The sequence below is a fragment of the Balaenoptera ricei genome, chromosome 4 (assembly GCF_028023285.1).
Source record: "Balaenoptera ricei isolate mBalRic1 chromosome 4, mBalRic1.hap2, whole genome shotgun sequence".
Taxonomy (NCBI): Eukaryota; Metazoa; Chordata; class Mammalia; order Artiodactyla; family Balaenopteridae; genus Balaenoptera; species Balaenoptera ricei.
This window is the reverse complement of record NC_082642.1, coordinates 78,355,517-78,493,372: the sequence shown is the minus strand read 5'-3', so window position 1 is coordinate 78,493,372 and position 137,856 is coordinate 78,355,517. Positions and strand designations below refer to the sequence as shown.

The 137,856-nt window shown below is 50.4% G+C and overlaps 7 protein-coding genes and 2 non-coding genes across 43 annotated transcripts; 2 read left to right on the top strand and 7 right to left on the bottom strand.

Annotated features, from left to right (window-relative positions):
* Positions 1-54,344: 54,344 nt before the first annotated feature.
* CHRD (chordin) lies at positions 54,345-63,497 on the bottom strand. Of its 18 annotated transcripts, none has more exons than XR_009502881.1 (24): positions 63,171-63,497; positions 62,835-62,938; positions 62,227-62,356; positions 61,945-62,088; positions 61,764-61,863; positions 61,553-61,640; positions 61,053-61,194; positions 60,797-60,937; positions 60,630-60,739; positions 60,406-60,553; positions 60,140-60,246; positions 59,896-60,015; positions 59,096-59,252; positions 58,529-58,749; positions 57,977-58,090; positions 57,381-57,653; positions 57,209-57,302; positions 57,036-57,092; positions 56,656-56,759; positions 56,076-56,178; positions 55,418-55,572; positions 55,153-55,255; positions 54,929-54,985; positions 54,716-54,804 (listed from the first exon to the last, which is right to left on the bottom strand). XR_009502881.1 is itself a non-coding variant. In XM_059920685.1 (23 exons), the coding sequence occupies exons 1-23, from the start codon at positions 63,316-63,318 to the stop codon at positions 54,749-54,751; spliced, it is 2,919 nt and encodes a 972-aa protein (XP_059776668.1). In that variant the 5' UTR covers positions 63,319-63,497; the 3' UTR covers positions 54,665-54,748. The 18 variants fall into 18 exon arrangements, 16 of the variants coding, with proteins under 16 accessions (XP_059776662.1, XP_059776663.1, XP_059776666.1 ...); XR_009502882.1 differs by having other exon boundaries at positions 54,716-54,801; XM_059920685.1 differs by lacking the exon at positions 54,929-54,985 and having other exon boundaries at positions 54,665-54,804.
* Positions 63,498-64,672: 1,175 nt separating this feature from the next.
* On the top strand, positions 64,673-70,563 carry THPO (thrombopoietin). 4 transcript variants are annotated; one of them, XM_059920677.1, is made up of 7 exons: positions 66,623-66,781; positions 66,877-67,062; positions 67,297-67,424; positions 67,717-67,803; positions 69,307-69,474; positions 69,710-69,790; positions 69,907-70,372. In XM_059920677.1, exons 2-7 carry the CDS (start codon positions 67,050-67,052, stop codon positions 70,288-70,290), a joined length of 861 nt encoding a protein of 286 aa, XP_059776660.1. In that variant the 5' UTR covers positions 66,623-66,781; positions 66,877-67,049; the 3' UTR covers positions 70,291-70,372. The 4 variants fall into 4 exon arrangements, with proteins under 4 accessions (XP_059776659.1, XP_059776660.1, XP_059776658.1 ...); XM_059920676.1 differs by lacking the exon at positions 66,623-66,781 and adding an exon at positions 64,673-65,546 and having other exon boundaries at positions 69,710-70,563; XM_059920675.1 differs by having other exon boundaries at positions 69,710-70,563.
* Positions 70,564-74,119: 3,556 nt separating this feature from the next.
* On the bottom strand, positions 74,120-78,535 carry POLR2H (RNA polymerase II, I and III subunit H). Of its 2 annotated transcripts, none has more exons than XM_059920674.1 (5): positions 78,212-78,535; positions 76,462-76,545; positions 76,284-76,377; positions 75,400-75,483; positions 74,120-74,486 (listed from the first exon to the last, which is right to left on the bottom strand). In XM_059920674.1, the coding sequence occupies exons 2-5, from the start codon at positions 76,508-76,510 to the stop codon at positions 74,369-74,371; spliced, it is 345 nt and encodes a 114-aa protein (XP_059776657.1). In that variant the 5' UTR covers positions 76,511-76,545; positions 78,212-78,535; the 3' UTR covers positions 74,120-74,368. The 2 variants fall into 2 exon arrangements, with proteins under 2 accessions (XP_059776657.1, XP_059776656.1); XM_059920673.1 differs by lacking the exon at positions 78,212-78,535 and adding an exon at positions 77,837-78,191.
* A 1,251-nt stretch (positions 78,536-79,786) lies between these two features.
* Positions 79,787-93,799, top strand: CLCN2 (chloride voltage-gated channel 2). Of its 7 annotated transcripts, none has more exons than XM_059920663.1 (24): positions 79,789-80,035; positions 82,281-82,437; positions 82,579-82,710; positions 83,054-83,182; positions 83,269-83,402; positions 83,508-83,585; positions 83,675-83,765; positions 83,856-83,981; positions 84,078-84,162; positions 84,253-84,354; positions 85,223-85,307; positions 85,445-85,600; positions 85,985-86,054; positions 86,286-86,396; positions 86,622-86,829; positions 87,157-87,290; positions 87,534-87,706; positions 87,833-87,947; positions 88,165-88,238; positions 88,471-88,530; positions 88,673-88,711; positions 88,884-88,988; positions 93,004-93,090; positions 93,222-93,799. In XM_059920663.1, exons 1-24 carry the CDS (start codon positions 79,961-79,963, stop codon positions 93,414-93,416), a joined length of 2,721 nt encoding a protein of 906 aa, XP_059776646.1. In that variant the 5' UTR covers positions 79,789-79,960; the 3' UTR covers positions 93,417-93,799. The 7 variants fall into 7 exon arrangements, with proteins under 7 accessions (XP_059776650.1, XP_059776649.1, XP_059776646.1 ...); XM_059920664.1 differs by having other exon boundaries at positions 79,790-80,035; positions 83,675-83,753; positions 86,616-86,829; XM_059920662.1 differs by having other exon boundaries at positions 79,790-80,035; positions 86,616-86,829.
* Positions 93,800-94,417: 618 nt separating this feature from the next.
* FAM131A (family with sequence similarity 131 member A) lies at positions 94,418-102,406 on the bottom strand. 3 transcript variants are annotated; one of them, XM_059920670.1, is made up of 7 exons: positions 102,205-102,406; positions 100,929-100,989; positions 99,789-99,931; positions 97,494-97,587; positions 97,077-97,259; positions 96,802-96,918; positions 94,418-95,487 (listed from the first exon to the last, which is right to left on the bottom strand). In XM_059920670.1, exons 4-7 carry the CDS (start codon positions 97,561-97,563, stop codon positions 95,012-95,014), a joined length of 846 nt encoding a protein of 281 aa, XP_059776653.1. In that variant the 5' UTR covers positions 97,564-97,587; positions 99,789-99,931; positions 100,929-100,989; positions 102,205-102,406; the 3' UTR covers positions 94,418-95,011. The 3 variants fall into 3 exon arrangements, with proteins under 3 accessions (XP_059776653.1, XP_059776652.1, XP_059776654.1); XM_059920669.1 differs by lacking the exon at positions 100,929-100,989; XM_059920671.1 differs by lacking the exons at positions 99,789-99,931; positions 100,929-100,989.
* Positions 102,407-103,033: 627 nt separating this feature from the next.
* On the bottom strand, positions 103,034-122,198 carry EIF4G1 (eukaryotic translation initiation factor 4 gamma 1). 6 transcript variants are annotated; one of them, XM_059920655.1, is made up of 33 exons: positions 122,050-122,198; positions 121,173-121,229; positions 120,857-120,950; positions 120,479-120,565; positions 119,197-119,373; positions 118,868-118,967; positions 117,673-117,785; positions 116,779-116,871; positions 116,514-116,580; positions 115,403-116,224; positions 115,058-115,146; positions 114,779-114,965; positions 114,553-114,686; positions 114,266-114,424; positions 113,927-114,115; positions 113,559-113,756; positions 113,203-113,349; positions 112,755-112,991; positions 112,441-112,545; positions 112,166-112,325; positions 111,862-111,962; positions 111,140-111,242; positions 110,455-110,557; positions 109,996-110,228; positions 109,734-109,852; positions 109,431-109,603; positions 109,000-109,125; positions 108,760-108,841; positions 107,113-107,211; positions 106,866-107,000; positions 106,659-106,740; positions 106,381-106,521; positions 103,034-103,664 (listed from the first exon to the last, which is right to left on the bottom strand). In XM_059920655.1, exons 3-33 carry the CDS (start codon positions 120,914-120,916, stop codon positions 103,480-103,482), a joined length of 4,806 nt encoding a protein of 1,601 aa, XP_059776638.1. In that variant the 5' UTR covers positions 120,917-120,950; positions 121,173-121,229; positions 122,050-122,198; the 3' UTR covers positions 103,034-103,479. The 6 variants fall into 6 exon arrangements, with proteins under 6 accessions (XP_059776638.1, XP_059776639.1, XP_059776641.1 ...); XM_059920656.1 differs by having other exon boundaries at positions 113,927-114,112; XM_059920658.1 differs by lacking the exon at positions 119,197-119,373.
* LOC132365630 (small nucleolar RNA SNORD66) lies at positions 112,042-112,117 on the bottom strand. The gene has a single exon (XR_009503156.1). It is a non-coding gene; the product is annotated as a small nucleolar RNA SNORD66 (small nucleolar RNA).
* LOC132365631 (small nucleolar RNA SNORD66) lies at positions 115,269-115,349 on the bottom strand. The gene has a single exon (XR_009503157.1). It is a non-coding gene; the product is annotated as a small nucleolar RNA SNORD66 (small nucleolar RNA).
* A 4,484-nt stretch (positions 122,199-126,682) lies between the features above and the next one.
* Positions 126,683-135,527, bottom strand: PSMD2 (proteasome 26S subunit ubiquitin receptor, non-ATPase 2). The gene is made up of 21 exons (XM_059920654.1): positions 135,346-135,527; positions 134,842-134,898; positions 134,296-134,460; positions 133,074-133,195; positions 132,684-132,908; positions 132,246-132,404; positions 131,948-132,092; positions 131,706-131,766; positions 131,309-131,455; positions 131,032-131,138; positions 130,707-130,834; positions 130,400-130,487; positions 129,496-129,658; positions 129,269-129,370; positions 128,958-129,103; positions 128,634-128,717; positions 128,253-128,421; positions 128,066-128,160; positions 127,710-127,836; positions 127,169-127,287; positions 126,683-127,020 (listed from the first exon to the last, which is right to left on the bottom strand). The coding sequence occupies exons 1-21, from the start codon at positions 135,478-135,480 to the stop codon at positions 126,838-126,840; spliced, it is 2,727 nt and encodes a 908-aa protein (XP_059776637.1). The 5' UTR covers positions 135,481-135,527; the 3' UTR covers positions 126,683-126,837.
* Between the last annotated feature and the right edge of the window lie 2,329 nt (positions 135,528-137,856).

Here is a 137,856-nt window from a genome sequence, read left to right as displayed (position 1 = left end):
CAACAGAGGAGGGGCCAGCAGGGCCTCTTCTGACAGTTGAGAGGTGGGGAGAGTCCCTCACAAGCCCCAGCTCCCCACTCCCGAGCAGGCTGCTGGCCGAGGCATGGGCGCTCTCTTGGGACACCTGGCTCTGGCGCTGCTCATCTATCACAGTGGGCTCTACTATACAGTGATGGTGTCCCAGGCCCTCTCGCGGAGCCAGAAGCTCCTCTTCCCCTGACTCCCCGCAAGGGACAAGCAAGGCCAGAGGTGGTGGCAGCGGGTACGTGCAGAGGGAATGGTGAAGATGGGCGCTGGCGAGATACTGATATTGGGAGAGTCCTTCTTCCCACCTGGAACCAACTGTTTTCCCCTGATAGACTGGGAGGCTCCTCGGCGGCCTTTCCAGCATCACAATGCGTGGCAGCATGCCACCATCTTTGGCTTCTTCCTGCTCAGTGCCCTGGTGGAGCTCACCAGCCAGGCGTGGCTGGCTCAGCGGAGCATGAAGCTGGAGCGGGCGGCCACAGCCTTGGCCCTGGTTGTGATGCTGCTGGAAATGGTGGCCCGCATCGAGCACAAGAACGCCCTGGAGATCCGAGTGCACACCGTGCTGATGCTGCCTGCCTTCCTGCTGGCCCTGGTGCTCATCGTCGAGGTCTGGGTCCCTGACCAGCCCCCACTCTGGGTGCTCAAGGCCTGGCTGATGCTGGTGTCTGGCTCCTGGCTGCTGCAGGTGACCTCGATACTGTATGCCCCACTTTCTGGGCAGCCCTAGTGGGCAGACAGCCCCGCGGACCTCGCCTCTCTCACTACTTTGTTCTGCTGGCAGCTGGGCTTAGGGGCTGCTGTGCTGGCCACTGTCTGTGGCCTCTGCAGCCTCTGGCACTGTCGCTACTCCTCCTGGTTGGGATTTCCAGGGGCCAGATACCAGCCGTGCCCCACAGGTGACAGAAACAGAGAGCTTGAGACGCTCAGGGCAGAGGCCGTGCTACAGGATGGAGACATCTAATCTAAAGACTGTCCTTCTGTCCCCAGCTGTGCTTTGTCTTGTTCCTATAAAGAGCTCTGTGAGGATGCCCACTAGGTGGGTGACACTGCAGTGTCCTGGGACCCACAGTGTAATTCCTATCTCAGGAGCCATGTTCCTTGTCCCCAAGTAAACCTGCCAGCTATTACTGGGATGGTTTTTCTATGCTGTCAATCTATCAGCCTTCCTGTCTGTCTAGCTTATGTTGTGAGTATGGTTTCCAGGTCTCTCTGAGGGGATTCCAGGGCTTCTCCTCTGGCTGCTTCTGGAATGCAGGAGGAGGTATGGGAAGGGGAAATGGGAGGAGATGAACATGAGTTGGATGGATAACCCAGTGTTCCCAGCCCCATTGCATTACTGATATCTGGTAGGAAAATCTCCCTTTTTCTAAAAACAATTTATTTATTTATTTGGTTGCGGCGAGTCTTAGTTGCGCCTCACTGGCTCCTTAGTTGCAGCACGTGGGCTCCTTAGTTGTGGCCTGTGAACTCTTAGTTGCAGCATACATGTGGGATCTAGTTCCCTGACCAGGGATCAAACCCAGCCCCCCTGCATTGGGAGCGCAGAGTCTTAACCACTGAGCCACCAGGGAAGTCCCGAGTCTCCCTTTCTTATTGTTCTTCTTAAAAAGTAGATTGTCTATCCTTGACCTTTCCCAAAAGTTGGGATACAGTTACTTTTAAAAGTATGATAATAATAGGGACTTCCCTGGTGGTCCAGTGGTTAAGACTTCGCCTTCCAATGCAGGGGTGCGGGTTCGGTCCCAGCTTAGTTGGGGAGCTAAGATCCCACATGCCTTGCGGCCAAAAAAAAAAAAGACCAAAACATAAAAGAGAAGCAATACTGTAACAAATTCAGTAAAAACTTTAAAAAAAAAATGGTCCACATCAAAAAAAAAAAAAAAACTTAAAATAAATAAATAAAAGTATGGTAATAATAAACACAAAATTCAAGAAGATGAACCCCACAGGGGTGGGGGAGTGAAGGGGGCAACAGAATAAAATATGGTGGGAACACAGAGGTAGATGTAGGTTACTGAAAATGTTTTAGTTCTTAAAACTAGTAGCAGGTTCATGGGCATATCAATAAGTAAATAAAATGAAACATTAATCATGGACCAACAATGAGAGTTTGTCGTGATCCAAGGTCATAATTAATCCAGCCTGCACACTCAAGATCCATTTAAAGCTGTGGATGGGAGTAGGAACAGAGTTGGGTCTCTTGCGGGAGGTGGGGGAAGGCTGTGTGCATTTGTGCCTGAGGCTGGAGAGTTGAATGTAAGAGAAAGAGAGAAAGAAAGAGTCCGTCATAGTGGCTCTCCTCCACATTTGTATATTGTGAGGATTTCAGATGCCTTCATTTTTTGGTTCTTTTTGTTTCTGTTTTCTATGTTAATTATAGAAGGATGGAGAACTTGTTTAAAAGCAAAAGTGACTCTATTCCCTTCTGCCCTGAGGGGAAAGGGGGCAGGGCTGGCATAACTGGCAGCAGATTCTGGAGAGGGGAAGGGGGACCAAGGCACTTAGTGGAGGCCTGAGCTTAGAGAGAAAGGGATCTGTGAGGAGTTCCAGCAGTAAGGCCACTAAAGAAACATGGAAGATGGTGGGAACACAGAGGGAGAGGTAGGTTACTGAGACTGTTTCAGTTCTTAAAACTGGTGGTGGGCAGGGAAGAAGAACAAGAAGAAGGGGGCTTCCCTGGTGGTGCAGTGGTTAAGAATCCGCCTGCCAACGCAGCGGACACGGGTTTGAGCCCTGATCTGGGAAGATCCCACATACCGCGGAGCAACTAAGGCCAAAAGGCCGTGTGCCACAACTACTGAGCCTGCGCGCCTAGAGTCTGTGCTCCACAACAAGAGAAGCCACCGCAATGAGAAGCCCAAGCACCACAACGAAGAGTAGCCCCTGCTCGCCACAACTAGAGAAAGCCTGCGCACAGCAACGAAGACCCAAGGCAGCCAAAAATAAGTAAATTAAGTAAATAGATTTAAAAAGAAGAAGGAGAAGAAGCCATGTTCCTGAGCATAGAAAACAGGCTCTGGGAGCTACGTGGCAAATGGTTAAGTTTGAGAGAGAAGGGGAGCAAGGGAAGGAACGGGGAGCAGAAAGGGGCTGGCAGACCCATCCTGGAGGGGCAGGCTCCAGATGTTGGAGGACAAAAGATGCCTCATTCTTCCCCAGAAACTTCAACAGCTGGAACCAGACCAGCCCCATCTTATCTTCCCAGGGGAGCAGGGACCCCACTGAGGAGAGGGCAAGCGCCTAATTCAGGAGATCTAATTCAGGTGGAGTAGATCTAATTTCAGGAACCCTCTTGGCAAACGTGTCTCTGCACCTACTGACCAAAGATCCAAAGGTGAGCAGATGGGGAAAGAGGGAAAGACACACAGAGCACAGGCTTCCAGCTAGCCTTGTGGGGAGCGAATTCACACAGTTGGCCCTGTGTACCTTTGGTGGCCCTTCAGACAATGAGCAGCTTTCTCTACACATCTGTGCTCTCACCCAGCTCAGCAGGAATCTGGCCAGGCAGACATATGACTCACACCAGCGGATTTCTCATGTGTTTTTGAGACTTAAAAGAATGCCAGCTTCATTATAAAAGAAGTTCACTCCCAAATATCATAATTGAGATGTCACTCCATTGTGCTATTTCCATGGAGGAAAAAATAATATTGATTCATTTTTCTTCTGCTCACAAAAGTAATAAAAGTTCATTGGAAAACAGCTGAAATCTCAGAAATGTATGAAGAAGAAAATTAAAATCGCTCACAGGCTGACCATTCGTTCAGTCAACAAACACGTACTGGGCTCAGACCTTTTTAGTGCCAGGTCTGCTCTGGGCTGCAGAGATGAACAGAACTGACAGAGCCCTTGTTCTTGTGTCGCTTCCATGCTAGTGGGGAAGGCAGAAAGGAGACAATTCAATAGGCATAAAATATATCAGGTCGTAATAAACAGCATGAAGAAGAATAAACAGGGCAAGGGGAACTGCGAGACTGGGGGCGGGGGGGTATGCAGACTTCATATTTGGAGAGTCAGGTGACATTCTACCCACAATGAAGCAAAGTGAACTTTGAGGGTTTTTTCCTTCCCATCTTTTAAATATATGTTAACATTTTTATTATTGTTTGCAAGTTTTCAGATGAACATTTTCTAAAATCAACATTTTTTTCCTTAAAAAACTAATATTTTTTCATTGTAGAAAACCTGGAACATATGGAAAAGTAGAGAGAAGACAAATCTCCCACAATAGTACAACCCAGGATAATCCTTCTGGGTGTGTCGGTGCATTTCTCTCCTTCTGTGTCGATTGCTAAACTCACAATAGTATTCACATTATTGAATCCTGCTTTTCTTCTCTTAATTCTCTCTCTCGTAAACATTAGCCCATGATGGTCAGGGTTTTCAGAGAGAAAGTACCTCTGTGCAGGAAAAGGCCTTCATAGAAACCCAGGTGCCCGGCTCCCGTAGCTGGCTGCCAGGTGCCGCCCTGTCTCGGTCACCCTGGGCCCTCCATCCAACATGTCACTGAGAGAGCTGGACCCAAGTAATACGTCCTGGACGCCCAGAAGTCAAGTCTCAGGAAGATGGGCCACCTTGTGTCAGACTCAAGGGGAGCTGAGTTGCCAGCAGGGCTGAGGAAGTATTTGTTTCAGAGCTAGAGGTGAGGGAGGGTACAAATCCCCAGCGGGGTCAGGCAGGAGCCAGAGAGAGACAGCAACATCTGTCCCCAGAGCCAGAGTTGATAGTCCCTCTACCCCAGAGACTGGGCAGCCCCAGACTTCTCTCTAAGGCTCCTACAGGAGAGCCGCCTTTGTCTTAGGAAGAAATGGGGATGTTACCGGCTGCTGTGGTTCCCTCCCTCTCCGGCAGGCTCCACGCCTACCGCTTCCCTCTGGGTCTGAGCTTCCTCCTTCTTGCTTCTTTGCCTTAGGAGACCATCATTCTGGACCTATGACCCCTCACACTCACCCCTCACCCTACCCAATCGGGTCATTAGAAGATTTTATAAGCAACGTTGTTCTTCAAAAACCTTCGAGCATGTCTACTAAACCCTAAGAAGGGTTTGCTTATCTGTGAAGGGTGGAAGTGGCTGGTCAAAGGTGCTGGGACCTTCTCAGGATCTGTGCTCACGTCCTGCCTATTTCACCACGGTCCAAATGGTCCAGTACTTTGAGCAGTCTTTGCTCATTCTCCTACAAAGTCTTGCTACTTTCTAGCTGTGTGTCAATAAGAAAATCACTTGCCCTTTCTGAGCCACTGGGGACCGGTAGGAATTGGTCCTAACATTCCGCAATTTCATAGTTGCTTAAGGTCAGAGCCCAGGGTCATCAACAAAGAGCTTGGGAGCCCCAAAGCGGTGACACGGAAATCCTGCTTTGTGGAGAAGAGGCTGGGTGCAGGCAAGAGGGATGGTTCCATGTAGAAGGTGTTATGGGAGCTGGGCCTCAGAGTCCCTGTAGCATAGTTTTTAAGAGCATGAAGTTGAATCTTGGCTCTGCCACTTACTGTCTGGGTGCAACCTAACCACTTCTAGGCTTCAGTTTCTTCATCTTACCGCTTCAGTAATGATGCCTATCTCATAGGCTTGTTGTGAGCATTTACAGGTTAAGGACAGAGAGGTCAGCATCAGATCTAGACTCAAGGTGAGGGCTCAAAAAGTGGTTCTAAGGGACTTCCCTGGTGGTCCAGTGGTAAAGAACCCGCCTTCCAATGCAGGGGATGCGGGTTCGATCCCTGGTCGGGGAACTAAGTTCCCACATGTCGCCGGGCAACTAAGCCCGCGTGCCACAACTACTGAGCTCGCGAGCCTAGAGCCCTCCTGCTGCAAACTACAGAGCCCACGCGCTCTGGAGCCTGTGTGACACAACTAGAGAGAGAAAACCCTCACGCTGCAACTAGAGAGAAGACTGTGTGCCACAATGACCCGATGCAGCCCAAAAAAAAAAAAAACCAAAGTGGTTCTAATTATTTTTATATTATGAACCATGATTATTATTGACCAGGTGAAGAAGGGTGAGCAGTGAGGGCGTGTCAGACAGAAAGAACACCATTAGCAAAGGCTTGACAGGACAAGGTGTGTTTAGAGACAGAAGACCCGTCTGCAGGGCTGGGAAAGTACGTTGGGTGGGATCGGGGACCTGGGAGTAGGACAGAGGGTGAGGCTCCGGCAAGCTGCCCCGCTCTGCTCCCTAGCTCACATTTCTGATCCCCACCACCTGACCAGGAATTCTGTACAGCAACGCCAGCCACACCCCTTGTGCCCCACCAGCCTTCACCTGCCCGAGTGGGAAACGTCTCTCTAGCTCCCCCACTGCTGACAGAGCCTATGCCCTTGTCACCACCTGTGTGGACAGCACAAGTCTCCTAAATGGTCCTCCTGGGCCGCCACAGTGTTGCCTCCCGCACAAGTCCCACACAGGCCCCGGAGCCAGCTCTGCAGAATGTCGGTGTGGTCAGCTTACAGCCATTCCACCTGCCCGCTGCCTGAGCAGAGAGTGCCTGTACAAAGCACTTCACTGGCTGCCTTTCCCCTCCATGTCACCCCCTCCTTCTCCAGAGTCTAGATGACAAAACCACCTGCCTTTACCCAAACATACCACAGACTTGTTTCTGGGCCTTTGCACGTGCTCATCCCCCTGTCTAGGATGCCCTCCCCCAATTCTTCCCCTGAAAACATTTTTTGGATCATTTTGTACCCAGTCCACTCTCCCTTCTTAGGGCCGTGTGGCTCCAGAACAACCTTGATGCTGGAACTATTGTACCATGTGCTTCAAAGATGCCCCCATGCCCCGCTGCCAGGCTGCGAGCTATCGGCTCATCTTTACATCTTCAACACTGTGCCTAGCTCTTAACAGAGGCTCCAAAGAAATGTGTGATTTCTTCGGAGGAGTGATTGACATTGGAAAAATAAGGCCAGAGCATGGAGAGAGGGTTAGGTTATGGGGAAGCACCAAAGATTTGGAGGCCAAGAAATGGCATCCTGATGTATTTTAGGGAGATGATCATGGGCAAGGAGAGGGCAGGCTGAATGTGCCCAGGACACTGGGACTTCCCCACCTCCAGAGAGAAGCAGGAGGAGGAGAGCAGTGGACATCGGCTAGGAGAGTCAAATGGCCGTGACGAATGAGGAGGGTTGGTCCTCCACCACCCCTTCAGCAACGACCCACTTAGAGGGTTCGCTCCTGTACTGCAAAATGAGAGCCACACTTGCAGAGTCATCCTGTCAAACCGGAAAAGGAGAAGCTGGTGCAGCCGTGAGCCGTCTCCAGCTGCTCTCGTTCCTCGGAAGGTCTGCGGCTGCCTGTTCCAACAGAGAGCCTGCAGCCTCAGGATGGAGGGGCTTCACTGCGGGGGGAGGGGGTAGGACAGGGCTCTCTGGGGGAGGGGCAGGAGGGTGGCGTCCAACCTCTCCTGACCTCCAGGCCCCACACCCACCGTATCCTTCACTCCTGCAGCCACTGCTGGGACCTGAGGCCCTTCCCCATCAACGCCCTCCTTGCCTTCCAAAGATCTCCCCAGTCCTTCCCCTGGCTCTCTCAGAGGAAGGAAGCCCACTCTGCTCTGTGACACCCCTCGTACCCTTTAGGGTGATTTCATCTGCTGGTTACAAAGCTCAAACCACACTGCTTCAAACGACAGGATTTACTGGCTCCCATAACAAAAAGTCTAGGGCAGGGAGCACTTCCAAAGGGCTTTGATCCACAGGCCTCTACTCTGTTTTCTAGCGTCTCCAGACAGCATGTGGCAGCCCCTGACACTCATATTTTGAATAGAACAATTGAAAGGAAAAAACCCCCTCTCTGTATTCCTGCATTGCACACCTCTGTCCCATAGCATTCGCCAGAGTTGGACCTGTGCATCCCTCTTTTGTATGTATACCTATCCTTCCCCCCTCCTGATATTTTTGTCTGATTCTCAGAAGAATCCGTGACTCAAAAGAGATTACAAACCATTACCTAGCAGAAAAAAAATTAGTCCATGATAATTAATTCTAAATGTTGAGCAAACATTCAAGTTCTGTTTGTAATTTTAAGCACCTGGTTGTGGCATAGGGTTCATTCTGACTCCCAAGGAGGCTGGAGAAATTCTCAGAGCATGGAAGAGGCAAGACAGAGGGCACTATAGCAGGAAAAAGACAGAAAAGCTAGAGCTGAACACATGACCGGGTAGATTTATTTCTCTTTGGCCTCATCTAGCTTCAAACATGACTAAATGCTTAAAGAGGAAAGATTGAAAGTAAAAATCAAAGTTCATTTATTATTTGTGTTATATAATATACATAAGTCCATATATAAAACAGTATACCTAGTTATTTTTACCTGTTTGTTCTCAGGGCAGCTGTATGGACAGAACCATTCTCAATTCATCTTTCTTGTTGTTTTTATGAAACCCTAAATTAAAAGAACTCCACCCTGGACTTCCCGGGTGGCGCAGTGGTTGAGAATCCACCTGCCAATGCAGGGGACACAGGTTCCATCCCTGGTCCGGGAAGATCCCACATGCTGCAGAGCAACTAAGCCCGTGCGCCACAACTACTGAGCCTGTGCTCTAGAGCCTGCGAGCTACAACTACTGAGACACGTGCGTGCCACAACTACTGAAGCCCGCGCTCCTAAAGCCCGTGCTCCACAACAAGAGAAGCCACCTCAATAAGAAGCCCACACACCACAACAAAGAGTAGCCCCAGCTCGATGCAATTAGAGAAAGCCCACGTGCAGCAACAAAGACCCAATGCAGCCAAAAATAAATAAATTAAATTAAATTAGAAAAAGAACTCCACCTGAGGAAAGGGAACCCTCCTACACTGTTGGTGGGAATGTAAATTGGTGCAGCCACTATGGAGAACAGTATGGAAGTTCCTCAAAAAACTAAAAATAGAGTTGTCATATGATCCAGCAATCCCACTCCTGGGCATATATTCAGACAAAACTATAATTTGAAAAGATACATACACCCCTATGTTCATAGCAGCACTATTTACAATAGTTAAGACATGGAAACACCTAAACGACCATCAACAGATGAATGGATAAAGAAGATGTGGTACACATATACAATAGACTACTACTTAGCCATAGAAAAGAATGAAATAATGCCATTTGCAGCTACCTGGATGGACCTAGAGATTATCATGCTAAGCAAAGTAAGTCAGAAAGAGAAAGACAAATACCATATGATATCGCTTATATGTGGAATCTACAATATGACACAAATGAACTTATCTACAAAACAGAAACAGACTCACAGACATAGAGAACAGACTTCTGATTGCCAAGGGGGAAGGTTGGATTGGGAGTTTGGGACTAGCAGATGCAAACTATTACATAGAGAATGGATAAACAACAAGGTCCTATTGTATAGCACAGGAACTATATTCAACATGCTATAATAAACCATAACAGAAAAGAAAATGAAAAAGAATAAAAATAAATAAGTAAAGAAAACAACTCCACCTAAAATTAAAATCATGAGGATCTAGGTATAAAATAAATAAGATACAAAGATATGTTGTACAGCAGAGAGAATATAGCCAATATTTTAAAATAATTATAAATAATTATGTTATAAATAATTATTATAAATGGAGTATAATCTAAAAATTGTGAATCACTATATTGTATACCTGAAAATTATATAATATTGTAAATCAACTATACCTCAGTAAAAAAAAAAAACACAAGGAGACACCCCTATACACCTATTAGAATATCTAAAAGTAAAGAGATCGACTATACCAAGTGTTATTGAGGATGTGGAGCAACTGGAATGCTCTACAATGCTGGTGGGGAAGCAGAATGAAACAACCACTTTGGAAAACAGCTTGGTAGTTCTTCTAAAAGTTAAACATACACCTACTATATGATCCAGCCATTCCACACCCAGGTAGCTACCCAAGAGAAATGAAAGCACATGCCGTACAAAGACTTATACACAAATATTCATAGCGGCTTTATTTGTGATAGCTAAAAACTGGAAATAAGTCAAATGCCTATCAACAGATGAAAGGATAAACACATTGTGGTATGTCAATACAATAGAATAGTATTCTGCAATGAAAAGAAAAGAACTATTGGTATGCATACAACAGCATGAATGAATCTCAAACCAATAATGTTGAGTGAAATGTCAGAAAAAGAGTATATACGTATGATTTCATGTATATAAAATTTTAGAAAATTCAAGCTTCTCTGTAGTGACAGAAAGCACATCCATTATTGTCTAGGCAGGGGAGAGGAGGCAGAATTACAAGGAGACACAAGGACACTTTGGGGGGTAATGGATACATTCATTATGTTGACAGTACTAACAGTATCGCAAGTGTATACATATGTCAAAGTTTATTGAATATCAACTACACATCAATAAAGCCACTTAGAAAAAAGAACCCCAAATGTTCACTACACCTTTTTCCTTTTCTTCCTGGAAACTTGTGCTTAGGGCCTTATTTTAAATTCCCCCCTTTCTTCCCTGTCTCTCCTTCAATTTCATAATCCGCCTAAATTACGCAGGATTCTCCACTCTGGGCTAGGGAGTAATGTCATTCTTTCATGACAGTGAGATTGATACTGGGAAAGCTTTATCCAAAGTCCAGGCTCTTATTCAACTCATCCAAAAGAATTTGGGCACGGAACACAAAACACAAAGAAAGAAACACACACACACACACACACACACACACACACACACACACACACACTGAGGCTGAGGAGCAAAGAACAAAGAAGCAGTTTATTGAGGCAAAAGCAAAGGACCCAGTCAGAGAAGAGTACGGTGTCCTCGCGAGTGAGGGGTGCACTCTTGAGAGATGGGGGAGTTTTTTCCTCCCCCATCTTATTTTCAGCCCTTTGAATGGGTAGGGGTCTTTTTGATTAGGGATGGAATATTCTTTGAGGGGAAGGTTGAGGTGTGGCCTGGATTGCACCAGGTTGCATCAGCTTCTGGTCCTGTGCATTTGTCTCCTGAAGCCACCGTTCATGCGCTCTAAGAGCTATTTTCCCTTAAATTTTCCCTTTCTAGTCGAGCACCAAACGTGGGAGGTCATACTGGGTCATCAGCAACCTGTGCATTTTTATTTGCGCATGCTCCACTGTTTTCATGGTGAGAGTTTCTTGCTCAGATGCTACAAAGTTTCTGTTTTAGATGCCATTCCTCCATGTGTCATGGCCTCATTAAGTGCAAAACAAGGAGGTGGTTTGCCTTCTGCCTAATGCCTATGCATGAGGAGGCTGGCCTTGGACCTGGCCCTGTCTTTCCTGCCTCAAGATGAAAGTGTCAGGGCTCAACTAATCAGAGTCCATTCACAGCATTAACCTACCCCATATTTCCTCTCACGGTGCCAATCAATTGCCAGATGTTAACCCCACTGATCTGGCCCTATGCCAAAGGTCCGAGTTCTTTGCTAGTCTAGGCAGTTGTGGATCTCAGAGCTGGAGTGGCTCTCCTGGAAGCAGAGTAAACAGAGAGGAGTCTTTCCTGAAGGGCATGGCCAAGCTCTGAGCAACAGCCACTTACCTGTTCCAAGGGCAGAAACTGTTACTACAACTTTTATTACTTTCCCCAGGGTAAAAAGTGTGACACCTAATGCTACGTATCTTGCATCAACGACAAAATGGAAAAATGTTCATGAAAAGAAAGCCAAAAAGCAAACAAAGATGTCTTCTAAACAGAGATGGATTTATAACAGGATATTACAAGTCTTTCTAAAATACCTCTTGCTGTGTACATTACACACAGAAATAATAATCAAAGCTGTTAATTCCATCTGCTTCCTATACCAAGGGAAACTTCCTCATGTGTGGGAGTCAGGAGGCCTCAGATCAATGGAGGGCATTTCCCGAGGGTCTCCCAGAACCTGCTCCTGGCTGGCTTTTTGCCTTCAAGGCCCCCTCCACTTTCCCACTGCTGTCCTAGAATGCCACCCTCTGCCTCAGCTTTCCTCTTGTCACCTGGCTCTTAACTCATTGCTGTTTGGCTTTGGCCCCAGCCCTCCAGTGAGGCAGCTCTCGAAGGCCCCCAGCATCCTCACTGTTGCTCTCACGACCTTTTCTCGGGGCTGATGCTATCATCTCTCCGTAGTGCATACCCTTCCTCTCTCTCCTGCCCTTCCACAAGTCTCCTGCTACCTCTCCCACCACTCCTGCCCACTGTTCCTCGTTTTATCCCAACCTCTTAAGCATGGGTAATTTCCTAAATTCTATCCTAGGTTGGCTTTTTTCCTCTCTCTCTCTGCACAGGCTCTCTCTGAGTATCTTTTACCCTTCCATGCTTCAAGTTTTATTTTATTCAAATGACTCCCAAATCTACATGGCTAGCCCTAAGCTCTCTCTCCAAGCTTGAGATTCACAGATGGTGGCCTATAAATAAGATATATTCCTAACAAATGAAAGAAAAGATATTTTTTAAATCTGCAACTCAAAATTATGAAAGGGTCCCTTGGTGGATTAGAAACTGTGGAGATTTTCTAAAGATAAAATGCTGACGAAATGATGATGGGATTGGATTGAAGAAAGAAAACACAGTCCAAAATGTGGATGGGAGAGCACCATGCCCAGAGGAAGGAGTGCCTGGGAGCTGGACAGGACCAGGGCAGCTCAAACGGAGAACCACCAAGAGGAGCAGTGTTTGGTCTCTATAAACCAAGCCCTGCCCACATTCACGCAAACACCACCAGTCAGAGGTGACTGGGGCATCTCCCTCCTGGCAACACAGTGGATGTGGGCTGGAGTCAGAGAGAGAAGTCAGGGTCCCATGCACACCAGAGACTGGAGCACCCATGCCACAAGACCAGCCTAGGCCATCCCCTGTTCCCAGCTGCCCAACCCTCCCCTTCCCCACTCACTCACATCCCACTCCTTCCCCAGGGAAGTAGCACAAACAGATACTAGAGAGCCCAACTCGGCTCCAATGAAGACAAGCCCAGTCAACAGTCAGCAAACTCTTGGGTAAGGCCAACACCATGAAAGATGTGGAGCAGGCAACAAAAAGGAACTTACAGAGGCAAAGTGTATTCACAGCAAGACCTAAACATAATCCAAATCCTCGGAGGAATAAGTGAGGGTCTGGCATCCAAGAAACAAGAACAGGCAGGCTGTGCTGAAAAAGAACCAATGCAAACCCTTGAAAATAAAAAATACCATAAAAGAAATAAAAAAATAAGCAGATGAGCTGATAACAAAATAATGACAGTTTATAAGAATTACTGAGCTGGAAAACTGACCTGAGGGCTTCTTCTGGAATGCAGCACAAGAGGAGGAAAATATGAATTGATTTATTTAAGAGATGTGGAAAATAAATTCTGAAGTTCCAGTATCCCTCTAATAGGTGTTCCAGAAAAAGAAAGTAGAATAGAGAGGGATTTTTTAAAGAAATATTAAAACTAAAAAATAGAATAGAAAATAATATAATGTTGTGTTCCCACCAATCTGTACTGACAATTTATAATGTTTTACCGGGTGTGCGTCGAGTAATATTTTTAGAGAACAAAACTACAGATAAAGCTGATGGTCTTTCTGACCCCCAATCCCCCTTCCCCACCTTTTTCCTTCAGGCAGCAACCACCATCATGAATTGGTGGATATCTTTCCAGTCCATTATTTATATATATATATATATATATATATATATATATATATATATATATGTATATGTATATAGATATATAGATATATAGATATATGATGTGTATTATATAATATATATAATGTTGCATGTGGCTTTAAAGTTTACTTAAATAATAATATACTGTATATACTGTACATAGGGTGCTACAACCCAGAATTTTCACTCAGTAGTGTAAGTTTTAGCTTTCTCCACATTTATGGAGAGAAGACCAGTTAATTTCTCTGGACTGCTGTAGAATGTTTCATTGTATTCCTGACTATACCACATTTTTTTATATAGTACTTTATTTAATAGATGGATTTATGCAATAGTTCCAAATTTTTACCACCATGAAACAATGAAGCAATGTAATAATATGGGCCTTATTCACTTGGGTGAAGGTTTTTCCAAGTGTATATCTAGAAGTAGAATTGCAGGGTCATAGGATATGCACATTTCCAATTTTACTAGATTCTGGCAAACTGCTCTTCAATTTGTACTCCAACAAGTAGTGTATGGCTGTCCCCATTTCTCCTCAACCTCACCAATACTTAATATTTTCATACTTTTTAATTTTGTCAGTCTGATGGATGAGAAGTGATACCTCATTATAATTTTTATTTGCATGACCTTGATTTCTAGCCAGTTTGACCATTCTTTCATAGTCTACTGGCCATTTGGGATTCCTTTCCTATGAATTGTCTCTTTGCCTTTTTTTTCAATTGAGATATAGTTGACATATAACATTATACTAGCTTCAGGTGTATAATATAATGATTCAATATATTGCAAAATGATCACCACAATAATTCTAGTTAATATTCATCACCACACGTAGTTATATATATTTTTCTTTTGTTGGGTACTTTCAAGATCTACTCTCTCAGCAACTTTCAAATATACAATACAGTATTACTAACCATAGTTACCATACTGTACATTACATCCCCAGGAATTATTTATCTTACAACTGGAAGTTTATACTTTTTCACCCTTCACCCATTTCACCCACCCACCGCCTCCCTAAATCCTTTTTCAGTTGCATTTATAGTGTTTTTTCATACAAAAGTTTCAAATTTTTACATAGTCAAATGTATTCATCTGTTGGGAGATACTTTTTTTAAAAGAATGGGTGTTTCTTGAACCTAAAAAAACTGAGTCCTCAGAATTGAGAGAACACACAGAGTACTAAGCAGAATAAATATAATAAATGCCCATTTAGACCCATAGTAGTGAAAGTTCAGCTGTCTGGGGTGGGGGGAAATTGTTGTTTGTGCTAGTGTTTGCAATGGGAAAAGAGAGAGGGGGAGCTCTGGGTACTGGGAGAAACTGGCAAATAACTGAGGTCTCGCACATTCACTGGTTTCAGGCTGTCCTTCGTAGCCACTTCACAAATCCCCAGTTCCTTGAGACATTAAACAGAATTCTGGAGACTCGTTAGGGAGCATGGATGGAAGGATTTTGTTGTTACTGTTATTTTGTTTTGTTTTGTTTTGTTTAAACACAAAAACTAACAATTCAGAGTTCACAAAGCATTGTTTACACGTTAGGCTGAACCATCTGAAACTGCCATTTCTGTAGAGCGAAAGAGCATTGAATGTTGGCAGTGTCCTAGAGTTCAACCTAACACATGATTTCATTTCATACTGAACTCTGTGAGGTTTGCACTATTATTATCAACATTTTTTTTAGAGATGAGCAGCCAGTGGGGCAGGGAGCTTAAGTCGGCCGACAGGGGCTTTAGGGCAGAGGTGAGCCTGCCTGGCCCCATCTCCCAGCCTCACTCTTTGGGCAGGGCTTCCTCCGTCTGAGAAATGGGAAACACACTTCATGCTCCTGTCTCCCGCAGGAAGATTGTGCCTGTTACGGATGTCACCTGTCTTCTAGGGAGATTAAGCTCAAGATAATCAGTGGCAAGAAATGGTCTTTGCCCGCAGCACTTGACCTCGACCTTCAGACAGACAACATGCTTCAGGCACGACATATGAGCTGGAGGAAAGTGTGTCAGGGCAAGAGTGGACTGCAAACCAGAGACAATCAGGTGAGCAGGGGCGAAAGAATGATTGTTGTGTGCGTCCCAGCTGCTAAATGCTACGTTCAGAACCCTAAGTAACGAGTGTGCAGTTTCCTTACACCAACAGTATTCCAGGAGGAAAACCTCCAGGGCCTGGGTGACATCTTCAGCAGGCCCGAGATTTTCTGCTCATTTTTAGAACAGGGTCTGCAGTCACTTTGGGTTGCAAACACAGTCTCAATTCAGTAACTGGAATGCTAATGCAAGGTATTCATCAAAACTCTCAACTTATTTTTACCTTAAATCCTCTCTCTTCCCCCAGCCTGGGCCTGCCCAGCTGCACCCCGCAGTGGGGACAGTAGAGAGGAGTTGGCTTCTTCCATCGTTTTCCACTGGGCCTCCCCAGCCAGTTGCCATGGCTACAACTCTGCTGCTCCATGGGAGCAGGTGGGGAAGGGGCAGAAACAGCTGGCAGTTGACTTCAGGCTTCCTTGCCAGGCAGATGTTAAATTCTGCCTCTCTCTCATGGAGTGCTTTAATGCCCTCTCCACGAGGCTCCCCACTCAGCCTCTTTCTCCCGAAGTTCTCTCCAACCTGTGGATGTATCTCAAGTCCAATCTCATTTCTGGTGGTCACGTGGGGCCCCTTCCTCAGCACCAACCTTTAGCTAGTGGGGTCCCTCCACACAGGACCCAAGACATGGACCCCTCACAGGCTCACTGCTGTGAGGCCCACCTCTGTCTAGCAGCAATTCCCATGCTTCCTGTACCCCCCAAAAAAACTCTGGGAGTGCAGAGGGTCCCAGGGTGGCGGCAGCAGCCCAACCAGCGCAGCTAGTGAGCCCTCCTCTCACCTTCCAGATTCCCCAGGTGGGACCAGAGCCCAGGCCACCGCGCCCCAGCCCTAGGGGTCACATGTTAAGCTCTTGGTATAGCGTCCTCACAGACAATCATCCTCAGTAGGTTTGAGGTGAGGAAGCAGGCACTGACCCTGACCCCAAGATGGGACTCACAGCCCAGCTTTCTTCAAGGAAATCCTCCTCACAAAATCCTTCTGCCTCCTCTGTTTCTACTTTTTCAGAGTCTCAGTGGAGCCAAGGGGTTTCAAAAGTCTTGGAACAGATGTTGGCATTTCCTTAGAAAATCTCCATAAGGTGACTTGGCATCACGCTTTGGATTTTCACATCTATGATACATATTAGTACCTCGTGGAAAATTTAGTTTTAAGGCCTTGTTACATTTATATGCATTGACTCTTTACGTTCATAGGTACAGATAACATTTTTTTCATTTTAAAGATGAGGAAAACTTGCAACTTGCCTGGCGGTCCAATGGTTGAGACTTCATGCTTCCACGGCAGGGGGCGCAGGTTCGATCCCTAGTCGGGGAAATAAGATCCCGCATGCTGCGTGGCACAGCTGGGGGAAAAAAAAAAAAAAGGCAGGAAAAAAAAGGTGAGGAAAACTCATCTCCACGGACTTAAAGAGGTAAGGCCAGGGTCACCCAACCAGTCAGTGATGGAGCTGGGATTCCAATCAGGTCTGTCTGGGGTCATCTGGGAGGTACATGCCCACTGCCCTTGAGCCCAAGGAAAGAATCTGAAGACCCAGAGGGAAGTGCTTCCTTCATTTAAGACCCAGGCCCCAAGAGGTTCTGGGCTACTATAGAGCTGATATAGGTCAGCTCCTGTGGCTTAGTCCAGCCTACACCCTCACAGGACACATTCTGGGACCTAGTTGCAGAGAGAGGGATGGGAGGACCGGGTTGTGGGAAGGACAGATAATTCTACTGATCTGGCAACAACCCCATCTAAATGTGACTTTCGACTCAGAGGAGGGTGACAGGAGGGCGCCGGGAGGGCTGACTCACCTAGTCCATCATCCAAGCCAAACACTGTGAGGAAAGGGCTCAGCTCAGCCAAGACTGTAACTGCAGGAGGATGGGGAGTCTGTGCTGGGATCCCAGCCATGCCTTTGCCTCAGCGTTTTCTCAGTGTGTTTGGGCCTCCTTTTCTCCATGACTTCCGTGAGCTTGGGAACAAGGCATGCTGGGACTTCAACAGGTGGTCCAGAACCATCACAGGAAGGTGCTGAGAGGTGAGAGATGGAGGAACTGACTAAGCTGGTCCTTATAGGAGGGGGAAGATATGGCACTGGCCAGATCCCAAGATGGGCTTAGTTTGGTCTCCAGTGAGGTCCACTCTGGTGGCCGTTTCCAGCACAACAGCTAAGAAACCATGTTCTATCCACAATGGAATGACTATTGAACACCATGGCACAGACGCTTAATTATACAGAGAGATATTTACAATATATTATTAATGAAGACTATGTAGAGCAGGATCCTATCTTTATAAAAGCAGTGTTGTTGCTTGAACAAGTGTTTCTGGAGGACAAGCCTAAAAGGTGCAGTCTGAATTCTTGGCTCTGTTGATCACTGTGGGTCCCGAGATTACACCCCTTCAAATAAGTTTCTTATTTATCCTCAAGCTGACCCAAAGACTTGGGGTCAGTACAGGGTCCAACCCCTTCCACTTCCTACGGTCAGAGCCACTCACCTCCCTCTCTCCTACAGCCCCTCTCAAGGATCTGCTGGCCTGTCTTCTATACCCTCCAAATACGAAGGGAGCTGTCATACCCTCATGTCATTTCCGCAGACAACTGGGCCACTCATTGGGCACCCATCTGTTGAATGATCCCTTCAGGGATTCCAGGAAGCCCCTCCCAATCCTACCCCCAGTTTCTGATGGGGGCTGCATCCCTGAGGCCAGAATGTGTTTTGGGCACTTTCTCAATGAAGAACACACATGTGCGTGTGCACACACACACACACACACACATTTAATCTAGGACAATCTACCTTGAAACAAAAACACAAACACACATATAAATGTTTTGTTTTTGTTTTTTATATGCAACAGGCTCATAATAGGTATATTGTCCTGCCTCTAAGATTGAGCTAAATTCACACATAGGTCTGAAACATTTCTCCAAGGAAACAGTCTGCAGAGATGCAAATCTGCTGCCCCACTACAAAGATGATCTTTCAATACCTTGTGCAAGACAGCCTGGCTTCTCCAGGTCACAGTGTCTCAAACCTCTGCGTGCCAGAAGAGGGTCTTTGAATGACTTGCACAACTAAAGACCTATAGGGAGATTGCTCAGGACAAGGGGGTGAGGTCACACAGCTATCTCCTTACACTGAGAACTGTTCTTCTTGCAGCTCCAAAATTACAAGGTGTAGATTCTATTGGGTTGGTTTGTTCTTATTCTTTCAATCAGAAGGAAGGACTGGCTTCCACTGTTATGTATTTATGCCTACATATGTATGCTTAGAGAAAACTCTAGAAGGAAATACAACAAAATATTAAAAGTGGTTATAGCAAGGGCTTGGAATTGTTCTTATTTTCTTTTATTGTTACCTGTGTTTTCCATAATAAATGTTCCTTCTCTATTTTACCAAAGAAGTCAAAGCCGTTTTCTTGAACTGCCTCAAAGTTCTGTTGCCTTCTCTCTACCCCTCCCTTATGTCTATACCCACCTCTGTGTCCACATTCGTCCTTCTCTCCTTCCCTCGAAAACCAGAGACCAAGGCAGACTTTCCTTCTGTGTCCTTACTGCCTCTCACTATGTTCTTACTATGCCTAATATGTAAGACTGATCTATTAATACATTACAGACGTGTGGTCAGTAGTCATACCCCTAATAAATAAGAGCTCAATAAATGATAATGATGATCATTGTTTTGACTCTTGGTATCTCAGTTTACCTCATCTGTAAAATGGGGTACAGTACCTACCTCATAGGTTTGTTGTAAGGATTAAATGAGTTAAATATATGTTAAGCACTTAGAAGAGCACCTGTACATAGTAGGTGCTCTATAAGTGTTTGCTAGTCTTAGTGTTACTAGTACTAATTAGCATTGTTAGTATTAGTATTAGTGCATTCGTCCATTTCTGCCAAAACTTTGACTCATTAGTTATCTCCCTCTCTCTCCCATATTTAAACCTCTTTCTGTCTTCAAATTCCTTCCCTTAGTTTATTCAGAGTCAACTATGTCCCACCCCCCAAATTCATCCTGTGATATTACTGACCTATCTCTATCCACCCTTCAAGTCCAGGCATCTGGGAAAAGAGGGTTTGGAGATTCACTCTTCCACTTGTGCTCACATTCAGCTCACCATCACTCATGACACAATGCAATCTGCTTCCCCCTCACCTCTCCAATGAAACTCCTCCAGCGAAGACCACAAGTAGCCTTCCTTTGCCAAACTCAAAGGACACTATTCAGTTTTTATCTTTCTGGACCTTTCTTCCTTGTCTGACTTCACCGAACTGCACTCTTTCCTGAAACTGTTTTTCTTGGCGCCCCTGTTCTCCTCCTTCTCTGGACTCGGCCTCCTTGCCTGAGTTCTTTCTCTTCCCTCAGTCCTTAAATGCTGATGGTCCCCAGGGTCCATCTGCAGCCACCCACCTCCCCAGGGAAGCTCATCACTGCCTCACTACTCATCTCCTTCTCCTGGAATAACCAACTCTGCACTTCTAGCTCTGGTGTCTCCCCTAAGCTGTAGACCCATATATCCTAGTACACACTGGATACTTACACCTGGAGGTCTCACATCACTGTCTGAAATTACACTCATCATCTCCTTAAACCTATGTGCCCTTCAGGGTTCCTATCTAAACAGATAAAATGTCAGGTGGTGACTCCACCACCACTATCCTCCAGTGAGAGGCTCAGGAAACCTGCTTGGCTTCCCTCTAATCATGCGTCCACCAGCACAGCTCATTTCTCGAGCTTTTCTCAAGCCTGTCTACATCTCTCCACAGTCCATGTCAGAGAGTGGCAGTGAAAGCCTCAGCAGTTTCTCTCCATTCTCCTCCTAACCTTCCTCTTTCCGCATTCCCCTCTTTCTCTATTTACTCATTCAGTCAGTCATCAGTCAGTCAGTCAGTCAACAAGCACGGGTTGAACATCTACACTATGCCAGGCTCTAGGAATATGGAAAGGAAATCCTGAGGGAGCTCAGGATTTAGTGGGAGAGGCCACCATCAACCCCAGTGTCACGAAATATGGACACACAGGGAGCTTAGGAGTCCTTCTGTCTGAACTGACAGTTATACAGATCTGGATTATGATGATTTTTACTACAATCTTTCAAACAAAGAAGTAAAGACACTTACATCTAAGTATCCAACACCCAGCTCTATGGGATTCTGATATTTATCTTTCCCCTGTGTGTTTATACTGTATACTATATATAACTATATATAATATCCATGTTTTCAAATTTCATGCAAAATGTATCACACTCTATATGTCATTTCGCAAAGTGATTTTTTTCTCAACATTATGTTTTTGAGATTTATCCATATTTATATATGTATATTTTCACTGCTTTGTAGTATTCCATTTATTTATTCATTCTCTCGTTGGTGGATATGTAGATGATTTCCAGTTTTTCCCTATTATGAGCAATGTTATAGTGGATTCTTTTTTTTTTTTTTTAATAAATTTATTTATTTATTTATTTGTTTTTGGCTGTGTTGGGTCTTCGTTTCTGTGCGAGGGTTTTCTCTAGTTGCGGCGAGCGGGGGCCACTCTTCATCGCGGTGCGCAGGCCTCTCACTATCGCGACCTCTCTTGTTGCGGAGCACAGGCTCCAGACGCGCAGGGTCAGTAGTTGTGGCTCATGGGCACAGTTGCTCTGCGGCATGTGGGATCCTCCCAGACCAGGGCTCGAACCCGTGTCCCCTGCATTGGCAGGCGGATTCTCAACCACTGCACCACCAGGGAAGCCCCTATAGTGGATTCTTATACATGTACTATTTCCTAGTGCATATGTGAGGATTTCTCTAGAAGTCAATTGCAGAGTTGAAGGACATGCACATCTGAAGTTTATCAGACGTTGCCAAATTGCTCTTCAAAGTGGTTGTACCAATCTATTTTCCCACTAGCTGCCTATGAGAGTTTCTGTTTATCTACTCTACGTCCTTGTAAATACTTGGTAGTATCCCTTTTTAATTACTTTACCAGTCTGATGGGTGTGAAATGTTATCTCGTGTAGTTTAAATTTTTATTTCCTTGATTATTAATGAAGTAGCCCATTCAGATTTCTTTTTCTCTTAATTGCCCTTTCATACTTTATGCATATTTTTCTATTCTAATTTTTATCTCTTTCCTATTTCATTTGTAGAATTTTTTTACAAATTGTAGATACTAATCTTTTGTCAGTTCTCTGCGTAGCAAATACCTTCCCCTAGTCTGAGTCGTATCTTCAAGTTTCTTTAAGATGTCTTTTTTGAACAGAAGTAGTTCGTTTAAAACAGGTAAGACATCATTCATTCCTTTTGTGATCTATTTTTGTGATCTATTTCAAGAAATCATTACCTGCCCAAAAGTCACCTCTCCATATTTATTCTAAAAGCTTTAAAGATTAGTTTTTTAGTTCTTTATTTTGGAGTATGGAACTAGGAGCCTAATTTGATATTCTTCCATGTGGATAACCAATTTTCCAAGCATCATTTATTTTTAAAAGTAATTTCTTTCCCCTACTGATTTGAAATATCAGCTGTTGTATATCTTTTCCATATGTGTGTGGGTCTCTTCCTGGGCTCTCTGTTCTGCCTCACCACCCCACTCTCTAATTACTATTCCTTTACGATACCACTACGTCTTCTTATCTCGTAGGTTAAGTCTTCCTTCCATCCCACCTCCTCGTGTTCTTTTCCAAAATTATCTAGCTCTTGCTCTTCCATGTGAATTTTAAGATCACTTAGTCAAATTCCATCAAAAAAACACTTCATTGGAATTTTGATTGAAATTAAATTAAATTTATAGATTGTTTGAGAGAAATTGGCATGAACATTGAGTCTTCTGATCCATGAACATATGTCTCTTCATTTATTTTCAGATCATTTTTGGCTTCTTCCCACAATATTTTGTTATTCTTTTCCATAAAAACTTTCCTATCTTCTGTTAGATTAATCACTGGGCACTTCACAACTTCATCTTGTCATTATGAATGAGATCTTTGTTTTTTCTATTACATTTTCTAAGTGGTCATGATTGATGAGTAGGAAGACTAGTAATTTGGGGGGAATTCCCTGGCGGTCCAGTGATTAGGACTTGGCGCTTTCAATTCCTGGTCGGGGAATTAAGATTCCACAAGCCATGCGGCATGGCTGAGGGGGGGAAAAAGAAAGTCAAGACTAGTAATTTTTCTGTGTTGACCTTGTGTCAAGCAATATAGCTGAATTAATTTAATACTTTAATAGTTTATCTGTAAATTCTTTTGAATTATCTATGTAGACAATTATATTCTGCAAAAGAGAACACTTGCATTTCTTCCTTTCCAATTCTTCTACTTCTTCTTTTTTCCCTTGGGTTGTTGCATAGGCAAGGTTCTCCAATGTGAAAAAGAAGTGACGATAGTAGGCATCCTTGTCTTACTCCCGAGTTTAAAAGAAATGCTTCTGAAATTGTGCTATGTGAGTATGCTTGCTGTTGATTATTGATGGATAACTTTGCCATGTTCAAAAAGCTTCCTTCTAAGCCCAGTCTGGTAAGTTTTATCCTGAATGGATTTAAAATTTCATCAAACGCTTTCTCTGCATCTGTTAAGATGAACATATATTTTCTCCTTTAATTTTTTGATATAGTGAATCATTAATAAATTTTCCTAAGTCAAACATTCTTGAATTCTGGGATAAACTCTAATTATACACCACTTAATTCATTTTGCTAGTATTTAATTTCTAACTTTTGCATCTAGGTGCTCAAGTGAATGTATCAGTTCTCCATTGTAATAATAACAATTGTCCCAAACTCACTGATTAAAACAACAATAAACATTTATTACATCTCGGTTCCATGTGTCAGGAATACGGGAGCAATGTAGCTGGGTGATTCTGTCTTGTGGTCTCTCATGAGTTGCAGTTAAGATATTGGCCAATGCTACAGCCATCTGAAGGCTTGACTATGGCTGGAAGAAACACTTCTAAGATGACCCATTCACATGACTGGAAAACTGGTGCTGGCTATTGGCAGAAGGCTCAGTTCCTCATCACGTGGCTCTCCTCAGGGATGCTTGAGTGTGTCTATGACATGGCAGCTGGCTTCCTCTAGAGCAAGCTATCCAAAGAGTAAGGCAGAGAAGCTCTAGTGACTTTTATGGATTAGCCTCCAAAGTCATATGCTGTCACTCCTGCAGCACTCTAGTGGACACACAGACAAGCCACGATTCAATGTGGAAATCTATGCAAGGAGTCAGTGTGGGAATCTACACAAGGATGTGAATATCAGGAGATGTGGGTCCTTGGGGGCCATCTTAGAGGATGGCTACCAGTGAGATTGGTTTATAATTTTCTTTTCTTGAACTGACCTTGCTTGGTTTGTATCAAGAATATACCAGCCTCAAAACTTAATTTCCCTGGTTCAATTCTCTGAAGCAGTTCTTTAAAGGTTCAATAAAACTCATGTCTTTTGAAGAGAGAGATGTTTGATAAGTTGCATGATTATTATTGGTTAATTCAAACTTTCTATATATTCTTGGGTCAAGTCTGATTATTCATATTTTTTAGAAAAGTAGCCATTTTCTCTGTTTTCAATTTCATTGACTTGAGTTGTTCTGTCATCCTCTTACTATTTTTTAAAATTTCTGGGACTTCCCTGGTGACACAGTGGTTAAGAATCCGCCTGCCAATGCAGGGGACACGAGTTCGAGCACTGGTCCGGGAAGATCCCTCATGCCGCAGAGCAACTAAGCCCATAAGCCACAACTACTGGGCCTGCATGCCATAACTACTGAAGCCCACACGCCTAGAGCCCGTGCTCCTCAACAAGAGAAGCCACCACACGAAGAGTAGTCCCCGCTTGCTGCAACTAGAGAAAGCCCATGTGCAGCAGTGAAGACACAATGCAGCCTAAATAAATAAATAATTAATTAAAAATAAATAAATAATAAATAAAATTTCTACTTCATTTCTAGCTATGCCTATTTTTTGTTTCTAATATTGTTCATTTATGACTTTTTCCTTTTTTTTCCTTGATGAGTCTTGCTAAGAGTTTGTCTGTTTTGTTTTTTCACGGAACTGCTTTTGTGTTTTGTTTCTTTGTGTTCTACTTTGTTAACTTCCATTATTTTTACTATTCGCCTCCCCTACTTTCCTTGGGTACTCTGTTATACTTTTTCTAGCTCCTTGTACTGAGTGCTTAATCTTAAATCTGTCTTGTTTGTAATAAATGCCTGAAAAATTAGAATTGTTTTGGCTTCATCCTACAAGCTTTAATATGTAGTATTTTTGTTATCATTCAGTTCTAAATACTTGGTAATTTCCATTGTGATATCTTCTTTAACTTGCTTTAGAAGTGACTCCTTACTTCTAAACATGTGGGAGATTTAATGTTATTTTTATTGTTAATTTACAATTTACTTGTTTTGTGATTGGAGAACACAATTTTCATGATGTTGACTGACATCATTTTTCACCTGGTATGCAGTTAATATTTCACAATTGTTCCATGTGTTTAATTCTTTTGTTTATTCTAACTCTCAGAAATCCAATTCATGGGCCCATGAGAAAATGGTCCAGCCAGACAGTCCTACAGTGAAACCCACCTTGGACAAACCCCACCCGTGTACACAGAGCTCACAGTCAGCTTTTTCCTAAATATTAACAAGCTTTATCCTAAATATTAACAAGCAAATATCATCAAACATTTGAACTTCCTGTGTGAAGAAACAAAAATAAACAAGTAAATAAAAAGGAATTTTGAAGAAATAAAGACAATTTGAGAACAGGAAAAAAGTTGCTTTAAAAATCTATAATTAATATCCTCAGAGAGATAAGCAGAAACATGTGGATAATAAAAATATGAGAAAAAAAATGAAAATTTTAGAAGGAGGTTTAGAAATAAAGCTAAGGAATCTGAAGGTGAGAAAGTGAGAGAGCAAGAGAGATTAAAAATAGAAGAGAAAAAGTAAGAACTTTAAATGATCAATCCAGAAGGTCCAACACCCAAACAATAAAAAATCTACAAAGAGAAAATGGAGAGAGAAAAGATCAAAAAAATAATTTAAGAGGGTCATTTGTAGAGATGTGGATGGACCTGAAGACTATCATTCAGAGTGAAGTAAGTCAGAAAGAGAAAAACAAATATCGTATATTAACGCATATATGTGGAATCTAGAAAAATGGTATAGATTATCTTATTTGCAAAGCAGAAATAGAGACACAGACGTAGAAACAAAGGTATGGGTACCACAGGGGAAAGGGAGGCGGGAACTGGGAGATTGGGATTGACATAAATACACTATTGATACTATGTATAAAATAGACAACTAATGAGAACCTACTGTATAGCACAGGGAACTCCACTCAGTGTTCTGTGGTGACCTAAATGGGAAGGAAATCCAAAAAAGCTATATGTACACATATAGCTGATTCACTTTGCTATACAGCAGAAACTAACACAACATTGTAAAGCAACTATACTCCATTAAAAATTAATTTTTAAAAAATAATAATTTAAGAAAAACTTCTAAGAAGAAAGGACATGAGTTTCTAGAGTAAGAGAGTCTCCACATTCTCTGGACAATTAATTTTGAAAAGATCCCACCAAACATATAATCATTAAATAGCAGAACAATAATGATAAAAGAAAGGGCCTAAAATTTTTCCAGGAGAAGAAAGAGTCCTTATATAGGATCTGGAGTCAAAATATCAACGGACTTCTAAACAGTAACACCGGAAGCTAAAAGGTAATAGAGCAGTGTATTCAAATTCTGAGAGAAAATTATTTCTGACCCAGAATTACATGTTCAGCCTAACCATCACTCAAATGTGATGGTGGAAGAGACATTTTCAGAGATGAAAGTGCTCAAAAAAATATGCCTAAGTCTTACACACTCTTGTGTAGGAAGCCACTGAAGAATATACTCCATAAAAATGCGGGAATACATCAAGAAAGAGGAAGACACAAGACACAGGGTGTAAGCAAAGGGAATCCCCATGGTGACAGAGAAGGGATGTCCCAGGAAGACAGCTGGACAACAGGCCTAGGCACAGCCACCTGCAACAGAAACAGGAGGACAGACGGTTCTGGGAGGAAATGTCCCCAAGGAAAACATGAAATTAATAGATTACCTAAAATGTTAAAAAAAAAAAAAAGATTACCTAACATGTTCAGACATATTGAGAGAGGAGTCACTCATAGGAATAGAAATCTAATCAAACAAAACAGATCATTATTATCACCAGGGAAAAGAAAAAGTGATAAAAGAAAGGAAATGTAATCATATCACAATAAAAAGTTTAGCTGTGAATAGTACTGATATAGTAATACTAATATGAGCATTGAATAACTAGAAAATATGATGTAATTACTTTGAAAGGGAAGGGGTGGAGAATTTGGAAAGGAGAAAAATAATATCTTTCATAATAGAAAAGCAATATATAATACCTAATGAAAAATATAAACAAGGTATATAGAAACATAGATGCAAAAAACAACAAAATACTAGCTAAAGGGAGTTGAAAGTGTTTGCCTTTAGGGGTTGGGAACTGGGGTGGGGTAAGAAGGGACAAGGGGCTGCAATTTTTCGTTAGAAGTTATCCACGTGTACCTTGGAGATATTGTGGGTTTGGTTCCAGGCTACCATAGTAATGCGAATATTGCAATAAAGCAATAAATATTGCTTTAAATTTTGCAATAAATAAGTAAATATTGCAATAAATTTTTTGGTTTCCCAGTACATATAAAAGTTATGCTTACAGGGACTCCCCTGGCAGTCCAGTGGTAGAGACTTCGCCTTCCAATGCAGGGCGTGCGGGTTCGATCCCTGGTCAGGGAGCTAAGATCCCACATGCCTTGTGGCCAAAAAACCAGAACATAAAACAAGCAATATTGTAACAAATTCAGTAATGACTTTAAAAATGGTCCACATCAAAAAATCTTTTAAAAAAATTCTTCTTACACTATACTGTAGTCTATTAAACACACAGTAGCATTATGTCTAAAAAACAATGTACATAACGTAATTAAAAAATATTGCTAAAAAATGCTAATTATCATCTGAGCCTTCAATGAGTTGTAAATTTTTGAAACAGTAACATCAAAGATCACTGATCACAGACCACCATAATAAACATAATAATAATGAAAAAACTTAAAATACTGCTAGAATAAACAAAATGTGACACAGAGACATGAAATGAGCAAATACTGTTGGGAAAATGGTTATGATAGACTTGCTCAATGCAGGATTGCCATAAATCTTCGATTTGTAAAAAACACAACATCTGCGAAGCACAATAAGGCAAAATGCAATAAAATGAGGTACGCCTGTATTAATTGTCTATTGTTGTATAACAAATCACCCAAAACTAATCAGCTTAAAATAACAATAAACATTTGTTATCTCATTTAGTATCTGTGAGTCAGAAATTCAGGAGTGTAGCTAGGTGGTTCTGGCTGAGAACCTCTCATGAGGTCACGGTCAAGATCCCAGCCAGGGCCATAATCATCTGAAAGCTTGACTGAGGCTGGATGACCCCTTTCCAAAGTGGTCCACTGACATTCCTGGCATTTAGTGCTGGTTGTTAGCATGAGGCCTCGGTCCTTGCCACACAGACCTTTCCTTGGGGCCGCTTGAGTGTCCTTCATGCGGAAACATGGCAGTTTCCTTCCCCCAGAGCAAGTGAGCTTAGAGAAAACCAGGTGGAAGCTGCAATGTCCTTCATCACTTAAACCGAGATATCACACACCATTATGTCCTGCAATGTCCTTCTGGTTACACAAGTCAGCTCTATTCAGTGTGGGAGGGTAGAACACAAGGGCATGGCTAGGAGGCATGGGTCATTGGGGACCATCCTTAGAATCTTTGAGAATTTTTAAAATTTTGTTTATAGTCAATGCTCATTTAGATTTATCAACATATCTTTATCACTTTCTGTGGTTAACATTGTTTCTTGTACCCTTCCCTTTCTTTCTAGGTTCATCTTTTCTTCTTGAAGTACATCCTATAATAATTCCTTCAATGTGGGTATGTATGGAAATGTCCCTTTTTCCTTTAATTTTAACTATAAGTTAGCTGGGCATAAAAGTCCAGTTGGCACTTTGAAGCTACTACTCCAACATCTCTGGCCTTGGTTTTTGCTGAGGCCAGAAGTTCCTTTATAAGTAATCTTTTTTTCAGGTCTACTGTAAGGTCTTTTTCTCTTTGCATTTGTTTGTCTGCAATTTCCCCCAAAATATTCTCTGCTACTACTCCCTCATGTGTTACTTCACTGTGGTTCCATTCACTTTCTTCTTCCAAAACTCCTATTGGACATACATTGTCCTTCATACAATCTATCCATCATGTCTCATAACTGCTCTTACATTTTTTAATCTTTGTCTGCGTGTACTGTATAGATGTTAATTCCTAAGTAATGTCTTCTAACTCACTAACTCTCTCTTCATATCTAGTCTACATTTATTCTGTCTACTATGTTTTTTAATGATCAATGTTTTCATTTCCAAGATCTCTAATTGATTCTTTTTGTATCTCCTTGTTCTCATTTCATTTCTATCTGCCTCCATTCATTTCTTGTTAATGTTAAGCTTTCATTTGCCTTTTTAGGCATCCTAAACACTTGTTTTAATTCTTTATAAGATTTTCACAAAATTAAATTAATCTGGAATGAATTCAAATTCCAAATGTTGATTCTGTTGACTGTTTTTCTTACCATTAAGTTTTTTTCCTTGTATTTTGGTTTGAATCTCAGTGAGTTGGAGAATTTTTGAATTTTGTTTTTATATCTATTTTTCACTCTGTCTCTGTCCTGAGCTGGGACTCCAAGCCCAGCTGAAAACCAGGTCCTAGAATAGCACTTTAGGGCTCCCACTCTGCTGTGGTATGAGGACATCACACACCCAGGCATGTAGCCAGAGGGTGGCTTGGCTCAGCTCCTAGTCAAGAGTCTGTCTTCATCTTCCCACATTTCAAGTCCCAGGCTGTACATGGACAGCTGGCTTTTTTTTTTTTTTCCCTTGCCTCTTTTCACAAGCAGAGAGAGCCTCACCCCACCCCTGGCTTCAAGGAGCCTGGCTGTTGTCCCCTGTCTCACACAGAACTTGTAACCAGGAGCTAAACCTCTGGCAGCTACTGCTTCTTCTAGACCCCGAGGCTACCAGGCCCTCAGCCCCACTCATCACACTGCATTTCTGACCTGCTTCTCGTACACAAAGATATCTATCTTGGTTTAGGGCCCAGCTATGTCCTTTTGTTTATCATATTTCTATTTTATTTATTATTGCTCTCTATTTGGAACAGAGGGCGTAGGCCACAGAATGAACTCACTATGCCATCTTGGCTGGAAGTTGGGAACAGAATTGTGTGGTTGCCATACCTATAGAGAAGTCCTGTGTTTCCTTTTATTAAATGTAAAAGAGGAAAGATCATTTTATAAAAATTCAGTAGGCTTTTATACATGGGCTTTGCTATGAGTACTATCTGTGGTTCTGACAGAACATGTTCCTTCCTCAGGATAGAGGAGGTAGAGCCCGCGTGTCCCCACGTTACTCACAAGCCCACTTACTCCACACACACTCTGCGAGTTGTTCTTTGAAGCGGAGGCCGCAGGACACAGACGAGGCCTCAGCAGCATCCATTCCTCTCTCCTCGGAGCAGAACAGGGCCTGCCTGAGCATGACAGCAGGGAGTGGCCCTGGGACCCCCGTGGCCACAAGAAGAAGCTGCGGCGCCCACAGCCAAGGAAATGCCCACCGGATTAAGATTTTCCATGCACGTCCAATCCCAGCTGACCTGGGGCCTGTGGAGATGGCACAGGCAACCTGAAGGTCTCACTTACACAGGCCCCAAGGTGGAATTCTCTCTACTGTCTCTCCTGCTCTACCAGAACCTAGCCCACCCAACCTGGGCCAGTTCTGTGAAGGCAGCTACTTCCTGCCTGGCGCTTCTGAGCATCAGAACCTTGATTCTAGGCACCACTTGGTCCAGAGAGCTATTTGAATGGGTTGCTTAACACACAAATGTCCAGAGGATCCCCACCCCCATCGAGGCCACCCAGAGGATTGTGGAAAGGCAGTCTGTGCAGGGGTCCAACATGGGTTTTGGGGATTAGATAGACCTGAGTCTGAATCCCACCTCTGTCACTCAGTAGCTGTGTGTCTCTGGGCAAGTTACTTAACCTCTCTGTGCCTCTGCTTCTTCATCTATGAATAAGGGTAATACTTTCTTATTTTAATGGGTTGCTGTGAGGATAGAACCAGATAATCAGATAACTCCATCTCCCATATACGTGCCCCCTATTTTGGATGTGCCTAGGCTCTTATAGCCCCTTCCTATCCTATTCCTGGGACCTATAAGCTTCAATCAGCCTCTTCTTGGCCTTGGGTAGCTGTGATGGGGAGATTTTTTTGAGGAGGAACCAGGCCCAGATGGAGTCCATACAGCAGAGGCCCTACATGAGGGCCAAAGTCCTCCAGACTAAGCTGTCCCTGAGAATCACAAATTCACAAACATACCCTCTGACTGCTGGTGCCTGGGCGGCTCCTGTTTAACTATTTCCCACCCAGTGGCCTGCAGACCATACTCTCAGAACACACGCCTGCCAGAGGTACGATACAAGCACAGCCAAGCTGGGCTTTCAGCTGGTCAGTCAGTGAATTATTAGGCACCTGCTCTGTGCTCGCACTGGGGTTCTAAGGGAAAGGCGATCTCTGCCCTCAAGGCGTTCACAGCAGGGTGGGAAGGCTGACTGCAGACCCTCTCTGCAGGACTGTTTCATGACTGCTGTAAAGAGAGGTGCAGTGCACAGGAGAAGCACAGATCAGGGTCAGCCTGGGATCATCAGGGACGCTTCCCACAGGAGAGGTTGATGGCTGGGCGCTGGAATGTGGAGTTAGAATGTGCTGAGGACAAACTTCATCAATTCGTTGAACACTTTTGTTTTCAACATCTGCCGCCCTCTCCTCCAGCATCTGTCCTGTGCCCTGGGGATTCCATAATGCTAAAGAGAACAGCAGTCGCGGCTGTCCAGGTCTTGGCCTGGCACTCACAGCTAGGCTGTGGTGCTCTCCTGTGGAATATAAACAATTCCACAGAACATCAACCTCAGACAAGGCCACTCTGTGACCGTGATGGATCTAGATAGAAACAAGCCCAAACCCCATAAGTCCTTTCTGACACCCCACACTGAGACCTCGCAGCTCCCCATGGTATGCGTTCTCCTCCACTGCAACGAGCAATAAACCCAACTGGCTCCACTGCAGGTGAGTTCCTGGTGGTCTCTGGGTGGAGAGTGTTACAGTGATGACCAAGAGGTAGGACTTTAGTGGAGACAATTAAATGATGGGCAAGCCACGTTGGAGACATGGGGGAGGAACATTCCAGGCAGATAGAATAGCCAGTGCAAAGGCCCTGAGGCGAGATGCCAGGCATGTTTGAAAAATAGCAAGTAGGCCAACCTAGCTGGAGTAGAAAAGTCAGAGTAGGTATTCCAGGCAGAGGGAATAAACTGTACAAAACTTCACATAAAAGAAAGTAGGCCCTTGCCTGGCAAGCGTGGGTAGTTCTATGTGGTTGAACAGGAAAATCAATGTGTCTTTGGTGGGCTGCACCCTCAGGCCTACAAGCCCAGTGCTTACCCAGCTTCGAGACCGAAGAAAGAGCCCAGAATCAGAGACAGAGACATCAGTGGTCTAATGGATGGGGGAGCTTACATGTCTGAAGCAAGGTCCTGGAGAGGCACTGCACCGTGTACAGCAGACAGCAGGCAGGACATTTTCAGGTATTTTTTTTCAGTTTCTAAATAGCCAATTCAGTTTAAACAAATAACAGGAATAGACAATAATACATATCATTCACGCACATGCACATGCCTCACTTTCAGAGGAACATGAATCAGCATTCAAGTTAACCTTTGCCTCCGCTGTCAGCTCAGCCTCTGTGGCCTTTCTTAATATAAAAAACAATGGTCAGGGACTTCCCTGGTGGTACAGTGGTTGAGAATCTGCCTGCCAATGCAGGGGACACGGGTTTGATCCCTGGTCCGGGAAGATCTCACATGCCGCGGAGCAACTAAGCCCGTGCGCCACAACTACTGAGCCTGCGCTCTAGAGCCTGTGAACCACAACTACTAAGCCTGCATGCCACAACTACTGAAGCCCACATGCCTAGAGCCTGTGCTCCACAGCAAGAGAAGCCAACTCAATGAGAAGCACGCGCACTGCAACAAAGACCCAACGCAGCCAAAAAATAAATGAAAAAAAACAAGAAAACAATGGCCAGCCCACAGCTGGGGCCACCACCTTATTGTCTAACTTCTTTTTCCCACGGTAATGACAGCCAATATCTCCGCAACAGCCTTAGGGGTGTCTATGAGTTCTCCGTACTCTCTAGGCGGCCTCCATTCGTCAAGGACGGCCACCACAGGGATTACCACATACCAGCAGACAGCCACCCCAGGATTACTCCTGCAACTTTCAGGATCACCCCAGGAGCTTTTGAAACCGAGTCCCCCCTAAAACCAAGTTCCTCTGATGAGTTTATGATTAACCTCTGTATCCAAAACGTTATTCTCTGTCTTGTCCAACACCTGTTCTTGTCAGGATTAAGGAGTATCAAAGTAAAGGGGGGATTGAAACCAAGCAGGACCCTGTGGGGCCCTCCTGGGCACGAAAGTCTTTCCAAGTCCCCTGTTTCTTATTTGTGGGAAGGGGGGATGGGAGACTTCAGCCTCCTAGACCTTCCTGAACACCAAAGAGCAGATTCAAACAGTTGCTAATCAGGGAAGTAAGGAATGCAGAAACAAAGGTGGAGCAATCAAGAAACTCTAGGGCAGGACTTCCCTGGTGGCGCAGTGGTTAAGAATCCACCTGCCAATGCAGGGGACATGGGTTCCAGCCCTGGTCTGGGAAGATCCCACATGCCGCAGAGCAACTAAGCCCGTGCACCACAACTACTGAGCCCGCGTGCCACAACTACTGAAGCCCGTGCACCTAGAGTCCATGCTCCGCAACAAGAGAAGCCACCACAATGAGATGCCCATGCACCGCAACGAGGAGTAGCCCCTGCTCGCCACAACTAGAGAAAGCCCGCACGCAGCAACAAAGACCCAACGCCAAAAAAATAAAATAAAATAAGTTAAAAAAAAAAAAAAGGGGCTTCCCTGGTGGCGCAGTGGTTGAGAATCTGCCTGTCAATGCACGGGACACGGGTTCGAGCCCTGGTCTGGGAAGATCCCACATGCCGCGGAGCAACTAGGCCCGTGAGCCACAACTACTGAGCCTGCGCATCTGGAGCCTGTGCTCCACAACAAGAGAGGCCACGATAGTGAGAGGCCCACACACCGCGATGAAGAGTGGCCCCCGCTTGCCACAACTAGAGAAAGCCCTCGCACAGAAACGAAGACCCAGCACAGCCAAAAATAAAATAAAGAAAAGAAAAAAAAAAAAAAAAAGAAACTCTAGGGCAGTGATTAATGCAGGGTCCTTGTTACTCCTCAAGGAATATACAGAACAATATCTTTGAATTCTTCTACTGAAACTAAGGCCCCCACTCAGGTGGAGGATGGTAACTTCAGGCTGAACACAAGATTCCTGGAACATGGCCCTGTTACCTCACCACCAGCCAATCAGAAGAAAGTCACACACCCTGCAGCCCTCACCCGAAATTTTGCCTATAAAAACTTCTCCCTGAGAACCATCAGAGAGTTTGGGGTTTTTGAGCATGAGCCACCCATCCTCCTTCCTTGGCCCTACAATAAACCTTTCTCTGCTCCAAACTCCAACGTTTCGATTGGTTTGACCTCACTGTGCATCGGGCACATGAACTTATGTTCTCTAACACTTTGGGGCTCCACATGTTAGTGGATGGCCACCTGAGAATTACCCCTGAAACATCCAGGCCCCACATTAGTGGCCAGGCCTCCCCACAACTTTCCATTCCCCGTCCCTGTTTCCCAACATCTCGGCGCTCACAGAAGTGTCCTACGTCTCCTGGCTGCTCTGCCAACTGTTGGGCTGCACCCGGCAGGCCTATAAGCCGTGTGCTTGCCCAGCTTCAACACCAAAGAAAAAGCCTGGAGTCAGTGACAGAGGCACCAATGATTTAATGGATGCGGGAGCTTACACATCTGAAGCAGGGTCTTGGAGCGACAGACACCCCGCTGGGTGCGGCAGACGGAAGGCAGGACATGGCGGCAGGCTACGCTCCTGGGGGCAGGGGGAGATTACCAGTTATGGGGGAATTGACGTCAGGTTGGCTCATCTGGTTACCAGGAAAACTAGCAGAAGGGCACGCCCCTCACTGCTCCTTTGATAAGCTATCAGGTGGAGATGCTCTGATCTAAAGTTAGAGCAATCATTAGCTGAGGCGAGGGTAAAAATGTAGGAAGGTCAGTCGTGGACACCGTGTGGATGAAACAGGCACTCGTCGAGCAGGGATGTATAGAGAGCAAGAGAACAACCATCTCGCGTGGCCGGATCATACAGTCTTGTTTTGAGGAAGAGGGACAAGAGCCTTTGTTGTGTTCTTAAAGAGATTTTTAGCAAAGTCACCATGGGTCCTAGCGCTCTGTCGGAGCCTCTCACGATGGCATTTTTCTTTGATATGGTAATAGAGTAAATAAATCAGTACGTTCTATCTTTGAGCACCATCTACCAAAGGGAGACCCCCACCTTTTGGATGATCCTGCCAGCTCACCCTGTGGATGTATGTCTCTCTAGACATCTGGGGAAAAGCCTGTCCCTTTGGTGTAGGTCTAATGGGATAACATAGACCAAGCATTTGTGTGGTCCAATGTGATATAAGAGTGAGGTGGATTGAACAAATTTTATCACCAGCTGCAATTTATGCCCTGGAAAAAATACAAAAAAGCGTCTGCCTTCTCGTTGCTGGCAACATAAACCGGAAATTCCCTGCACCAACTCAGGGCTGCAGGCCACAGGTGTGAACACACACACACACACACACACACACACACCACACTATACCATCATTGAGCCCCAAGCCCAGCCAGCTCAGGACTCAGTACCACTCAGCAATTAAATTTTCCCAGAGAAAAAGTTATGCAGGTGACAGCCAAGTACTGTTTTAGCATTGGCATTTAACAGAGAACAAAAGTGAACTTTTAACTCTTTCTTTCTCTAGGTATCCTAAAATTTCTGTTTCATTAAAATTAATGGAATCAAGTACAGTCTGGTCCATGAAAGGAGTAAACTCTGACTTGAGGCAGAGCCTTAAAAACACCATGCACTAGGGACTTCCCTGGCGGTCCAGTGGTTAAGAGTTTGCCTTCCAATGCAGGGGGTGCGGGTTCAATCCCTGGTCGTGGGGCTGGGATCCCACATGCCTCGTGGCCAAAACACCAAAACATAAAAGAGAAGCAATATTGTAACAAATTCCATGAAGAGTTTGAAAATGGTCCACATAAAAAAAAAAGTCTTTAAAAAAACCAAAAACACCATGTACCAGATTTCTATTTCTTATCCTGCTGCCAATCAGGAGCCATGGAAGTGTTTTTGAACAGAATGGAGATATCATCACATTTAAACTTTTGAAAGATCACTCTGGTAGCTTAATGATGGTGCACTGGGCCCATGCCTTCATCTCCACTGCTTTCTGAAATCCTTTTTTTTTTTTAATGTTTTTAATATTAAAATCCATAAGGAAAGAGAGAACAGGAGAGATGTCAAAGGCAACATTTTGGAAGCTGGAAAGCAACTAGACAGACGGTAACCAATGTACCAGAACCAAGAAAGTTCAATCCTGAGCTGTGGGGCAGTAAAGAAAAAGATCCTATTTATATCCCAGAAAAGCCAAATGGTTCAGGAATTGGTGGCACCAGGTATCTCTGAAAGTGGAGAGGGAGGAGAAATGCTGGTGAAGCTGGAGCCAAAAACAGGAGAACTGAGGACTGACCCCTGCCCCCACCCCACCCCATTGTTTCCCTCATTCCAACAGACACTGGAGGTGTTTTTTTCTGAAAGGGTAAAACTGAGGGTCTCTGGACTGGCACGCCAGGCAGAGTGAGGGCAGGGGCCCACACTGAAAGTGGGATCAAATGCGGGGTTACGTGCTGAATACTGAGATGCGCCCCATCCATAGCCTCCTCGCCCATCTGTTCCCCAAAACTGGCAGCCACATTCCTAACCCCCAGCCGCGACGCTGGAGGAGCCATCTGCAGGAATCTGAGCAGCCCAAGAAGAAAACCCCAAAGATCCTGAGGGCCACACTCCCTGGGAAGCAGCCCCACCAGCCCAGCCCATCCTGCAGCACAGCTTGCAGCAAACTGGCTGGACCTGGTGGCCCTGCCTAGGGGGTGAGGGAGGGATGGAGGAGTCCACACGACGCCTGGCTTCTGTTCACCTGGTGCCAAAAGACACTGACCCACGTGCCTTCCCCTGCCAATCTCCTCCTCCTGGCCTGTGACCTTTCCCTCCCCCACTCCAGGTCTCTTATGCCATCACACGTCTCTTGTCCCCTGTGTCCACCCAGTACCTAGGGCCAGGCAGGCACTCAGGCCCAGGATGCAGGCCTTTGGTCCCAAGGGAGGACAGTGACCATTCCCTCAAGGCCAGGGTAGATGCAGCTGCCCACAGGGGTGAGGGGTCGGGGCCTGCAGTCTCCCAAGTACTGCCCACGGCAGGCCCTCCCCGAGGGAAGGCAGGCCCCGGGCAAAAATTTTGTGTGGCTCTGTCAACATAAACAATTTGATTTGATAATGTATTACCAAAATTCATGGGCCCACATGAGCCACGCTGATGGACTGAAGAGGTACTTATTTGTTTATTGTCCAGTCAGAGCACTCAAGACTCTCTGTAATATACAGGCCCCGTCTCTTCCTGTCTAGTCCAGGAGCAATCTCTTCATGTTGTTTACGGCCAAGGTTGTCATTCTCAGCGAACTTCATAAATCTCACCTCAAGGAAAAGGTAGAAAGGCTGTTATTACTCACAATGCTGTGGCTCTTCGGAACCTGTTTATATTGAAACAACAGAGACCTCCCTGCCTCTGTGGTTCTCTAATACTATTTATTTAATGTCCATCCCATCACTGCATCATCCTTTTCTTTTTTAATTAACTAATTAATTAATTTTGGCTGCGTTGGGTCTTCGTTGCTGCACGCAGGCTTTCTCTAGTTTCGGCGAGCGGGGGCTACTCTTCGTTGCGGCGCGCGGGCTTCTCACTGCGGTGGCTTCTCCTGTTGCGGAGCACGAGCTCTAGGTGCATGGGCTTCAGTAGTTGTGGCACGTGGGCTCAGTAGTCGTGGCTCACAGGCTCTAGAGTGCAGACTCAGTAGTTGTGGCGCACGGGCTTAGTTGCTCTGCGACATGTGGGATCTTCCCGGACCAGGGCTCGAACCCATGTCCCCTGCATTGGCAGGCAGATTCTTAACCCCTGGGCCACCAGGGAAGTTCCACTGCATCATCCTTGGTGTGGCTTCGGTGATTCTCTCAAAGGTTGTAACGGTGCTTCCTTGATAATGATCACAAATGCAAGTCTTACCCAAAGTATGTAAAAAAAGGAAAAAGCACTTATTTATTTTCAGATTATGTTAAATTTACCATTGGGGATTTTACAGTGTGAACATAGAAGAGCACATCTTCCAGCCGTGACCCCTCAGGAACGCTTTAGGTCACAGTCATGGAATTTTTAGAATGTGACCTCTTTCCCTGTTGACCACATCCCCGCCCTCCACACACCATGGAAGGAGAGGCGAGGGAGCCCATGGCCAGAGTGAAAGGAACAGTCTTGTTCACACTCCCCATCACTTCACAGCGAGTGCAGACACCCGTGGGAAAGGCCCCTTGCTGCCGAGCTGGTCTGAAAGTCCTTGGAAGAGACGGGTGTCCCCAGAGGACGGCCCGACAGGTGGTGTGGAGGCCCCTGGCAGGGAGGGGAGGGCACACAGGGACCGCTCGCTGCCACCTCTGCCCTTCTTGGGTGCTGTGGTCCCAGGGCAGCGCTGTGGTTAGAGCACCGCCGGGCCAGAGCTGAAACGTGGACACACACATGCAGGCTCCAGAGCTGGCAGCAGCCCAGAGCCTTGAATTTGTCCTGAGTCCCGCGTGACTCAAACTCATGTGATCCCACACAAAAATACTGTGCTGGCCAGCAGGAGCAATCCACTCACCAGGCTGCCCTCCGGGAAGCGGGGCCCAGGCACGAGCCCCAGGACGACACCATTGGTATGAGTTCCAGAACTCCTCAGGGCATGTGGCTCACCCCAGCAGAGAGGTGGAGACACCACAGAGGAGACTGACAGGACCCGGGGCCCACGTGGCTCCTGGTCCTGGCTTGGGGGCTCTGCCAGGAGGGCAGCTCTGGCTGCTCTAGGTCATCCGAGTGGGGCTTGGAAAATTTTGAGGAACAGGCTTCTGGAGACCATCACCCTCACAGGCCCAGTTCAGGCTCTGGGCACCTGGCCCAGCTGGTGCTGCCAGCCCAGCCCAGCCCAGACATCCAAGTGGGTTTAGAATATTCTAAGGAGGGCACTCAAAAGCACTGGGCCCTCTGAGGCCCGGCCCAGGGCAGAGACCTGCTTGCCCACATCTGAGGACTATACTGGCCCAGGGAGCCAGTTTACCTCCAAGCTATCATCTCAGCCCTGAGCTTTGGGGGCCCTTGGTTCTTCTGGCAAAGATATGACATCCAAGGCCCTCCCCAGGCTGTCCCAGCCTGTCTGTCCAACCTCATGCCCCCACCTCATATTCCTTCTCTCCCCCCACCGAACCCACACTCTCCCCTTGAAATCTCCCACCCCAGGGCCCAGGGTCTTCCCTCCACTGGCAATGCCTACAGCTTAGGGATCCTCCACGGCTCGGCTCAAATGCCACCTCCTCTGTGAGGTCTGCTCTGTTGCCCCAGCTGGGAGTGTGTCTGTCCCCAGCTCTCTGCTGGCCTCAGGCGTCATCCTCACCACTCCCCGCTCAGTGTCACAGGACTTTATGCATGTCAGGTCTCTCATACCAGACGGTAAGGACCCGGAAAGCAAGGTCTCTACTGAGCAGGGTGTTGATTAATTAGAGCAGAGAGTGCGGAGGAGGACCCAGAAAAGGAACACAAGGGCCCAGAGGAGGAGACAGGAGGGAGGGGCCCATAGTGAAAGGCAGGTCCTGGCATCTGCAGAGCAAGAGAAACCAAATCATTGGTAGCACCAGTACCACTGCAGCCCACACAAAAATGTACCCATCGCATAAGGATACTTTGTCCCCTAGGAAATGCCTCAGGGTACCTGCCTAGCTCACAACGGTTCTCTTCGTCTGTGAATTCTTCTGCCGTCCTACTTACCCACACCTCCACACAGGTGGGACCACATTTCTCCTGTGTGACTCCATTCTCTGGCCAAATTCCCTCTCCAGGGATTTGGGGATTGATCACAGCCAGGAAATCTCTGAACACAGCTGGGACTGAGTATCTGTAACCCACCCCCACCCCCACACTGTGGGTAGACCACCCTGTACTTGGAAAGGCAGCAAAGACCTGTGTCCAAAAGAGGGAACTACAGCGGATGAGCCATGATCAGGGGTATTGGCCAGGTCTTGTTCAGAAACAAGGGACAGAAGCCCAGATCAAACCAATCTGAGCAGAAGGGACAGCCGTGATCAGCAGTGGCCAAGCACAAGAGTGCCGTGTCCATGTGGCAGAGCTTTGTCCTTCTCTCCACTTCTTGACTCTACTTGGATCTAGTTCTTTCCCATTGTGGGTATAAAGGCCTTTAGAAATGCCAGGAAAAAAATTAACACAACATTGTAAATCAACTATACTTCGATCAAATAAATTAAAAAAAAAAAAAGGAAATGTCAGGGAAATGAGAATTTCTCCCCTCATATTCACGGCTCTGCCCACGGGAGACTCTAACTGACCTTGGACCACATGCCAGCTCTGAGCGAAGAGGAGGGCCAAAGAAGGTGATGAACGCCCTCCCCTGCATGTCTGCGTGAACCAGGGGTGGAGGGGTGGGAGAGGAGACCCCAAAGGCACTAGAAGATGGACAAGCATGGTGAGACGTCCAGAAGTCCGTTGACCTCAGTGCTGTTCAGAGCAGAGAGAAGTGCCCGGCTCCAGCCTCAGACGGCCGAGCACCCGTGTTTGGGTGGAATCCCCTCCATCTTCCATACACATTTTTCCCTTTTTGGGTAATCTTACTGAGGATGATTTCTGTTATTTGTGATCAGAAGAGCAAGATGACCCCAATCACGTGTATCTATAATAGCACAGGAAAATGTCTAGGTGGTGTACCAAAACCTTAACAGTAGTTATTTCTAGGTATTGAGGTGATAGATTATTTTAGTTTTCTTCTTTACATGCTTTTAAAATTTTTTCCCAGATTACATTAATTTTACTTTTATTTTACAAGAACTAAATACCTGATGTAGCAAAAATTGTAAAGAAAAACAACAGTCGTTTTTTTTAGCAAGAATCCTGACACTCAGGGATTGAGATTATTGACATTTTGGCTTCTTACCATAGACACACACACACACACACACACACACACACACACACACACACACACACTGTGGCCTATGGAGTTGAGTGACACCACCCTGTAGGTACCCGTGTGCCAATGAAGTTGTCACAAAATGTTTGGCAACATTAAAGTAGTGTTTGGTACCCCATGGAAAAATAACTTGAACTCTAATCACATTTGAGTGACACCTCCCTGTAGGTACCCGTGTGCCAATGAAGTTGTCACAAAATGTTTGGCAACATTAAAGTAGTGTTTGGTACCCCATGGAAAAATAACTTGAACTCTAATCACATTTGAGTTTCACAGATGTATAGGCAGAGGTAATGCACAGTTGGGTGGATGGTGAAGAGATCCAATGGAAGCCCATAACACGAGCGGCACCTGGAACCCCGGGAAAGTAATCACCGTGAGGGAGGAAGTGGGCCAGGCTCACCACCACAGTGTGAAGGTCAGGGGCAGTAGCGAGATCAAGGTGTCTGGGAGACAGCTCCTGAATATTCCAAACTCACCTCCTCCTGGAATGCAAAGATCTGAAGTTAAAGGGGTAGGGAGAGGTATATCATGAGGAACTCACCCAGCTACGTTACTTTGGAAAATTACTTCTATGTACCTTGTTTTCCTTATCTGCACAATGGAGATGGGATGATAATACCAAGGACCTCACTTGGTTGTTTGGAGGACCACATGTATGTTTAGCTCTTGTCATAGTGCCCCTCGCTTCACAGTAAATATTCAGTAAATGGTCATGATGGTGATGATGAAGGAGGCATGCCTCATCCCAGAGGGCTACAGAGTCAAACCAGTGCCAGGGCAGTGTGGGGAGGAACCACCATTAGGAACTCAAGCATGGGACACAGACATACATGCCCGCCCCCCTAAAAAGCTAAACTAAAATAGGAGGACTGTGAGCTCCGGAGATCTGGGGACAGGTGGCAAGGCACACTTAGGTGTAGAAGGAAGAGTGAGCAGTGCCCCATGACTCAAGGACAGAGGATGAGGGTAGCCGTCATCTCCGTGTGGGCAGCCGGCACCAAGGGGGAGGTGCACAAGGACCCAGAGATCAGTGGTCCCAGCCAACAGCAGGGACAGAGGCCCATGGCAGGGAGATGGGAGGCAAGGGACAATGGAGCAGAGAGATGGTGAAAACAGCAGCTGAGAAGAGGGAGCCCAAGCTTCAGGAAGCTGCCTGCATTTAAATGAGACTCCCCAGCCCCCATCTCTGTCTCCATTCCCATCCTTGATCCCAGGATACCTAGAGAAACACGATACCAGGAAAGGCATTGGCCCGACATTTTGGTAGGTGACAGCAACTGACCCAGCACACTGAGGGGGAAACCAGTGACTTTACCCAGAACCCACAAGTGTGGGGGGCTTAGGAGCCTCCGATGGGAGATCTCTGAGCCCTCTGGCACCAGCTTAGAACAGTCTTCTGAGGGGCACATATAACATTAGGACCACGGCTCTTGACCACAGATGCATCCCAAAGTTGCTGCACCCTTCCATGGCTGGCTGCTCTGCGGGAGAGCTCTGTGCTGAGGAAGGGCCAGTCGCATCTCCTGCCCGTGCCTCTGAGGCCTGCCTTTGTCCTCATCCCTCTCCTGCATCAAAATCTCCTGGGGCTTTTAAAATCTGTTGCTACCAGGACCCCACCCCCCGAAACTCTGGTTTAGGGGCTGGGCATAGGTGTTTGTAAAAGCGCCCAGGTCAGAAATACTGCTCTACATAATCTGTACCTTGCAGACCTCTTTTTTTTTTTTTCACTTTTTTGTTTTGAATTTTATGTTTTTATACAGCAGGTTCTTATTAGTTATCCATTTTATACATATTCGTGTATATATGTCAATCCCAATCTCCCAATTCATCACACCACCACCACCCCTGGCCACTTTCCCCTCTTGGTGTCCATACGTTTGTTCTCTACATCTGTGTCTCTATTTCAGCCCTTGCAGACCTCTTAAAGACCTATGGTGAAACAGACACGACTTGCTAGAGAATGCCGTAAACTGGATGAGGCCCCGTGAAGCCTTCCTCAAGGGCACCTGGATTCTGGGCACTGAGTCTGTGGACACTTGGACAGCCTCTCCCTTCACTTAAAACTGAAATGACCCATTGAATCCATGGCCCATGAGTCAAACCTGCATTTGAATCTTCGCTCAGCCACTTATACAGAGTGTGTCTTTGTATGCCTTGCCCAATCTCTCTAAGCCTCAGTTTACTCTTCTGTAAAGTGGGGATAATTGTACCTACCCCAGGACATTGTGGATGAAATTAAGAGTGCATGGCACATGGCAGGCACCTAATAAATGACAGCCGTTATTACTCACCGTGTCATTACCCCAGACCAGGAAGGACAGAATGAGCACGTTAACACACCTGCCATAACAAACCCCCAAGCACACCACCAACTCCACAAAGCACAGCGGCGGAGGGGCCAGGTAACACTGCCTGCAATGGAGCAGCATCAGGACCAAATTAGACACCCTCCCTTTGTACCGGTGACCGGCCTCCCTAATGCGGGCTTGTCCTGGATTCATTCTTCAGCTTTGTCCACCTGCCTCTACTTACCTTTCTTTTCTCATTCCTCCTTCCCATCTTTACTTCTATTTTCTCCAGTCTCCTCATTTCCACCTGTTCTTACCCTATTTGTATCATCGAGTTTCGTGAGTGGCAAACAACAGAAACTAACTCTTGCCGTTGTAAGCAAAATAGGAATTGGTAGGATAAGGAGGAGGAAGCAGGGAAGTTCTCCAGAGCAGTAAGAAGAATGTCAAGGTCTCAGCACAGGACCACCTGTCCACGCACCAATGCTATTGACACAACAGAATTCACCCGCCACCATCTTCAAACCTTTGGTCATGAATTCTCAAGATTCACAATCCCAGGAGAGGGTATCTGATTGGTTGAGCTCAACTCACCTGCCCACTCACTGCTGTCCCAGAGAGAGAGACAAGTTGTCCCTTTGGTTTACACAGTGGACCATGAGCCAGCCTCTTTTCAAGACCCCTCAGAGTGGAGAACTCTGACATAGTGGGTGATCTCTGAACTGGATGATCACCAGCTAATTTAGGAGCTAACAGGACTGGAAGATTTGATTGGCAGCCACAAAATGACAAGTGATCACGACACTGTCGTCTTTCCCCCAATTTGTATTAACGTACAATTTACATACAATGAAATTCACCCTTTTTAGTATTTAGTTCTGAGAGTTTTTGCCAAATGCATATAGTCATGTAAACACCACAACAACCAAGATATAGAATTGTTCCATCGCCCATTAAAACTTCCCTGTGCTCCTGTGTAGTCGACCTCTCCCCCAGCCCCAGTCTCTGAGAACCACTGATCTCTTTTCTGTCCATGCAGTTTTGCTTTTTCTAGAAGATCATATGAGTGGAATCATACAGTATGTAGCCTTTGGGGACTGGCTTCTTTCGCTGAGCATAATGAATTTGAGATCCATCCATGTTGTGGCGCGTATTCATAGTTCATTACTTTTTATTGCCGTGTAGCGTTATTTCATCGATGATGTAGCACAGTTTGTTCATCTTGTCCACCTGTTGAAAACATTTGGGTTGTTCTCAGTTGCTGACAGGTTTTAATAAAGCTTCCATAAACATTCACCTACAGAGGTTTTGTGTGAACATAGTTGTCATCTCACTAGGTAAATACCTAAGGCTGGAATTGCTCGATTGTATGATAAACATGTGTTTAACTTTACAAGAAGCTACCAAACTGTTTTCCAAAGTGACAGTACCATTTTACATTCCCACCAGCAATGTATGAGAGTTCTAGTTGCTTCACATCCTCACCAGCATTTGTCTGAAATATCTTTTTCCTTCTTTCCTCACTTCATCCATAGACCATCATCACTATAGACAAATATTCCCTGGGCATCAGCTGACTACAAAGCCCAAAGATAGGCATGGGGCCCTCTCTTCTCACCCCTTACTTTCCCCTTCTGTCCATGGTGCAGATATCCCCCCTCCAGCCCCACCAGGTAAGCTACAAAAGCTTCATTTCAGAGCCAGGCCAGGTCCTGGAGGACGCTTGGGTGGGAGAGGGGACACTCTTTCCAGGGAAGCTGAAGAAGGAGCACTGCAGCTGCTGGCAGTTACATCCTAACCCCACTCCTTTCCCATGAAATGCAGCTCCAAGAACTCTAATCCTCATAAGCCATGTACCTGGGTTGTTCCTTCTCAGAGTAGATTTATATTGAAGAAGTAGAATTTGTGCCTCCTGATATGATCCAGTGGGAAATATAAAGAACCCCTATGAAATGTTCCTGTGGAAAATGAACCAGAACCAGAATCTAATCAAGACTCTATATTTAACTTTCAGTTTGCAGGAAATATAGGGGATGGAGGAGCAAATTAAATGGCACTACGAAGAGACAATACATAAATCTAGAAGGTGGATCATTCTCTAGAGACAAATAATCCAGTTTCTCCAACAAATCACTGTTATGAAAGAAAGAGGGGGAGAGACTACAACCGAAAGAGAGGATTTGAGAAACATAGTAAGAACAAAAGATGCACAGCCAAAGGCACTTAAAGAGGTATTCCAAAGTTAAACATTAGATTCATCATATAACTACTAAGTCCAGCAATTCCATTTCTAGACAGATGCCCAAAGAATTGAAAGCAGGGACTCAACCAGATGCTTGTACACCAATGTTGATAGCAGCCTTATCCACGATAGCCAGAAAGTAGAAACAACCCAAATACCCATCATCAGGTAAATGAATAAACAAAATGTAGAATATACATACAATGGAATATTATTATTCAGTCTTAAAAAGGAATGAAATTCTGATACATGCTACTACATGGATGAACCTTGAAAACATTATGCTAAGTGAAATAAGACTGACACAGAAGGCAAATACTGTATGATTCCACTTCTATAAGGTACCTAGAATAGAAAAATTCATAAAGACAGAAAGCAAAATAAAGGTTACCAGGGGCTGGGGGGAATGGGGAGTTATTGTTCAATGGGTACAAAGTTTTTGTTTGGGATGATGAAAAAGTTTTGGAAATGGATGGTGGTGATGGTTGCACAACATTGTGAATGTCCTTAATGCCACTGAATTGTACACCTAAAAATGGTTAAAATGGTAAAATTTATGTTATATATATTTTACCACAAAAAAAGGAATTCCATCTTTATTCATATCTTGAAAAACATTAAGGGAGGGCTTCCCTGGTGGCGCAGTGGTTGAGAATCTGCCTGCTAATGCAGGAGACACAGGTTCGAGCCCTGGTCTGGGAGGATCCCACATGCCGCGGAGCAACTAGACCCGTGAGCCACAACTACTGAGCCTGCGCGTCTGGAGCCTGTGCTCCGCAACAAGAGAGGCCACGATAGTGAGAGGCCCGCGCACTGCGATGAAGAGTGGCCCCCGCTTGCCACAACTAGAGAAAGCCCTAGCACAGAAACGAAGACCCAACATAGCAATCAAGCAATCAATCAATCAATAAATTAAAACTTTAAAAAAAAAAAAAAAAAACAAAAACATTAAGGGAAACCCATAATGTTTCCCACAGCCCACAGCAACATGCTAGAATCTCTTCGCTCTGGTGCCCTCTTCCCTCTCACCCCACGAACATGGCTGCACTCTCCTCCACATTCACCTTACCACCTGCCCCCGACTCTCTCACCACTTGATTAGGTAGATTGGCTTAGCCTCACTCCCAGCAAGAAAGAATGCTTCCTTTGGGCTGGGAAAGGAGAGGGAGAAGGAGGCTGGCTATGAAGGACTCTTTGACAGTGGAAGGGCTGTGGTCACGTCCACAGTAATAATTTTCTTTCGTCCCATCACACAATGGAGACCTGAGTACTCAGTTTCCTCTACCCCAGAATAACCTCACCCTTTCATGGTCACGCCTAGCACTTTCCACCCCCCTAATGATTCTCACACCCATCAGATCCAAGTACAGTGAAGTCACTGAGTACCAGCTATATGCCAAGCACATTACAGACCTTTTCTATAGTCCTTATAACAATCATGCAGCTAACCATTATTATCACCATTTTGCAGGAAACTGAGGCTCAGATATGTCAAATGACTTGCCCAAGGTCACATAATCAAAAAGCGTCAGGCCTTGGATTCAAACCACTATACTAAGTTGCTGCTAGTTCAAGACTGGCCATATTTCTGGGAAGTTTTCCAAAGCAAGGAAACTGAGGTGAGGGAGGTCAAGCGACCAGAAGGGTTACTAGCAAAGCAGGCTTTTCTGGTTCCCCAGGTCCCTCCTCCTCCACTCACCCCCGTTGTCAACTGCCTCCCTTCTCCTCACAAAATGTCATCAACTGAGCCCCAAACGTTCAGCTGAGTCTTCTTGGCAACTAAAATGAATACACACGTTGCAAACTATTAAGGTGACCACAGCTATGCTGGGAGAGCTCAGTCCAGCTTTGGAGCCGCTTTTGACTGACCCCGGGGAAGCGGCCCCTCCCCACCAGTGGCGCATCCCTGCCTCCCTCTGACTGCCACTTCCCAGCTCCCTCATGGCTCCCGCTGGCCCCGACTGTGCGCCACTGTAGGTGTCCAAACTCACTCCTTCTTCATCCGAGGCGCCAAGTAGCTGCCCTGCCGTTATCTCGCTGGACCCCGACCGAGGGCCAAGTTTATCCCACGGAGGAGGCTCTCAGGCTGCGGGATTTTCAGCTCGTCCCTTGGCCTCCGTGTCTGGCTGCACCCAGATGTGGCAAAAACAGGCACTGTCTCTCTTCAAACTCCTACAATCCACGGCCAAAGCTCATGAGATGTGTGACAATAGGGCCAAGTGAAGAAAAGAGGGATCTAAAACTATAAACACAGGATAAACTCAACAAAACCCACAGAAGGAAGAAAATACTTCAAAAAACTTTGGATTCTCTGCAAAGAATTTTTCCTGGGTTTTTTCTTTAACCAAATTTTCTACTTCAAGCAAACATTATTTTTATAATTAAAAAAGATGGTTCACTAGAAATACCATTAGAAATGTTCAAGGAAATCATGGTCTATTCATGTGCAGAAGAAAAGATCAGGGAAAAAATCAGAGATAAACGAGGATTACTTCTGAGCTGGCATTTTAATTTTATTAAGTAATTAACTTTGAATTTCCTTCATTTTATACTGTTCTGTTTGCCAAAACAGAACATTACATTTATAAAGAATGTGGACTCATTCTTGAAGAGTCATTACATTTATGATGAGACAAAAATAAAACCCTACTTCTTTTATTCCTGTCAGGAAGTCCTCTCATCCATCTCTCTCTGGAGGAGGGGAGGGAGAATTTAAAAGCGACTTCTGAAGGTCTTCCCTGGTGCCATTTCCAGTGGTACCTCGGTTGGAACCTATGAGAAAAAGTTCCTTCATAATGACATCAACCTTGCTTTTTAAAAAAAAGCCTCTAAAACTTATGAAAAACACAGTTGATGTGAATCATATGTCTGAGTGGCCGAGTTCCCGCTAAGCTGGGAGAGCACACAGATGTGCAGGACAGAAATTCCTCTCCGCACAGCAACTATTCCTCCCCGAAGCTGTTGAAGGTAAATAGCCCGGCCCTTGTCAATGTCTCTGCCTGAAGGGTGGGCTGCAAAATCCCCGTTTCCCTCCATCCTCCCGATTCAGTCTACCTTTTTTCTAACCCACCCCCTTGTCAAAAAGGAACAGGATATGACGCTAATTATTTACATTTGTTGACTGGTAGTTCTACTTTAGCATGTGACCTAATATCTTAACCACTTGTTTGCATTTTAAAACTCCCATCTTCCAGTTGTGGAAGGAATTTCAGGCATCAGCCAGCAGGTGCAGTAATATTTGTGTTGGGGGATATGGGGATGAGTCCTGGAAGTAAACGTGATTTAGACCTCCTGGGACCTGCTGGGCTGGTCAGAAGGAGAGGTGCTGGGCCTCTCACCGGGTGGGCTCCCCACTCCTTTGGAAGACGAGCTGAAGCTGGTCTGGTTCCAGCTGCTTGGGGAGAATGAGGCATCTTTTGTCCAACATCTGGAGCCCACCCTTTCAGGATGAGTCCACCAGGTACCACCCCCCATCACCTTCCCTCTGCTCCCCTTCTCCCACATTAACCCCTTTCCTCAGAGTTTCCCAGCATGGTGCTTCTTTAGGTGGCATTCAGTGAGATGTCAAACTACAGCCTGACTTGTCTGCCAACCTGAAAACCTCTTCATGTTTCATGTGGCATTTTGGCCTCTAACGTTTCCAACCACAAATTATGTGCTTAAATTGCAGCCTTGGGCTTCCCTGGTGGCGCAGTGGTTGAGAATCTGCCTGCCAATGCACGGGACACAGGTTCGAGGCCTGGTCTGGGAAGATCCCACATGCCGCGGAGCAACTGGGCCCGTGAGCCACAATTACTGAGTCTGCGCGTCTGGAGCCTGTGCTCCACAACAAGAGAGGCTGCGATAGTGAGAGGCCCGCGCACCACGATGAAGAGTGGCCCCCGCTTGCCACAACTAGAGAAAGCCCTCGCACAGAAACGAAGACCCAGCACAGCCATAAATAAATAAATTAATTAATTAAAAAAAAAAAAAAGCTTAAGAATATTAAAAAAAAAATAAAAAATTGCAGCCTCTTCCTTGGTAGAGATTTTGCCATAAGGTTCCTTCCCCGTTATGAATAGAACCTCTTCCTTTATTCCTTTTCCAGACTCAAAAGTGCCTGGATGGGTTGTATCTTGTAAGCAAACACTTGCAGGCAGAACTGACGCATTAAGGTATGTAACCTAATTGTACCAGCTGGTAGATAGTTCTTTTACGCTTACTCTAGTCATACTTCATCTTTATATAGTATATAATTCAAGTGTTAGAAGAAGGGATTTCATACGATTGAATCAAGACCTCATCCTCTGTTCTTGTGGAGGTCCACTTCTCTCCCTAATAATCCAAGGGGCTCCTTTTCTCAGAATCTGCTCTCAGAGTTTAGATATCTACTGACATATTGATTTCACATGTATCTCACAGTTATGGCAGGTCTCTTCCCTTCTCTCCTGATAAGGAACTTAGGCCCACTCACAATTTCTTTAAAAAATCATTGCATATCCGTATGGTTCATTCTCTCCCCTCGTTCCTAGTCTTTAATCAAATGTCTCCTCACCAGAGCATTCTGTGGTCGTCCTTGTTAAAACTACACTCAGGTCCTCCTCCCCCAGAACTCCCAGTTCCCCTGTTCCTGCTTTATTTTTTCCATAGCTCCATCTGTTTCTGGCACACTATATACTTATTATATGTATTGTCTGTCTTCCCTCACTAGATTATAAACTCGACACAGGCAGGACTTTTAGCCAGCTTAACTGACTACTGAGTCCCCATCACCAAGAACAGTGCCTGGCACCAGAAAAGATGCTCAATAAATATTAGTTGAGCGACTAAACTTACAGTAGCATGGCACATTGGCTGAAAATGTGGAGTGATTGCTACTCACAGTGTGTTTCTGGACCAACAGCATCATATCACCTGGGAACTTGTCAGCTATGCAGAATCTCAGGCCCACCCTAGACCTTCTGAATCAGAGTCTGCATTGAAACAAGACTCCCAGATAACACATATGCACATCAAAGTTTGAAAAGCACTGATCTGTATCACAACAATGGAAACAACTTAAACTTGGATCCTGGACAACCCTGTTCTTAAGAGACATTCTTATACACAAGAGGTAAGTAACAGGGAGTCTCTGGGGAGGGGACCTGGTTGGCCAATGGGATAGGGATGGAAGGAAGAAACTATTCCCTAGGAATCATTTTGTGCCCTTTGCATGCAATTAGTAGCTATTGATAAGTGATTAAATTGATTACTTGTGAGATGAATTGTACATAATAAAAGGCCCTCTGCTGTTTCTCCACGGGATGTTTCTCCCCAGCCTTCCTTCTCTGTAGCCTCGTGTCTTGCTGCTTACTATCTGCCACCCCAACTCTCCCTCCAGACCCGTATAAAGAATATGTCTCTGCTGCTACCCACTTAGAAGGCAGAAAGGACTACAGAAGGTTGGGTTTTAAAGAACAAGTTCATTGCTTTTTTTTTAGATTCACATAAGGGAGAATAAAACAGAAATGAAGGAAGCTGAAAACTTCACATTCTAACAAACGTGGATAAAAATAACAGATGCGGTGTGGATGCTCTGCTCTCTCTCACATAACACACTTCAGACGTGTGCGCGCGCGCATGTATACAGACACCAATGCTCCCAAAAAGCACCCAAAAAAGACACAAACTTGCCTCTGCTTTCCTGTCATCTTCCCTCATCTCCCCTCAGAGTGGGGGCTGGTCAGGACCCCAGGACTCCATGGTAAGCACCAGGGCCACCAGGGCCACCAGGAAGAGTGGCAGCAACAACAGGCAGGTTCATGAGGTCCACCAGCTACTTGGCAGTTGTCGGCCCAGTACCCGGACAGCAGCCTCACTGCCCCCTGCCTGGAGAAGGACTCAGTGGGATCCCTGTTGCAACTCTCCTCCCACTGGCACCTGCTACCTCCACCTGTCCCCCATCTTGTCCCACTGCACAAATGGAGAGTGAGGACTCTCTGTCCCCACAGTAGGGCCAGGGACTCAGCCAGGCACGGGGGACTCCAAAAGAGGAGGAAAAGGCGTGGCGTCTCACAAGAAGGCTGTGTCTCAGCCCAGGATCCAGCCCAGCCAAGGTAGGCGGACAAGAAGGGACATGAATGACTCCTCCCAAGGGACAGCTGGGGCCCTGGCCCACCAGGAGACAGCCCCACCAGACGACGTCTACTGCCCCCAGACGATGGGACAACTCGCAGGCCTGCCCAACACCCATCAGCTGAGGAGCTCGGACCCCGCTGGTGGGCTCCGGTCAATTCGCTGAAAATCAAATCACTGAATATCAACTTGCCAAGTTCCCTGATTTGGTGAGGATTTTTTCAGACTTTCTGGGGGTTTGGCTCCCCTGCCACTTTAAATGCAAAGGATCAGATTTCCCTTAAATGCAATCTCCTGCTTTCCTTATTTGTGCAGATTTACATGTGTTCCAGCTCCTGAGTTGATCATACAAATACCCTCAACTGGGTCAAGGAAGGCATCACAGCCCCTACACAAGCGGGAACAGAGGTGCTACAGGGGCAGGACCCAGAGTGGGGCTCCAGCTGGAAAAAGGAAAACTCAGAAAAATACTCAATGATTTCTTTTTTTTTTTTTTTATAAAGTGACATAGGCTTTTTTTTTTTTTTTAAAGCAATTCCTTTATTTTTATTATTTATTTATTTATTTTTGGCTGTGTTGGGTCTTCGTTTCTGTGCAAGGGCTTTCTCTAGTTGCGGCGAGCGGGGGCCACTCTTCATCGCGGTGCGCGGGCCTCTCACTATTGCGGCCTCTCTTGTTGCAGAGCACAAGCTCCAGACACGCAGGCTCAGTAGTTGTGGCTCACGGGCCTAGTTGCTCCGTGGCATGTGGGATCTTCCCAGACCAGGGCTCGAACCCGTGTCCCCTGCATTGGCAGGCGGATTCTCAACCACTGCGCCACCAGGGAAGCCCTCAATGATTTCTTAATAGTGGTTATCTAGGGGTTGGAATTCCTTCTTTCTAACAGGTGAGTTTTTCTTTCTTTTTCACACATTTGTGTATTACCGTAATTATTCACAGTGATTTACTTTTATGATGAGCAGAAATAATTCTGGCAGCTCCCTTTGTTCATGAGCTCATATATCAAAGCCAAAACAATGTTATAAGGGCGACTCCATTCTCAGACCTCCATGATCATTCCACGATCCCTAAGAATTTTTCCACTTTTGTCATCTGCAACAATGTCTCTCCAGTATTCCAGAATTTGCTCTATGTTTTTTCCTTCACTCATCCTCTTTGACTACCTAAAATCTGATGAGCTAAAATGTGCCCCTTCCAGCATGCCTGGTGAACTCCCTCCTTGTCCCAATTGTGTTACTTTATGAAATTACCCCCTCCTGTCCCTTTTGTTGTGTCAGAGGTGTCACACTTTTGTTTCTCTGTCTCCCATTATTTTTATAAAAGACTAAGGGTGAAATGCAATGAAACAGTTGTTCGGAAACTTTTTTGAAAGCAACAAACTCTTGTTTAGAATGCAAACTCTTGTTTAGGCTTTCCCACAAGTTGAGAAGCTGACGTGCGTTTTAGAGTGGCGGACCCTGGACTCCCCACTCCCAGTAAGCACCTGGGCCGCCTCTCTCCAGCCCCCATTTCTCCCTCAGCCCCGAGGAGGCATCTTCTGCCGTCTGTAGTCATAAATTACTCAAATACCCGCCTGGACACGGACTTGGCCCAAAGTGAACTGGCAGCTGCCAGCAGCACCACCATGCGATGGCTCCGAGTGGCTGTTCATCGTGTGACATACCCCAAATCCCATGTGGCATATAAAAGATGGCCAAGGGAAGTCACCGGAGAATGCTGAAAGGTGACTCTCAAGTAAAAAGTGGCAAAGTGGAGGGCTGTATGTGAGGGAGTTTTCTCTTCAAAACCCAGGTGTATCAGAACCACCCCCATTTCTCCTCTGACCGGAGCCCCTGTTTTTACATTCCGTCTCCTTCTGCCGGAGAAGCTCGGAAGCCCAGTCAAACTCTCTGCAAAGTAGAAGGCCTGACTGACCCCAGGGTAACAGATCTAATTTTAAATCCTACCAGCAGGGCTTCCCTGGTGGCGCAGTGGTTGAGAGTCTGCCTGCCGATGCAGGGGACATGGGTTCGAACCCTGGTCCGGGAAGATCCCACATGCCGCGGAGCAACTGGGCCCGTGAGCCACAGCTACTGAGCCTGCGCGTCTGGAGCCTGTGCTCCGCAACGAGAGGCCGTGACAGTGAGAGGCCCGCGCACCGCGATGAAGAGTGGCCCCCGCTCGCCGCAACTGGAGAAAGCCCTCGCACAGAAACGAAGACCCAACACAGCCAAAAATAAATAAATAAATAAATTTATAAAAAAAAATCCTACCAGCAACAGTTGTGAGACACTATAATATTCAGCAAAAATGCCAGCCCGGGCAGGTCACTGGAAACTAGTGTCCAAATCCTGCTTCAGGTTGCCTGAGTTCTTGAAGCTCTATTCCATGTCAAAGACGGCCCAAGCCCCTCTGCGGAATCCGGGCATGCCAGCCCCCTGCTGTGCCATCCTGTCCCCTTCCCTGGGGCTCTTCCCGCTCCCCAAGGGTCAGAGGGAAGCCCCAGGAGCCGGTGGCCCTCTCTCTCCCTGCCTACCCTCAGACCCTTCTCCACTGGGGCTCACTCAGGCCCCTGGTCACAAAGAAACAACCACTAGCCCAAAGACTGGAAAAAAAAGTTTTAATAAATACAAAAATCTCCAATAATGACTCTGCTCAGCTCAGGGGCAGCAGGAGTGAAGTGGGGGGACCCTTGGTGCTGAGTGAGGATAAATTAAAAATCCCAACAAGCCAGTGACATTATGTACAGAAGGAAAGGGGTTGGGCTTCCAAGGCAGAGGCGAGAGGGTGACAAGGCCGAAGCTGGAGTGGACATGGCACTGGCCGGCCCTGGCTACCCCTCCCCCTTGTGGAGCTGTGGTTCCCAGAGGTAGTGGGGGAGGGAGAAGAGGCAGAAAAGAGGGGCCAAAGGCACTGGATTTCCCGCAGGAGAATGCGGGGTCCTCGGCGCCCCTCCTCCCCCAGCCCAGGCCCCATCCTCTTGGTCACGCGGCCTTCTGGCTGCTCCCTAGGAGCCTTCAGCTTCTTTCTCCAGCTCTGGAACTGTCCTGGTGTCTGCAACTGCTGGAGACAGAGGGAGTGAACTTTAGAAGAGGAGTGAGGGAGTGGGGTGGTAGGGAGGGCACAGCAGAGCTCCTCTGTTCTGGCCCCAGAAAGGTCAGAATGTTTTAAGCAAGTCAGCACACACCAGTTGCATGACTTTAGCCTAGTTGCCCGATTCCTCTGAGCGCCAGAAATCTCATTCCTAAAGAAAAGGTAATCGAGAACAAGTCCACAAGTTTGCTGTGACGGGGGGACGGGGTGGCACTTGTGCAGCAGTGGGCGCTATTCCCGCCACGTGGCAGGGGCTCCCTTCCCTCCCCAGGCGTCCCACAGGCAGCCGGGAGCTGCTGCCCCAGACCCCTCACTTACACCGCCGCCGGGGTGTGCAGTGGGAGCAGCAGCGGCTCTCCTTCCCTGGGCCGCAGGACAGTGGCAGTGAACAGTCATCCCGCTCACAGTGGGGCACCCCTGCCTGGTGCAGGACAGACCAGATCCTGAGGGTCCCTGAGGCGCTGGGGCACAGCGGCCTTCAGCCTCTTGGGGGAAGCCCGCCCCCAGGAGCCTGCCCTCCCTGGGAAGTTGCCCTCCCCCAGGCCAGGTCCCCAGTGCCCGCCTCACACAAGCCCTCACTTACCCCACATCTGCAGGTGATGCAGCTCATCTCCCCAAAGGGGGGCACCGAAGGGTGCCAGCTCTGGCTCTCCGGGAACCACTGCCCTGCAAAACGGCAGCCCCGGGGCCCATCAGCCTGCATGGGGTCCCCCAGCTGGGGGTGGGCCCCTGACCCCACTGTTGGCAGGGAGAGAAGGAGGGAAGGAGGAAGAGGTCAGTAGATGTGAGCTCTGTGAGGGCCATCCAGGTTTTATTCGTCACCCAGCAGTTTCTGGCACTTAGTAGGTGATAAATTTGGATGGATGGATGGATGGATGGATGGATGGATGGATGGATGGATGGATGGATGGATGGAAGGATGGAAGGATGGAAGGATGGATGGATGGATGGGTGGATGGATGGGTGGGTGGATGGATGGATGGGTGGGTGGATGGGTGGATGGATGGGACAGGAACTGGATCCCATCACAGCCCACTAACACATGCACATTCTTTCCAGCGCGTGTAGATCCCTGGCTCCAGGCTAGGCACAGAGCAATGCTGGGTAAATACTGAATTAGCTGAGACATCCCTTCCATCCACCCTCACTAGGCATCCCCTCACCATGCATCCCCCCCTGACCCAGGACAAGGACAAAAAGCCTTATCTGCCCCAAGAAGCCTCAGTGCCCACCCCCCTCACCTGGACACTGTTTGCAGCAGTCAGTGGGGTTGGCACGGACAGGCTGGGCACAGGCCAGCCGGGGACACTGCACCTTCTCACAGTGCACCTCTCCAGTGCCCCCCTGTAGGGATCCATTGAGTGAGGGGAGGGGTATCAGGAAAAAGGAGGAGCACATAAGCCTCCTGCTTCCTCCCTCTCCTTTCCCATACCTCAAAAGTAATACATCCATGGCCTTTTACTCAGAGGCCCTGGGCTGGGGCTTTTTATGTACCTGAACCCAAATCCTCGTTGTGGCCCTGCAAGGTAGGTGCTACCACATCTGCTTATGGGAGAGGAAAGTGAGACTCAGGGACGCACAGAAAGTGCCCAGGGTTACATGGAGCTAGTCAGCTGGCAGAGCCAGAGTTCACACCCAAATCAGCCCCTGCCCTTTTCCTATATGTAGGAAGCCAGCTCTCAGAGCCCAGGGAACTCTTCTCATGTTATTTTGATCCCTGAGCCCTCCTCACCAAGACTGGGCTTTCCTCTCCTAGCAGCCCCCTCCCCAGCTCTGCAGACTCGCTGGGTTCCAGCACCAGAGAAGACTGGGCGGCCATACCTTGCAGGTGCAGACAGCGCACTTAATTAAGCCAAATGGGGGCACGACAGGGTGCCACCGGGTGCCCGCTGCCCGCCAGCTCCGGTCGCCATCAAAATAGCAGCCTGGTGGGGGACAGTGCCCAGCTGCCATTAGCACTGAGTTCATTGGCTGGGCCCACAACCAAGGACTGAGCCTCAGGCCAACCCCACAGTAGTCTAACCCCAGGGCCCACTTGTGGGCCAGTGAATCTGATGAAGCCTATCAGGTGTCACTTGTAACCTGTGCCCCTCAGCCTCCCTCCGCCCCCATATACACTCTCCCCTTCCCATCCCCCCACCCCCGTCCCCATCCAACAGCTCCTCTGGATTCCCTACCCCTCCACGCCCACTTCTGCTCACCCTCTCCAGGGTCCCTGTTCTTCGGCAGCCCCGGCAGGTCTCCGACATCTTGCTTCTCTGTGGATCCAAAGAAGTAGTGAAAGCAGACGGTGGCCCCCTCCTTCCCTCCCCAGAGGCCTCACCCCCACGCGGTGGACCCTCCATTACCCTCTCTGCTCCTGCAGGGCACTCACCCAGGCACACAGGGCAGCACTGGTCCGGCGCCTGCACCGGGCTTGGGCAGCTGGGTGGTGGGCACACCATGGGGTCACAGATCACCGTGCGTCTCTACAGGGAGAGGTTGGGGGTTGACTGCAATCCTGCCCCAGAACCCAGGCCCCAGTGTGCCCTTCCAGGGCCTCCTACCTGGCAGGTGCACAGCGAGCAGAGCGGGTCATAGTTAGGAGCCCAGCGAGCCCCATGGGGGCGCTGCTGCCCCTCGAAAAAGCAGGTGTTGGGGTCTCGGAGCCGCCCGGGGCCACCAGGTTTGGCTGGCGCTGGGGCGTCTGGGCCCAGCACAGCGGGCAGCGCAGCCGCCTCGGCCACCACTGCATCCAGAGCCCCGGGCACCCGCACTTCTTCGGCCCCTGCCGCCGCCAGGCGCAGGCCGCCCGCCTCGCACTGGTTGGTGATGTGCACCTGAGAGGAGAGGCAGGTTGAGGCAGCGCCCGGGCTCCCCCTTGCGTCTCCACCAGCAGCGGCCAGTCAGCCCAAGACACCCTGAGCGCCCCTGCACCCCAGGAGGATGCTATTATCCACAGCAAGCATCCCAGCTGCCAAGGACAGATGGTCAGCTGCTAGCCTCATTAAGTACCTCGTCTGGCTTCATCCTCCCGACCAGCCAGGAGGGAGTGTGTGTGATTCTACCAGCCCCGGGGTTCAGAGAAAGCAAGGGACTGACTAAGGCACACAGTGCTAGCCCAACCCTGGACCACCCCCTCCGGCCCGCACTGCCTGCCTACCTGCCCTTGCAGCTCCCCTTGGGGGCTACCCTTGGTGGTGATCAGCAAGGAGGCAGAGCCCTGTGCCAGGTGCCGCAGCAGCTCAGGCTCCAGATCCTTCACCACGCCCTGGGCCTGTGAGTAGACAGAATCAGGGACGGGAACAAGGCACTCTAGGGCTGAGCCTACCACTCCCAATTCGTGGGTAAGGACACTGAGGCCCAGGGAGATTAAGTAAGGCCTCCAGGATAGCAAAGCCCAGCAGCAATGGTGTAGAGCACAGAAGCCAGGTCTCTCTGGCCCCGATTCCATGGCAACCCACCCCACGTCGGGGGCTTGGTCCATCCCACATACCCCTCTGGAGGTTCAGGATATTACATACTATCCAAGAGATCCCACCAGAGTAGGATGCAGGAGAGAGGATGGATAATAAAAGGCTGAGTCAGATTCATACCCAGGTCTGTCTGACTCCTGAGGCTGCCTGCTCTCTGCTTCTCCTGCCAAAGGCCCACACAGCCTTTCATGCGAGAAAGTAGATCTTTTCCAAACTGCCTCCCACCATCACGTCCTCACCTCTGGGCCATAGAATCCCTTCAGCAGCCGCCGGGGCCCTGGCATCCCAGGAGGCCCGAGGAGGTGGGCAGTGATGGTGCCCTGTTCTGAGCCACCAAGCCCAGCCAGCAGCACTTCATAGTGCAGGTGACAGTGGGTATCCAGGGAGAGCCAGGCATGCCCTGCTGCCTGGCTCTGCACGGGGGGCAACACCAGGGCTCCTGCCAGGGGCACAGGTAGTGCTGGATCCAGACAGAGGAGAGGTGACAGATGAGAAGGTGGCCTAGAGCAGCGACTCAATCCCGGCATTCCCCGTCTCCCCCAACACGGACTCCACAAGCTGCCAGGCACTGTCCACAGGCCCAGGGCTGGGGCGGCAGCAAGTGAGAGCCCTGCACCGTGTGTGGTAACAGGGAGGGTCTCCCGGCAGGGCCACCCTATACATCCCCACCTTCTCCAGATGCCACCTGGAGCTCAGGCACAGAGAAGGACAGCACGCCAGGCTCTGGCCCTCTGGCACCATCCCTCACATGCTTGAGCCACAGGTTAGAGGACACCAAAGGGCAGGCAGACCCCTGGAGCACTCACTATCATGGCGGGCGCTGTGCCCACTGTAGGGCAGGGCAGCCACGTGCCCCCGCAGCTCTCCATCTGGGAAGTCCTTGGTGCCCACGTTCAGGAACAGCTCATTCTGCAGCAGCATATGAGCCCCCCGGGCACCCAGCCCAGGGCAGACACCCACAGCCTGGGGGGCAGGGAAGGGTGAGCCCCAGCTGTAGCCTGCCAGGTCCCAGATGAACCCCTCCTCAGCTTTCACACAAGCCCGAGATTCTGAACCCTTTCCATGTTTTGTGCCCCCACTAAACCCATACACACTTCCACACACCAGTAACACTGGATAAGAACCTGGCAGGCCCAGGTTCAAGTCCCTTCCCTGCCACTTCCTACCTATGCGCCCATCTTGAGGAGTTACTTAATCTCTCTGATCCTTCACTTCGCCATCTATTAAATGAGTACTGTGAGGGCCAAAAATAACAGAAGCAAGACAACCAGTACAGTTTGTGACACATAGAAAGGGTCAATAAATGGCAGCCACTGCTATCACGTTTACTGTTATATGATCTGCTGCACTGGTCTCCCTGTGTAACTCCTTCCACTTGACATGAGCTTCCGAAGACAGGGGCCACATCTGATTTTCTTTGTACTGCAGTCTTTAGCCTGAGGCTCACTAAAAATGTGTCCAGTGAATCAATGCATCAGTGAGAGAGCCTGTGAGTGAGTGAACGATGCGGAACATCCCTGCTCATCCAACATGGCTTCCCACAGCCCCCTGCACTGTCAGCTCTGGTGCCTGGGACCTGCAGCTCTGCTCTGCCTGAAGCACTCACCATGTATCCTCCCAGCTGGAGTCCAGCCATGTGGCACAGGACAGTGTGCTGGTTCCTCCGCTGAGGCTTGGTCTCCAGCGTCATGGCCACCACCTCACTGCCTGTACCTACCACCTGTACCTGGAGGGCAGGGTCAGGGAGGGCAAATTGGAGTAGCAGAGAAGGCCTGGGCCCTGAACCATTGCAGGCCAAAGCCCCGCCCTGCCCTGCTGCCCTCCCACCTCCTCCATCCCCCAACTCTTACTTGGTAGATCAGGGAGCCGTTTCCTAGCAGTGTAAGGCTGGCTGAGCCGGCTGCACCTGTCTGAACGGGGATCAGGGCATCGGCCCCACAAAGGACACTTTGCAGAACTGCAGAGGGGCAAGACAGGTGGAGGCAGGCTTGCTGCATGGCCATTCACACCCCCAGCCCCCAGGATCCCCTCCTATACCCCCCCGGCCCCTCCTCTGGCACTTCTCTGTGCCTCTCAGTTGTGTGTGCCCGGGGTGCCAGGCTTCGCCCTGCCTCACCATCACAGCTCTGCCTGGCAGCAATGTGTCCACTGATGCGCAGCCCTGGCCCACTTGCCCTCTCCAGGGCCATCTGCAGCTCCCCCAGCACCAGCCAGTCCATCTCCTGGGCTGTCAGGTTGGGCAGCACTTCAGCAAAGCCCGGCTCCTGAGGGCAGAGCAGGGTATGGTGGGCACAGCAAGAGGCCAGAGCCCATGGCAGTAACAGCCAGACCCTTGCTCACCTGGGCTGAGGCATTGGCCTGGAGCTCTCGTAGTAGCTTCCCCTGGTGTAGAATCTGGAGCCGCAAGGGAACCTGGGCTGGTCCTGCAACAGCCGCACACGTGGATACCTCTGAAACATAGGTGATCTCCCTGCCCTCCTCACATGTGCTGCCCCCATCCCACTTACCCCCACTCCTGGCTTCCAGCAGCCCACGGAAGAGCAGCAAAAAATGCAAGGAGTCCTCTGTGTCACTGAGCGTGAGGAGGGCAATGCCCCCTATGCCCTGCTGTGGGGGGCCTTCCAGGGTCAGGATGGCACTGAAGGTCTCTGTGGGAGAAAGGACCATGAGAGCCCACCAGAAAGTCCCCTCCTCAGCCCACTCCATTCCTGGGGGTAGAGAAGACTCCAAACTTCACGTCCAGGAGCTGTTTGCTCCCCTCACCTGCGGCCAGGGCCCGATGCCGGATGAGAGGCCCCCAGACCTCCCCTGAAGGGTGACTGGGTGTCACGAGTGCCACATGCAGCTGTTCTGCCCTAAGGAGCCGCAGAGACAACCGAGGCACTGCTCGCCACACACCACAGACCTGGAGCAGAGAGACAAGACGACTCTGCTCAGAATGCAGGACAGGCCTGCTGAGAGGCCCATGTCTGGTGAGGAAGGAATATGGGAAGCTGCCCCCAGGCCCTCCTAGGAAGTTTGAGAAGGGGCCCTGGAGCCAGATGCCAGGGTCCAAATCCTGGCTCCACCACTTACTAGCTGTGTGACCTTGAGCAAGTCACATTCTGCTACTGAGCCTCAGTTCCCTCATCTGTAAAATGGGCATCATAATGTCAGTGCCTTTCTCCCACTGGGCTGCTGTGAGGACCCAAGCAGGTAATGCAGAACATGCTCTCAGCACAGCGCCCAGACTGGATAAGCACTCATAAACGGCATCATCTCACCAGGCCATCTTGGGTAGGGGCTGCAGGGTGTTCAAACAGGATGCTGCCAGTGGAGTCTGAGAAGCGGATTCGGGTAGGGCGGTCCAGCCTGGAAATGAGAGTCCCCTGAGCACGGACTCTGAGCCTAGGCCAGAAGCAACCCCTCCAGCCTCTCCCAATTCTCCCTCCCTGGCCCCCAGCTGACCCCTCCTCCCTCCTTCCCCTTTCTCACCGCCGGTAGGAGATGGAGAACCGCAGACTAGAGCGCAGCAGTGACACTCGGGCCCGTGCCACCGCTTGTGACCTTGGCCCTGTCAGCAGCGCCACGAAGTCTGTGAGGGAAGGAAGATATCCCTAGTACCGTCACCCGCTGCTGCAGCCCGGCCCCAACCATGACCCCAGTCCTCACTTACCCAGCCCCTGCCTACCCGTGTGGCCGTCTCCACGCCCCCGATCCTCAGCTCCCGGCTCCCCGCGGTCGCTGTAGCTTCGGTGCTCTGGGTCCCGCGGATACTCGAAGGCCAGGCCCGTCGGCTGCTTTTCCAGACCGCTGCGCTCTGCACCGGGGGTGGGGGACGCGGGTTTCAGCTGGGCACGAGGAGGGCCAGTTGGCCGCTCCATTCGCTCCATCCGCGTGGCCCAGGACCAAGCATCGCGGCCCTGCTGCCCTCCTCTCACCGCGGAGCGGGCCTTACCCTGGGGGCAGGTCTGGCAGCAGTGTCCAGGCAGCTGGCGCGGCTGCCCGCAGGCCAGGGTTGGGCACTCAGGTTTGATGTTCTTGCAGCTGACCCTGCCCGCGCCCCTTGCGCGGCGACCCCACTGAGGCTGCTCGCAGAGAAGACGGGAAAACCGAGTGAGGGCAAGACGCCGTTGGTGAGACTCAAAGGCGAGCCCGGAGGAGGCACGGGACCAGGGCAAGGTCGTCCCACGGGGTGAGACTGCTCTGTTACATACAAGCTGCATAACTCTAGACAAGTTACTTAACCTCTCTGGGCCGTAGGGTCCCTATCTGAAAAATGGGAGTAATGATAGTATCTATCTAGCATGGTTGTACTAGGAGTTAAGCGAGAGACAGACGAAATGGAGTTGGCAAAGAGCCTGCCACACAGTGGGTGATCAAGAATAGGCAACACCTGAGACTTGAAGGGGGCGCTTCCTCCCCGCTTCCTCCGTCAGAAAAATATCCCAAATATCTGCAGACTGACTTCTCTTTCTTCAGCAACTCCGAGTCCCTCCGACGTCCCAAGACCCCAGCGGTCCCCGACCCGCGAGGGCCCCGGCCACGGCCATTGGGTCCACTCACCGCCTCGCAGGCACACAACACGCAGCGCATCACCCCGAAGGGCTCCCCCAGGTCCGGGTGCCACGTCTCGTCCAAGGCATAGACCTTCCCGCCGAAGGAGCAGCCTGCGGGGACGGACTTGGCTGGAGGCAGCTGTCCCCCTCCTGCCGTGTGCCCGCCCCGGGCGCTGCCGGCCGGGCCCTGGGTCCCCGGGCGCGACGCGCCTCGCGGCCCCCGCCCACCCCTCCGGGCCGCCCGCCGCACCGAGCCACCTGCGCCCGGCGCCCCCTCCGGGCGGGCGCAGACTTGCCCCGAGCAGGACTCCCCGCCCGCGCCTCCCCCGGGGCGTCCACCTACCTGCTGCTCCCCGAATGGGCAGCGGCTCCTTCTCGGGCCGGATGGGCAGCGCTGGGTGCTCGGGGCCGGCGCCGCGGGCCGGCCGGGAGCAGAGCAGCAGCAGCCCGAGGAGCAGCAGCGGGGCCGGCGGGGCCGGGAGGCTCGGCATGACGCGAACGGGACAGCTGGGGAGGCGGGAGGGAGGAGGGAGCTGGAGAGGGAGGAGGGAGGTGGGAGGAGGGCCGGGCCGGGGGCGGTACGGCGGGAGGGGGCCGGGGCCAGGGCCCGAGCTGTGCGGCTAGGGGCTCGTCGGGCGGCCGCGGAGTCGGCGCCGCGCCGGGCGGGGCGGGAGGAGCGGCCGGGAGGAGCGCGGGCGGGCGGGCGGCCGCTGACCCGGGCCGTACGCGGCTCTAGTGCCCCGGGCGACGGCTCTGGCCCGTTTTATGCCCCGCGCCCGGCGCCCCGGCCGGGGGCCTCCTCCTCAGCAAACGGGGCGGCGGCGGCGGCTCGGCGAGGGGCCGGGCTGAGCCCGGGGGGTCCGGCCCAGCAGCAGCGGCCCGGATCGCGAATAGGGGAGGGGAGGGAGGGGCTGGAACCGGGCAGGGGAGGAGGGAGGGGCTGTAGGCGAAGGGGGAGGGGAGGGGGAGGGGAGGGACCAGGGGGCGCAAAGAGGGGAGGAGAGGCGGGTCTGGAGCACCCCCTCCCAAGCTGGACCAGGAGGTGCGTGTCCGGCCCAGGATGGGAGCCCCAGACCAGGGAGGGGCAGAGACTGCCCGAGGCCTGGGCCGGCCACTGGGCTAGGACTGGGTTCCTGCAGGAAGGATGAAGAATTGTCTTTGAGGATGACTACGCGCAGAAAAGGCCCGTCAACTCATCTTCGCCTGACGCTGGGCCCACAGCACCTCTCAAACCCCACACCACTCTCACTGCCTAGCCTGTGTCCTACCTCTTCTCTGAGCTCTCTCCTCATTCTACTGTTCCCCAGGATAGGAACTTAGCCAGAAACAGATAGTATCCCCTTTCTGTCTGGTGACAGTGTTTCTCTCCCTACTGTTACCTGTGCTCAGGCCCATCCAACCATCATCATCCCCAGCCTGACGCACTTTCCCACCCTCTTCCTTCACCCTGGGGACCCTCTGCCTCTCCACCCTACCCACAACCTCTTTTGTCTTGGTTTCCTGGTCATGATAGCCTCCCTGTCCCCCCCCCCCCAACTCTCCCACCATCCTCCCAACCATCCCAGCACCCTCCTTCCTAATCTTGGGAGGCATCTCGTCTGGCTGAACTGGAGAATTCCGGGATCTAGGCCATACTCTTTAGCAGACAGCCCCATCCTGGGGAGGAGGAGCAGGAGACAGCCTGAGGAAGAACTGGGGGGGAGGGGGTGATGGGAACAAGGTCAGGCCAGGAGGCCCCTGAGGACGGACTGTGGGGAGAGTGGGACTGAGGGGAAAGCAAAGGAACTAGAGCCAGGGCCAAAGGAAGAGGGGGGCCAGCGGGAGGTATTTGCGGGGGAGGTTCAGCAGCTGTCTTTCCTAAGACAGGGACACATGGGCCTGGTTATTCCTCTTGTCACATGTGGAGTGGTAGGAGATGGAAGAGGGAGAAAGACCAGGCAGGCAAAGAGGGCACTGGCACAGAGATAAGTGGGCTTAGCCATCGGAGCCACTGGGCCCCAACAGAGTGGTACCTGAGCACAGCTTAATCCAGCACAGGCACCCTCTCAGCTTGAAGGCCTCTCAAACTGTCCAAACTGCTTCCTGGTAACACTGACCCCTGACAGGGTCTTCTGTAATACAGGCGACACCCACATTCCCACTTGCAAAGGGGGCATAAGACATGACCCCCAGAGGGTTATTGGCGAGAAAAGCAGGAAAGCAAGAGTCCTAGTAGATTTTAGCAGCAGGTGTGGCGTCCAGGGAAAAGAAATCTGGACACCCAGGAACTGAGAGACCCACCAGTCTAAAGCCAGACCTCCGTGCCCTTCCTCAGGGACAAAAGTGTCCTGCCAGAATCCTCCTGGAAAAAACCTGTTTCCCTCCCATCTTCTCCCCCAACCAGGTCCCAGGTTTCCCATCTCCTAGGGAAAGACAGATCCCCCTGTTCAAATCCTCTGTGTGGTGTGCGTGGGTGGAGGAGCTGGGGCTCCGCTAGCGAACCATGGTCCAGGCAGGGGCTCCAGGTCCTGCGCGGGTGGGAGGAGAAGGCGTCACTTCCGGGGGCCATTGCCAGTGTCTAGTGGCTCCCTGCTCTCTGATTGGGCAGAAGTGGCCCGGGCAGGCGTGTGACCCCACTGCCCTGGAGGGGCTATGCCCCAGCGCCACCTGTTTTCCTACCCATCTGCTCCCCAGAGTGCCGCCTGCTCCGCACCTGGGTCCTGGAGCCCTTCTCCACCCGGTGAGTGGCAAGCAAGGTTTGGAGTTAAGTGAGGGTAGGAAGGACAGGAAAGAGGAATTGGGCTCTCTGCTGGGGGAGGGGCAGGCAAACTGGAACCTACAGGCACTGACCTTTGTCGAGAAGAGTGTAGCCTTCCCAGAATGGGAGGAGCAGGACAGAGCAGGGGTAGGGGGTGGGGTGCTGGGTTCTGAGGGACTGATCACAGACTTGGTGGAATACAGCACAGTCGCGGCTGGCCCTAAGGAAAGGGGACATGGGCCCAGGGAGAAAATAAGAAAGGAGGTGTTTTTTGGACTTAGGGAACATAGCATCAAGCTGGACACAGCCCCAATCCCCATTCTTACCCAGTCATTCCTAGTTAGCTCACGAGGTTCTGAATCCTGGGGCTGGGGAAGCTGGGCCAGGCAAGCCAGGGCACAAGGAGAAGTTAATGGGAGGAGGGCTCATGCATGTTGACAGACCTACAGGAAATCCCAATATTGAATCAGGTGCAGGCCTCTTTGCACAACTTGTGAAAGAAGGAGGAAGCCATGTGTGGGGTCCTGCAAAGGAACCGGAAGGGGTCTGCAGAGGGGGCAGGGAGGAAGGTGCAGGCTAGGAGACAGATATGGTGGGTGTCTAAGGCGAGGTAAGCCCTGCAAGGTGGGCATCGTCTCACCCAGCATGTGCTCATTCCTGGGCAACTTGCTTCAGGAAGGAAGTTCCAGGACTGTTAGCCCATCTCTTCACCTTGGATAACCCAGTATTTCAGAGCTTAGAGTGCAAAGAAAAACTCCAAGAGGCTTTGTATGTTGGGGTAAATAGAAAAAGAATGAGAGGTTAATTTCTCCCACACCGCCTTCTCAATCTTTTAATCACCGACCTTTAGTAGTTAAGTTTCATTTTTGCCCAATTTCCCTCCTCAACCCCAGTCCCCAAGCTACCCCTGAGCACATCGTACATGTTTGCTAGCTCCTCGTCCTGGCCCTGTATCCCATTTCCAATCTCTTCTCCAGGCTTGTGCCACAATGCTTCCCTTCCCTATCTCCATCCCAGATTTTCTCCAACCAAACAGGGTTGCTCAGACTTTGAGGACAATTAGATGTGTGTGTATATATCCTGTCCTGCTGCTCTCGGCAGGGGGCAGGGGCACCAGAGCCGCCTCAGATGTCCCGAGGAACCCTGACAAAGAGATGCCGTATGCTACCATCACAAGATGATGTGGGAGCAGTCTGAGCTTTAGCAGTTCTAGGCTGGTCAGCATCTCACACCCTCCCAGCATCTGTTCCACCAGCCAGGCAGAGTCTTTTCCTTGAAACTCGATAATGTTCATTATTCCTGTCACTTGCAGGATAGATTCTAGACCCTCCTTCTTGGCCCACCTGTGCCCCACCTGTGCCCCACCTGTGCCCCACCCCACTCTGCCCAGAAGTGCAAGAGCCCAAGCCGCCTCCATGGCCCCAGGACGGATTCAGGGGAGAGGCCCCATACAGGGAGCCACTCCAACCAGACAGCCTGGCCAGAATGGAGCTGACTGGTAAGAAAACCCTTGAGAGACCTAGGGCCAAATCAGAACTTGGTAGAGGGGAAAGAGAAAGGAGATGTGCTGTGGTGCGGGGGCAGGGGGACCTCAATCTCCCAGGAATAAGGCCTCTGAGCGGCAGATTCCCTGGATTTCAGGTCTGGGTCCTAAGTGGGAATTCCTGGACAACCACCCAACAATGATTTCTTCCTTATCCACCCCTTTCAACCTCACCTCTCCTCATCTAAGAATTGCTCCTCGTGGTCATGCTTCTCCTAACTGCAAGACTAACTCTGTCCAGCCCGGCTCCTCCTGCCTGTGACCCCCGACTCCTAAATAAACTGCTTCGCGACTCCCATGTCCTTCACAGCAGACTGGTGAGAATCCCCAAGCACTCTCCCCACTATCCACCTAACTGGTGAGATACCCTGACTCCCATCACTTCCTCTCATTCCCTCCAATCACTACTCTTCCAATATTGTCTTCGGTAAGACCACCACCCCCTGATTACCACCCCTTTACAAAGATTATGGTTTACAATCAAACCCTCTCTTAAAAGCTCTAGTCTGGTTATATTACTCATGGAAGCCTGTCCTGGTAATTGGGCCACCATAACCCCCTCTATTTCAGCGCCCTCTCCACCATCCCCCTACCAATCTTTTTCAACAGAGCCAGTGCCCAGACGTTAACCCTTTGTCCACACCCGTCCGGCTGCCTGCTGTGGACTTCAGCTTGGGAGAATGGAAAACCCAGACAGTAAGAAAGCCATCCTTTTCCTTGGTTTCCCGAATCCTGTCTTCATGTGTTTCCTACTGATTCCCATGGATTTTTCAAAATTCCTGAGCTCCCTAAAAAGATCTCACCTTCAGCTTGACCACCCTTACCCAACATACATTCTACTATGGGGATATCCTCTGGACAAGATGATGGCTTGTGGTCCAGTATGTAAAATAGAGTCAAAGTTGACCACCATGAAAAGCTGGATAGAAGTCTCTCATGGCCATGCCTTTGACCTATTTCTGTTCAACCTTCTTAAGTTAGTGTGAAGAAGCAAGACTGATCTGTCATCCTCAGATGACACAAGACTGGGACACACAGCTAAAATAACAAAAAACAGGATTAAGTTTCAAACTGCTAAAAGGCTAGGTCAAAAACAAGGTGAAATTTAACAGAGATGTATATAAAATTCTAGATGTGAAAAGTAATTGAATAAAGTCCTATTCCAGCTTTCAGGCCACAGTGTCCCTACTTCCCTCATATAAACTTCTAGCCCTAGTACTTACTATGAAAAGGACCTGGGAGGGTTGGATTGACCCCAAACTTAGCACTGTAACAACATTATTGGAGTAGCTACTTAAAAAGGTAGGGGTCATAGGTGGCTTTAGATGTTTAACATCCACATTGTAGAAATCTTCCTAAAAAACTCTATTCTGAGTGGACTGCACTTAAACTACTGCACTGAGTACTAGCCATCCTCTTTTAGAAACGTGCTAATTTACTCAGAGGGACCATATTAAACTAGCATGTTTCCAAAAGGAGGAAGCAACCTGAACAGTGAGAGGTTAGAAAATATGTTATGCGAGGAATGGTTTAAAAAAATAATAAAGCTTGTGTGATTAGCTTGGAGAAGAGTGTCAGTCTTGTGGTAGAGCATGAAGTGCTTCAGTCTGAGACTCACTCAGGAAACCTACCAGGAGGGAGCACTGCTTAGAAGGTCAGCTCCTCTACCCTCAAGATCCCTAGAATTCCCTTGCTTCCCTCAGGTCTTCTGGGGGACTGGGCCAGGGAGGAAGGGTAATTGCTAGTGATCCCTTGTAGTTTCAGCTCTGCCATTTATCAGCAAGCCCCTTCCCTTCATCTTTATAATCTTTATGATGGTCTTATATCTACATTAATTTTTTTTATATCATATGATCCTGGTTTTGTAGCAGAAAGAGTAGATTTGCAGCACTAGAACCAAGAGGTAAAAGCTATAATAGGGCAGATTTCAGCACAATGTAAGAAAAAAAAAAAAAAAGAGCTTTTCTCACTGAAATTACATGTGAGACCTGGCTGCGTTACTGGACACTGGCGTTATTCAAGCAGAGGCTGATGACCAATTGTCGGGAGACTGAAGGAATTCCTGTACTGGGTGGGACCTAGGTCCTGTCCAATTCTCAGCTCCTATGATTCATTCTGCTGGCTACTCTTACAGGCTCCCCACCCGCTATTAGCATACCCTTTGAAGCTGTCCGCTTCTCTTTTCCATCTCTTTCCCAGGAGCAGACCAAGGCACAGGACGTTCTGGGAGCCGCGACCCTTCTGCTGGAGGCAGTGATGGCAGCGCGGGGACAACTGGGACCCACTTGCCTCTCATCCCTACTGGTGCAGCTTTCTGGACAGGTCCGCCTCCTCCTTGGGGCCCTGCAGGGCCTCCTAGGAACCCAGGTAAGTCCCCAGTCAAGGGAACTAGAGAAGCTTTCTTTTCTGACTCGGTCCCCTCAGAAGACCTGAGGGAAGAAAGGGGAATTTTAGAAATCTTGAGGGTGGAAGAGCTGACCTGCTAAGGAGTGCTCCCTCCAGCCACAAAGCCTGGGTTCTGGTACCTTATCTTTCCCACATAGACAGGGAGGCATGATATCTGGCCCAGGTCTCTGGCCTCAGGCCCATCCTCTGCCCTCAGCTTTCTGCACAGGGCAGGACCACAGCTCACAAGGATCCCAGTGCCATCTTCCTGAGCTTCCAACGACTGCTCCGAGGAAAGGTGCGTTTCCTGCTGCTTGTAGTGGGACCCACCCTCTGTGCCAAGCGGGCCCCACCTACCACAGCTGTCCCGGGGAACACCTCTCCATTCCTCACACTGAACAAGCTCCCAAACAGGACTTCTGGATTGTTGGAGACAAACTCCAGTGTCTCAGCCAGAACTACTGGCTCTGGACTTCTGAACAGGCTGCAGGGATTCAGAGCCAAGATTCCTGGTCTGCTGAACCAAACCTCCAGGTCCCTAGACCAAATCCCTGGACACCTGAACAGGACACATGGACCCCTGAGTGGAATGCACGGACTCTTTCCTGGACCCACACCCAGGGCCCTAAGAGCCCCGGATATTCCTCCGGAAACTTCAGACATGGACTCCCTGCCACCCTACCTCCAGCCTGTAGAGTCTCCTTCCCCAGCCCATCCTCCTCCTGGACAGTACACACTCTTCTCTCCTTCACCAACCTTGCCCATCCCCACGGTCCAGCTCCAACCCCTGCTTCCTGACCCCTCTGCTATCACACCCAACTCTACCAGTCGTGTTCTAGTTGCAGCCCACCCTCACTTCCAGAATCTGTCTCAGGAAGAGTAAGGTACTCAGGCACTGCCGACATCAGCATCGCCTCCCAAGTACAATCCCCTTACTCGGAGGAGAGGCCCTGGGAGACAACTGCAGCTATACAGGCATACCTCATTTTATTGCGCTTCATTTTATTATGCTTTACAGATACTGCATTTTTTACAAATTGAAGGTTTGTGGCAACCCTGTGTTGTCAGATGATGGTTAGCATTTTTTAGCAATAAAGTATTTTTGAACGAAGGTATGTACATTGCTTTTGTTTTTAGACATAATGCTATTACAGTTAATAGACTACGGTATCATGTAAACATAACTGGGAAACCAAAAAAAAACAAAAAATTGTGTGACTCGCTTTATTGTGATATTCACTTTATTGTGGTGGTCTGGAACTGAACCTGCAATGTCTCCGAGGTATGCCTTTACCAGATTTCCTGCTTTCACCTGAAACCCAAAGCCCTGGTGAAGGGAGACATGCAGGACAGAAAAAGTATAATTTTTTACTACATGCCATAAAACTACAAAAGCTATTTTTTTTTAACTATTAATAATGTTCACCAGAGCAGTTAGTTATCTCTGGTCTATTTTCTGCACGATTTATAACTTACTATTTCTTTATATACTCTTTCTCATATGATAATGCTGCAAAGGCCTGGCCTGGCCTAGCTTCTGAACAGAGGTAGGGCTTATGACAGAAAAAAGCTTTGGTTTTCTGCTCAAACTAAGGTTAGTCTCTTTACCCCCTTTATTATCATTCTTAATGGGGCTCTGATCTCCTTTTCTTAGGAGATCCTTACTCTTGAGAAATGAATGAGAAGTCTCTCAGAAAAGCAGTTCCTACGCAATAGACAAAACTGAGACTGTATAAAGACAGAATAAACGAGAGGACCCAAAAGCTACCTGCAAAGCGAGGGGAAGATGTTCTTGTGGGCAACACATCCCCCCTCCCTGAGAAAAAGCTAACAGGAAGCTTTGGAGAGCCTTACACCCCAGGTAAGGCTGTGCAGACGGGTCAGTCAGACAAGATGAGACCTGGATGTGACAGCTGAGCAAACAGCCAGCACTTCAGCAGCTCAGCAGGAAGCTTCACCAGGCGTGGGTTCCTGCCTCCCTCCTGTGGAGGTCAGGGGGAAATGCAGGAAGTGGCTTGAGTCAGTCTCCTAGAGCTCACACAGCAGGAGGGACAAGCACAAGTCAAGTGCAAGTTGAAGGCTCATTTCCCAATTCCCAGAAGTGTATAGTATCTAAAAAGCAACCCTGTGTGACACCATAAACTCTGCCAGGGGATCTCTAGAAAAGAAGCCAAGCTTATGGGGCTTTCTGAATAAATGCCACCATGGTGCTTGGGAAGCAGAGGTTTATATTGCCCCAAGCACTCCATTGCAAAGGTCAACACTACCTCTAGAGGTGTCTGTAGGAAAACTAATGGACGCTTTTTCCTCTCTCACCTCAACTCCCCAAAGGACAGGAAAAGTTAGCATGTAGGTAGAGGAGCCAGAAACCTAGGGCTCCAAACACTACCACAAAACCCCAGGGTCATTAAAGGCATTCCAAAACAGTAGAATGAAAGCCAGTATGTCAGGAAACTTATGCACATTATCTTTTTTAACACTTACACATCTCTATAAGGTAGGTATTATCATCTCTGCTTTACGGATGAGGAAACAGGCTCAGAGAAGCCCGGCAAGTTCCCAATGGTTTCACAGCCTGTGAACAGGAAAAGAAACACCCTAGGATGACTTAGTCTGGAGTCCATACATTCCCCAGTGTGGTGCACTGTCCAGTATATCAGTCAGCGACTCTATTTATTGGAAAAAATTTCCAAGTCCTTAGGGAGTACACATCAACAGTTAAAGGGTTCTGAGTAGAAAACCAAAGCTCTTGGTGGGGTGACCAATTTAGGCATCTCCAGGTGTCTCCCCGCCCCCCCCCCACCCCATGGACAGAACAGTTGCCATGGAGAAAAAGTCAACAAACGCACAAGGCTCAGAAGTGCCGTCCAAATCTCGGATGGTGTCAGTTTCTGCATGGGAGAAAATCAGTTCATCCACACTACAAATTCCAGCATGGAGTCAAGAGAATTAGTAAGTGGAAATTTTAACTTACTGAAATATTAAAGTAGGTTAAATTTAATGATCAAATGAAACATTTTATGGCACATGAAAGCCAGCACCCAGTAGAAGAGATGCCAAAGGGACCAGAGACAAAGAATTAAGAGTTTTCAGACAGTCAGCTGAGAGACAAAGATGGCAAAACTGCAAGAAGTATATAGCCAGAAAGTTCCAGGTATCCAGTACTGGCATTTGACTTACCCTAGGGCAAACGTAAATAACCCATGGGCTTCTCCAGTGGGAACTAACTTGCCTCTACGGAGCATCTAACCCCTTCCCAAATCATTCTATCTGGCTGATTCAGTCCCTTCTTCCCTTTACAGAAAAGACAAAAAACTGTTACAACGAGGACACTCTTATCTCTATTCAACTGTACACCAGTTCTCTTTCTTCTGCCACCCCAGGGCAGCTAGTACAGTCTGCTACACTACCCCGCAAACTATTAGCTACCCCGCAAACTGTTATCGGTAATTAGGTTCTCCCTCCTCAACCTAAATCCATCCTTCTCCAACCCCTACAAAAAAATTTGACTGCACGGAAGAGGTTCTAGGGTTCTATAAAAATTCATCCCAACTCCCACTTCATCTCCTACTTCCCTCTCCCCTCACCCCCACCCCACAGTAAAGCAAAAGAAACACCTTTTCCTCCCCCCTGCAGAGGCCATTCATTTTCAACCCATTTCCCTAAATACTATTTCTAACACCTCCTGTGAAGACCTGAAAATGATGGGGAAGGAAATACCCCAGGCATCCCAGCAGGAGGACCAACTCCCATGGCAAAACTGGGAGATCAAAAGAGACAACTACTTAATACACACTTATGATCTTTCTGGATTGTTACCCTGAACTTCCCAGGGGAAATCAGAGTCCCATGTACTGTCTGAGACCTCAAATGCCAGGCTGAAGACCCAGCTCCGATGCTGGAGTCCTTGTAAGCATCACCATTTCCTCAACTTTGTTCTTCCCCCACTGATAAATTAATGACTGCAGTCTGGCTGCTGTATTGTCCCAGGCACTGGCACTGAACTGCCAAACCTCATTGGTATTGCTGCCCTGTCTACTTCACTGGTCTGTGAGGCAGCTCCCTGTTCAGTGTCACTGGTAAAAACCACCACCACTTACCCTCCCTCCAGGTCACCACTAGAATGTAAAGCAGAGAGCTAACTCCTCCACCTGCTTCCACAACCACCAAATCGTTCTTCCTCTCCTCTTCAGAGTTGTGTCCCATGCATATGTCTAAAAGCCTCATCTCAAAGCTTCCATGAAAATGACGAACATTTCCAGGCTATGCAAGCAATTCATTCAAGTCAACGTGATCTGACTTCCTGAGAAACTGAAAGTGTTGGAAGAACACGAGCAGAGCTCCTTGCCTATTCAGGATTCTATGCCAAATGGGTGGTGCCCTCAGGAGCCAAAAGCACAACACTCTCTCTCCCAGACAGAAAATCACATTGGAGGATCAATATTGGGGGTAGTCAGCCAGGAGACGGAGATAACCCTGAACCCAGATACCAAAATGTTGGGATAGATCCTACATTGACATGTGATCATCTGGCTGTGGGCCAGAACATTAATATACCATAGGCAAACTGGAAAAAATGATTTTAAAATAAATGGAAAAAACTTTGTTAAAAAAGAGGGGAAAAGAGTCTGAAAAAGTAAAGTTTAATTTAAAAAATCATATACATAAAACAACTTCTGATTCATTTTAAGCTCTCCCACTTGGTCTTTTGCAGGCAAGTCAGTTTCCCATTGAGTCCAGACCTCCTAAAGATGCACCCACAGTGGACAGAGAGCCAGCCCCTCCTGAACAGGTGAACAACAGCAACTGCCACTCGGGCTTGAACGAACGTCCATGACCTGAGTGACTAAGCAGCAAGGCTGGCTCCCTGGGTGGTTCAGAAGGCCAGTTTCTTCATCAGCAGATAAACTCGGGAATCCACTTCAAATCCATGCAGATTGTTGGCATCACCCTGCAGCCTCATGAGCAGGCCCCCATAGGACACGTAGGCAGAGCTGAAACAGAAGACCCGGTCCCATGAGTCTGAGCTCCAGAACAACTGTTACTCAGCAGCTCTCCAACCCAACCTAAGAAAAAAACGGCATCCTTCTAGAGTTTTGTCTTCAGGAACCAAATTGTTCTTTATATTGGCAAAGGTGGAAACTACTCCATGCCCAGAATAAAGAAAATGGTCAAATCAATTAAGATACATCCATTTACTGGAATGTTACATAGCTATTAAAATGTTTAGGAATAGCTTAAAATTGACATGGGGAAACATGTTTTACATAACATTAAGCAAAAAGAACAGAACAAAACATTGTAATAAACAACATGAGCTCAAAGAAAAAAGTACACAGAAAAAAAAAACAAAACCCTAGAACATTCAAGAATGTTTATGTAAAAGATTCCCTCTGGTTATAGAATTATAGGTGACTTTTTTCCTTCTTCACGTTACTTCTCTGCTTTTCAAATTTCTTACAAAGGGCACATGTTGTTTTAATAAGATTTTAAAGAAAAGAAAAAAATAGTTGGGCAGAGAAACCAAAGAACTAGGGATTGGATTGCAGAGTAGCAAAACATACACACACACACACACACACACACACACACACACACACACACAAACAAAAAGGCCTAGCAGTTTAATCACTTATGCTGCATTTAGTTCTTGGAGAAGTAACCTTCCTTGGCATTTCACACAGCTAGATTACCAGTTTCTCATTTGGACCACCAGGCCCTGAGGTCCTGACAGAGGGCAAAGTGAGCAATCTACATTTCAGACTGAAAACAGTTCCCAAAACAGTTTCTTTCCGGGTCCCACCTAGGTCTGAGGTGCTTGGGGAAAGAAACCCAGGAAGCCTGAGCATAGTCCAAATTCTCACAAAAGGGAGGGGGCAAGGGCTCTCACAAGACCGTGGAACTTACAGGCGTGTTGCTGCTTCAGTAGAAGTTTCATCTCCCTCAATCCTGTACACTTTCCCATACATTACATACTCAAATTGGTCAGCCCTGTGGAACAATAGTGGCAGTTATTCTTAAATGTAGTTAACAACAATAAGAGGCCCTTTAAAAATGGTAACTGGTAACTAAGTGCCAGCATCATAACAACAGGCACTTTCCAAACATAATGTCATTTAGTCCTCAGAGTAACCCTGTGAGCTGGGTATGACCATCGATATTTTACTGATGAGAAAACTAAGGTTGAAAGAGGTTAAGGTTGGACTTCCCTGGTGGCACAGTGGTTAAGGATCCCCCTGCCAATGCAAGGGACACGGGTTCGATCCCTGGTCCAGGATGATCCCACATGCTGCAGAGCAACAAAGCCCCATGCGCCACAACTACTGAGCCTGTGCTCTAGAGCCCACAAGCTGCAACTACTGAGCCCCCGCCCCCTGCAACTAGAGAAAGCCCAGGTGCAGCAACAAAGACCCAACGCAGCCAAAAAGAAAAAAGAAAAAAAGAAAGAGGTTAAGGTTATTCAACAAATAAGTGGTAGAGCTGAGATGTGAACTGAGTGGGGCTCGAAAGCCTTTCCATCATACTAAACTCCCTCCCAAGACACAAGGCCCACAGAGCCTAGGTCATTCAGTGGTCATTTCCTCTGCCATCAAAAAGCTACAACTCACACTGTAATCACTGCTTTGGATAAACACCTGAATGTCTGAATTCTTAAATGCAGCAATTTCCTTAAGGTTACATAGATTCTGCTGATACTCATTTATTTTATGAATTAAGTAAGGGACTTTCTATACCACCTATCTACTTAGTCCTCAGGCATATTTCAAGTACTCTCTGCTCCACTTCCTCACCTGGAAGGCCTATCATCTGTAGGGTTGTATTCACCATCATCCAGAGTACCATCTTCATACAAAGTACTGGCTATGACCAACCGGAACTTGTCACCTGAAAAATAACAGCAGCATCAGAGGGTGAAGAACAGCTGAAATGGCAAAAAGCCTCCTGTTGTTGTTTATGTTCAATACTTACCCAAGTCTACAGGGTAAATCTGAATGTTTACATCTAATATGAGGTCCATCTTGAAAGATTCACTCTCACAATGCAGTCGAGACACTGGAGGGAAATAGCGAAAGAGTGGCAGAGGTCATTGCCTGGCCCAGGGCAGACCCTACAGCGCAGGGCAGACTCCTACTTTGTGGGGGCTGGATGCAATAGAATACTCAACCTAACCCAACCTGTATCCACTGGCCTCTCATAGACATGCAGGCTCAATCACAACCACATATGCAGGGACTTCCCTGGTGGCGCAGTGGTTAAGAATCCGCCTGCCAATGCAGGGGACACGGGTTCGAGCCCTGGTCTGGGAAGATCCCACATGCCACAGAGCAACTAAGCCCGTGCGCCACAACTACTGAGCCTGTGCTCTAGAGCCCACGAGCTACAACTACTGAGCCCACATGCCACAACTACTGAGCCCTCGCGCCTAGAGCCCGTGCTCCGCAACAAGAGAAGCCACCGCAATGAGAAGCCCGCGTGCAGCAACGAAGACCCAACGCAGCCAAAAATAAATATTTTTTTTAAAAAAAGAACCACATATGCAAGAAGGAAAGGGGACACAACCTATGGCAAGCGGATAGAATCCCCAGAAAAGAATCAAAGATCCTCCGGCAACAAATAATATCCAGGTTCTAGGCTTACCTAGGTGATTAAGAAACAACCTGATTTGGGGCAAGTTATTCATTCATCCAAAGGTTTTGTTTTTCTGTGCCAGGTGCTCTGCTAAGGGGATTATCAACTTGTGTAAGAACTGGGTTTTGTCCCAAAAAACATCCCAGTCTCTAGGCAAAAGAAGAGACACCAAGGACAATTATTGATCAATGACAGAATAAAGAGTTGTACACCAAGCAGTCAATGATCAATGACAGAATAAAGAGTTGTACACCAAGCAGTCAACTCTAACTCCGAGAGGATTTCACAAAGAGCTAAAGACTCTGAGGGCAATGGGCTCTGAGGTCGGATTATTCGCTGTACAGCCTTGGGTGGGTTGCTTACCCTCTCAGAGCAAAATGGGTAAGACACCACCTACCTCATGGAGGCTCTTGAAAGGAATAAGTAAGATAAAGTGTGTGTAAGGTGCACAGTACAGCGCCTAGCACAGAGTGGGCAGCGATTAGAAAGATGCCCGGAGAAAAGGCCATCCAGGCACCGGGCACAGCTTGTGTGAAGCCAGGGAGAGCGCGAAGTCTCCGTTTTCTCATCTGTAAAATGTTTCCTGAGAAAGGTCCCTACACCAAGACCTGCCGGTAGGGGTAGGCTACGTGAAATGGGTGGACTAGAGGCCCAGGGGCGTGTCCCCGAGGAGATTAGCTCCTTCCCCCAAACAGCCCCTCCAAATCTTACTTACCTCGGTCAAACTTTTTGCCCTCCGGGTCAATGTCTTTTACATCAAAAATATCCTCAAACAGGATGCCCGCCATGGTGAGGGGGCCACGAAAATAGCGGAGGGGCTGAGCGCGCGACCACGACAACTAAGGGTACGCGCACCCCCTCGCGTGGACGAAAAGAGAGGAGAAAGGAAAAGACAGCACTTGAAGAGCGGCGGCTAAGAAACAGAATAACGCATGCGCACGGACAAGCAGGAACGCGGCCACTTCCGCCACCTAGCTCTCGGGGATTCTTAACTTCCGCCCCGAACGGTTCTTTCCGAGAGGCTGCAGTATTATGGGCGGGTCTCAGGTCCAAATAACTCCGCCCCGGGCGGCAACACGATAGGTCCCACCTCCGGCCGAGGCGGCGTCTTGTCCGGCTCTCTTCAGTGGCTTTACTGCGCCCTCTTCAGAAGCCAGGTCAGGAAGACTGGAATGCTTGGGGGCCTACCCCAGCCAGGGACCTTGATCCTTGGCCCAGAGAAGCCCGGCCCGAGCCCTACCGTGCCGGTCCGCGTGCCCGCCGAGGGCACAGTCCGTGCGAAGGGCGAGAGGAGCAGAACCCCGCCCCCAGGTCACTGGCCCGGCAGGGCTCAGGACCCAGCCTCTCCAGCTGGCACGCAGGCCGGCCCGGGCCGGCTCGGCCCATATGGCTGTCACCTGAGCCGGGTCCGTCCAGTTTGGGAATTTGCCATGATGTCACCTTGCGAAAGAGGAGAGCCTGCACCTTCCCCACCCCTACTCTCTTCCCTCACACCGCCCCTTCAGCAGGCATTAACCCCCACCCACTGCCCTCCTTGAGCACTGCCCCTTAAGCTCGGTTCTGCCCTTTCCCCCCGCCACGACCCTCTCCTGAACAAGCTCTCCTATGTGCTCCTTCATCCTGACACTATCCTTCCTACCGATACCACCTCTTCCTTTACATTGCCCCTTCCTCTAGGGTGCCGGCTCTCACACTGCCCGCTTCCTGGACACTGCTCCCTCCTCCTGGGAACCCCCGCTGCTCCCACGTGCCCCTTCACCCTTGTGCTGCCTCCTCCGGCACACTGCCTGTTTCCTGGGCACTGGCCTTTCCTCTGACACTATCTCTGACACTGCCCATCCATCTGTGCTCACCCCACCCTCTGCTCTATCCTTCTTCGGACCCTTACAGAGAACGCAGAGCGCCAGCAGGCCGTTCCCCCTTGGCGGCTAGACGTCAGCAGCTACTCGGATTTCTCCTTGGGCCCTGCCAGGGAGAAGCGACCTCTGTCCCCCCACGCCCAACTCCCAGGCACCTAGACCTCCCTTCCCTCTGGCCTCACCCCTTCCCGTTCCCTCCCCACCTCCACCCCCGAACAAGCCGAAGGCCAAGTTGCTCCAAGTGCACCTCCCTCGAGAAGAAGGCAAGGAGAAAGGAAGGGGATGAGAGAGACCGAGGGTCCCAGTTCCAAGCAGCCCCCTTCTGGGCCTAGCGTCCCCCTCCGAGTCCCCCCAGCTTTGTTTCTCACCCCCGACGGAGTGGAGGGGCCCTGCCAGGCCGGTCTGAGCCCTTGGCCCCTGCGGAGAAGCAAGAGAGGACGCCGCTCATGAGGGATTGGGCCTGAAAGTCTGATTTAGTCTGACTTTTAGGCAGCCCCCGGCCCCAGGCCCTACAGAGCCCCAGCGAGTCCGGCCCCTCCCGGCCGGTTGCGGAGAGCCACAGACCCCGTCCGGCCCCTCCACGTGCCAGTGGACCCGCCCCCGCCCTGGCCCGGGCGCCACTCTCAGCCACCCGCCTCGGCAGAGACTGGGCCCGGGCTCGCGCGTTCCAAGCGCCCCCTGCCGCCTCTCCCGAGCCCGGGAGGCGGCCCCAACGCGGACCCCGGCCGCGCTGGGCCGGCTCCCTTAGATGGGCCGGCGGGCGGAGCAGTACGGAGGGCACCGCCCTCGGCCCGCCCGCCGAGGAGGGGACGCGAGCGGGAGGCTGCGCCAGCGGCGCCCGCCCGGGGCCCGCCGCACTCTGCACTCGGCCGCCCGGGGTGCGGGGACGGGACGGGTGTGGGCGCGGGCTCTGCGGGCCGGGAAGCGAGTCCGGGCCAGAGCCCGAGCCGCGGCGGGAGGCCAGAGGGCTGTGAGCGGAGATGGCGGCGGCGGCGGGGGCGGCGGCGGCGGAGGAAGGGATGGAGCCACGGGCGCTGCAGTACGAGCAGACCCTGGTAAGTGAAGCCAGCAGAGCCCTGAGGAGTGCTCCCGGACCGCTGCTCGTGGTTACCCGTGGAAGCGCGAGGACGGGGACGGGGGCGGGGTGGGGGGGCGCTACCCTAACCCCGCCCTAGCCCTCTGAGCTGGGGAGACTGAGGCTCGAGGGCCTGAGAGCCTGGAGTGCTAAAGGGTGGAACGCTGCATGCAGGTTTCTGGCTGAGGCTGGGGGCCTGCAGACGACAAGGACTTCAGGTGCCTGTTCCAGGTGTCCTTCCCTTTACTCCCCCCACCAACGTTTTCTTTGCTTCTCCCCACTGCCACTTGGGTCCAAGTCTCAGCACCCTACTACCCCTTCCCAGCACCACTCACATGCTTGAACTTTCTCTCTCTGCACTGTATCTCCACCATCTGAGACATTCCTTTTGTCTCCACTATGTGCAGGGCACTGCTAGGAAGATGATCAGACCCAAACCCAGCCCCGGCCCTTACCCCTGGGAGCTGGTAATCCAGCACTGGCAGGAACCCCTCAGTGGATTCTCTGGAAAAATGTGGCCTGCCACCCTGGGCACAGGAGCCTTACGGGAGGATGGGTCAAGCAGGAGTTGGGACCTTTGCTCATCTGACTCTGGGTGTCCAGCCCCACCCCCACCCCAGGGCTGTCCCTCAGCGTCATTAGAAGCAGGGGTCCTGGGGATCTGCGCCGACTCACAGTCACCACTGCAACTTTGTGTTTGAGAAACCTTTTGCCTCTGCTTGTGTCACTGGGGTGGGGGACCCAAACTCTAGGGAAGGGAGTGGGCCTTGTAACTCTTTTTTACCAGCGTGGGCCGGAATTTGCCCAGGAAGGAGGCAGGGAAGGAACTTTTCCAGGAGAAGGGGGCCCGGGCTGTATCTGAGGCTGGGAGGTGCCCAGTTACAAGAAAGAGTGACTGGATGAAACAGGATGACAGGGAGAGGTGGCAAAGGTGAGGGTGGAGCCAGGGTAGAGGGGTAAGCCTCTGCACAGGGTGGGATGTGTCTGTCAATCTGCGTGGGGCACTGGTCTGGCAAGCCAGGCACCAGCTACCTCTCCATCTCCTTCGCCCGGTCTCTATCTCTGGACTGAGTTCTCAGGGTCAAGCTGTCTCCCTGGCACTCTCTGCTCCAGCCTCTCCCTCTCCCTCTCGTCCTTCCGATCCCTTTGTCTTTCTCTCACTCACTCACCTCCCCCTCCTGCTCTGTCTGCCTCTTTATACTCTACTCTCTCTCTTTTCCTCCTCCCTTCTTCCCCTCTGGTTTCCTTCTCTCTCTTCTCTGCCCTTTCCCCGGACTCTCTTTTCCCCCTCTTTCTCCTCTCTCTGGTTCCCTCGTCCCTTTCCTGCGCTCGCGCTCTCTCTCTCCCTCTCTCTCTCTTTCCCTCCCTCCACCACCACCCCCCAGCCCCAACAGGAGCCCTTTGTGTCCCGAAGCTCTGCGGGTGGCAGCCGGAATCTACTCCTCCCCGCCCCCTAACACACACCCAGCTTGGCAGGTCTAGCCGCTGCTCGGCCACTCTCCATCCCATCACCCCAGCGTTCACGGTCGCAGTCCAGCCATCAGCTTCTGCTGTCCCCCAACCCACCACTGGTCTCAGGGCAGCTCCAGAATGGGGCTGAGGCCACCAAGCACTCTCTCCCCACCCAGAGAGGCTTTCCACTCCCAGCTGGGCTGGCAGGCTGGTGGGGGGTGGGGGGGGAGAATGGGGACAAGGGGATTAGGGTGGGTGCGAGGGTGCAGCTGAGTCGGTTCCAGGCCAGAGGCCCAGCAGGAACGTGATAAGGATTGGGGCCCCGCCTGTTCCTAGGCCCAACTCAGCTGCCCCCGGTTCCATGAGGCCCTTATTGTTACCCATATGCCCTTGACCATCCCCTATTCTCTGACCTTCCCTCTTCCCACTTGCAGACTGCCGTAGGTTTTTCCATCTTTTTCTCCTCTGGGGCCTTCCCTCCCACTCCTCCTCAGTGCTCCGCGCCTTCCCAGGCTTGTGAGAAGGGGACCGATTATTCAGCCACCCCCAGAGTTGTGTCCCTGTACCTTGGCTGTCCCCATCACTCCAGCCAGGACAGCCCCCACGATCTGCAGTGTGCATTGTTCCCACACCCTAAGCCCAAGTGGGAAGTGTGGGTTCAAGAAGGGGTATATAATGTGGGGACTGGGAGAAGGGGAGTTGAGGCCCCAGGAGCCCTCCCTGCATCCCCACTGGGCCCATGTCCGCTGACCCCCATCTTCCCTATTGCTCAGATGTATGGCCGGTATACTCAGGACCTTGGGGCCTTTGCCAAAGAGGAAGCTGCTCGGATCCGTCTAGGAGGGCCCGAGCCCTGGAGGGGTCCACCTTCCCCTCGGGCTGCCCCAGAGCTTCTGGAATACGGACAGAGCCGTTGCACCCGATGCCGTAGTGAGACCTGGGTTGGGGCAGGGGACTTGGCTGTGCTGTGCTGAGGGGGTCCAAGACCATTAGAGCTGCCTGTGGGGGAGGGGGGACAGGAGTAGGAGCACTTTGGTGCCAGCCTCCCCTCCTTCCCTTCCCTGCTCCCAGTCTGTACTGTACACTGCCATAAGTTCCTAGTGTCCAGGGTTGGTGAAGACTGGATCTTCCTGGTCCTGCTGGGGCTCCTCATGGCACTGGTCAGCTGGGCCATGGACTATGCCATCGCTGCCTGTCTGCAGGGTGAGGACAAGGGCTGGTGGGGAAGGGCTAGGGAGAACCAACCTGCCTCCTCTGTGCCGCACTTGTCCATTGACCACTTCCCCCGGCCAGCCTGACTGCCCCATCTTCAGGCATAATCACTGCCACTCACATAGGCCACAACTTCTTGCCACCCCTGTCCAAATGACCCTCTTACCTATAGTGACCTTCGTCTCCGTGCGTGCCCTCTAGCCCCCTCCCTACCCCTTGTGCCTGGGCTCTGTGGGATATTCCCTGGGACAGCTTGTCACACCAGTATGTCCAGTGGCCAGGCGGGCACTGGGTGTGCGCTTCGGAGCTCCAATGGCACATCCTCTCCCCACAGCTCAGCAGTGGATGTCCCGGGGCTTGAACACTAACCTCTTACTCCAGTATCTGGCCTGGGTCACCTACCCCGTCGTCCTCATCACTTTCTCTGCCGGATTCACACAGATCCTGGCTCCTCAGGCTGTCGGTACAATAGAAGAGAAAGAGAGGGCGGAGATGGGACCTCCTGAAACAGGCACATCAAATGACTCTCCTGGGATTGTGCCTCTCCAGGGTCCGGCATCCCCGAGATGAAGACCATCTTGCGGGGAGTGGTGCTCAAGGAATACCTCACCCTCAAGACCTTCGTAGCTAAGGTCATCGGGCTGACCTGTGCCCTCGGCAGTGGGATGCCCCTTGGCAAAGAGGTAAGTGCAGGTTGGGGAATAAAGGAGTCCATCAGGTGGAGGAAGAAGCCAGGCCAAGGTCAGGGTGTGCCCCTTCCCCACTCACCACCTGCCCCCACCTCCCAGGGCCCTTTTGTGCATATCGCAAGCATGTGTGCTGCTCTCCTCAGCAAGTTCCTCTCCCTGTTCGGGGGCATCTATGAGGTAAGGGGGACCTTGGGGGAAGGCAGAGGGGAGGGATGGGCTGCTGAGCCCACACTGACGCCGACTCCCCTTTCCACCGCTCTCGCCAGAACGAATCCCGGAACACAGAGATGCTGGCCGCCGCCTGTGCCGTGGGAGTGGGCTGCTGCTTTGCGGCACCCATTGGAGGTGGGCAGTCAGGTCAGCCCCAGCCCTGACCTTGGGTCTGAGCCGATAGGCCAGGCCCAGGCCTCAAGGGGCGCTCTCCTTGCCTACACCCCGCCCCCGCAGGTGTGCTCTTCAGCATCGAGGTCACCTCTACCTTCTTCGCTGTGCGGAACTACTGGCGGGGCTTCTTTGCCGCCACCTTCAGTGCCTTCATCTTCCGGGTCTTGGCAGTCTGGAACCGTGATGAAGGTGGGGGACCTGGGGCATGAGAGGAGCCCTGAAATGGCTCAGGTGGGGACCTCCGAGGCTACAGCCACCTCCCTCTGCTACTCTGCTTCCCTTCAGAGACCATTACAGCTCTCTTCAAAACCCGGTTCCGGCTTGACTTCCCCTTCGACCTCCAGGAGCTGCCGGCCTTTGCTGTCATTGGGTGAGGAGCTGAGGGAGCTGAGGTGGGTCAGGGAGGAGGAGGTAAGAGAGGGGAGACCTCCTTTCACCCAGGTGCTTGTTCCCTCTCCAGTATTGCAAGTGGCTTCGGGGGAGCGCTCTTTGTCTACCTGAACCGCAAGATTGTCCAGGTGATGAGGAAGCAGAAGACCATCAACCGTTTCCTCATGAAGAAGTGAGTTGATTCTGGGGCACTTTGGGTTGTGTGAGGGTCATGGCCTGGGGGAAGGGGGGTGACAGGTGAGACGGCAGATAGTGGCCCAGTCAAAAATAGGCACTCAATGGTGTTTTCCAGACTGATTGAACATTTTGACTTTTATTTGAATTGCCTGAAAACTGGCACTTTTGGATTTTTAGTCAGTGGCAGAGGGCATTTTGGATCAAAGGCTAAGGCTTCCTGTAGGCCCTTGGCCTGGCCCAGATAGCAGTGCTCCCTGGAGAATGTTTGAGTCTTAGTTCTTCCTTCATGGCGCACAGCTCTCTCAGTTGTGACCCTGAGGATTGGGAGTGGGGAGGCCTGAGACATGACTTCTGTTGGGACTGACGTCATTCAGGGAAGGGGCAACCGACTGAACCTGCTCCCTTTGGCACCTTCGGTCAACTTCATGAGTGACCCCGGCTTCCCCCAACACTGACCTTCACTTTTTTTTTTTAACCTCTTTATTGGAGTATATGTTGTGTGACCTCCACTGTTAAGTCACCTCAGAGAGACAGACAGAGGCAGAAGAAACTTGAGGGTAAGGGGAGGCGTCACGGCTTAGAGGTGTCCAGAGAGGGCTGGGGGGATGAATTTTCTGCTGGTGCTACCCACTTAGGGAGTCAGGAGCCAACAGAAAGGCATTTGGGTTCATTATAACCCTGGATGGCCATCACCCTCAGAGACATCGTATCATGAACAGCAAAGGGGGCCTTCTTTCAGAACTGTGTGCTTTTATGTAAGAGCCAAGGCCCTGCTGTGACCGCAGCCCTGAGGTATGTGAGGGCACCCAAGCCTATCACTAGTCTGTAGTGAGTATTTGATGCTATGAAATCTACATCTCTAGACGCCTGCTCTTCCCGGCTCTGGTGACCCTGCTCATCTCTACTCTGACCTTCCCCCCTGGCTTTGGACAGTTCATGGCCGGACAGGTAACCCCAGGCAGAACAGGAACTTGTACTTTCCCTTGGGATGCATCCCTTCTAAAGCCAACAGTCCCTGCTCTCCTGTGGGCCCCTTCCCTTCATCCTGTCTGTCCCCCAGCCTGAGGCACCCTGTTCACCTACAGCTCTCACAGAAAGAGACACTGGTCACCCTGTTTGACAACCGGACGTGGGTCCGCCAGGGCCTGATGGAGGAGCTTGAGCCACCTGGAACCTCACAGGCCTGGAACCCACCACGCGCCAACGTCTTCCTCACCCTGGTCATCTTCATTCTCATGAAGGTGGGGCTCCTTACATATGTATAGCCAACGTAGACTTACTAGGTGTGGGGCACTGTTCTAAGCGCTTTCCGTATGTTAACTCCTTTAAGCCTCACAACAATGCTGTGAGAAAGGTACTATTAGTACCCCTGTTTTAAAGATGGAAAGTCGAGGCACAAAGAGGTTAAGTAACTGGCCCAAAGTCACACAGCTAGATGGCAGGGTGAGGATTTGAACCCAAGCCACCTGGTTCCTGAGTCCTCCTTTCCTTCACCTCTGGGGGATTCCAAGATAGCTGGGAAGTTTGTGCCTGACTGATAAGCAAGGTAGGCTTCTGGGGTGGAGCTGGGAGCTGCCTGGGGCCAGGAGGCGCCTCTACCTGTTTGAACGACCTCCTGCCTGCAGTTCTGGATGTCTGCACTGGCCACCACCATCCCAGTGCCCTGCGGGGCCTTCATGCCTGTCTTTGTCATTGGTGAGTCCTCAGCTGCGGTTCTCCCAGCCTGCACCCTCTGGCCGCCCCCTGGCTGTCCCCCGTCTGCCTGGGAGCGGGTTTTGGTCCAGCCCCCGCCCCCACCCCCGCAGGGCAGCCCCCTGCACTGAATGACCCACCGGCCCCCTCCCCTACCCTCTGACCCTCTCTCTTCCTAGTGTCCCTGCCCACCCCCTCCACTACCTGTTTCAATTCCCACCCCCCTCCCTGAAGGAGCAGCATTTGGGCGTCTGGTGGGCGAAAGCATGGCTGCCTGGTTCCCAGACGGGATTCACACAGATGGCAGCACTTACCGGATCGTGCCCGGAGGCTATGCAGTGGTGGGTGAGTGCTCCAGGTCCCTGTCTGTCTTGGAAAACCCCTGGCTGGGCCACAGGGCCAGAGGCTCTGGCGCCCCCTGCTGGCAGAAACCAGGCTTCTCTCGGCTGCAGAAGCCCACTCCCCAGGATTGTACTGGGCAGCCCAGAGGGTCCCTACAGGACTGGGGGGTGGGGTCATCTGGAGCCTGGGCACCCTGAGGAGACTGAGGGTGGCTGTCCCCAGGGGCAGCTGCGCTGGCAGGAGCAGTGACACACACAGTGTCCACGGCCGTGATCGTGTTCGAGCTCACAGGCCAGATCGCCCACATCCTGCCTGTTATGATCGCCGTCATCCTGGCCAACGCCGTTGCCCAGAGCCTACAGCCCTCGCTCTATGACAGCATCATCCGAATCAAGAAACTGCCCTATCTGCCTGAGCTGGGCTGGGGCTGCCACCAGTATGGAGGACTGGGTGACGAGGGGGGAGCGGTTGAGGGGCAGAAGGCACCCTAGGACTCCCTCCCACCCACCTCCAGCAAGGTCTTCAGCCAGTGAGGCTGGGAGACCAGCCACCCTGCTCCCTCCTGGCCAGAGCTGCCCTTGTCCACTCCCTGGGGGAGCTGTGGCTGACCCACCCGATCAGAACGAAGGCAGTAGGTACACCTCGGCCCTTAGCCCTTGTCCCCATAGGCTCTGGGACCTTCCTCACGGCCCTGGGATACCCTCACGGCCCGGGCTACCCTCCCCATGCTGACGGCAAACCACGTGCCTCTCTCTGCCCTCAGGCAGTACCGGGTGCGAGTGGAGGACATCATGGTGCGGGATGTTCCCCACGTGGCCCTCAGCTGCACCTTCCGGGACCTGCGGTTGGCACTGCACAGGACCAAGGGCCGCGTGCTGGCCCTAGTAGAGTCCCCTGGTGAGACCAGGAGGGGGCCCAGGTGCTAGGGTCATCTGCCCGGGTCGCTGCTCAGGAAGGGGGAGGGGCAGGAGCTCAGGACCAGTCTCCTTGGTTCCAAAGGCAGTAAGCTAGCAAACCCAGCCAGGGTTTCCCTAGGGAGTGTGGTCTGTGTCCAAGGCCCCACACTGGGTGTGAGAGAAGGTCAGGGGGGTAGGAGGGCCTCACCCCCAGCTCCTGAGTCCTCCCACCTGCTCTATCCAGAGTCCATGATCCTCCTGGGCTCCATCGAGTGCTCACAGGTGGTGGCATTGCTGGGGGCTCAGCTGAGCCCAGCCCGCCGGCGGCAGTACATGCAGGAGCATCGAGCTGCCCGGACCTCTTCACCCTCCGATCAGGAGAGTCCCCCCAGCCCTGAGACCTCCCTCCTCTTCCAGGTGAGGGGAAAAGCCCCATGGCAGGGGCACCCAGACTTCCTAAATGTCATTGTGTAGACTGTTTGGGAGGGCGACTTAGAGGTGGTCTGAGGCCATGGGCTCCCCAACCCCTTCCTGCCTGTGCAGGTGAACACAGAAGACTCGGGCTTCCCTGCAGCACGGGGGGAGACTCACAAGCCCCTGAAGCCTGCTCTCAAGAGGGGGCCCAGCAACACCATGAACCTCAAGGAGAGTCCCACAGGTGAGCCCATCTGCTAGCACGACGGAGCCAGAGACCAGCCCCGGAGACGCACTAGGGTCCCTGCCCAACCTTTTTACTGGAGCACATCCCAGCTAAGAGGCTGCCCAGATGGGCCAGGAGCAGAACCAGGACGCCTCTCCCCTTGCCCTCCTCACCTCTCCTGGTCCTCTCCAGCAAGGATGACATTGCCCTCAGGGCCTTGTGTTTGGGAACACAGGGAACATGGAGCAGGCAGGCATCGCCCTCAGAAGCCTCTTCTGTGGCAGTCCGCCCCCCGAGCCTGCTTCAGAGGTGAGTGGTTAGAGCCTCTCCATCTGGCTCTTTCTCTCCAGCTCTCTCTCTGACGCTGAGACCACCTGTCCGTTAACCCTGCAGTGCCTGCCTCCACTCTCTCTGCCCTTCTGCCCTCCTGGATATCAGCTGTCCCTGCATTGTGCCCTTCCTCCCAGCCCCACCACTTTCCCTCACCTCCCTCCTCCCTATAACATCCACTCCTCTTCTCTCTGGTTTGGCGCTAACAAAGTTGGAGAAGTCGGAAACATGTGACAAGCGCAAGCCGAAGCGGGTCCGAATTTCCCTGGCGGTAAGTGCTCCCTTTCTTCCTGCAGCTCAGGAGCACTAGACAGGGAGGGCCGGGGTCTAGGCAGGGTAAGCTTCCCCTGAGCTGGTGAGATACACCACCTCCCCCAAGCCCCTAGCTGCCAACCTTCCTTCCCCTCTCCTAGAGTGACTCGGACCTGGAAGGCGAGATGACCCCTGAGGAGGTAAGGTGTGACTGGACTCTGGACTCTTCTTCCTGAGTGTGTTCAGTCATCATATTGGCTGCTGTCCCCATGGGAGGGACCATGGGGTAGGAAAAAGGGCAGGCCAACTTTCAAGGAGGTGAGAGCAGCTGTTGGCACTTTCTCCCTAACCCTCCTAGTCTTGTCCCCTCAGATTCTGGAGTGGGAGGAGCAGCAACTAGATGAACCTGTCAACTTCAGTGACTGCAAAATTGACCCTGCCCCCTTCCAGCTGGTGGAGCGGACCTCTTTGCACAAGGTAGGGCCAGAGGCCCAGGGCCGCCTGGGCTCTCAGGAGCACAGGGTGGGGAGCTAAGTCCTCCCACAAGTTTGGACTCAAGCCAGTGGGGAAAAAAGAGACAGCAGAGAGTGGGCTCTGTGCTGAGACGTTTTTCAAACACATTGCTCCAAACGATGGGAGGCCAGGAGCAGGGCCCCTTAGCCTCTTCCTATGGTGAAGCCAAGCATCGTTTTTCTTCTGCTCAGCCTTGCCCCCAGGGAACTCTGGACCAAAGCGGCAACAAAGACAGGGCTGGAGCTGGGTGGAAGCCAGAAGGCCTCTGACCCTCTAGAGTCAGAGCTAGGCAGGAGGCTGCCAGCGCCTGACAAGGCTGATACACCCACACTGAAAAAAATGGGTGAGAAATAGGCAGGATAAGAAAATCTAATAAACAAGCGAACAAACATCCAAGTAGGATTGGGGACACTGCAGAGAAGAGATAAACAAAGATGAGAAGTGCCTAGTGGGGGGCTTGGAATGTCAGACCCCAGAAAGTCTGACTCAGTGTAGGCCAAAGGAAAACTGGTAGAGACACAGGAAGATAGCTCAGCAGAAGGGCACAATGGCCTGCATAAATGCAGAGAAAACTGGAGTGCAGACAGGTTGGCAGTGGGTGAGGCTGACGCTAACAGAGGGCGGGGGCTCTTTTCACAGAACTGCCTCGGGCCCCCCCAGAATGGCGCAGCCGGCATCATTGGGCACCTTCAGGTCTCTAAGCGAAGGCAGGGGGTACAGGCACACCCAGCAGGCCGCTTGGGCAAAAACCAGGGGGGTTTAGCTAAATTGTTGACAGATTTAACGTGCAAGCCTGTAAGCACATTAGACAGGGGAAGGGGAGAAATTTTCCCAAGGTCTGCAGCTTGGGCAGCTAGCTTAGACACAAACTGTGCCCAAGAGCCAGCCTAGTGCAGACAAGCAGGGCAGGAAGAACAGGGGACAAAAACAAAAAAGCAAAAGGTAATAAAGGAACGTATAAGCCTTTGGGTAAAGACCTCGGATCAAAATGAGTGGGGAACTGCAGTGCAATTGCAAGAAAAAAAGAAGATAAGCCTGTGATTAATACATATGGCTTTTATTTAAAGCCTTTCTTCCTAAGACCTCTAAAGCATTTCCATCACCTTACTTAATCCTCAGACATCACACGATGATGATGATAATGGTGACGTGTTTTTTTTAGTGCCTGCTACATGCCAGGCAGTGGGCTAAGCTCTTCACATGTTTAATTTAATCCTCACAACCACCTTGTAAGATGGGTATTGTGATATTCTGGTTTTTCTATTCTAGTTTTTATGAGGACATTGAGATTCAGAGAGGTTAAGCAGGTTGCCCAAGATCACACAGCTAGTAAGTAGCAGAACTAGGCCTGGAATCCAAGATGGTCTGACCCAAAAGCCTGTGGATTTAACCATTTTAATACACAGGGAGGCTGAGGCAGTGAGGAGGTTACTTGCCCGAGTCAATATAGCAGAGTCAGGCCCAGAGGCCAGATTTCCTGGCCCCAATCCCAGGATTCTTTCGGAAGGCGAAACTGACCCTCTCCCTGTCAATTCACTGTTCCCAAGCCCAAGAAGTATGGGCCCTCCAATGGGCTCCCTGGTGTCTAATTAAATGAAAATGAAAAAGAACAAAGTAGGTGTTTGTTGCAAACTTAAAACTCAGAGGACGAAATGAAGCCTTTGAGGAACCAACTAACAAAAGTACAAAGAACTGAAAGTGATAAGAACATACAAGATGAGAATTCAAAATGTCCTTGTAGGCCTGAGGAGTCAGTAAGTAGTAGCCCAGTGAAGTCCAGAAAAGGAACATGCAGAGGGGAGAGGAGTACACTGGAGACTATTTAGGAACCTGTGCAACTGGACGTCCCCGTACCATCAGAGTGCCTCATTCATTCAGGGCCGCCTGCAGAGCATCAGTGGGTGGAGGGGGGAAGCTAGAGTGCCAGCGGGCTGAACCCGAAACCTTGTCACATTTCGTAGCCTCTGTGCCTCACTTTCCTTCTCTGTAAAATGGGATCGTTGTGCCAACATAGGTTTTTCTGAGGATTAAAGTTGATAACATGTGAAGCACTTAGAACAGTGCCCAGCACATAGTAGGTATTCGATATATGTTAGGAATTACTGCTACTACTTATACTGAGAGGTGAACAACAGGAGACTTTAAAAGATGGTGTCGTGAGGGAAGGGCTGAAGCGTGGAAGAAATGGATGTTCTCAGAAAAGGATGAGTGATTATCTGAGGCTGGAAGCTGGGGTGGCTGGCGGCATCTGAGGCTGGAAAGACGGGCTGAGGCGAGTTTGGGAAGGGTCTTAATGGGCCATTCTGGGGAGTCTGGGGTCTAACTCAAGTTTGGGAAAGCTCTTAGGATGGCAGAGCCAAGCTGGAGGGAAGGGAGGCAGAAAGCAGAACCCATTAGGATGTTGCAGCCCTGTCTGGTGAGGATGGTGAGGAGGTTGGGGGGAATGGCCAGGACGTTCAGAAAGTCAATCAGTAAGGCTTAGTGGGACAAGTGGTTTGCAAATCTAAAAAGCATATAGTCTGCCAGAAGCTCACTCTGATTAGGATGGTGGAGAACAGAAAATCAAGGGGAACTATTTAATAGGATCCTTGGGAGAAGATGAGAGGGATTATTAAATGATAAGAAGGCAAGGCTAAGGGATTATTGAAACAGGAAACCTTATAACGATATGTTTCCCTCCGAAGTCTTATGAAGAAATTAAAGGTAACTTGTAGCACATAGGATTCAAGTTAGATATGAGGAGGAACTTGCTAACCACATGACAGTTATGACATAGGCATGGAAGGAGCACAGAAAAGTGTATTCTAAAACTGAACTTCTGTTTATCTCCTTTTATAATTACTGTCATGTCTTAGATGGAGAATTTAGCACTGTATAATAAAACATTTTTAAAGTGTTAAGATGATAACAGTTCTGAGTAAGTGGTACTCAGGAAGCTGAGTTATTAATGCCCATTTTGATTCAAATATTAAGCCAAAAGGCTTACAAGTACACTCAAAACAGTGCGATAAATGATGGGCCAAAAATTCCAGGAACTGCTGAGTCAGTAGAGTGTTTTTCAAGACATCTGGCCCAAGAAAATCCACTTAGAGCACAAGGGGAACTGCCAGACAATTTCTGAACCCTTGGTGATTACATTCGAAAGCCTGGGGTGAGGGCCCGAAGCAAGAAAAACATGGGAGGATGGGCGTGACTGTTGTCCCCCTGGACTGCAAGCTACATCTCAAAAGGACCCGGGATGCTACTTGGGCCCCAGAAAAGGCAAACTGTTTGAGAGATGTAGAGCGCTGCAGGCCAAGATTGGAGGGGTACCAAAACTGGCCAGCCAACTGAGAGCCAATGGGAAGTGTGTATCAGCCACAGAGGTGAGTTAGAGGCAGAGGATTCAGGGCCAATACCCCTAAGGGGGAGTGGGGTGCGTGTGGAACTTCAGCCCGTGACTAATTGGACAGCTGCATGGGACGACTGGGGCTGTGCTTCCTCCTTCTATAATGTGATGAAAAGTGAGCTGTGGCTGCAAGGCCACTTCTTCCTGATGACCTTGAGCAAGTCACTTCAGCTCTGACCCTCATGTTGCCTCTCCTGTAGAATGGGTATCATACTTACTTCTCAGGACACTACTGAAATTAAATGTTAATGTAGGAAAGACCTAGCCCGGTGCCTGGCCAATCATCTGATGTCGTATTTCAACAGTTGTTCTCTCCTCTGTCCTCCTTTCTAATGTGGGACAAAGAAGCCTTCCTCTGTCCCTTGCTCCATCAATGTAAGCAACATAAAGATTCCCACTGTCAAGTTTCTGAGGCTTGGTTACAGAAACATTCTGTTGTTCTTTTTCCTCCAGTGGTTCTGTCCCCTTCCTCACCATCCATCCTCACCCCTTCTACTGCTCCCCACCACCTTGTTCTGGGTCCCTCTGGCCTATAATCTAGAGCTGTCCCCTCACACATCAAGTCCAATGTGTTTTCTCCCCACCCCACAGACTCACACCATCTTCTCACTGCTGGGAGTGGACCATGCTTATGTCACCAGTATTGGCAGACTCATTGGAATTGTCACCCTAAAGGAGGTGAGATGATAGTGACCACTTCCACTTCCAAAAAGGCTCAGAGGCTTATGTCCAGCCACCTGGGGAAGTGCTGGGGAGGAGTCTGAGCAGGGAGCTCCGAGTCCACACATCTGATCCTCTCACCTTTCCAGCTCCGGAAGGCTATCGAGGGCTCTGTCACAGCACAGGGTGTGAAAGTCCGGCCGCCCCTTGCCAGCTTCCGAGACAGTGCCACCAGCAGCAGTGACACAGAGACCACCGAGGTGCATGCACTCTGGGGGCCCCGCTCCCGCCACGGCCTACCCCGGGAGGGCAGCCCTTCTGACAGCGACGACAAGTGCCAGTGATCCCCTCAAGGGGTGGCCTGGGATGGCAGTGGCCACGGCTGTCGGCCCAGATCCTGCAGCTCTCCTGTTCCTTCTGCCTTGAGAGAACAGGAGCTCCAGCCCCGCTTCCAGACCTGGGGTGCTAGCTTCTCCTGGCTCATCCTACCTGAAATCTGACCCAGTGCCCACCTGCAGCAAGCGTTCCAAGGGCAGGAAGGTCGGCACTGCCCTGACTGGATGGGGGTGGGCACTTGACCCCTGCTCCCCCTTTGAGGGAAGGGGTAGAACTAATATGGGTTTATACTGGAACCTCCTGTGACCGGATGTATATAGAGATTTACAAAGATTTTTATATTAATTTAATAAAACAGATTCTTAAATAGAACAAAATAAACACCTAATGAGCCACTTCTATGTAGAATGCCTGTGCCCACCAGCTCTTGTTCTTACCTTGGGCCCTCTCACCTGCCAAAGCCTACAAGGCTCCAGATTCAGCAGCCACCCACCCCCGCCCGACAGCCGTAAAACTCCAGAGCCTGCTGTCCGTGGAATGCAGGGTCTGCAGAGGCCACCACCGCTCGCTCATCAACACCCCGGTTGGGGCGCAGTCCCCCAGTAAGGTAGCTTTGGCCTTTTGTTCAGCCAGGAAAGGCACTACCCTCTTTCCTCCCCAAGGAGAGACGCTCCCTCATGACTGTCACTCGTTGGCACCATTCCTGCTGACAGCTGCCCGGCCACCCGTGTGGCCCCCTTGTGGCCCTCTCTGGAAGGACATCCAAATCACGGCTCCGTGGCAACCAGAGCCATCCCTTCTTCCAGCTCCACCCTAAAGAGAACTCTCTAGTGAATGGGGCAGCCCCCGGGCTGAGAGCCACCAGGACCCTGACCACATGTCCTACAAGTAGCTGGGAAAGGGCCCAGACCCCGCCAGGGGGGCCAGGGAAAGGGCCGAGAGTACAGGCTTTCATCATTCCAGGGCCTCCCAGAGAAGATCCGACTGAAAGAATAGACCAAGACCCCTCTTTAGGAAAAAGAAGATTTAGAGACGATGGACAGGTGAAGCACAGCACGAGCCCAGCTGGGCGAGGGGCCCTTGGGGGGACAGCTCAATCCAGAGGCTCCAGGAGGGTCAGAGCCAGCCCCCCACCCCGGGCGGGGGCAGTTCTGTCAAGCACTACACATGGACTCGGAGGTGAGGAGAGAAGCAGAGGAGAGGCAGGGGGAGGGGGCGGGGAGGCAGGGCTCCGTCCCGCTCCACCCCACACAGCCCAGTCACAGCTGCCCCCATAGGGGTTCACATCACCCGAGGGGGAAATGTGCACGTGGTGGTTTTGATTTAAGAACATGAACATCACTGTCTGCCACAGCTGTAGCCATGCCCCAGGGGCCCCGGGCAACCCCCGGCAAACCCCAGGAGTGGGGGCAGGACATGCGCCCCCAGCCTGGCCCCTGCCTCCTCTGAACACTTTCATGCAAACACACAATGGAGGAGTGAGTGCTCCCAGGAGCCCTCCAGGCTTTGGAGCTCTGCTGGAAGCCTCGCCCGTGCTTGGGCACAGAGGCTCTGCCCCCAGCAGCGGCCAGGGGACACATGCCACCATCGGGCATGATGTGGGTCACTGTTCCTCTGGCTCCACCTCATCCTCGTCTAAGGACACCACCCCAGAAGAAGCTACGTCAGAGGCTTGCCGCTGCCGTTCCCAGCTGCTCGCTGGCGGCAGGCAGAGCGGCTGGCAGTCCTTGCAGGGGGCTGGCTCCTCCTCAGCGGGAGAAAGGCAGGACTCTGTGAGGGGCGAGCTGTAGAGCGAGTCCTGGGCCTCCAATGGGCCCAGGCTGCGGAAGGCACTTTCCCGGCTGTGGGGCAGTTTGGCGAGGAGCAGCTCGTCGCCCAGCAGCTGGGAAGCCAGGCGGGCCGGGGAGCCCAACAACCCGTCCTCCAGGCTGCACAGACTAGAGCACAGGGTCTCTGGGGACACGGTCTGCGAGCAGTCGCTCTCGGGTTCCACGGAGCCCTGGCGCATAGGCCGGGAGAATCGGTGGCCGGTGAAGAGGTCCTGGAGGTGGGGCCCCAGGGGCAGCTGCCCAGCCGTGTCTGCAGGGGGAGAGAAAGAAGACAGCCCTGCTAGCCCCACTTCAATTGGCCAACCTGGGATGGAAGCCGCATCCTCCCAGCTCCACCCTCACAGGAGCTGAGTAACTTGGAGCAAGTCACTGAACCTCTCAGTGCCTCGATTCCCTTAATGGTGAATTGGGGGTTATACACTTACAGGGTTCTTGAGAGAACAACAGACTCTAGTACACCGTATGAAACAAAATATACAGGGATACCATACATGGTGCAGGTTGTTCACTGCACAAGGGGAGCCTGTCCAAGGCAGTGAGTGAGGGCTGAATTTCAGCCCTCACTCTACCCACCAAGCAACATGCCCTAGCATGGGTTTGTGCCCACCAGATAAAGACATGCCTTTTCCTAATTTGCACAAAGATTCCACATAGGCTAGCAGTGGCCTTGGATAAATGTTAGTTATTATCATTATACCAGGAGTCAAAGCAGGCCTGGAACTCAATTAAACAAAAACGCTTGTGGTTCAGGCATCCAAATCAGTCCCCTCTGGACCACAGCAGCAGTCTCCAATCTGCTCTAATGTATTGCCCACCTTGGAGAACTTGTTAATTAGCTGGAGGGGTCGGGGCGGGTGGAGGCAATCTTCAAAGGCAAAGAGGTGGGGGGGGGGGGGAGGAAGGTGGCCTGTGAGGTTTGAGCCCAGAAGCTACAGAGAAAGTCAGCCATGTGGTTCAGAGAATGGAAGATGAAAGGAGGGCCTCTGCACAGCTGCACGGCCCCCCGCAGGGCCCCCTCTGCACGCCCTGGCCCAGAGGAAGGTCCACAGGCAGGCCTTGGCTGGAAGGCAAGGATGCTGAGCTGGAGCCAGCGGCCCTGGGGGCAGTCCAGGCCCAGCAAGCCTTCCTGGTTGCCTGGGGCCCCGGCCCTGTGAGGAGCCGCGCTGCTGCACTGCGGCTCCTCCGCGCTGCCACAGCCAGCCGGAAGCGGACCCTCTCAGACAGCAGCTGCAGGGAACGTATCAGTGAGGTCTCTGGACCTTTTTTTTTTTTTTTCAGGACTGCAAAGCCCAACTGCACAGACAGGCAGAGAAGGCTCAGCACCTGTGGAAAAGGAACCACTCCATTTCCAACTGCTGACTGCCCACCCACAAACGTAGATAGCCCTCCTACCCCTTGAATGTCAAGGACGGCCTGGACAGAGTCTGTCCCTCCCCTCTCCCCTTCCACAGCTTGAGGACATTCCGGATCTCCCCTTCCAAAACAAAGGCCGAGCTCTGAATCACAAGGCCCATCAGGCAGTTCCACCCCAGCTGGCAGCACGAGCAATGGGATGTCCCCTCACCTGAGTCAGTTCCCCCAGCAAAGTCCTCATCATAGGATTCATCGGTGGAGTCCTCACCATCCACTGATGACCATGCCCGGAGCTTGGCTTCTGCAATGGCGAACTGCTCGGCCACTCCTGAGAGGAAGGACACAGAATTCGTTTAGCAGAGAGGATGAACTAAGACTAGGACTCAGCTTGGACACAGGAGAGGGTAGACACAGGGGTGTAGAAAGACTCCAACCCCCACATCAGGCCCAAGGAGAGGCACACGAGCATCCCTACGATAAACCCACCTGCTGCAAAGCGAGCCTCTTGTTCACCCTCACTGAGGTCTGAGTAGGAGGAAAAGGCTGATTCTAGGGCAGCGGGCGAGTCACTTGGCTTGCTCCAGCCCTTCCACTCAATGAGGTGAGCCACTCGGCCCTGGGCCATGGCAGTGGGCTTGGTCACGTGGTCCTTCACTACCTGGGAAATACCTGAAGGTGGGGCAGAGTGAGGAAAGCTGGTAAGGGGAAAGACCAGGGAGCATCTGGGAGGGAAGTGGTAGGGTCCACATGTGCCCTTGCGTGAGAGGAGGGGGCTGGGATTCATCTGAGAAAGACAGGAAAAGGGAGATCCCAGCAAGAGCTCACAGGATACAGTCCCCAAGGGCATGTGCAAAAGGGCAAAGAAAGGACCAAATGGCCAGAGGCACGGGAAGGGGTGCATACCATGCAGGGAGGATCTGGCCAGCGCAGCGATCTCCTGGATAGTTAGGGCTCTTCGGGACTTGGGCAGCATCGCGACTGTGTCTCCAACATTCACCTTGGGTGACAGCATCAGAGGGTGAGTGCCCCTCTGACAGCAGTGTCCCCCAGATGCCCATACTCCACCCAAGGCATCAAGCGGATGTGGGAGCTGAGAAGAGATGCCAGAGCATCTCAGATGTCCCAGTGGCTGCTGGGATATGTAAGAGGGTAAGAAGCCAGGATCAGCAAACTGTGTCCTCCCAGGGAGCAACAGAGACTCCGGCAGGCCCAAAGAAGCAGAACTGCCGCTAACCCTCCACCGTCCCAGCTTGCAGAGGGGAGGGAAGCAGGTTGGCAAGTAAACGGAGTGGGGCCTTTGAGAAGAGCAAAGAGGAGGGGACAAGGGTATGGGAAGAGGGACTTCCTTCAGGTCCTCTCCCCCCTTGCCCCTCTCCTCCTCTCAGTCTTCTGACCCCCATTCTAGCTGTTTCTAGAGCCTACAAGGGCCACAAACTCAGCATGACCAAAACCAAGCCCAACACCTTCTCCCCATATCTGGCCCTGCTTCCAGACTTCCTGACTTTGCATCACCCCACCATTCGCCCATTCAGCCTGGCTCCAAACCTCAGCTCTCCCCCAGGCCTTGCTTACCCGTATCTGTTGTTAAGACCTAACGATTCCATCGCCAAACTGTCTCTTATACTACCCTCAACCTTTCCACTCCCACTGCCACTGAGAGGAAGCCCTCAGTGCCCCTTGCCCAGATTAGCACAAGTGGTGGTCCCCTAAGTTCCGACTCACGCTGAGACTTGGAACACGCTGTTTTCTCAGCCCAGAATGTTGTGTATGTAAGTGTTCCCCTCCCCCCTTCCCATGACTGTCTGGCTCTTTCTCATCTTTGGGGTCTTGGCTGAAATATTACTCCCTCAGAGAGCCTTCCTGGCCACCCTACCAGTAGTCCATCCTCCCTCTGTAGTCTGTAACAAGTCACCATCCTCAATCAACATACCCCGTGTGTGTCATTATGGTCTATTTCCTGTGTTTCCTTATTTCTTGCTGATCTTTAGCTCTTTGAGGAATTTGGTCTCTCTTGGTCACTGCTGCACCCTTGTGTTTAACACAGCGCCTGGTACACAGTAATCTCTCAAAATACATAGGCTGAATGAATGAGGCAAAGTATAAATGTAAACAAATAATTTTCCTGGAGTGCAACTGGTCACAATATGTCCCTATTTAAAATCTTTCCTGGACTCCTCCAAGGCCCAGTGAAGTGCAAGCTTCACAGTCAGGCACTGAAGGAACCCACTCCGTGAGGCCCTGGCCTCCTTCCAGGCCTGCTTGGAATCCACCACTGATCTCCTCTGCCCAGTAAAAGTCCACTTCCCCACCTGCCCTCCAGGCAAAGGAACGCAGCTTTCCCCTGGGCGAAGAATGCCGTCCTTGCCTGACAAAATGCTCCCTACCATTTAAGGCCTGACCCTCAAGTGCCACCTCCCATTATGTTTTCAGTCCAGTTTCTCTCTCTGTCCTCTTGGATGCCTGCAGCCCCACCTCAGCGATGCCCTTGCATCTCTCCTGAGGGATCTTGGGATGGCAAAGCCTGAGTCTGATTCACCTGGGTTCCTACCTCCACCCTACCCCTGGCTCAGCACTCCTTGGCAGCCCGGGAAAACGTTTCCCTCAATGAATGAATGAAGTCAGAGGCACACGCCCCCTCCTCGGCATTGCCTAGCTCTCCTCCGTTTCGTTCCCACCCCTCAGAAGAGGGACTCCACCTGCCCCTTGACCTCAGGCCCACCCTGTCCCTCCCCTTCAGTACCTGGCTGACAGGGCCCCCAGGGTGGTGCCGGCAGCTTCTGGCCGGGCCTGGGGGGAGGAGCACCTGGTGGGTGTTTCCTGGCTCGCCCCCCTCCCTCCCATCACTCCCCCCAGCCACCGCCATCCTTGCCTGCGCTCGCGCAGCTGCGGCCCAGGCCCAGAGAAAAGGTGTATGTCTCCCTGGCAACCCATCACCATGCAACAGGGTCTCCAGGGATACGGCCCGGGATGCGCTGACGTCAGGGCCCAAGGCGCAAGCGAGCCCGCCCGCTGGCACAGCGCCAAGCAGAGCAGACCGGCACGGGGGCGGCCTTGGGGCCCCGCCGGCCGGATAGCGCCTCCGCTCGCTCGCAGGAAAAGGGAGCCAGGAGTAGGCTGGCGAAGCGGGGGTGGGGCACACAGATCCCCTTCACGTGGATGCGGGCCCCCTCCCCACTACCAACACCAGGGGCCCAGCACCTCTGGCAAGTCCTGGCTGTCCACTGAGGAAGGGCGGGAGGACCGGCTCCAGCCTCGGAGGGTCCGAGCAGATCCCAAGGAAGATAGAGAGAGGCCCCGAGGAAGTTCGATCCACTCCACAGCCCACGCCGGATCCGAGGCCACTGAGGGGTGGGGGGAAGGCTTTTCAGCGGGGCTCCCACTTCTGCCGAGATGCCCATTTTCATCCGGGGCTGCCGTTCCATTTCTCCATACCACCTCCCCCACCTCCCAGAATATAAGCATCCACCTGGAGCGCTCCGCAAGTCTGAAAGCCCCCATCCCACAGCCCTGAACTTCAGGCCTCCGGGGCCGTTTTGTGGCAGCCACTCCCCACCATCCTCCTCAAGATATATCGTGCCATCAAAGCCCTAGGTATGAAACCTAAACTTTGATAAATTCGGAATCTTCTCAGGTTTCTCAGCCTACCCATTCCTCTTGGAAAGCACACCACAGTCTTCCACCACCATCACCACCACCACCACCAACAACAACTTGGACCCTTTACAGGCTTGCTCTGGTTCCTTCCTCTCGCCAGCCACAGCTTGTGCGCAGCCCTTTACTCTTCTTTTCTGACAAACCCGTGATTTTTTCTGACTTTCGCCCCAGTCCCCTAAGGCTTTTTCCTAATGCCCTGTCTGGCCCCAACTTGGTTGCTCCTATTTCAGCCTGGTTCCCAAAATCTAAGCCAGAGTAATTTTCCTCTTGCCACATAAGCATCCTACTCCAGAGCTTTCCATCACCTCCCAAATCACATCTGCGTCCCTGATCTCACCTCTGCGACTTGTCTGACAAGTCCATCGTCCTCCAGGCCCTTCACGCTGCCACAGAAACATTTTGCCCAGCACAGAAATCATAGGCATGCTGGCTGTGTTGATGCAGAGAACCAAAAGCCCAGAACTGCTCCAGGCTCAGCTCCCAGTTCTATTCCTATTTTGGCTCCGGATGCTGAGCCAGTCCCCTCCCCACTTGGAACCTGTGCCTAGTCACATAAGGAGAACACTTCTGCCTCATGGCTTTGAGGAGGTGGGAGCGCCAGGGCCCAGCTGAGCTCTCTGGAGCTCAGGGAGATGAGGCTCATCCCCTAGACAGTGCCAACAGGCAATGTACATAACAACTGACCTTTAGCTGGAGCAGCCGTCTCTGTCCCTGAGCCTCAGCCAGCTGGTGGTCCCCAGAAATGCTACCAACCAGAAGGAAGACACAAGGTTACAGGCCATCCCTGGCCGCCAGCTGGTACCTAATCAGGGCTCTTGAGTCTAGTCATGAGGTCAGCCAAACTCTCCTGACTAAAGGAGGGATGACTTCCTGAACTCCAAGCCTTAGCAGGGCCAGAGGAATCAGAGCAGCCTGCTGCTTCTCAGCTTCAAAAGTCATGAGATTAATTTAGGACTACAAATCCCAGAATTCCTCATGGGAACCCAAGTAAAGTACAAATCTCAGCTAGAGTCTTAGCTCCAAAGAACCTCAAGTACCACACATACTAAGGCCTGTGTGACTGACCGCCTGCCCTGAAAGCCCAGGACCCACCCATTCCAAACCCAGCCCTCAATGTCACAAGTTCCTGCCTGGTCTTAGGCATGGGGAAATCCATGACACTGGAGTTAAGTAGGCTGGCCCACCTCAGACACTAGAACTAAGGCCAGGCCACAGTGTGCACCACCATCTGTGGGAACCAAGGCCCAAGCAGGGATCAGCAGTTGTGGGAAGGATGCCCTGATAGCCTCCCTTGGGCTCCTGTTTCCCTCCACAGGGTAGGATGACTTTTGTTTTCGTTGGGAGTGGGGTAAGGGAACTAAAACAGTTTTAAGAGGTGAGAGGTGATCAGGTGCTCACAGGTGCCCCCAAATGGGGCCGCGGTCCGCTTCATCAACCTGCAGACTCTAAAGCGGGTAATAAGTTTAGTCAAAAACTCCGTGGTAGGGAGCATGGCCAGCGTTTCCAGACTATCTCCTGAAGGGGGTTGGGACACAGCTCGGAGAGGCAGGTTCCCAGCACAGGGCCACTCCCAGGACAGTGAGAGGAGAGATGTAGGCTGAGGGGGGTGATCGTGAGTGGGCGTGCAAGGCCAGTCGCCACGGGCTGGAGAGGGTTCACCAGCCCCTCTCTAGGCTGTGCGCCTCCTGCCACCCTCAGCGGTGGGGAGGCAGGCGGAAAGACCACGAGTCCACCCAGCAAAGCCCAGAGGCAGGCAGCAGGCCTTTAGGAGCGAGCCCGAGTCGGCTTAGCCCCCTCCCGGCTCGGCCCGCTCCCTCCTCTTGCCGGGCCCGCCTCCCCAGCGCAGGCTCCTCCCTCTCCCAACACCAGCCCCCTCCTCAAGGCCCCCACCCCCCCGCGGCCCGCACACCGGGCAGCCGCAGCCCGACTCCCCAACACCGGCCCGGCCTCCGCCTCTTACCCTGACCCGCCGGGCTCCGAGAGCCGATACAGCCCATGGCCGGGCACCCAGGCACGCTAGCCCGCGCTCGGGGCCCGGGCCATCGCCTTGCAGAGGGTCGGGCCGCGGCCGCCACCGGGGAGGGGAGAGCCCGTGAGAGGGGAGGGGGTGGGAGCCGCGCGTCCGCCAACGCTCCCGGGAGAGGGAACCGGGCTGGTGACGTAAGCTCGGGGGTGTGGCCACCCCCGCGTCACCACCCAAAGCGGGCGGGGCGAAGCGGACGTCACAGCCACACAGAGGGGGTCTGGTGCCGAGTCCGGCGAGAAAAGCTCGTCCTCTGCTCACAGACCCGACTGCGGAGTGACCTGAAGGCAGGAGGGGTGGGGACCGAAGGGAGGGGGCACGAAGACTCACTGGGCCCGTGCTACCGGTCATACTGCATGGGGACAGAAAACCTCATTGTGTCCAGGGTTCTCATCTTTTCAAGATGAGACCTTGAAGCCATGGGTTTCAGCTATAGACAGCCTGAAACCCAGGGCCTTCACACACAGGAGTCCGCATCACATTCTGGTAGCAGCCGAGACAGGCAAGTGTGTTCTATGAAGTACCCCACAGCTGTGTTCCCCTTCTCCCCTCCTAATCAACAGTGAGCCTTACCATGTCCACTTTGAGGGCCAACCCTCCAGGAAAGAGACTCCCTAGCCCTCCCGATCATGGACAGGGGAAGAGGCGAGAGGGGTGCCAAATTACAGGGAACAGTGCTACAGTGCCAGCTCTGGAAAGAAGGCTGCCCACCTACCCAGACCCCTTCTCCAGAGTGAGCAGGCCATAAAGCAGAGAGGCAGTGAGCTTAATTGAATTCATGTTTAATAATTACAGGCACCGTGCCCCCCCTTCCCCCTGCCCAGGCAGCAGCAGGGGTGGTGCAGGGGCTGGGGCGTATGCCCCCAGCAGCGAGGACGGCAGTCCCAAGAGTGATTTTTCAGAAAATAAAAAAGGACCAGGGGCAGGCGGTTGTGCCCCCCCCCCCAAGACACACCAAATTTCAAGACTTTATATATAATATATCTCTGTGCCCCAGGGGGAGGAGAGGGACACCTGGCAGCATCCTGGAGGGGGGCCCCACGCAGCCCCAAGCCATCCTGCCTCTTCAGCCACTTTATTAGCTCAGACAACATCGCACTACAGGCACCCACTGCCGCCGCCGCTGCTGCCGCCCCCCCCCACTGCAGTCCGGGCGGCTGGCTTGGCCATCCGAGTGTCCATGGGGCTCCAAGTCCCCGGCCCCACCCGCCCTCAGTTGTGGTCAGACTCCTCCTCCTCCGCCTCACGAAGCCACTTGAAGAAAGCTGTGACAGATTTAAGGGCCACACCCTTGCCCTGCTGTTCAGCGGGGTCCTTGCTACTCTCCCAACTATAGAAGGCGTCCTCCTTCACCACGTCCTCATCGTACAGCGCATCAAAGAACATCCGAAGCAGGTCTGCAAGCAGGCAGGACAGCAGTTACAGGCACGCTGCCCACAATCACTCCATCCCCCCTCCCAGGGATCCCTCCCCTAAGCTCCACTGCTGAGACAAGGCCCTGACCCACTGTGCTGACATTTGTGTGTCTGGCCATTCCAGAGTGACTAGGTCTCTGACGGGATGCTTATCTCATGATCTAAGAGACTGATGCGCAAGAGTGAGTCACTTGGCCAAAACTTAGAAACCTGCCCAGCCTCACCTCAGCAGCTTCAAACTTCTCCATTCATGATATATTTAATGGGGAACACTGCAGAATTGGTATTCCTGAATTTGAGGAATCACAGTGTCTCCCACAAAAGTCAAGGGTATAACCTGGAACATTCACTGGCCCCCATTAGATTCTGACAAACCCTTAACCCCAATTTTCTCTTACTTTCCACACACCTCCTGAACATATACACCCCCTCTGTGGCCTTGTCACTTTTACGTGTGATGTAACCTTTGCCAGGAACATTCTTTCTTGTAACCTTTTATCACCTACCTAGTGAATTCCTTTAGGCTCAACTCAAGCACCCTCTGTTTTGATCTTCCTTCTCCCTCACCCCTAGCTACCCGTCAGCCTTCCAAAGCACTTGTACAATCCCTGAACGTAATCCATTCCATTCCCCACACTGCACTGCCAGTCTGTCCAAAGAAAACAATACATTCTTAAAGAAAAGGGAGGCTGAGTAGTAAATACATTTCTTCTGAATAAAGCATAGGACCTAGAGTCCAGGCCTGAGTGAAACACTGACTGAGCCATCTAAGAGAAGCTGCAAACCAGGATGTTCCTCAGGGCATGCACACCCTCAGATCCACAACCGCTGCCTACGGACAGCCTCCCACACCCATACCACAGCAATGGCAGCAACAGATCATTTATCCCAAGCTTGTTCTCCAAATCCCATGCACACCCATCCCGGGGACCCTATACAATCAATTACCCACTCTGCCCTGTATTTTCAAGCCCAAGTTTCTCCCATCTAAACACAAAAGGCCTCCTTTACAACTGCTATCTCTTTACAGCCAAAAAGATCTGTCTTTTGACAAGAGATTAGTTGAATTCAAAGATTTTTGTCTGCACTTGCTGTTTTCTTTTCCTCCTGATTCAGGTATTACTCTGTCCTTTCCAATCCAGATCCTGCCCCCTGCTGTACCAAATATTGTTTCTGCCAGGGTGGCCTCCATGTTTTCACACTCCAGAGGCCCTAATTTTCAGATCTGCTCCTATGGAATCCGGGCACATCTAGCATTACTTACCACTTTCCTCTCCTAAAATCACTCTGTCCTTCGTTCATAGGGTCTTATCCTCCTTTGGTCCCTACCTGTGGGACCTCTACCTCCTCAAGGCTGTATCCCTTGGGCAATCTTATACCCTCTTGTGACTTGCACATGTGTTGCCCTGTGCCAGCAGTTCAAGAGATGGGCCTCCAGCCCTCACCTCTTCCTCTCCAAATGAAATCAGATACCCAGCTGTCTACCTGACTGACATCTCTGATCGCCCCCACCAGGACCACAAACTCAACATGACCAAACTCAACTTGACCCAGTGTTCCCTACCGCCCAGTGAATGGCACCCCCCACTATCACCTCACCTGCTGAAACTATCCTGGGAGTCATATATGACTTCCAATCTCTCATCACCCGCCCCCCAGGCCAGTGTGTGTCTTGAATCTGCCCACTCCTCTCCCATCCCCATTGCCACCAGTGAGGTTGAGTCACTACCAACACACCCCTGATCTGCTGATCCGGCCACGTTCACATTCACCCCACTCCAAACCACTCTTCCCACTAATGGCCAGGATGATCTAAAAACTAAAAAAGAATGTTTAAAATCCTTGCTTAAAATCCCATAAAGGGCTTTTCCTGTCCTTAAGATTAAAGCCCAAAACTCATCCCATGGCTTACATAGCCCTGCATGACCTGGCCACATCCATCTCTCCACCCAACTTGCCTCACGTACACCTGGTTGCTGTGCTCTCCCACACTGATATTCCTTCAACAGTTTTTACCTTGCGTCATATGTTTTCTACCTCAGGGCTTCCCTTAACACACAGTTCCTTCTTGTCAAGTCTCCCCCTCCCATTTGTCATTTAACTCCCATGTGTCAATTCCCACTCACTCTCTGACTAGGTAAATTCTCCCAGAGAGTACCCTTGCAGGACCCATTTTCCAACATTCATCTTGACTCCATGGCCAACATGGGAGCTATGCCTGACTTAATCACTTCTAATATCCCAATGTCCTGGCACATACCTGTTTGCTAAATGCATTATTAACCTCAAGCATGTTAACCTAAGCCTCAGTCTCCCAATATGGAAAAGGGGGGAACACCATCTACCCTAAACAATAGTTGTGAGGATTAACTGAGGCAAAGAAAAGCAGCTCAGCCCTGTACCAGGCAGAGGGAGCACAGGATACTTGGAAAACGTTACCATTTATCACCTCTGCACTCCTGGCATCTAACAGTTGGCTAGGCACAAAACAGGTAGTCAATTAACCTTCAAGGCCGAGTCTTGCACTTGTAGGTAAGGAAACAAACAAATGTTTGTTGCAGGGGAAAGGACTCAAACCATCAGGATATTTTGCTCTCCAGTGACCACCCACTTCTCCTGGATTGAGACCCTTTCCACAACTGCCCCTACTATCTGGTAGTTCCTCCAGCCCACCCCATCCCTGTGGCCTGGCTCTTACTGGGGGGCTGTTCTAAGGTCACTACAAGGGCCTGGAGGGCATAGAGCGCCTGCAGCTCCTTCTGCTCGTCACACAGGTACTTCTGTAGCAGTTTCGCTCGCGCTTTCAGCACCGCAACATCCACTCGGAGAGGAGTCTCAACTACAGAGAGGAAGACAGGGATAAGTGGAATAATGCACCCTCAGCCTGGTTCAGAACTGGAGACCAAGACCAAAACCTCCCTCCCTCCATATCTGTTGTGCCCACCCTTGCCCCACCAACTCCCTGGCTCCTCTTACAGATAATTGCAGAATAGCAGACCGTTGTCATGAGAGCTCGAACTAATGTGTTGGATGCTACCTGCTGCTCATTCACGTTGGCCTGTGCAGAAGAAAGACAAATGGCCCATAAGTTCTGAATTATGCCTGGAAGGCTCCATTCTTGCTGCCCTCACCTGCACTACCTTCTCCTTTCTCTCTCTCCCCCAATATCCTGGAGAAATATACCTCTATCCAGTCAAACACCCGCTGGTTACTGCTGCCCTCCTTCAGCAGGTTCTCCAGCTGCTTGCTCAGCTCCTCAGAGGACAGCAACCTCTGGCCAGGGGCTTCTGACTCCTCTCCCAAGGTATACTCCACCTTCTGCAAGCAAAAAGGCCCACAGTTGGGAGGTAAACATGTCACGTGAGATGAGGGAAGAGGAAAGGACTGGCTGACCCCAACTGCTAGAGTTAACTTAAGTCCAGCTGCAAACCTGCGCAGTGACAAAGGCACTGACATCCTGGCCTTCAGGTAAAAATTCCTTCCAGCTGAGTCCAGCCTCTCGCCACAGCGTCCCGACCTTCTTGGGACCCTGGAAAACATAAGACCAACTTAGCAACTCTCTTTCTCTCCAAGAAGCTAACAGCTCCACAAATGTCATCCAATAAATGCATACTGAAAGCCCACTAGGTGCCTGCTAGCAGCTCAGGATGCTACAGAGGTACTGAATGGGAACAGTGCTTCCACGCCTACGGTCTAGTAACGGGCACAAACATCAGTCAAATAACCACCCTAAGTCACAAGAACTCACCCACCACCGTGCTATGAGACCTGGGGGATGGCCTGAGACCTCTAGGAAAATGTCAATTAGCTGTCACAGGATTCTCAAAGAATTACTGGACCACAAAAGGTAAACAACCAAATCCAAATATCTCATCCTAGCCTTCTACACTCATCTACGTTTTTTAAAATATAGCTTAGTTTTTCATTATTGCAAGTAACAAATGCTTATGGGAGAGAAAAACGTCTAACAAGTATGCTTATTTGGTTCCCAAATCCAGAAAATTTTAGAAGCAGACGTTAAGTCCCCACCCCCAATCCAACACAAATCAGAAATCTTCACGTAAACGGCAGTTTGAGTTCATTTTCTGTAAGGGGCAAGAGATTCTGAAGCCATCACTGTTTTACAATAACAGATATTCAGGATGACGCCATCAACCCTTGACAAAATTACTGTACTTCATGGATTTTAAAAATGCCCATTTTAACACCACTAAAACTGAGGTGTCTCACAGTTGGCATATTACCACATTTCAAAAATATGACCATGTCTTTTCTTTCTCAGCAGTGCATAGATAAGATGTTGTAGAATCTATGGCACCTTAGAGTCAATGAAATACATATATAGTTCCATATGCTTTTTCTTTTAAATTATTATTTTAAATTTCTCAGAAACTATCCTGGTACATATTTCTACCTAAAACAAGTAATATGATGCTGAAAGAACAATTCCTCTCGATTCAAAGACTTACTCCTCTAAGTTCCAGATACTGAACTCTTAAAAAACTACACTTCCCAACATCTCACCACCACTAAGTACCACACCCAACTTGCCTTTCTCATCATTTCACCTTTCTCCTTGCTAATCAAAATTAATTTTAACAAAGCGGTTTCCATCGTGAATGTTACCAAATAGACACCCCTTTGCAACTTCACAGTACTTAAAGCACTCCATTTCAGCTATTTTATTTCACACTTTACTCCACACTGTTGTCTTCATTAAGCTGTCATTTCTTCTTTCTTTTCCAACTTGTTTCCTAACTGTGTTTTTACTCACTGCTGTGTTCCCAGTGCCTAGTATATGGTAAATGTTCTAAAAGATGCTAGTTGAATGAATGAGTGAATCAATCAAGGGCCTAGGGCCTTAGATTCTCATTCTCCTCCAGCCTTGGCCAGAACCTACAACAGGCACTGGTCTGAGGGAGAGTGCCAGCCTCGACATTTCCTCTCCCAGGTACCCACACAGCACTACCATCCCACCAAAGGACCATGAGGCTTCAGGGTCACTGCCAACACGCAAAACCACATGGTGGGAAGAGAAGTTCTCAATACACTACCTCTGAAAGGCTCTCTCACTCACCATGCTTTTGCATAGGAGCCCCAGGATCTCCAGCAACAGGGAAGCAGCTTTGCCCAGGGGTCTCAGAGGTTTTGTAATCTCCCTACAAGAGAAAAATCCAGTGTTGACAGCCTTCCACACCCTCTCAACACACTATCCCATCCCTCCCTAAAGCCAGGCGTCTAAGTTGCCACACCTCTCCTCCCTCTTCCCTCTTCTTCCTGTCTTTACCTCCCCTGACTTCCACCACAGGGGACTAACCTGAACAGCTCCCCCATGGGCACCCCACCTTCATGCAGAATGGGCGTTACCAGTTCTGCTAGGTAGAGCCACACATGAGGGATGTCAATTTCCATGTCTTCAGCCAATTCCAGGATTTCATATAGCCTGCAAAGAGAATTCAAAGTCATCTAGGAGAGACAAGCTGCACTCCTACCCTCCTGCTGGGGCAACAAAGGCACGGCTAAAGGATCAAATGTGGAGCCCTTCAGGAACATTTCCTAAACATGGGGCAATTATCTCAAGCTAAAGCCATCTTCTTCTCCTTAGATGGCTCACCCCCAACCCTGCCAAAAGTTATGTTGCCCAGGATGGCTGAGGAGCCTACATTCTTAGCTAAGGTTCCACGGGTCCTACAAAGGAGGGAAATTTGTGGGTATGTAAAAGTGGGGGGCCCACCAAGTCAGTCATACCCTTGGTAGTACTGGGCAGTGGAGAGGTGCCCAGCACAGAGCAGCTGGTGCAGCAGTCGCCCCATGTGCTCACGGGCAATGGCGCTGCGCTCCAGTGTGGACTCGATGCCGTGCCGCACAAAGATGAAGAGCAGCGAGGGCGAGGCCAGCTCCTGCACGCACTGAACCGCCTCCTGCAGGGGCGCAGCACACAGAAGAGAGAGCAGTCACTGTCTGGCCCAGACCCTACACCCATGCCTGTCGGCACAGGCCCCTTCCCGCCCACCCTGCCGTCACTCAGACCGCTCCGCTCCCACTGCTTACCTTCATGTCATTGAGATGGAGGTATTCCTCAATGATGGCCCTGGATTTCTTCTCCAGCTCCTCTTCAGAGAGCGCAGCCCTTGGGGGACTCACAGGGGGCAGGGCGGCTTCTCGCTTCACTGAGCGAAGAAAAACAGATCAGAGATTCTTCAGTTCCAGTCTTCCTAGCAAACAGGGTCTGGAGCCCTGAAGACACTGTCTGGGTACTAGCTAGTCCCAAACCAGCCCACACCCTTCCCTTCCCCACCCCCCAGACCCTTACCAGCATCCCGCCCGCGGTCCCGATCCTCCGTGAGGCTAGCTGCCTTGCGCAGTCCCTCAGGCTGAGAGGGCCGCTCTCTACTCCGATCCTCCACTTCCTTGCTGAAGCTCCGCTTGGTGGCGGGTGTCCGTGCACGATCAAGCCGGTCACCACGGTCACCTCCCCGTTCACTCCGCTCTAGGCGGTCTCCCCGGTCCCCAGCTTTCTCACCTCGTTCCCGGCTCAAGCTACTCCTGGAAGAAAGACAGGCACATCGACTCTCACCTGTACTGCCCACAGGCACTCTTGTTTAACTATCCAACATGCTGAGCAACTGTCAGGCCTTGTTCTTGGCATCAGGTATATGCCCCAATCTCAGCCAGGAGCTCTGAGCATTACAGGTGTAAGGATTCCTATGGCAGCAGTCAAAACCCAAACAGTACTCCAAGTGTGAAAACAAAGACATCGAGGAAACCTCACCTCTGTATCACACGTCTGTTATCTGTGCTTTCTGTAGGTACTGCTTGTTGAAGGGCTGAGAAGCGATTCAAGGTACTAGTAGCTGGACGAGCAGCTTCTGATGCTGGGGAAGGAGAAAACCCAGATTAAAACCTATTTCCGGGGCTTCCCTGGTGGCGCAGTGGTTGAGAATCTGCCTGCCAATGCAGGGGACACGGGTTCGAGCCCTGGTCTGGGAAGATCCCACATGCAGCGGAGCAACTGGGCCTGTGAGCCACAACTACTGAGCCTGCGCATCTGCAGCCTGTGCTCCACAACAAGAGAGGCCGCGATAGTGAGAGGCCCACGCACCGCGATGAAGACTGGCCCCCACTTGCCACAACTAGAGAAAGCCCTCGCACAGAAACGAAGACCCAACACAGCCAAAAATAAATTTAATTAATTAATTAATTAAAAAAAAAAAAAAAAGAGGATGCCTTTAAAAAAAAAAAAAAATCCTATTTCAGTACATCCTATCTCCTACTCGCCAGTTTAGGACACTTGGTCCTAGTCCTGACACTAGAGTAGTTCAGCCCCTAGTGCCAAGTACACACTGCCTGTATTACCTAACTAACCACTCTGTAATGAAAGCCCCCGATACAGAGAAGACGCTGCGCTCAGGAGAGCTGATTCCTAACCACCCAGCTCTTTACAGTGGCCTCCATACCTGCATCGGAGGGCTTGGCTCCTGAGCCTCCACTGCTTCCCTTGCCCCAGCTCAATCGCCCTCCAGGTGCAAACAGCTGGTTGTTAGAATCAATGGAGCCAGGCTGAGGAAGGAAAGGGAGTGAGAGTCACAGGTCTGATCCAGCCAAAGCCCACGCCAGCCCTCACCACACACAGCCGTAAGGGGCCCAGACCAGGGGCCATGCAAACTTTCCCAGTAAAGAGCCAGACAGTAAACATTCACTACAGACCAGGCAGTTTGAACTACTCAACTCTGCCGCTGTACCACAAGAGCAGTCACAGACAATATTTAAAAGGGAAGAGTGTGGTTATGTTCCAATAAAACTATGCACATTGAAATTTAAACTTTATATAATTCCTCATCACAAAGTATCATTCACTTTTTGATTCTTTTCAACCACTAAACAATGTAGAAAACTCTCATTCTTAGCTTGTGGGCTGTATAGAAGGAGGGAATGGCTGGATTGGCGTGCATGTCAGGGTGCTGACCACTGATCCAGACCAATGTGAATACACCCCCTAGAGTTGGCAGTCCCGTCTCTAGCAATCTAACCAGCTAGTCTAAGGGGGAAAATTGAGCTGTCACCTTCCCCACCTCAGACAAGTGAGGGGATTAAGATCCAAACCTGTGCTTAAGGCCCATCTGACCCCTCTTTATCCTCCCATCACTGACATCAGCCCTTCCAACACACACACCCCTACCTTCGTGATCTTAGTGAGTCGTGAGGTGTCAATAGGGCGGCTGCCCTTGCTGATGGGCACTGTGTTCCAGCCACCATCATCCACAAGTGGAAGGCCACGGCCTGGAACAAAAAGGAAAGCATACTGGAATGGTGAGTAAGTCCCAAGAACCCTGTTCCCGAGGGCTGCCCCCAGCCTCCATTCCTCAGATCCTCAGTTCCATCATGGGGTCTCAGTGGCCCAGACACGTGGCACTAACAAGAAGTCATCAGTGGAAAGCACAACCCCTCACATTGTCCATCCTCAGTCCCAGCCTCAAACTCACTGATGGGTGGGCCTGGAGGGCCACCCCGACGCTTGTCGCTGCCCTTGGCCATTAACTGCTGCACTTTTATGTGCTCCCGATGCTCCTCCAGCTCAGCTTCCTTGTGGATTTGGTCAATCGTCTTGGGACCCTGGTCCCCTCGACGCGGCACCCAATTGCTCTGTGGGGACAGGCCGGTCACAAGGTAATTACATCAGACAGGGCCAGACAAAAGTGTCAGGAACTGGGACTGTGGGGTCAGAGGCAGCAAACAGTGGGAAAGAGGGGACACACACCCGTCGCAGATCCAGCACGTCTTGCAGCATAAAGCGGATTCGGGATGAAGTCTTCTTTTCCTTAATGATTTTTTCCATCTGGTTGAAATACTGATCCATTCGGGGCTAACAAGAAGCAAAGGGATCAAGGTCAGGAACTTCTAAAATTTCACCTCCAACTACAGGCCATGCCCCTCCTCAGGCCTTCAGCTCCGCCACTGTACTCAGTGGCACACAGTGCCACTCAGACACAACAGCTGGGAAGGGTGTCTGTCAGTGGACCGCAGACCCCACGCGCTTCAGCCTGTCCTCTCCCATACCCCAGGACCCCCTACCTTGGCCTTTTCAAAGTCCAGGTCTTTGCCAATGGTGGTGAGCAGACGGCAAAGGCATTCCAGGGACTCTTCATCATGGTTCTTAAGTAGTTTAACCACACAGTCGTGCATGATTGCCTCTGTTAACATCTTCAGCTTGAACAACTCCCCGATAAACTTGATATTCCCTAAAGAGCGCCGCCGGGCTATGTCTCGAGCCTCTTCCAGCTCTTCCTTCAGGCGTCCCCGTTCCTCTGCCTGCCAGTCATGGGACAGGGATCACATCAGAAAGACAGCCAGCCACTCAGCTAAAACTGTTCTCCCTTCCACTATCTAGATTCCTAAACCTAGCAGCAAGCACTCACGTCCTAAGGCAGAGAAACCCCCAAAACGCCAATATCCCCACCCCCACTTCTGCAGTGAGCAGCACCCGGGTGAGCAGGGGAACTGGGAATGGAGTCTCTCTCACCGTAGCAGCTTCATCCATCTCCTTTTGCTTCTTCTCAAAAACCTCATCATCATCTTTGTCTTTTTCAAACTCCTTCTGACATCGATTTAACAACAGTTTTCGGAAGTTCACAGTCACTGTTGGCTTTTCTGTAGTGGGCACTTTCAGCTGTATGTCAAAGAGAACGCCACATTCAGACCAGTCCAGGGCAGGGAAAACCCTCCAAAAGTCTTCAACTACCTGACCCAGGAAGACCTCTGGCCCTGGCTCTGCCACCAACAGCACAGGATAGAGGAGAACCAAGAAGCTGGACTCAGAGTCTTAGGAAGAGAAGTGGGAAGCTAAACCACAAGGTTTAGAAAACAGTGGAAACTAACCGCCATGAGGCAGCGGCACATGTTGGCATAGGCCACGGAGAAGTTGGGTTCTGAAATGGCCTTCTCGAAGATGAGGTCAATGACCCCTTTGAGGCGTTCCTCGGTGTCGATGGCTAGCTGCGTCACCTGCTTCATCAGCTGCTGGAACATCTGGGGTGTCAGCTTATTCAGGATGGAGCGCACCCTGCGGAACAGGTCCTGGAGGGGAGAGGGAACAGAGAAGACAAAGAATCCAGTGAAGTTTTCAGAAGAACAGGGGCTGCCAGGAGGGATGGAGAAAGTAGATACTAGTGATGAGAGGGCAAGGCTGGCTCAGAGGGCAGACCTTGCAAAGAAGGAACGGAGACCAAACCACGACTCGCAGGTACCTGGGTTTTGCTGCCATCAGCGTCCTCCTCCCCTCGGTCCTTCTCAGCCACTGTCCGCTTGCTACTGGGTTTCCAGGCCTTCTCTGCTTTGTTCAGCTTTATATCTTCGGTCATTGACACCGTGGCAATGATCTTGCGTGGTTCCTTTCGGGGGCCCTGCTGAGATCGCCGGGGTCCCAGGCCAGCCTGCTAAGCAAGGAGCAGGGACAAGAGAAGCCACGGAACTAGTCAGCACAACCTACTACCACTACCACACATCTCCAGGGCAGACTTCTCCCCACCCCCACAATGAGATACAGGAAGCCAACACCCCCAACTCCCCTTGCCAGTCCCACTCACCGGCCCTCGGGGCAGCTCCCCACCTGGCCCACCCCTCGGGGGCCCACGGCTGCTAAGGGCTGGTCGGCCAAGGTTGGCAAAGGACGGAGTGAAGTCTGGGCCACAATTTATGCCTTGAAGTCTACTGGGATCCAGTGGCCGCAATGGTGTTTTATTGGCCTGCAAAAAGGACAGGGAAGGTATGAGAAACAGGCTAGGGCTAGCTACTGACCACTCTTTCAAGACCTCTGGCTCCTCCCCAGCCAGCCAGCCTGCCCAAACTTACCCTCTCCCTTAAGCCCACCAACCTTATCCAACACCACATCACTGATATGGGGCAATCCCTCCGGCTTCTGCATACTGGCAAAGATGAACTGAAAGCCAAGCAGGAACTCACGGTCATAACGCTTTTTCTCCTCAAGGTTTAGAGGCTTCCACTGATCTGCAAGGAAAACAGGATGAACCAATCACACTGCTTTCTCCTGGGGCCCTGATAAGCATACTCAACCCTTCTCAACCCTTCCTTCTGCATACCTGACTTATATTCATACTTCTGTTCCCCCGGCTGGATGTTCTCAGCATTTTGAATCTTGTCTTCCTTTGAGTCCCAGGTCTCGTCTGCTTCCTCAGGTCGCGGGGGCACACTGCTGCCCTCAGGCTCTGGGCTGGGATTGTTGCCTACAGGAGGCTGATTTTCTACCTCTGATACTCCTGGGTTCACCTGTAACCATTGGACATTCCGTTTTGGTTGCAGCGTGACCACTGTTCCATACCCAAACTTTGCCCTTCTCCCTCCGCTTTCTGCTCCCTTACCTCCTTGAAGGCATCTAGAAGGTCTCCTACAGCCTCCTTCTTATTGAGCTCCTTAATTTTCCGTCTCCTCTTTGGCACAGATACTGCCACTATTTGGGGGTGGGGGGGAGGAGTGAGAATAACTTAAGGAGTACCCCCAACCCCTGGGAAAAATAAAAAGCAGCCATGGTACAATATTCCCTTTTTTCATCACACCCTCTCTTGACTTAGAATTCCTTAATATAACCCTTAAAAGTTCCATTACAGGGCTTCTATGACCCAGACACAATGGCACGAGAGGTCATCAATGAAGAAAAAGAACCACACCCAGCATGCCCCCACCTCTACCATCCAGCCACACCTTACCTTGGGTGACTGATGCCACCTCCAAATTCTGGGACAGGTGGGCTGGGACAGGGGTGCTCTCTAGGGGGAGCGGTTCCTCGCCTCCCTTCTCACCCTCAGCTTCTCCTTCCTCTTCCTCTTCTTCCTCTTCCTCCATGTCCTCCTCTTGAGCAGGGGAAGCAGCTGGAGGAGCCACAGCTGGAGTGGCAGAAAGGATGGTGGGGGGAGCCACCAATGCTGTAGCCTCCTTGGCCTGCTCCTCTGGTTCACTGACTGGGCTTAAGTCCACAGCTGGTGGCGAGGGGGCTCCGTTGAGCAGTTCCTCAGGTTGGGCAGTTGGAGCAATGGGCATGGGGGATTCAGAGGGACAAGCCGGGGGAGGGAGAGGGGCAAGCTCCAGGCTCGACTCCAACTCTGGTTCCAAATTCTCAGACAGGACCGTGCCATTAGGCTCAGGAAGAATTTCCACCTTGTGAGATGCCAGGGGGGTGGGAACCTGGAGAGGACTGGAAGAGAACTCAGATTCTGGAACTGGTTTGCTGAGTGTCACTTCTACTTCCAGTATGGGTTCAGCGAGGGGAGTGGGTTCTGGAGAGAGGCAATATGGCTCCCCAGTTTCAGAGGGCATGGGGGTTGATTCTTCTACAGATGTTTGTATCATCCCCGTTGTCATAGTGTCCCCAGGAATAGGGAGGACTGTGAGATTAGGCTCAGACCCCGGTTCCAAGACTGGGGGTGGTGATGGGGTCGGAGAAGGTGATGAAGGCTGGGATTCTGAAGGGCTGTGCTCTGGGCCAGGCAGCCCTGGCCGCTCCCCAATGACTGCTCCCTGCGACCGGTCATCTGCACCATAGGAAGAACGAGTAGTTAGAGGCAAGTCCTTCACTGCTATTGCTCTTCGTCCTCCCAGCCAAGCATTCCCAACCTAACAGCCCCCTACACACACACACCAGTCTTCTCCCACCTAGGTCTTTTCCATTCTCACTCAAAATCCAATCTACCCTAAAATCCGACTACCTGACACCTAAGTCATTCTTCTCTGGCACCCAATTCAAGTCACTCCATTTCCTTGGCATTTTAAATGATCACACTCCTTTTCCCCATAAAGGCTCTGCCCCACCTGCTTACTTACCTGGCCGGACAACAACAGCAACCTGGGGTGTCTCCCCATTAGCCTGAGGCTCCAGACCACCTCCCGTCTGCAGGACACAAAGGGTTACCAAGTTTGCCCTGAAGAGTCCCACAACCCTTCTTTACTAGAGCCATTTCTACTTTAGCCGCCTAGAAATCCAGGAAAGCAGGGAAATGAATCCCTTAGTTGAAGAAAAAGATCCAGGGACCTAGGAGTCCACGGCAGAACAGCCATCCCAGCCAGGGCATCACTCAAAGAACAGTACCTGGGGAGGGGTGGGTGTGGAGGCAGTGCGGGCCCCAGACATGATCTCCTCCGTGATATCCTTCCCTCCTTGGTTTGGGTCTCGAATTCGGATCTGGGGAAAAAAAAGCTACAGGATGAGTGGGAAGCAGGAGGAACCCACCTCTCCACCCTGCCCCACTCCTAGGACTCCAGGCCAACCCCCCACCCCTCACTGGGAAGCAGGTAGGTGGGTGTCAGAAACCCCATGAGTTCTGCTGTCAACCCATCCGGCTGCTCTTATAGTCTCGTCTTGGCCCCCACCCCTAAGATACCCTTGACCTCACAGAGCAGCCACGTACATCACAATGCCCCTCCCTCCCTCATGCCTGCCCAACCAGAAGTCCCCAAGAAGTGGCTGCATGCCCTGGGGCCCAGGACCCCCATCTAGCACCCATCCGGCTCACTTGTGGCTAGTCTGCTTGATCTCTGGGGGCAGGGACCAGATCCAGTGGGTGGAGCCAGGGTGACTCAGCGGCTTCCCCAGCCCTGGCACCCTATTCTGGGCACCACGCCCAGGGCTTGAGGACTGAGCAGAGGCGGAGGCCTCAAGAGCTTCCAGGACTGGGGGGTGGGGCCACAGAAAGCAAACCATTTCCAAGGCAAGCCACCAGAAACCCAAAACTAAACTTAGATGTTACAGACCCAGAACCCAAGTCTCTAAGGCATTTCCCCACCAGACACTCCAATCTTCCAGTAAGCTTCTTCTACAAGGAAATCTTAGCACCTTACAAAGAACCTAAGCACTTCACAGATCCCCATTCTTTGCCTACTCTCAGCTGAAGATCTGCCTCAACTTCCTGCTCCCTGACCCACAACGTGCCTGGCCTTGATTCTCCCTTTCCCAGATATCCTAGAGCCCGCTGCTGCTACTCACCGTCTTCCGCTCCCTCTTGGGAGCAATCTGGGGTGGCTGGTTCATCAAAACCGGCGGGGGAGCCACACCAGTGGGAAATTGCTGCACACCCTGGGCTGGGTAGTAGGCGCCAGCTTGGGGGGCGGGAGGGACACGGAAAGGAAGAACAGTGGCAGGGTCAGAGCCCAACCACATACAAATGCCTGCTTGAACACCTCCCACCCCCTGGAGAACCTCTCATCACCCACAGCCGGCCCTTCGCCCTGCCCCACCCTCCTCCCCAAGGGAATGAGGTGTCTATCAAAGCTGGGGAACCAGTCTGAACTGCGTTTACAAGAATTCCTAACACTGACACACACACCCCTTATAGGCAGGCACTTCTTCCCCACCACACACCAGCTACCAGGACTATGTCTGCTCCTCTTCTACCCCGTAAGGTAACACGTATGCACCCCACCCCCAGCAAAACACACACATATACTCTGAGAGAGCAGCAACTACTTAACCTGAAACAGAATCAGGTCTTTGGCTGGGAATGATAAAAACAAGATTTGCCAACCCTGTTCCATTCAACCTGAGTCCAATTCCAGTCTCCAGCCCTTTGCTAAGGGGCAAGGAAACAAAAAGTAACATTATGAACCAGGCCCAGGATGAGAAAAATCCCTTAAAGCAATGGTCTCCAAAATAGGATACATTCTTTAATATCATCCAAAACCTCCACTTGTTTGTTTTTGACAAGCAACATTAAGTGTTATTTGTCTAAATTATGCATACATATAACAAACAAAAACATACATTAAAAGTACATACTCAAAATTTTTCCTGACAGTCAAAAAATTTTGGAAACCACTGCCATAAAGAACAGACTAATCCTTTCCTAGAATATAAATGAAAAACAGCTACAGAAACCTCTCAGATCCACGTTACATGGGCTCCCCCCAACCATGGAACGAGTGTCACAGGGAATATTTACTAACAGGCCTTCAAACTAGTGCTTGAACTGTATTCCTTGACGTGGGGAGGACGCCAACTCTCAGCAACAGTATAAAATCCTCTCCGCACCACCCCCCAACACCAGTTACATATTAAGCACCAATCCCTGCTACCCCTGTCATTTCTAGACCAAGAAACAAGCCTGCGAAGGGTCTTAGCAATTAGTAGGTGAGTTTAGATGCTCCCTGGGACTCACTCTCACCTGACTCCCTCCCCTGCTTACCGTAGGTCCCAAACTCTGTAGGGCTTGCACCCGGATAGAAGCTTGGGGCTCCCGGCTGCACAGGATACTGCTGTGTCGGGACAACATATGTGGAACGCCCCTGGTGGAGGGGAAGGGGGAGAAGGAGGGGAGAGGAGTTGACAGAGCTACGAATACCGCGTCAGACTACAAAGAGAATATACGGCAAGACAGAACAAGCCAACTCTAGGCAATGACCAGAAGAAAGTCCCACCTCTGGAGAAGAGATGGGACTGGAGGGTCAAGGTTAGGAAGGTGGGAGTTGGGGTACAAGGTTGTGTGGCCTCCAGCCCCCAAGCCTCCAGCCTCACCTGTCCAGGGATGTAGTAGGCCCCCTGGGAGGCTGGGTAGGAGATCTGGGAAGGGATCATCATTACTTGGGATCCAGCAGGGTAGACATGGGCAGCTGGGCCAGGGCGGGCGGGGGCTGCACTCTGCACTCGGGAGGCTGCACTGCTCGGGGGCTGGGCCCGGCTAGGGTAGAAGTGCTGTCAGGAGGGAGGAAGGCAGTTGGCACTGGGAAGGGGAGGAAGTGGACAGCAAAATGGCCATTCTGCTATGTCTCTAGTCTGGAGAGAAGTGCCAGGGGCTTTGGAGCATGGGGACCAACACTTCCAAGATTCACCTGACCAACCGATGTTTAAGTGGCCTCTTGTACTCACAATGTGCCCTCCAAACTCAGATATACACTTTGCACTCTGCATATTTACTCCCTCCCTGCCATGCATACTCATGTCACCTCCTCCAGTCTATCCTTCAGCAGAGGCTTCCTAACACCCAGATGCATCATGCCTAAGTAAAGCCTTTTTCAGCAACATAATCCCCAGCATGCACTGCTCCACCCTAAGGTACTGAAGAGCTAACCGCTAACATGCAAGTCTTCCAGTTCCCAGATACGCGCTATGCAAGATTTAGCCCCTAACATGCATTGGTCAGCCTCAGAATGAGGACCTGGACAGCAAACAAGTCCCCACCCAGCCCCTGTCTCTAGCCCCTGACTAGGGTGGAGGGTAACGGTGAGACCAGGAGAGAGTCCAGGATTAGCAAAGGGGTATTACCTGCAGAGACCTGAATCCTCCCTGAGAGCACATGGGGACAGGAAAGAAGAGAATTATCCCCAAGGTGATGAGGGGAAAAGATGAAGGAAAAAATAAAGGATGCAGGACAAGAATCCTCTCCCACTTAGTGAGGAAGAATTTATGGAATAGAGAAAGGCAAGAACCAGCTGGAGTGTTTATCTTCCCACAGTCCAAAGAGAAGGAAGGGATGGGGAATGGAGCAATGGCAACCTCCCAGTAAAAGGAGGAAATAGGAAAGCAGGGCCCAAAGAGTTGGCAGCAGGGCCCAACACTGCCCCCAATTCTTAAGGCACCAGGACCCCTGGTAATGCCATCCCCACCGACTACATACTAACCGAGGGGCCAGCCACCGTAAGTAATCAACAGTGCAGAGCCCCATGAAAGAACACATAGCAACTGTCAGGAAACTGGGGCAAGTACAGGGCCTCCGTAGTTTCCACCCTAGGCCCAAACTGGCCTAAGCTTTAAGTGGCTCCCACCCATGCCCCCTACTCCCCTCCCCACAGCCCCTCACCTGGCGGGGCTGAGAAGGCGTGTTCATTTGTGTCGCTTGAGGCGTACTGAACACCACCGGTGCTGTCTGCCCCGGGGGAAACGCTGGCTGAAGGGGGGAGACCAGATTTCAGCAAGAGGGGAAACCCAGGTGGGGCAGAAACTCAAGCTGGTGAAGGGATCAGATCTGTGGCAAGAGCCTCAAGAGTCCACATATACCCTCCCCATGACAGCCCCTGGGAACAGCCCAGGGGCCCTGTCTCAATTTGGCAGCAGGAAGCTGCACTTTGCCCTGACACAGAAAGGGGTGGGAAAATCCAGAGGCTGGAACCTGTTCCTGACCCGGCTGCCTGGTCTCCCCAACCTGCACCCCAGTCACTGCTAATTCCTCCCTAATTACCTGTGGGAGTCCAGGGGATGGGGCAGGTGGGGGGCCTGTGGGCTGTGGAGCTTTGTTCATTTCATTTGGTGCCACATCAGGGTCCCCCCAGCACCTGTTGGGAGAGAGAGGAGCTCAGAAAGGGGAAGGGACCCAAGCTGAAGGCAAATGGAGTGGGGGAAGGGCTGAAGCAAGGGCTGGGGCCCACAGCGAGCCCCGGAGGCGCCAAGCGGGTGAAGGAGCATTAAAGACCCAGCTTATGTCCCCACCAACACCCTGTCAAACCCACACCGCCTCCAACCACCCCCCTGACCTGCTCAAACAGCCCCTCACTCACCCCCTCGGTTAAGAATAAATCCACGGTGCGGCCTACAGGTTCTGGGCATCCGAGGGCCTGGGGTTGGGAGGTGAGGGGTATCAACCTGGCTCCGCGGGGCCCAAGACCAACCAGACCGGAAATTCCAGGTCTCGCTGGCACCAGGCTCCCGGATCACAAACGGAGCTAGCAGCTTCGGCCGTGGTGTCCCCACCCCCCACCCGGGGACACCGGGTTCGGGGCCTGGCCCGGGGGCACACGAGGCACGCCTGCCGCGGGTGACCGCGGGGGCACCCGCGCGGGGCCAGAGACGAGGCCTGCCGCTGCCCAGGAGTGGAGGCCAGGAAGGGCGGCAGTCGGGCCGTAAAAGGCCGGGCGGGCGGCGGCCGAAGAGGAGCCGGTTTGAAGCAAGTGAGGGTCGGCCTGGAGGGCGGGCGGGGCCGGGGGCTCCTCCCTGCCCGCCGCCGCCGCCTCCTTCCCCTGCGCCCTCCCTGCGCAGCGCCGGCCAGTGCCAAAGAACAACGTGTCACTTCCCGGCGGCCGGGCCGCAAAGGGGGGAGGGGGCGGCGGGCCGGGAGCCGCGGTGCCTGCGCCCGCGGGGCCTCCTCGGGTCGGACCGAGGTGGCACTTAGCGACCGGGGAACCCGGCGCCCTCCCAGCCCGCGGGGACCACATATTCCGGCCCCGCGCTCCCCCACCCCCACCCAGCAGCCAGGCCGGGCTAGGCCGGACACACGTGGGCCGGGGATCAGGCCCTGGCGGGCCGGGGCCCGGGCTTGGGCCACGGGGCCAAGGCGCCGGGGCGGCGGCGCAGGGTAGCCGGTCCGGGCCCGGATGGCGGCGGATGCGGGGGGAGGGGGTGGGGGGGCCGGGTCGGGCCCGGACATGGCGGCTTTACCTTCAGTCTCCTTCAGTCCGCGCGGCCAAGCCCCACGCAGCCGCACAGACGTAGTCCACAACCATTTCCGGCTCCCCGCACGGATCCCGCTCGGCGGCCACCGCTTCTCCGCAGGCGCAGCCGTCGCCCCCACGTGACCGGCGCAGAGGGCGGAGCTTCGCCCGGCGCCGCGGAGCACATGGGATTTGCCCCGCCTCGTCATGTGACAGGCACTGCCCGCCCCGTGTCCCCTCCCGAACTTTGGAACTCCCCAGACCGAGTCCTCTCTGCGTCTGTGTTCCGCGGTTCTTTAGTTCATTCATACTTCGAGTAAGCATTTATTGACTGCATACTGTGTGCTAGGCGAAGTGCTGGCTGAGGGCTGAGAACACTGAAATTAAAGATTCAGTCCTGCGGAAGTAAATCATGGACAAATACGGAAAGAAATACGAATTGGGCAGCTTTGAAATAATGTAAATTAGATCATTGAAAGACCTATTAAACTGAATGTTACGCTAAAAGGATTGAAACATTCTAAGTAAGGAATTAGTAGATTTATCTTTTATAGAGATCGGCCACTCCCAGGGAGGGACTAAAACCTATCACGGAAAGTTCAAATAGTGATGGAAGAAGTAATCCCAAGACCTCTCGCTGCCCGATAGCCAAGATTTTGAACCGCCTGAAGGGACACACTAGAGCTACATCTAGTTACTCAGAGTCAGCCTGGATTTTAATCCAAACTCTGCCACTTACTCCCCTGGCGATGTACCTACTATCTATCTACCTACTTAATACCTGTTGTAAAATGGGGATATTTGAAACGAGGCAGTCTGGCTCAGTTCTGGGCTTTTACCCACCGTACTTTCACGCTATTGGATTGTGAGGATTAAAGGAATTAATTTTTGTGAAAGTGCTTAAAACTGTGCCTAGGTATCTAGCTCTGTTTTCTCTCTCTCCTCCCCACCCCCCTCTCTGTATACAAACACATATAATCCCAAAAGAAAACATTTTCTTTGCACCAATGATGAACTGGTCACTCAATATATGACCTTTGTGATCTCACTTAATCCTCACAATTTCCTACAAAATGGATTGTATTATTATTCCCATTGTATCTGAGTAACTGAAACTCCAAAGAAAGGAGAGCAAAATAGACACACAGAGGAGGAACCATAAGGAGAAAGAAAATGCAGATCTAGAGTGTTCTCTGTTACACTCTTCACTTGACTTCTGTGACTTTATCATGTATGGCTGGCTCCCTTCTCTACTCTTCTCATTTCTCTTTCTCCCTAAGCAAACTAATAAATAAAAATCAGTTACCGCCTGCATGCCAATTCGTTCCTAGCTCAGAAATCACTCTCGAATTCCAGTCAGAACAAGGTACTACCTAAAAGACATCTTCACTTAGTCACCCCACAGGCATCTTAAATTGTGTATACCCAGATAGAAATGTGTCATCTCTCCCCACTGGATAGAGTCCTCCTTTTGCCCCCAAACCTGTTTTGCTCATGTATTCTTTTTTATGAATAAGTGCCTAACCAGAAAATTTGGATTCATCCTACATTCCTTCCCACCCGCATGTCTCATCAGACATCAGGTCCTATTGGTGTTTGAATCAAAATCAAGTCCTGTTGATTTTGTCTTTAAAAGCACTTCTGCCCTTCCCCCCCTCCCCATTTCTACTGCCCTAATTCAGTTCATTCCCCTTGCCTGGTCTCCAGGCCTCCATGGTGAGCTTTCTCACCCAGATAGCTAGCTGACCATGTCACTTTCCTGCTCTCATTCATTGGTCCCCATTGAGAGACACTGTCAATTTCTTAGCACAACAAAGCTCTTCTAAACCTCATCTGAGCCTGTGTCTCTATCTCCTACCACAGTTTCCCCTAGCTCTATACACAGCCAAACCAAACTATCCATGGTTTCCGAAAACAAATAGCTTGTCTGCCTCTTGCTTTTCCTACTCCTTTAGCTATATCCTGCCTTCTTCTCCTCTGGATAAACTCATCTTTCTCCAAGAATCAGTTTCCTCAAAAATCTCCCCTCACTTACCCGGGCACTTAGGCCCTATTTCAGTGATCCTAGAATAACTTGTTCACACTCCAGTACAACACAATTGTTTTCTTTTTCATTATATAAGCTTTGTGAGGATTTGTTTTTCTATATTTGCATATCCACAAACTAAAATAATGCCCAGTGCAGAATAAGTAAGTCTCCATTGATATTTATTGCTGAATGACATTAAATGTGAAAGGTTAAGAGCCACTGTGAAAATTTCTTACTCTAAAGTACAATCACTGACTTGGATAGAGAATTATCCTTTTATTTATGTTTTTCAGTTTACAATCACTTTCTAATTTTGTTTCATGTTTTAAAACTTTATTTAGGTATGTTATAAACTGCACATGTTTAAAATGTACAGGGGGGCTTCCCTGGTGGCGCAGTGGTTGAGAATCTGCCTGCCAATGCAGGGGACACGGGTTCGAGCCCTGATCCGGGAAGATCCCACATGCCGCGGAGCAACTAGGCCTGTGAGCCACAATTGCTGAGCCTGCGCGTCTGGAGCCTGTGCTCCGCAACAAGAGAGGCCGCGATAGTGAGAGGCCCGCGCACCGCGATGAAGAGTGGCCCCCGCTTGCCGCAACTAGAGAAAGCCCTCGCACAGGAAACGAAGACCCAACTCAGCCATAAATAAATAAATAAATAATTTTTTAGAAATAAAATAAAATGTACAGGGAATTCCCTGGCAGTCCAGTGGTTAGGACTCTGTGCTCTCACTGCTGAGGGCCTGGGTTCAATCCCTGGTTAGGGAACTAAGATCCCACAAGCCACGCAGCCAAAAAAAAAAGAAAAAGTACAAGTTGATGAGTTTTGACAGATATATTGAATATCATCACCACCACCACCACCACCACTACCACAATCAAGATACTGACCAATCCCATCACTCTCAAAAGTTTTCTTCCTTTGGAATCATCTTTCTCTTCACTCCAATCCACAGATAACCACTGATCTGCTTTCTGTCACTAGAATTGTATATAAATGAACTGATAGAGTATATACTCTTTTTTTTTATTTTTGTACTTTTTAAAAATCTGGATTCTTTCATGCAAAATAATAAATTTGACATTCATTCATGTTACTTGTGTCACTTTTTTTTTGGCTTTCCTGTGCAGCTTGTGGGATTTTAGTTCCCCCGACCAGGGATTGAACCTGAGCCTTTGGCAGTGAGAACACAGAGTCCTAACCACTGGACCGCCAGGGAATTTCCCTTGTGTCACTTGTTATTGTTGAGGAATGTTCCACTGGATGGAAATCACTTTCTAGTTTCTTAACATCACCACCATTAGAAATCAGGTAAGACAATTACTATATCCCCAATGTAGAGATAATAGAGGCTTATCACACTGATTTGCTTAAGACAGTTCCCATTAAAGGGGCTTTACAGGTCTGCTGACTCCCAAGTCCAGCATTTCCACCTTTTATACAGGTTTTACACAGGCTGCTAAGTGAGACTAGAGAGAAGACTATGGAGATACTCCATCCAAAGCTGCTGCTTCTCCAGCCTAGCCAAGAGCTTGGACTACTATGGGGTCCACAAGCCTCCAAGGCTACAGAGACTGATTAACAGTGAAAAGGGCATGGGCCTTGGAGTCAGATGGACTTAGATTCCAATCCTAGCTCTACTACTTACTATGTGATCTTGAACAAGTTACTGAACCTTCTCTGAACTTTACATTCCTCACCAAAACACAGGGATAATACCTACCTCTCAAAGTTGTTGTGAGGTATGTAGAGCAATTATTCTTTCAACATTTATTGATGACCTATTAGGTGCTGGTCACTATTCAGAGGTTAAACCCACAGCAAGTGTTTTCACAGTAAGTGTTGGATAAATGCTAGCAATTATCTGACAGGGCCACATGTTCTCCTCCACTGCACCCACAGGGGTCTAGGCCCCCACCGGCCGTGTAGCTATACTCATACCAGTCCCACCAAGAAGGAGCACTACAGATCAGGAGTGATTACATTCCAGGAAGGAGGCCATTTCTTTCCCATCGCTCTACTAAGAGGAAGGTCAGGATCAAGCTTTCTTGCACTGTTCCTGCAAGGACAGCCTAGGGGTAGATGTTATCATGATCATATCTCTCAAATAGCAGCCTCCCCAAAAGGACAAGCGGGTCATACGAGGTAAAGATGTCCATTTCATTCAGTAGCACGGAAGTCAAGTTAGGAAGAGTGGAGCTAACTCTGCTGCCTCTTAAGAGAGGGGATCCTTAGTCCAAAGCCAGGGAATGATGGGCTTGAGGTGGGTGTGCGTTGGCAAGTGGGAATAGGGGGGATGTTTGGGATCTACAAGCCCCTTGGAAAGTTACTTGTAAAAGTTTAAATAAAAATTTGTGTACATACATCTCTTAGAAAGAAGATCCATTACATGTATCAGCTTCTCAACGGTTCATGCCTCTAAAGATGAACCACTGTTCTAAGATGATTAGGAAGGAGGGGAGAAGGAAAAGGGGCTTAGTTTTTTCCATTCTTGGCAGCCTCGCTGCTAGCCCAGGCTCAGAGTTGCTACAAACAATACCCTCTCACGTCCGCTCCCCACCCCAGTCTGGCCTCCAGCCACAATACCCCAGAAAACAGACACAGAGGGACCTCGGGGATAAAGGTCTTTATTCAACAGTTATCTCACTCAGTAACAAAAGAACAGGAGGTAACAATTCCCCCAAAGGTTTGGAGCAGTGTCCACCCGACGGAAGGAAGCATGACCCGCTGACATATCAGCTGCAGCTCAGAGCCTCTGGTGGCCACTTAGAGATCATAGTTCGGGTTCTTCCGAAGGATAACAAAACCTTCTAGAATAGGGGTGACGGGAAGGAACTCCTCAGTGGCCAATTCTGCCCGCTCCCCGTGAGCCAGCAATACTGGGGTTGTGTGTGTCTGGAACCCTGTGATGGTCTTGGGCTTGCCGGCCTGGCCCACCACATCCACTGCCTGTGGGGTGAGAAGACTGAGATGAAGGGACTCTGGATAGGAGTACAGCAGCAACCCACTGCCCATTCAAGTTTCAGAGAAATGGTACCTCCGCATTCTACAAGCTCTGGAATACAGCCTAAGCCCTCCCCTCTGCTCAGCCCCTCACCTGGCCCACACGGACAGACACTGGCAATGGCCGCAGCTCCTCATCGAATGTGACCAGCATTCGGGGCTGCATGGCAGCCACCAGCCCATATAATACATAGTGCGACTTGCCTAAGATGACTGAGGGAAGAGCACAGGACAAATATAGTTAGCGGCATGCCTGAACCTTGGAACCCCACTCCAGCCCTGACTCTTTAGCCCCTCAGTTATACAGCTGAACCCACAACCCTCCCCTCATACACCCTACTACAAGCTGGAGATGCCACCCCCATACTCTGCCTACAGGTTGCGGACTTGATCATCCCTTTCCCCCAGTCACTCAGAGGCAAAAACTGGGCTCAGTTCTTCATCTTCAAAAGAAAATCTTTTTGGGTCAGATCAAAAGTGTGGGAGATGAAAGTCTCATGAGGCCCAAAGAACCTCAGGAACCCAGAGCAGCAGAGTTAACTCAGAGTCTTGCTCCTAAATTACCAAGGAGGCCCTGGTAGGGGTGCAGAGAGGGCACCATGTGCCACCATGTAAGATTCCTGACAGGGACTCACTGTTGCGGACATCCAGGAAAGAGACAAGCACGGTGAGCAGCCCAGCCACGGCCACCTGACTCATAAGCTGCCGGTCACTGTGGTAGGGGCAGAGGGTGAGTGTGCCCTTCCCTAAATGGGTCAGGCCCTGGCGAAAAGAAAACAAAACAAAATGGAGAGAAGTGGACGTGGGGAGTCACAAGTCACATCTAAGGAGAAATCACCTAACCCCGCCACACAGAAACCTCACAGCTCGTTCACACCCTCCTTTCCAGGCCGAACTCAAGGTCCCCTTCATGAAGCGTCACATCTCCCTTCCATCACACAGACACTTCCTTTGGCACACTCACTCTAAGGAGAAGAGTTCTATTCTCTACCTGTGCCAAGCGCACCATGAAGAGGTTGTTGGGGTCCTTGGCATGATACTGGGCTAACTGGCGCAGCATCGCAGCCAGACGGGCATTATTGGTACCTGGAAATGTTAAGCATTACAAAGGCTTGAAAAAAGGGCCTCAACAACCCTTCCCCCAAGATGCTTATGATCTCTTTCTGGCCAATACTCACCACTGCCCACCATGCCCATGGCAAAGATGGAGTTATAGGAAACTTCTGGGTCAGCATCATGAGAGAATTTGCTTAGGGTATCCAAGATGTTGAGTCGTGGATTTGAAACGGATATTAAGGCCAGTGCTAAAGGCACAGCCCTCCGGAGTGTAGGCTCCCCATATCTCAGCTGGTGATAAAAGAAAATAACAAGGGTATCACAGAAAGCAGAAAGAATAAGCTCGGTTACAGGAACAGATATGTAGACGGGGTCTTAATTTTTGTAGAAAGGGTACAGCAAAAAGACCATTTCTCCACCGAGAAAACCCATCAGGGAAATCTCCTGGGGAAACCCCAGGCATCAAAACTAATATACTTCAATCTTCTCCATGGGATACTCACCAGGTGGCCAAAGGTTCGTAGTGCCATCTCTGCACCAATCTCCTCCCCCATAGCAATAAGAGCAATCCCCAGCACAGCTACTCCCTGCAATTGAAGAGGCAGCAGAGCCCAATAAGCTCAGGGAACAAAAAACTCACCCCTGACTCAAGTCCCATGTAAGAAGAAAAAGCCATCCTGTGGGGCACACCCTGACCCCTCACGTATGGAACCCAGTCTCATGCTATTTCAATACACAGTGATACCCAGAGAGGCTCTAAAACAAACAAACCCACAGTTATCTTTTCTCAGAGCTTCCCTAGGAGTATGCCCAGCTGCCCACAGAACCTGATGTGCTCCCATGTCGGCAGGGGCTTCCTTCTTATCCTTGTCCTTCTTTTCCTTTTTGTCTTTGTCTTCCTCCTTTTCCTTGGAGTCAAAGTGCTCACTGCAAATGTGCAGCAGCTGCTGCACCTTCAGTACATTCCCAGAGCCTGGGGCAGGGTGGTAAGGGAGAGAAAGGGTAGAAATGAGAAGGCACCAAGAAAAAGCTTGCTCTAGGAACAGAAGCTAAAGAATCTAAGGCAATTCAGAAGGACTTAAGAAAGGAGGTCCAAGAGAGAAGTGAAGAGTCACTGAGGAAGAACAAAGACACAGACCTGCATAGGCACACACATCCACCAGTGTGTTGGCAAAACTGCGGAATGGCTCTGACACAACCTCCAGTGCGGCCAGGATGGCCTCAATGGCCTCTCCCTTTCCTAAAGGAGAGATTCGAGGGGTCAGAGGACATGTACTCCCTTCCAGCACAGCCTGACTCATAAACTCTCCCTGTTGTATCCAGTTACTACCAGCCTTTTGCCCAAATAGAGAGACATCCCCTCACCCAGGTGGTTGAGGCCCAGTCCAAGAGGAAGCCAACGGGCATAAGTGTCCTTGAGCTCAGTCTCTGACTTCTCCATGATGGTCTGAAGGATAGTGGAAGTGACATCGCCATTGCAGGATCCCACTGCTATCATTCCACAGGCTAGAGCTGTCACACCTGCCACCTAGCAATAGGAATATCGACATCAAGTTATTAAAATAAGGTATTAAAATAGTTGTTTACCTATATTGATTCAAGATAGCCAATTCCCACAGTCCACTGAAACCACATGAGGTAATAACCCCTTTCTGATGCTAGGTCAAAATAACAGTAGCATCAACCATTCACTGAATACTTACTACAGGTCAGCCACTATGCCAACTGGTTTGCATACTATTAACATTTAATCCTCACAACCCCATGAAACAGGTCCTACTGTTATTCCTCTTTTATTGATGAGAAAAATGATGCCTAAGGAGACTGAGTTACATGTCCAAGATCACACTGTTTGTAAGCAGAGGTGGCAGTATTCGAACTGAGGCCTATCTGACTATAACCTATGCTTTTAGCCACCATACTATATTTATCCATCACTAAAATGATTCTGCACAAGTAAGAAAATTTAAAGTTGGCTCATGACTAAAACAGTGTACCCACCCCAAGCTGGGTTAAGTTACTCCCCACTCTAGTCTGGTACTTCCTCATGGATCCCAAGGGCTGGAACTCAATACTAAAATGTTAACTCTTAGCCTCAATATCTCCTGAGGCTTAGAAGCCCAATTCCAAGCAGTTTCACTGAAATGATACACCCCCCTCTCTCTCTCTCACACACACACACACATTTTTTCACCATTTATCAGAGACCGGCAAGACTCAGAGCACCTTCCCTACTATCTCCCCTAAGTGATCAACAAACTCTACTCACCTCCATACTGGACTTGGAATCTCCCATCACAGGTAGCAGCAGTGTTAGAACATCTTCACGATTGGAGCCAGCATAGGCCAAGCCAAGCCTGCAAAAGCCAGGGAGAGGCAGTCCCCGACACACACCCGAGGATAGGACAAGGAAGAAACAAAAAGAGGATTGGTCATTTCAACAAATAGTCACCAAGAGCCAAATACTCAACAGGCACAGTGATACTCTTTGGCAATACAAAGGTGAAAGGGCCTGATTCTGTTTTCACAGAGCTTACAGGCTAAGTACTACCAAAAGGAGAAGCAAGAAGCCTTACCCAAAGATGGAACCAAGTCTCATTGTGTTACTGTTGTGGAGGACATAGTCTGAGAGGAGTGCCAGAGCAGGGTCACACTCATTTCGGACACCAGAGTTCACGATGCCACAGGCCAGGAGGGCTCCTGACTGCAAAATGCAAATAGATTCTTCACTTGGGCTACTCTACCTTCCTCACCACAAAGGATGCAACATGGGCCTTATTATAGCACCCGCCTTAACTGGAGTTAAAAACAGGGTAGACCTTACCAGTGAAAGGGAGGTCCTGAGAGGGCCCTAGAATATGGGAGGGGATGTCTGCATTAGTGGGTTGTACCCAGACCAACCTTGATATAATCCTCAGAAGAGTACAGGTACTTGTCAATCTGGGTAAGGCCACCATCCACATCCCACAGCAGAATCATGCCAAGGGATGCAGCTGCACTCAACATTCCTATACCAAGGAAAAATCTATCAGTCTTAAAATGGCCCTGCCCTGAGAAAACTGTTATAAAGAGCTCTCCAAAGAACTGCCCTGGGGATCTGCCGTTATAACACATGAACCTAGGAGGACAACAAAATTGACCAAAATTACACAAAGATAGAGTAGAAACAGAAATATACCATGATCCTTGTTCTTGTAAAGCCATTTGTTGCCATCATCAGTCAGCAGCTTGTCCTGGCCAAAGGCTGCATTCACAAAGCCGTTCACAAAAGAAGAGGCCAGGTTCATGCGGGCAGAGTCCACCTGAGAGCCACTGCCCCCAAACCCTGCAAAGGAGGGAAGGAGGAAATGAAGGTTTAGAGTAGGACAAGATAGGAACACAGTATGGCAGCTGGTCTCTGATTCTGAGCTGGCCCCTTGGAACCCTCTATCTATAACCCCAATAGTGACCTAGGGAAAAAGTATGTGGGAATTCTGAGCTCTATAGGATAAGTATGTTGGGCCAAGCCATCACTCTCAATACAAGGGGCATAATTAACAATCCTCCAATCCCCACACATGGAGATGTTTACTCACTGTTGTTCTCTAGGTGGGTTTTATAGATGTCATCAGGCACCTTGGGTTCCATGATGTCCAGCTGAAGAGAAGTCAGAGGATCACAACTGCTCCCCCAGTCCTCCCCTAGCTGTCCCTTCTGTTACCCCATTGAATGGCAATTCTAACCAAGGAGAGTCTAGTCAGAGGCATAATCAGGGAGGCGAAATGCCAGGTATAATCACAACCAAAAAACCTTGCTGGAAAAGGGCAAAGAATCTCACCTCCCGAGCTAAAGCCAAGAAGTTGCTGTTGAGCTGCACGTTGGACATGATCTCTGTCAGGTCCTCATACTCCTCCACATCTTCACTCAGCTCCAAAAACACCCCATGTCGGCCTAGCATGAATGCCATTTGCTTCTGTACAACCCTGTGGGAGAGAGCCATCACATCTGCTCAGCCCCCATCCACTAAGGGCACAGAAAAGCCCTTCAAGCCCTAACCAGAAACTACATGTCCCAGCACTTCATGCAAATGTCCCACCCATGAGCTTATCACTTTGCCAACTTTTTCCTTTACATACACGTCCTTGCAGGAGGTGAAAATATCTTCTACCAGCTCCATGTCATTGAGCATCAATGCCAATCTCAGTGCTTCAGGGAAGCGACTGAACTTTCGGAACACACCCAGGGCACAACGCAGTAGGGCGGAGTTCTCAGGCTCGGGTACATAATTCACACAACTACAAAGGTAAAAATAAAGGTATCAGGCATTCATTTACCCCGTTTAATTCACTGACCCAATACTGAATGCCTACTACATACCAGGCAATATGCTAGTTATTGAGACTACTAAGGAGACGTGCCGTCTCTGACCTCAAGAAGTTCACAGATGTTAACAAATTCACTATAGCTTGATTGCTACCTTTGAAGCAGATACTCTTGGAGAATAAAGGAGTCACGGTTGAGAAGACGTGCTGGGGAGGGCAGGCCTGCCACCATTCCCCACCCTGCTCACTCACCTGGTGAGATAGAGGCAGACCTTTGCATATGCATTCTCATCAATGTCTTTCTCCAGCATATCCACCTGCTCAATTTCCATAAGCAGGTCACAGGCCTCATGCTCTGCATTGTGGGCCATGTTGTAGGGGACAATCTCCTTCACCAGGGTCAGCAGTGGTTCCCGCTGCGTCTTCTCTGCATCATCCAGCTCCTGCCACTCCTTAGCCACTTCTCCTGCCAGATGCCTATGGATAGGCCCAGACTGTTAGAGGAGCAGAGCTTCGTGGGAAGCACTTCCCTGTGGGTCAAGGAATTCACTATCTGGGAAACTCAATACACTGGTACTCCAAGACAGAACTCAGAACTGTATCTCAGAACCCCTTCAGATTCCCAAGAAGAAAAGGTCTTACCTGACGTACTCATGACCCCATGATGCCAATTCCTCCTGGGAGCCCACTAGACGATATTTGAGGCACTCACGCTCCCCGCTCATGGTCATGGCCAAAACAGAGATGATGTCAGCAGCAAAACGCTATAAAGAAACCAGTCCTTTGAAGTCAAATCCAGGGTAAGGGGAATGTTACATTATGGAATCAAGATCACTGTCACTATCCCCAAAATTAAATGTTAATTATATCATCAGCCCCCATACTAAAAACTTAAAACATGTTATATCAGCTAAGCCTCATAATAATCCTAAGGTTAGTGTTGCAATCTCCCTTTTGAACCAACATGACTGAAAGGTGATAACAAGTGGAGAGTGGAGAAAAATGAAGACTCTGAATTTTATTCCAATTGTAATAAACTATTAAAAGGTTTTAAGCAGAAAAGATTCACACTCTAGAAAAGATCACTATGGCTGCTGTATGAAAGACGAACTGTGTAGGAGGTCACAGACAAAAGGAAGAGGGTCAGTTAGGAGGCTGCTGCAGTAGTTCCAGTGAGAACTGAAAACTTCTTGGATTAGGGTTGTGCCAATAGGCAGGAAAGTTACTGAACTGGGAATATATTTTAGAGGTAAAACAAATGAAGGTGCATGTAATGTAGAGAAAAAAAAAATTAAGGTTAAAAGTAAGTTAATAATAAATCATGATAATAAAATCCCAAGGTCCAACATAAATGACAGAAACACTGTCCTTTCTGAAGACAGTCTTCCTGTCAGCTCTTATGTGACCATTTCGATTATGATGAGCACTGTGTTTTTTTTTTTTTAATTTAATTTTATTTTTTAAAATTTATTTTTGGTTGCATTGGGTCTTCGTTGCTGCGCATGGGCTTTCTCTAGTTGTGGCAAGCGGAGGCTACTCTTTGTTGTGGTGCGTGGGTTTCTCATTGTGGTGGCTTCTCTTGTTGCAGAGCACGGGCTCTAGGCGTGCGGGCTTCAGTAGTTGTGGCGCACGGGCTTAGTTGCTCCGTGGCATGTGAGATCTTCCTGGACCAGGGCTCGAACCCCTGTCCCCTGCATTGGCAGGCGGATTCTTAACCACTGCACCACCAGGGAAGTCCCAGGCACTGTTCAACTAGTTCAGATCTTAGGTCTATCAGGCTTCCTGAGATTCACCATGAGCCCCATGGTCTAGACGAAAAGGAATTTGTAAACTAGGCCTCCACCAGCTTCTGCAATAGTTTTACCTTATTCTCCCCAGGGGCCATGTTTTCATAGATCTCCTTCAGTTTGCCATAGTGTGGACGCAGAAATTTGAGAGGCTTGGGCACTGAAGTCATGGAAGTTGTAGAAGAACGAATCTGCCTCCGCAGTTCCTCCAGGGCTGGTCGGTACAGGGACGTGTCCTTCTCCTGATCAGGAGATGTTAGGGCTCAGACAAAAGGAGTCTCATACCTTAAGTCATAATACAGAAGTGTTCAACAACCCCCTAGGAGAGTAACTGTGTCTTATTCATCTGTGATTGCCCAACTCCCTGCACACACACTGCCTGACACAAAAACAAATGTCCCAGGTTAAGAGTTCAAGAACTGCTTCTCCCACGAAACAAAGCTACAAAATCTTTCAATTACCTTTTTTTACTCCCCTCCCTCACAACATGGTTGTAATATGACTCCAAAATACAGTCTCTCTTTTCCTATATCTCATATAGGAGTTGTTGCCCCAAGTGGAATAAAGCAAACAAGTGGGAAAGATCCATATGTACACCGGCTCTTATTGACATCGTGACTCACCCCCAGTCGTTCCACGAGCATCTCCAGTTCATCCTGAAGTTGTTTGTCCTCCTCAGACTGGAGAGTTGGGGGAAGAAGCTCATCAAGACAAGGAATTTCAAACACATCCTCCTCCCATTCACCCTGGGGCAGGTGGAGAGTGAGCCTGCCTCCTTAGGAAGGACCAGGTGAGACAAGGAAAGAGAGGGAATGGGAAGCCCTGGTGGGAAGGCAGCCTGGCTTCTGGGCCAGGCTCTGCTTGAATGCCGTTCTGAAAAACGAGGGTGACAATGACCCGCCCGGGCCCACCTCACGAGTCGGTGGTGAGGACTGGTAGGGGCGGCGGCGGTGACAGCGCGGAATGGAGGATGAGGGGCAGAGAGACGGGTGCCGGGAGCCCCGAGGGTCGCCCCATCCGCCCTCTCCCGGGCGCGGCGGGGCCGTTGGGAGTCGGGCCCGAGGCCTGCGGAGCCGCCGTGACTCAGCCCGCGGCCTCCTCCGCCGGCTCCCGGGGCCGTGCCTCACCAGCTCCTGCTCTTTGTCCTTGTCTCCGGCATCCCGCCGCTCCTTGCCGCTCGGCTTCTCATCCCCGCCGCCGGGAGACGTCGCCGGGGGCTGCTGGGGCTGCAGCGGTGCCTTCTCCCGGCCACCCTCCTCCATCGCCGCCGCCACTGCCGGCCCGCTGCGCGCGCACCGCCCCGTTTCCCAGATGTCCTCGCGCGCGTGGCCCACGGCGCCCCTCCTTCTCCAGAGCCCGCCTGCGACCGGAAACGCCGCGGCAACCCACCCACCCCCGCGGCCTGGGAGGTCCAGCCCTCGGACCTCGCCCTCCGAAACCGCACGAAAACTCCAATTCCCAGCTTCCCGCGCGCCATAGGCACCTCCCCGGCTCGGACCTGGAGTTTCCTGAACGCCGTCTGGGGCTCGGGGGGCGACAGCTACGGTAGGAGTTGAGCTGGCTGCGAGCCGAGACCGCCCCTCGGTTCCCCCAAAGCAGTGTGAATAGTACACCCTAGTGACACCCCCGTTAGCCGCGTGGTGGGACAAACGGAAGAGATTCTTGAAATCCTGGACACTTGATTGCCGTCTTTGTGAAGTCTGTGTAATCTATGTTTAGCCCCACACTACTGTGGCATATTCACCTCCCCAGCTGAAGAATAGTGCTCTACTATTACCGTAAGGATGTGGATACCATCTTAAATCCACCTGCGGAGCCAGATGGAGTAGAAATGAATAGATCAAGCCCCATGCCCTAATGCGAAGTTCTGGAGCTAAAAACGGAACAAGATAAGGTCTTTGTCCTCAGTCTGTCTTTTGGTCTTCCTCTCCCTCTTATGACTTAGACGGGATGTGACCGACACTGTTTATGTCAGGACTTATTTTAAATGATATATATTGTTCGCACAACTTTCTGAGTTTGGTAGGATTGTGTCCATTTTACAGCGGAAATCATATAGTAAGTAGTAGAATCAGGATATGAATCTCGACCTTTGAGTCTCCCAAGTTCTTGAGTATTTCAGGCAAACCTCAAAGTTCTTCTGATCGGGCTATGTGTATATATCTAGAAGGTGAGAAAAGAGGAAGTAACTCTTCTCCCCTTCATCTGGTGGGAACACTCACCATTTGTCCTGGAGTCTTATTTTATGGGTCCTGAGGCATTAAAGAATGCAGAAAATGTTTGTTTAAAAAAACAAACAAACCACCTGTCACAGCACAGTTAGCATTGAATGAATGTTGGCTAAACATTTGTATAGATATTGATGTAAGGGTCTGATGCCCATTTTAAAACTTGTTGCTCTTTTCCACTCAGTGTTTGGATTCTGGGGATGACCTTCCACTTCCATCACCGGTGATGGCCCCAGCCCTAGTCTACTGACAGAAATTGGATGGTCCATAGCTGGTCTGCCTACTCTGTTTTCTGGCTTCGAGATTCCATACTTTGTCATGCTTTCTTCAGTCATCTGTAGAGGTATTTCTCCTAAATCTCTCCTATTTCCATGACTTCTTTCTATCAGATCTCAGATTTTGTCTTTTATACCAGTCACATCCCCACCAGTACCTTAGAGGAGACGGGGTGATATTGTGGCATAAAGCACAGGCTATTAACAGCTGGTGACTCCAGATGAAGAGTAAACGAATGTCTGTGTACTATGTTTCAACCTTTTTGTAGGTTTAAAATATTTCAAAATAAAAAGTTGGGGGTGGGTGGGAGAACATAAGCTTTAGAGAGGATAGACCTGGTATTTAAAACCAAATTCTGCCCTTCACCAGCTGTGATATTTGGGCAAGCTTCCTAACCTCTCTCAGCTTGGTTTCTTCTTCTATGAAATGAGAGTAATAAAGTATCTCCCTCAGAAGTTTTTATGAGAATAAAGTAAGACAGTGTATATAAAGTGCTTAGCTAGGTGCTTGGCAACTGGAGAGGAGGCAGTTATCATTTTCCAGCTTCCTCAAATTTGCAGGGCTGCCCCTTGCTCCCTACCTCCAAACACTCAAGCCCCAAACCTCTCTGGCCAAATGCAGATGTCTGGCAATTATTCTCAAGGCCTTACGATAACATTGATATCCTGCCTCAAGCTTCATTTCAGTCAAATTGCTCTCCCAGAAGCACTCCTTCCTACCATTTGGCCAGACTCCCAGCCTTGTGACCAAACTGCTCTCCAATCAGGGGACAGCCCATCCTACCACCTTCCTTCAAACTGCACCCACTGGCCAGCCATGCTTCCCCCAAACGTATGGCCTGAGCTATAGAGCTACACATTTTATGGATGGCTCTACTCATCTGAGAATCATTCGACCCAAAGTGTCACTTATGTAATACCAGAAATGCTTCAGGCCGGACACAGCATTGCACTGTTTCCACTGGGTTGCTACTTTCTTTGTGTGATATTTTTCAAAATCAGATTGCATTGTGGCCCTTTTACTGTTAATTCCCAGGACTGAAAGCACTTGTTACAATCTCCTTTTTTATAACTACTGTTACAACTTCCCTTCTCCAGGCTCTCACATCTCATTATGCCCCTTTCATCTACCTCC

Bases quoted from the DNA above. Each gene is read 5' to 3' on its own strand.
- CHRD (XM_059920679.1), bottom strand. From the start codon at position 63,318: ATGCCGAGCCTCCCGGCCCCGCCGGCCCCGCTGCTGCTCCTCGGGCTG. The intron at 59,253-59,895 runs GTGAGTGCTTCA...CCTGCCCCCCAG, and splicing joins TCCAGCTGGGAGGATACATG to GCTGTGGGTGTCTGCCCTGG. The intron at 58,091-58,528 runs GTGAGGACGTGA...GTCTACTCACAG, and splicing joins AGGGATTCTATGGCCCAGAG to GCCCAGGGCGTGGTGAAGGA.
- THPO (XM_059920676.1), top strand. The intron at 67,804-69,306 runs GTAAGAAAGCCA...TCTCTTTCCCAG, and splicing joins GAGAATGGAAAACCCAGACA to GAGCAGACCAAGGCACAGGA. The intron at 69,475-69,709 runs GTAAGTCCCCAG...CTCTGCCCTCAG, and splicing joins AGGGCCTCCTAGGAACCCAG to CTTTCTGCACAGGGCAGGAC.
- POLR2H (XM_059920673.1), bottom strand. From the start codon at position 77,909: ATGGCGGGCATCCTGTTTGAGGATATTTTTGATGTAAAAGACATTGAC. The intron at 76,378-76,461 runs GTAAGTATTGAA...GTTATTTTTCAG, and splicing joins GATTTACCCTGTAGACTTGG to GTGACAAGTTCCGGTTGGTC. The intron at 75,484-76,283 runs GTGAGGAAGTGG...ATTGTTCCACAG, and splicing joins ACAGATGATAGGCCTTCCAG to GGCTGACCAATTTGAGTATG.
- CLCN2 (XM_059920662.1), top strand. From the start codon at position 79,961: ATGGCGGCGGCGGCGGGGGCGGCGGCGGCGGAGGAAGGGATGGAGCCA. The intron at 84,355-85,222 runs GTGAGTTGATTC...CTACATCTCTAG, and splicing joins AACCGTTTCCTCATGAAGAA to ACGCCTGCTCTTCCCGGCTC. The intron at 86,055-86,285 runs GTGAGTCCTCAG...CCCTCCCTGAAG, and splicing joins CATGCCTGTCTTTGTCATTG to GAGCAGCATTTGGGCGTCTG.
- FAM131A (XM_059920669.1), bottom strand. From the start codon at position 102,241: ATGGGCTGTATCGGCTCTCGGAGCCCGGCGGGTCAGG. The intron at 97,260-97,493 runs GTATGCACCCCT...CCCCACCTTCAG, and splicing joins GGCCAGATCCTCCCTGCATG to GTATTTCCCAGGTAGTGAAG. The intron at 95,488-96,801 runs GTGAGGGGACAT...CTCCCCCTGCAG, and splicing joins TGCTGGGGGAACTGACTCAG to ACACGGCTGGGCAGCTGCCC.
- EIF4G1 (XM_059920655.1), bottom strand. From the start codon at position 120,916: ATGAACAAAGCTCCACAGCCCACAGGCCCCCCACCTGCCCCATCCCCT. The intron at 117,786-118,867 runs GTAAGCAGGGGA...CCGCCCCCCAAG, and splicing joins TACAGAGTTTGGGACCTACG to CTGGCGCCTACTACCCAGCC. The intron at 114,966-115,057 runs GTAAGGGAGCAG...CAATGGTTACAG, and splicing joins TTCTAGATGCCTTCAAGGAG to GTGAACCCAGGAGTATCAGA.
- PSMD2 (XM_059920654.1), bottom strand. From the start codon at position 135,480: ATGGAGGAGGGTGGCCGGGAGAAGGCACCGCTGCAGCCCCAGCAGCCC. The intron at 134,461-134,841 runs GTGAGTCACGAT...TCTCCTGATCAG, and splicing joins TGCTCGTGGAACGACTGGGG to GAGAAGGACACGTCCCTGTA. The intron at 131,139-131,308 runs GTATATTTCTGT...TCCTTGGTATAG, and splicing joins TTACAAGAACAAGGATCATG to GAATGTTGAGTGCAGCTGCA.